The following is a 144,179-nucleotide window of genomic DNA, read 5'->3' on the forward strand; positions in this document are numbered from 1 at the left end:
CAACTGCTTGCAATGGCGGACCGCTGCCACTAGTTAAGGTCATACTCCTCTAGGACCTCTTCCTGCTCCACATCCGGATGGCTTGGTGGAGGAGGGGGCTGGGGCCGCATCTGCTCACTGCGGCTCTTCCTCTGCTTTACATCCAGAGCGAACCAGCCCCTCTCTCCGCAGTGGCGGGTATAAGTCACTAGGTCGCCCGGCAATAGATCATGACCTGGATCGCCCGTTGGGAGATGTGAATTGACATCACGGTGGGCCACGAATACTTCGGCCTCCAGGCCCGGCTCATAGATGAAGCCAAACCCCCTCCGTTGGTCGAACTGCTGGACTTGACCCTCGTACACCAGGCCCCGCACCCGAAAGGTGGCATGACGGAGTGCATCCTTCTCCCTGACCTGATCCCCCTCGCCATCACTTCGGCCCTCTGCTGCTCTATGGTGGCAATCTCCCGGCCCAACGGGTTTGGTTCCCTGTCCCAGTATGGGGCGTTGGCAGACCCCTGCGCCCGGGTCGGGCCCCGCTGGACCGCACCCACACCGGCCACTACCGGTTCTCTTTCGAGGGGGTCCCGCGGTGACATGGCCTGGACTGCGGCTTTGCAGTTGTGGCCCGGCGCAGCCTCAGCCGAGGCGGGGGACTCAGGGTTAGCTGACCTCACCGGTTGAGCCTTTGGGCAAGCAGCAGCCGGTTCTTCCACGGTCGGGCGGACTGTCGGAGCCGGGACGGCTTCAGGTGCGGCCACATCCGGGGCCGGTGTCTCCTTGTCACGGACGGCTACTTCCCACGGGGCCTTCCACGGTAGCGAGAGGGACACAGGCCGTTCCCGAACAATGCCCCCAGGCCGGTCCCCTAGGGCGGACGGGTTGGATTCCGCTACCGGTGTTGGGGGTAGCGGACCGAGCAGAGGGGCGACAGCAGCCGGTACGGGTGGCGGGGGAAGCAGGAGGGTGAGCGGGCGCAGGCCGGACCCCTCATCTGCAGCGGCCAGTCCTTCTCGGACATAGGGGCGTGGGTCGCTTACCCGCTCCTCCAACTCTGTCTCCACCTCGCGTCTCCGCACGGGAGCCGCCACCTCCTCCATCTCGGCCACCCAACGCTCCTTCATGAACTGGACCTGGGCTTGAAGGCGGCAGCACATCTGTGCGGTCTGGGCTTCCACCCACGCCGCTGTTCCTGGCGTGGGCTCGGGGGTTTCCGTGGTGCCGGACGGACGGGACTCATGCGTGGCTGTGTTCCAGGAACCAATTGTTTGCAGAGTCCTGGCGGCCCCGCTTTTATAGCCTCGGCTACATTAGGCAGATACACTCTCGCGCCCCCTTGGTACTCTTCAGCACTTCCATTTGTTGGGGGCGGGGCTTAACTTTCGCGCCTTCCCTGCTCGGAGGAGATGCTCGAGCGGGAGATATGCGCGCCAAGATGGCGGCGCTTCAAAATTTTCGGCCGGACGCCGCCAGCGGAGATCACGGGCGGGGAGGAAGCCGCTGCGCTGCGCTCGCTAATGCTTGGGTCTGGCGCTGCTGCGATGGCTGCTTGGTGGCTCGAGCGGTGGGCCGGATCCGGGGACTCGAACGGCGCTCCTCGCCCGTGAGTGAAAGGGGTGGTTGGTTTGGGGGATTTAGTCTGTGACGCCACCCACAGGTCATGGTGAAGATAGGCACCACCGCTGCTGAGGACGGGGATCCCGGGAGCGATGGTAAGGAGCAGCTGGGATGTTTTTTTCCCCCTCCGTGGGTAGGGGTCGGTGGTCCCGGGGCCCGATGATGTGACGGGGAGGCAGGGTTGGTGAGGTGCAGGGTTGCAGGGACAGCGCGGCGCGGTGCCGGATGGCACGGGTGTACTCACTCAGCAAGAAAGGTACAAAGTCCTCGATAAACCAAATGGCTGGATGGACGGGTCCCGCAGCCGGCTGCAGTGTCTCTCCCCAGACAGGTGATGGCGGCTGTCTTTCCCTGAGTAGTAAGGGGGCCATATGTCTCGTCAAAAAGAAATCTGACAGGTGCCCCGCCCCTATCAATGTGTATTAAACACACCCCCTCCCCTCTCCTGACAGGCCCTATATTTTATAGGTTTTTGATTAGGCTTTTGATTAGGGATTTGATAGTGCAATCCTGATAGTGTAAATGCTTAGGATCCCACTATTTTATTCGCTGATTATGAGAAATCTGATTTAGTGTAATTGTTTGGAATCATACCATTTTATTCAGTGTGGTTTTGTTGCAGCAGTTTGTGTTTTATACTGGTTGTATAAAATGAAAGACAGACACACTATCAAAATTTAAAAAGTTTATTGCTCAGAATTTAATTACATTCAGTTGCCCATTACAGGCTTACCAAGAGGACAAGTTTCTTACCATTACAATGAGTGTTTCAAACCTGTATGTATAGATACAAAGAGGCCCTCATATCTGATCAGAACCATCTTTACAATTACCCTTCAATGCAGAGATCAAATGCTTCCCACAGACTTATCAATAGGACATGTTTCTTACCATTACAATGAGTGTGTCAAACCTGTACATATAGATACAAAGAGGGTCTCATATCTGATCAAAACCAGTATTACAATTACCCTTCAATGTAGAGATCAAATGCTTCCCACAGACTTATCAACAGGACAAGTTTCTTACCATTACAATGAGTGTGTCAAACCTGTACATATAGATACAAAGAGGACCTCCTATCTGATCAAAACCATCATTTACAACTACCCTTCAATGTAGAGATCAAATACTTCACACACCTTTACTAATACAATGAGACTCTAGCCCCTCATCAAAGAGGCCCTCCTATCTGATCAAAACCATCATTTACAACTACCCTTCAATGCATAGATCAAATACTTCACACACCCTTACTAATACAATGAGACTCTAGCTTTCAAAGCTGGTCCTAGCCAGATGAGATACATCTGTTGTCAATTTGAAACAGAGAAATATCTATAGCTGCTTATAGATAAAGTTAATATATGTTGATTAAATGGCTTTATTAAGACACGATCAATGATCACTTCTGACTACTTGGCATAGGGGCATACAAAGCTGCTTATAAAGACAACCTGAATTGATCGAATGCTCTGGTGAAAGAGACGCGACAAAATCAGACACCATATTGTCATTTTCTTTTAAATCACTACTAAAGCATTGTAATATTTTATTGAATGACACTCCCCGTGCTATATGGTACAAAACGTAAACACAGTAATGTCCGCATACTTTGCTAAATGTGTCCTGAATCTGAATGGATTGAAAACAATATAGTTCACTGTTTCTATTTAAGAAGGTTACAAACTCATCAGGAAATAAAACACTTGTTGGTGAACATCCATAACTGTCAAAGAATATTGCCTTCTTATCATCGCAAAGTACAATCAATATCCAATGTCGCCCACTTTGTCCGGAACTGTCTGTATTCACGATGTAGGCAGTGGGTCTCTGGGTCACTCTATATGCCGGTAGCAAATCACACGGAAACACTCCAGCAAATATGCGTTCTGTATAATAATCAGACTTCAACAGGTTTGTGAGCTGGAAGTTATCCATAATTAGATGTAATCAAATAGTACTTCTCTTCTATGGTTGATTTCAAGTATAGTTGTGTTGATGGCATATACTATCATATTTACAGTATGCGGGGTAGCTAGCGCAAACCGCACTTCAGCACGTAGGTTACCCGATTTAACGAGCGAGAAATGACCACCAGGTTCTTGATCTGGTGATAAATCAAATGCAAACAATGTGAACCCGGCCATAAATTCTTCACGATCTATCGCCAGAGCATGATCAGATTTTAAACGGCCAGAAACATGAGTCAAAGACATAAATTCGCGGACGGCTAAGTCATCACTGAAATTAGGTTGGAAAGGGCGGGCGGGAAATGGTTGGCCGTCCAGATAAAGCGATGCAAGGCTTATATCGTAATGGTGAAAGCACAACGGGTTTTTATTGTACGATCCGCTAAAGGCTTCATTATCTACAAAGCCCAATATAACAGTTTTTGGAATTTGCCCCAAGAAGAGGTTCTCGTGGTTTGTAATTCGCGTGCCGGCTGGAATACTGTATACTTTCATGCAGGCCCTATCAATAGCGTATTTGGCAGTTGCGGCTAGTAGAGCCTGACTGTGACCTATACGTACAGCTGGAGAGACTTGCACTCTCTTCACATAGAGTGACGCTTGTAAGATCTGCACTTTATATGGTTCTGCATCACCAGACATCAAACAAAAAGTGTCCTTATTCCTCGACAACTTGATCTTGAGGTCAAGCCCATTCAGTATGAGCTTTGGTTGATTAAATACATCTCCAAAAATTGGCCCTAATAGATCTACAGTCTTAGAGTTCCTGGTTATACGCGCTCTTTTGACAAATCCAGCATTTAGACCATCCAAGGCCCGATCATTATGATGACCTGCAGTGTCTTTATAGAACAATCCAGCGGTAAACTGAGTCGATAGTGTTTGCGTGCTGTAATTTAAAAGAGTTTCAATGTACGCTCTATAGCTGTAGAGGTTATCCGACTGCGAGATGAGGCGATCTCCAAGAGTGATATCGACCTGATTAAACAATGTTGTCAGGGGGTAATTTATAAACGCAACACGCGCACCATCGCCGATAGCCGTATTATCTTGTTTCACGATACGGCAATTTATGTACAGTAGGGTATTGTTCAGATCATAATAATATTCACCGCTCCCCAATATGAAAAATTCAAGGGGGGCATTGTCCGACAGAGCCGCAATAGGTTGTACTTCTACAAAAACCGATTTCTCAATACTTGTTTGCGTAGGGGGAATGACAAAAATATCCAGTTCAGATTTTGCGCACTCTACAGAAGCATCATGTACGAAAGCCATTATAGTTGATTAGAAGATGTCGTCCACAGAGCGTCTTACTCTTTTCTGACGGTTTTGTCTCTTGGTGGGTTTTTTATTCATGAGCATTGGGGGCTGTGAATAGCGCACACATCTTTTTCTTTTTTGTTGTTTTTTAGCAATATAAACTATGCCGGAGCCCTCCTGCGAGGGTGTGTTTATCCGATTCATTACGGCTGATGAGAGGGATGTGACCGCATCCTTAGCAATGTTTTTGACAGCAGTCTTCACATGAGGCTTTACTATTTCCAGTCCTCTCCTGAATAATGGTACGGCTCTTCTAAAAAGCCCTCTAAAAATTCCGGCAAGACCGGCACCATACATGTACTCATCACCGCGAAAACCCTCTAATCCATGACCCGATTGCGCTATGTAATATCTGGCATAGATGGCGGGGTCACCATACACCCTCTGAGACACCATTTTTCTGTGTCAACACCTCCGCGGTCTAAGATGCAATTGAACAATACTTTTTCCGTACTTGAATTTAACAGGGGTTCCCTGATCTGATAATATAGAGATTGTCACAGAATCGAAATGTTGTTTACAAAGGGGCACATAATCGGGTCTTGTGTACTGAATGGTGACAATTTCGCTGGTCTTACCAGCTACCTGAACAGTTCTCAGAAGTTGCACGTAGCTGTCACCTACAAGCTGATGTTGAATTATATCTGTGTACACATATAATGTATAAAATCCGTCTTTTATATCTGCATACGACTTCTTCCGCTCCAGCTGTGGGTTATCTACAGAGGCCTCAATAAAGGGTTTTAGGCCTAAAATACGTGACAGTTTTGGGCCTGGAGCAAATTGTATCGTCGCTGGATCTGACATGGTAACACTTCTCTTTACCTCATCGTATCGAAGTTTAAAACCATCGGGTGCCACCTTCAAAACATCAATACGCTCATTAATGGCTCTTATGAGATCAGTAATGTTTGAATAAAACCCTGATTTCAAATAAAATTCTTTAAATATATCACCGCGGCGTGCTATAAAGAAATTTCCGTCATTCTGCTCAAACGTGTACCATGTATGCGGATATTGAATCTCGGTGAGCGCAACTTCAAAGGGCCCAGAAAGCTGTACAGGTTTTGCCAATTTAGTGGTATAAGTTGATATCGTGTTTTCGGGGTACATCTTAGAAGAAGCATTACACGGTAGTGTTATATAAAATGAGCCCTCCTCCATGGTTTATATGTCCGTCAGCTGGTCTTCTGTAATCCAACTGTTAGGGCTACTTTGCACACACAGATAAATCTTTGGCAGATCTGTGGTTGCAGTGAAATTGTGGACATATTATTCCATTTGTACACAGCCACAAACCTGGCACTGATTGTCCACAATTTCACTGCAACCACAGATCTGCCGCAGATTTATCTCTGTGTGCAAAGTACCCCTTAAATGTTGTCGGGTAACCAAGCCATTTCACTAGACAATGCGTTGACCCGCGAATACGCTTTTTTCTTAAAACCTTTTCAATTCTGTAGATGCGATGCTCATCCAAAGGTATTTTTTGTATTTCTTCTTTATAAAATGAACCACTGATTTCTTCACCGTTTAAATCAGCAATTTTATAGAGGGGTTTTTGAAATTTGGTGTTGATGGCCGTAATAACAAATATTTCATCCGTGTACGTTTGTTCATATCCCTTAGCGAAGATACCTTTATATCGTGACACTCTCACATGATCACCAATTTTTAAAGAAGGTTTAATAGGCTTAGCACGGACACTAGAAGCGTAAATATTTTTCCAGATTTGTAGCGAGTTACGCTTTGTCACATCAACAGGCCTACATCGAATTGTAGTATGATAGCTATGATTATAGCTATACACCAGATCAGGTAAAATGTCAATATACCTAAAGGTGAGATAGTGCCACATATGAGTTTTCAATGTACGATTAAATCGCTCCACCAAGGCTGCTTTTACGATATTGTTTGTAAAAAATTGATGAATGTTATATATTCTACATACACGTTTCACGGCATTATTCATAAATTCTTTGCCACGATCCGTCTGTAATTTCTTTGGTATGCGTTGATCATTTTCAAATATTAATTCGAGCGATCTGGCAACAGTTGTTCCGTTCTTGTTTGGTAAGGCCACGCACCACGCAAATTTTGATAAGATATCTAGAACTGTAAGAATATATCTTATACCATCATTTTCACGGGAATAATCAATCATACTGACGAGATCAGCTTGCCACTGTATATCAACATCTGCAACGAGAACCTTATTTGTTAAGAATTTTTTTCTCGCTGGTTTGTGTAAAGTATATGCATCTTGATTATTCAGCCAATTAAGCACCTCTGTCTTTTTAATACCTTGATTGCGTGCTACACGGAATAGACTTTCAGCACCGCCAAAGGAACCAACATTTTTTGGATCGAAATACTGTTTTTGTAATATTTTTTCACAATGCCGAGACACCATGATAAAAGTGATGTGATGCGAATCAAGACCCGAATGGTTCTATCAGAAATTCAGCGGTATAAATGGTAGGTTTTAGTTTTGTTTACAAAGGGGTACAGGCTTGTGAAATCATAGTAATGTAATGTTTCCCCATCTTCCAGACTGTGATAGAGTTTAATGGCGTTAGTACGACCCCCATAAAGTGCATCACGGGGCTCTAAAGGTTTGGGGAAATCCATTTCAAGAAGAAATGATTGAAGGTTGGAATCTTTTTCAATCATTTCATTCCACTCATGCTCCCAAATCAATCTCACTGTGTAGCCCCAGTACTGCAAGTAACGCTTTTTAGCTAGAAAGGCATAATATAACTGGCCATAGGATGTGTTTGTGACCTTATTTGTGTCATTTTCATTATAACATACAGGGCAGCCATGGTAAAAACAACCCTGAAATTCAAAGGCTATGTGTTGGTTGTTAACACAGGCATAACCGTCTAAAAAATATTTCCCGACTTGTTTTTCACCACCTCTCAAAGCATGCTGAATGGCGATGTTCTCTGTGTGTGCTACATACATGAGCCACTGTATAGCGGGGGACGAAAAACGCTTTTTTGTTTTGTGATAATTATCACCAGGTAAAATGGCGATGGTCTGTTTTGGAAGAAATTTAAACCTGTACATGGCCATGCATACAGATGCCAAGGTGATGAGCTGAAACGGATCAACACATCTGGGCACTACAATTTTTTTCTTTTCTCGTTTACAGTATATGTTAACATTTTTCCTCGTCATGTCCATAACCCGCTCTCTATAGAGTTCACACGAGCGTCTCAGAATCTCAACATCTTGTTTGCAATAAGATTTTAGCTCAGACTTAAAGTCAAAAATGGTGTCTGTCTGGGCATCATACCACCCCATAAACTCACCTTTCTCACTAGGTGTCATATACTCCACCCCGTAATATTTTACAGGTGGTAGGGGACCCACATAGTTTTGATTTTCCTCAGTATTAAAAAAGTGTGGGAAATGACCTTTTGAACCCGAAAAACCCATAGCTTGTGGTAGCTTACTAAGCTTCATGGGGATGAAATTGAGCGAGTCTATGAATCTTATTCCCAAATCAGGTAGCGTCACACACAAGAGACGACCACCTTGGGCTATCAGCTTCACTTGTAGTTTTTCAGCAATCAACTCCTTAACAATAAAGTAACCATCATATCTGCCGGCATTGTGGGCTATACACGTATAGCCTGAAAATTTACCACTGGTTAAAAACTGAACAAAGTCATGAGTGCGTGTTTTACCTTCAAACTCCCAGGAAGGGTGACCATACAGCGTTGTGGCATAAATGTAATTTGGGATGTGTGTGCCTGTCTCCTGCATGCATTCAAAGTCATAAAATATATATTTATCTGACTCATCCTTTGGTACATACTGCTGCATGTAACAAAGATGATCATCAAACTTATTTAGGCGCATGCGACAAACAGAGCAACGCAGACCGCTACATTTATGCTCAGTCTCGCTATTTCTGTACACAAAATGGTGACATTCATCACAAAATGTTTTAATCCTGCAGAATGTTGGGTTATCTACAGCTAATTGCATGTGGTTATCTAAGCACCTGCTCGAGCGACAATACACACGACAGATAGGACACCGAGGTTGTTCCGCAACAGGGCTTTCCACACAGGCCTCTTTTTGACAGGCTTTACAAAAATACTGACAAGAATGATTATATTTGTGATGAAACACCGAATTGCATCTTTCACAAAAGTAAGCCTCACCGATAAAACCCTTCATATTTTTGATTCCATAGTAGTGATTATCATGATGCCATATGAATACGGTTTTGACCCTAGCTGTATTAGCTGTTTGAAAGTACCGCCAATCACCCTTATTGTAGTACAACACTTTAATTGTGACGTCCAGATGATTCTCAAAAACTGCAATATCGCTAAAGCTTACTAGCTGACTCTCAGGGATACCCAGGGCTGTGTGTATGCTTTTAGCGCGGCTCAATAAAATGGCGTCACTGACATCTGTGTCAGCCATCAGTGCACACACGCTAACAGCAAAACACAGATTTGTGCTGTAATTGTTAAAATCGTACAGCCAGCGTCTCTTTTGTTTAATGATCTGGCTGCTCGCTATAGATTTCAAGCGTCTTTTCACACCCCCGCGTCTGTTTTTAATAATTGTCACGACTAATTTCAGGGAATTGGATGCTATGCATTCTGCATTACTTTGCAGTGCACGAGCAACAGAATTTAAAAATGATTCAGAACTAAAATCCTCCCGTGTTTGTTTTGTAGTGAAAATAGAGTCTAAGGTATCACCGCCTTCAAGTCTTAACTGAATAAAGTCACCAGGCTCAATGTCTCTGATGACTATGTCCAGTAATGATTGAATGGCATCATGGACAATGTCCATGGCCTCTACAAATGACTGTATACGCTCTAAATTTACAAACCTGAAATGATCGCTATGCAAGCGTGCGTTGAAATTGAGGAGCTGTCTTTCATGGTTATAAAAATGGTGTAAAAAGACAGGATTATCACTGCCCCGTACATTATCGCCACTAGCATTAACGTCCTGTACATTATTACCTTCAGCATCATCAACAACATCACCAGCGAAATCATGATCATGTACATTTTCAGCATGTGTTTCAATATGTGAGTTGCTTTGTGAAGTTGGAGATGATGCTGAAGGTAATAATGTACAGGACGTTAATGCTAGTGGCGATAATGTACGGGGCAGTGATAATCCTGTCTTTTTACACCATTTTTATCACCATGAAAGACAGCTCCTCAATTTCAACGCACGCTTGCATAGCGATCATTTCAGGTTTGTAAATTTAGAGCGTATACGATATAATTCAACATCAGCTTGTAGGTGACAGCTACGTGCAACTTCTGAGAACTGTTCAGGTAGCTGGTAAGACCAGCGAAATTGTCACCATTCAGTACACAAGACCCGATTATGTGCCCCTTTGTAAACAACATTTCGATTCTGTGACAATCTCTATATTATCAGATCAGGGAACCCCTGTTAAATTCAAGTACGGAAAAAGTATTGTTCGATTGCATCTTAGACCGCGGAGGTGTTGACACAGAAAAATGGTGTCTCAGAGGGTGTATGGTGACCCCGCCATCTATGCCAGATATTACATAGCGCAATCGGGTCATGGATTAGAGGGTTTTCGCGGTGATGAGTACATGTATGGTGCCGGTCTTGCCGGAATTTTTAGAGGGCTTTTTAGAAGAGCCGTACCATTATTCAGGAGAGGACTGGAAATAGTAAAGCCTCATGTGAAGACTGCTGTCAAAAACATTGCTAAAGATGCGGTCACATCCCTCTCATCAGCCGTAATGAATCGGATAAACACACCCCCGCAGGAGGGCTCCGGCATAGTTTATATTACTAAAAAACAACAAAAAAGAAAAAGATGTGTGCGCTATTCACAGCCCCCAATGCTCATGAATAAAAAACCCACCAAGAGACAAAACCGTCAGAAAAGAGTAAGACGCTCTGTGGACGACATCTTCTAATCAACTATAATGGCTTTCGTACATGATGCTTCTGTAGAGTGCGCAAAATCTGAACTGGATATTTTTTGTCATTCCCCCTACGCAAACAAGTATTGAGAAATCGCTTTTTGTAGAAGTACAACCTATTGCGTCTCTGTCGGACAATGCCCCCCTTGAATTTTTCATATCGGGGAGCGGTGAATATTATTATGATCTGAACAATACCCTACTGTACATAAATTGCCGTATCGTGAAACAAGATAATACGGCTATCGGCGATGGTGCGCGTGTTGCGTTTATAAATTACCCCCTGACAACATTGTTTAATCAGGTCGATATCACTCTTGGAGATCGCCTCATCTCGCAGTCGGATAACCTCTACAGCTATAGAGCGTACATTGAAACTCTTTTAAATTACAGCACGCAAACACTATCGACTCAGTTTACCGCTGGATTGTTCTATAAAGACACTGCAGGTCATCATAATGATCGGGCCTTGGATGGTCTAAATGCTGGATTTGTCAAAAGAGCGCGTATAACCAGGAACTCTAAGACTGTAGATCTATTAGGGCCAATTTTTGGAGATGTGTTTAATCAACCAAAGCTCGTACTGAATGGACTTGACCTCAAGATCAAGCTGTCGAGGAATAAGGACACTTTTTGTTTGATGTCTGGTGATGCAGAGCCGTATAAAGTGCAGATCTTACAAGCGTCACTCTATGTGAAGAGAGTGCAAGTCTCTCCAGCTGTACGTATAGGTCACAGTCAGGCCCTACTAGCCGCAACAGCCAAATACGCTATTGATAGGGCCTGCATGAAAGTATACAGTATTCCAGCCGGCACGCGAATTACAAACCACGAGAACCTCTTCTTGGGGCAAATTCCAAAAACTGTTATATTGGGCTTTGTAGATAATGAAGCCTTTAGCGGATCGTACAATAAAAACCCGTTGTGCTTTCACCATTACGATATAAGCCTTGCATCGCTTTATCTAGACGGCCAACCATTTCCCGCCCGCCCTTTCCAACCTAATTTCAATGATGACTTAGCCGTCCGCGAATTTATGTCTTTGGCTCATGTTTCTGGCCGTTTAAAATCTGATCATGCTCTGGCGATAGATCGTGAAGAATTTATGGCCGGGTTCACATTGTTTGCATTTGATTTATCACCAGATCAAGAACCTGGTGGTCATTTCTCGCTCGTTAAATCGGGTAACCTATGTGCTGAAGTGCGGTTTGCGCTAGCTACCCCGGATACTGTAAATATGATAGTATATGCCATCAACACAACTATAATTGAAATCAACCATAGAAGAGAAGTACTATTTGATTACATCTAATTATGGATAACTTCCAGCTCACAAACCTGTTGAAGTCTGATTATTATACAGAACGCATATTTGCTGGAGTGTTTCCGTGTGATTTGCTACCGGCATATAGAGTGACCCAGAGACCCGCTGCCTACATCGTGAATACAGACAGTTCCGGACAAAGTGGGCGACATTGGATATTGATTGTACTTTGCGATGATAAGAAGGCAATATTCTTTGACAGTTATGGATGTTCACCAACAAGTGTTTTATTTCCTGATGAGTTTGTAACCTTCTTAAATAGAAACAGTGAACTATATTGTTTTCAATCCATTCAGATTCAGGACACATTTAGCAAAGTATGCGGACATTACTGTGTTTACGTTTTGTACCATATAGCACGGGGAGTGTCATTCAATAAAATATTACAATGCTTTAGTAGTGATTTAAAAGAAAATGACAATATGGTGTCTGATTTTGTCGCGTCTCTTTCACCAGAGCATTCGATCAATTCAGGTTGTCTTTATAAGCAGCTTTGTATGCCCCTATGCCAAGTAGTCAGAAGTGATCATTGATCATGTCTTAATAAACCCATTTAATCAAACAGATGTATCTCATCTGGCTAGGACCAGCTTTGAAAGCTAGAGTCTCATTGTATTAGTAAGGGTGTGTGAAGTATTTGATCTATGCATTGAAGGGTAGTTGTAAATGATGGTTTTGATCAGATAGGAGGGCCTCTTTGATGAGGGGCTAGAGTCTCATTGTATTAGTAAAGGTGTGTGAAGTATTTGATCTCTACATTGAAGGGTAGTTGTAAATGATGGTTTTGATCAGATAGGAGGTCCTCTTTGTATCTATATGTACAGGTTTGACACACTCATTGTAATGGTAAGAAACTTGTCCTGTTGATAAGTCTGTGGGAAGCATTTGATCTCTACATTGAAGGGTAATTGTAATAGTGTTTGTGATCAGATATGAGACCCTCTTTGTATCTATATGTACAGGTTTGACACACTCATTGTAATGGTAAGAAACATGTCCTGTTGATAAGTCTGTGGGAAGCATTTGATCTCTGCATTGATGGGTAATTGTAAAGATGGTTCTGATCAGATATGAGGGCCTCTTTGTATCTATACATACAGGTTTGACATACTCATTGTAATGGTAAGAAACTTGTCCTCTTGGTAAGCCTGTAATGGGCAACTGAATGTAATTAAATTCTGACCAATAAACTTTTTAAATTTTGATAGTGTGTCTGTCTTTCATTTTATACAAACAGTATAAAACACAAACTGCTGCAACAAAACCACACTGAATAAAATGGCATGATTCCAAACAATTACACTAAATCAGATTTCTCATAATCAGCGAATAAAATAGTGGGATCCTAAGCATTTACACTATCAGGATTGCACTATCAAATACCTAATGAAAAGCCTAATCAAAAGCCTATAAAATATAGGGCCTGTCAGGAGAGGGGAGGGGGTGTGTTTAATACACTTTGATAGGGGCGGGGCACCTGTCAGATTTCTTTTTGACGAGACATATGGCCCCCTTACTACTTCCCTGCACCTTGATGTTCTCCTTCTGACTACTATGGATTCCCAATGGTAGTCCACTCCCCGGTGTATGGGTACCGGAGGAGCCCGTTTGCCCGCAGGCACTGGCCCTTGGGTCTCTAGCTTTAGGCGGTAGCTGTATACCCTCACGGTGTGGGCTGTTGCCTTCAATCGGGACTTTTGCTGTTGTGAAACCCCTGGGGTTCCAGTCACATTCGGATCTGACTATTGTCGGCAGCTCCAAGCCTGGTCGGGGTCCGATGGCCCTGCCTGTGTGTGCTGGCTTCACTTCGCTCCCCGGTCGGTACCGGCGGGCCGTCGCCCGACCCCGGTCCTACGGTTCTGCGTTGCTCCACCACTCCTGCAGACGGCCACCACCATCTGCCAACCTTGCTGTCAGTGCCTGGGCCACAAACCCAGACACCCAAGAGCTTGCTCCTCTCACTTCAAACTCCAACACTCAACTGTCACTTTTCCCGCCTCCAGGCCTGTGAACTCCTCGGTGGGTGGGGCCAACCGCTTGGCTCCGCCCCACCTGGTGTGGACATCAGACACTGGAGGGAGGCAACAAGGGTTTTGTGTTTGGCTGGTGTCCCTGTCTAATGGGGGTGGGGGTGTTTGTGTGTTATCTGTGACGACCTGGCTAGTCCAGGGCGCCACAAATGTTCTAGGCAGCACATTGTGATGTGTAAATAGCATATGCATCGCCAAGAACAATAGCAGTCTATGCGTACTGCTGATTCTTTTTGTGAGGTAAAACATTTCACTCCCTGCTTTTTGAAAACGTTTTACCTCAAAGAAGGAATAATTTGCAATCCCATGCTGTAATGTCTGTATACTCTCTTTTGCTTCTTCCCCGGCCCAGGATATGTGGTATAATCAGACCATCTTCCTGTACGGTCAGACACGGCCATTACACAGTACACAGCAGGAACACAAATATATAAGATCTCAGCACAGGAGCATTTTTCTTAAACATATCAAATTGTGGAACTTATTATTATTCCAAGATCCATTGATTAATATGATCTATGTTTGTGGTAATACCCCTTTAAATCTCATGTAGAAAAGCACCTTTAGATGAGCACTGTAAATGATGCTGACTTGCATGTCTCAGTTTCTGTCACATACATAGATTAGATATAATCTTAGTCACGGTTGGATAAGAAATGAGAACAGTACCATTGTGCAGACATTCTAATTTCCTTTTGGTGGTTCTGACAGTTGAGGTTACAGATGGGCTAAACAAGACTACGCTTTCCATAGATCATTGTGCATAAAAATAAGGTACAGTAAAAGAAAGTTTGCATTTGATAAGGAAAAGAAATTTGCATGTAGTATCATGGACGGGCAGGATTTTTCTGGCTCAGTATCTCCATCACACCTTTAATTACACAGTAACTATCAGATCCCCATGTGAAACTGCTGGCTGAGTCACACCGCTCCTGGTACCGGCCACTTCCAAATGGATAACAATTAATTTTCCCGCCTACTGCAGACTCACTTCATTACTTTACTCCACACTGATGTCTGCATGTGTGTATGAATGACTTAACACTTTATGGTTTATTATTCAGATCTTGCAATGTTAAATACAAAAAATCAATTTACATCTAAAGCTAGAAACATAATGAATCTGCACTCCAATTAGCATTTCCAAACTGTGTATTCCGATCCCAGATGCAAAGTTTCATCTACATTTCAGTACAGGCTTCGGGGTACTTTGCACGTTGCGACATCGCTAGCTGATTGTAGCGATGCTGAGCGCGATAGTCCCCGCCCCAGTTCCAGATGCGATATCTTGTGATAGCTGCCGTAGCAAACATTATCGCTACGGCAGCTTCTGTGGCGCCCTGGACTAGCCAGGTAGCCACAGACAAAACACACACACACACACCCACCCCCGGACAGTTACATTAGTCAGACACAAAACCCTTGTTGCCTCCCTCCAGGGTCTGATGTCCACACAAGGTGGGGCAGAGCCAGGCGGTTGGCCCCGCCCACCGAGGAGTTCACAGGCCTGGAGGTGGGAAAAGCAGTCAGTTGGAGTTAGAGTTTGGAGATCAGTTTAGGAGGTGAAAGTGAGAGGTCACGTACTGCAAGTGTCTGGGTTGGAGCCCAGGCACTGAGAGCAAGGTTGGCAGACGGCGGTGGCCATCTTCAGGGGTTGGTGGAGCCGTAAGGACCGGGGCTGGGCGGTGGCCCACCGGTACCGGACCGGGGAACAGAGTGAAGCTAAGCACACCCAGGCAGGGCCATCGGACCCCGACCAGGCTTGGAGCCGCCGACAATAGTCAAATCCGAATGTGACAGGAACCCCCGGGGTTCCCTAACAACCAAGTCCCGATCGAAGGCAACCGCTCACACCGTGAGGACATACAGCCACCGCCACCGGCTAGACGTCCAAGGGCCAGCGCCTGCGGGCAAAACGGGCTCCTCCGGTATCTATACACCGGGGAGCGGACTACCGTTGGGAAGCCATTGGAGTCAACACAGTACACAAAGGTGCAGGGAGAGATAGCCACCATCACCTGTCCGGGGAGAGACACAGCATCCGGCTGCGGGACCCGTCCATCCAGCCGTTTGGTTTACCGGAGACTTTGTGCATCTATTGCTGAGTGAGTACACCCGTGCCATCCGGCACCGCGCCTCGCTGTCCATGCAATCTTGCACCTCACTGACCCTGCCTCCCCGTCACACCACCGGGCCCCGGGACCACCAACCCATACCCATGGAGGGGGAAAACAACATCCCAGCTGCTCCCTACCATCGCTCCCGGGATCCCCGTCACCAGCAGCGGTGGTGCCCAGCTTCACCACAACCCGTGGGTGGCGTCACGGACTAAATCCCCAAACCAAACCACCCCCTTTTCACTCACGGGCGTGGAGCGCCGCTCGAGTCCCCGGATCCGGCCCACCGCTCGAGCCACCGAGCAGCAGCAGCAGCGCCGGGGCCGAGCGTTAGCGAGCGCCGCGCCCCGCCGCCCGCGACACTTCACACGGACTTACCTGCCCTGCGATGTCGCTCTGGCCGGCGACCCGTCTCCTTCCTAAGGGGGCGAGTCGTGCGGCATCACAGCGACGTCACATAAACATCCTGCCCACCTCCTTCCTTCCTCATTGCAGGCGGAGCGCAGGTAAGGAGATGTTCCTCGCTCCAGGAACGAGGAACAACATCTTCTAGGCTTTACACGTTGCGATGTCGTTACCGGCGCCGGATGTGCGTCACTTTCGATTTGACCCAGACGAGATCGCAGTAGCGATGTCGCAACGTGCAAAGTACTCCTTCATCTTGTGTTGTATGTTTATATGGTGGACTTTTAGTACCATAGTCTACTAAGTAGCGTGTGTGTCGCCCGTGGATAAGGGGTACTCAGATCCGGGCCACGAGGTCACTTTTGTGGGTATCACGGTGGCGTGACCCGGTCTGTGATCCCAGGCTCCACAGTAAAAGGGGTTAGGTAAGGGAGATTGTCCGTGACACCACCCACGGTTGTGGTGATGTTGTGACACCACTGCTGCTCTGGACGGGGATCCCGGGAGCGATGACAGGGAGCAGCGTAGTTGTTATGTCCCCTCCGTGGGGAGGGGGGTTGGTGGTCCCGGGGCCTGTGGAGGGTTTTGGAGCTGGCAGGTGGGTTACGGGGCATGGAGAGGTGCAGGGTCGCGGGGGCAGCGCTGTGCTGCACGGCACGGTGGTACTCACTCAGCCAGTAATGATGACACAGTTCTCGGTAAAACACACGGCTGGATGGACGGGTCCCACAGGCGGCTGCGGTGTTTTTCCCCTGACCCCAGGTTGGTAATGTAAGTCCTCTCTTTCACCTCCGAGCACGCTCCTCCTGCAATCCGGTTTCCAGCTGGCTCCCCGATTCAGTACCGGTGGGCCACCGCCCAGCCCCGGCTACCTACGGTTCCACCAACTGTCTGCCCGGCTCCCTGCAGACGGCCACTACCGTCTGCCTCACTCTGCACGAGGGCCCTAGGCTCCAACCTAGGCCCCAGTCTGCGTCTGCCTCTCTGCAGACCTCCTCTCTCTTCCTCTCCTAGGACTTGACTGCACTTGTTTCCTGCCTCAGGCCAGCTAAACTCCTGGGTGGGCGTCTCCATCTCCTGACTCCGCCCACCTGGTGTGTCTGGCTGAGTCCGAGGAAAGGAATCAAGTTTCACTGGGGATGTCTGCTGTGAACTGCTGGGGGTGGGGGTGTGTGTGTGTGTGTTGTTACCTGTGGCCCCTGGCTTGTCCAGGGCGCCACACGTGCACTTGATTTTTTTCATAGGAGGAGTGGAATGCTGTTCCTGTATTTCCTTTTTATGAATTTACATCTAAGGAAAGTTGGGCAGTAAGACAATTAGGCCAAAAATCACCATAAACATTAGTTGGATTGGAGTGCTGGTTGAGATGACTGCGAGCCAAACATTAGGCCAAAGCCTCGTTTAGCCAATTGTTCGGCCAGCAGCCATCTCAGTTTTCTCTCCCATACATACCGTAAGAGCACTAGCTTGGCTGAGAGCTCCTGTGTTCCCTATGGTAAACATCTCTGGTGGCAGTGTAGCACCCAGGGATATGGGGTACTCGGTTCCGGGCAGTGTCTTTCTCTTGGGAATGTCACGTGGGTGGCCGTTACCCGGTTCCGTGCCATAGGCCCTTTTTGTAATGGGATATTTACAGGGGATTTGTGAATAGAGTTTATTTGTGACGCCAGTTGCGGTGTTGCGGCCAAGTATAGGGAGCCGCCGCTGCAGAATGTCTCTACTGGGGCTGATGGTATTAGCAGCTAGTATGGTAGTCCCTCTGCAAGTAGGGTATTGCTCCAGCAGGTGTATGGTGCAGTGGGCGTTGTAAAAAGGAGTCCAGACATGGTCCCCGTCTGTGGTTTGTCCACTTCTATCCGCCTGATGGTAGCGTGAACCCTGTGGGGTTGGAGTCTCTGGTCCTGTCCCCGGTTCTCCCTTTGCTACTGAGTCTTTGGATTCTTTAGGGTCAGCAAGGTCCTTGATGGTCCCCTTTGCTGTGCAGGTAACAGGTCGGCTTGAAGCTCTTTCCTGTCCTAGGGTCCTGTACCTTGTCGGTGCGTAGTTCCGGGAGTACTCCACCATACTCCACCGGCAACCACCTCTCCTGGGTACCAGGTCACTGTCAACCCGAGTCAGGGTGTCACTTCACTTCCATCTTCACACTTCCACAGTCACTACTCAACTGACTACTCTCCACAGTCTGCCCTTCCCACCTGGTCCCTATATATGTGGTTGTAACCATATCCATGCTTACAACCACGTATATAGGGACTGTTAGTTAGTTGCTAGTGGTCATATCCATGGATACCTAAGATACTGTAATGCCCTGCACACGAGGTAGTAGACATGGCTATATCAGGAGAACTAAACTACATTTCTAATTGGAGGTATTTGCTAATATTATTATTATACCTACTACATATTGGGATAGGATCTTGGAAATGGAAAAAACCCCTTTAAGCCCTATGAATTAGTAGAACTCAAAGGCCACATGCCCATGTTGACTATTTTGTGAGTTTTTTACCTCAGTATTTGTAGCCAAATCCAGGAGTGGGTAATAAATCCAGAAGTGGTGCCCGTGCTTCTATTATATTTTTCTGATTGTTCCAGTCCCGGTTTTGACTACAAATACTGAGGTAAAAATCTCACCAATGTGCACGTGGCCTTATGGTATGTTCACACTGTGTCTTTTTCTCACTTTTTTTGAGCAGGTATGTTAACCAAATGGAGAAAAAGCACTTGTTGTTAGAGGAAAAGATTGGTCCTACGGTAGTAAGTTCAATGAGACAACGACTTGCCATTCGCACATGTGGAACAGTTCATATTGACCATCTGTGTGGCCATCTGTGTGACCATCTGTGTGGCCATCTGTGTGGTCATCTGTGTGGCCATCTGTGTGGCCATCTGTGTGTACGTGTGTGTCATCCGTGTGCTATACATGTGCCATCTGCATATAAGTGTGTCATCCGTGTATACATGTGTTATCCGTGTGCCATCCGTGTGACAAAGCACAAGAAATGAATGATCTTTACGTGTTATAGATGTGCAAATATTATAGATAGAGAAACAGATAGATATACATACAGATAATAGATAGATAATAGATATATACAATAGATAGATAATAGATAGTTAGATAGAGTGTACAGCTTTCTATTAAGCAAATAAATACAATTCAAAAAACAATGTGGAGTACCCCCATTTCTGATCACTAGCAAAGGTAAATCAGACAACTGCGGGCAGATATTATCAGGCTGGGAAGGTCAATGGTTTTTAGACCCTTTCCAGATTAAAAATACCAGCCCGCAGCCGCCCTAGAAATAGCACATCACATTAGATGTTCCAATTCTGGCGCTTCACCTTGGCTCTTCCCAATTGCCCTGGTGCTTTAGAAATCAGGGTAATGGTTTTTGGGGTTGATGTCGGATGTGTAGTGTCCAAAAACACAGATGGTATCAAACCCTGGTGTTAGTAATGTATAAGTGTCTATGAGAAAATAAACAAAACATAAAAATAATTTATACTCCCCAAACTTTCCCTTGTTCACCCCTTAGATTAAAAATCCCATGTAGGTCCGCCGTAGTCATGGGAATCTGCCGTAGTCCATTGAATCTGTCGTAGTCCTAAAATGGAAACCTGAAAAAACTCCAGAAACATACAAGCATAGAGAATTAAACAAGACACACCCTTGTTCACCACTTTATTAAAAAATATATATAAATATATATTCTCATGCAAGTCCGATGTAGTCCAGCGATTCTGATGAATAAAGTCTCTTGTAAGATTTTGCTTACACCCACTTCCATGTCAGGCCGCTCTGTTCATTATTGCGACTCTGAACAGCGTTAGTGTTACTGATGTGACCGCTCTTCAGAGGCGCGGGGTCTTGTGCAGCACAGCGTGACCTGAAGTGGCTGTCAGCAAAGTCTATAGAGTGTCAGATCGAAGCTTCATAGACTTTCTTTATTGGAATCGCTGGACGTCGGACCTGCGTGGGAATTTTATTTTATACAGTGGTGAAGGAGGGTAAGTGTGTTGTTTTATTTCTCTGCATTTGTATGTTTCTGAGGTTTTTTTTTCAAGTTTCCATTTGTAAACTACGGGGGATTTGGTGGACTACAGCAAAATTCCCTGGACTACAGTGGACCTGTGTGGGATTTTTTTTAATAAAGTGATAAATGAGGGAAAGTGTCGGGGAGTGTTTTTTCAATAACGTATGTTTGAGTGGTTTTTTTTATGATTATTGGGTTAGTAATAGTGGTTAATAACTCCATTACTAATACCAGGGCTTGGTGCCAGTGTTGTTTTTGAACACTACACAGCTGACATCAACCTAAAAAATAATTAACCCGATTCAGGGCTATGAGGTACTCGGTCCCGGGCCGTATATGTACAGGGATGCTGTGTCACAGTTGTGTAATGGCCGTTGTCCGGTTCCGTGACCCTGGGGACGCTTTTTAATGGGGAATATATACATGGGAATTTAAAGAGTTTGTGTCGTGACGCCACTTGCGGGTTGCGGTTATGGTGATGGAACCGCCGCTGCACAGTCTGTTACCACTGGGGCTGATGGTGATTGCAGGCTGGATGTCAGGTCCTCCTCAAGTAGGGCCGGGCCCCAGGGAGTGAATGGTGGGGATCCGGCACAGACACAAGGGAGACCACACGATTGGGATGTGTGACGCCCCTGAACTAATCAGGGTGTCACAGGGAACTGCACTCCTTTCTCTTACGGTGCAGGACTCACCCTCCATGGTTGTGGGATCCTAACCTTTGGTATTGCTCCATCAGCATTCAAATCCTAACCACACCCCACACCACACCCTGTCAGGCACACCAGTGGGTGGTCTAGTTGGAAAAGAGCCACCCTCCTAGGGGTCAGATAGATTGGTGGGAGGGACATAGTCAGTGAAATGGTAGCCCTCAGAGAGTGAGGAGCTAAGGGAGTTGGAACTCCCTGGGAGACTTTTGTTGAGTCGCAGATGGTGATCTGGGACTGGAGGAGTCGGAGACCCGGTCGTAGGATATTGGAGAAGGGTGCCCAGACTTAGTTTTGGAGAATGGTCGGTACCGGAAAATCTAGTAACCACACTGGTACCGAGCACGCCAGGGAACTGGACCCTAGATCAGGGAGTAGCTTCACGCAACCTGATAAAGGATAGTCTCTTTATGAACTTTCCCCAAGAGCTCAGAGATCGAAGGCACCAACACAACGAGGGGGATAGGGCTTTCCAGCTTATGCGGCCCACTGAGATCCCAAGTGTCAGCCATTGAGAGCACAGCTCCTCTAATTGTAGGGAGCGGGACCCCCAAAGCTCCAGGCTGAGGGGTCACTCAGAATAGTCTAAACATAGTGCATGGAGGCAGGTCCAGAACCATCAGCAATACAAACGGGGATGGATACTCGGACGAGCTCCCCTGAGTGGCAGCGGCACCCAGAGACTTGGTTTACTCCTGTGCGAGAGTCTGCTTAATGGTCACACCAACACCCACATGACCTGAGTGAGTATGCTGCATTCCCCTGAATCTCCTCGCCTGGCCTGCACCACGCTCCCCTACACCTCCACCATCCAGAGTCCCGGGGCCTACCCTACCCGTGAAGGGAACGTCATCTGGCTGCCCCGCTCCATCTCCCCTGGGTACTCCCATCGGCAGCGGCGGTACTCCCCTTACTGCGAACCATGGGTGGCGTCACAAACACTAAACCCCCTGTAAATAGTCCCCCTTTTATTTTCAAGTGGCCGTAAGCCCCCAGGTCCGGAGACCCTCAAGCCACAGCAACCCCGGATCCGAGCAGTCCAACTGCTGCAGGGGCGGTACAGATGCAGTGCATCTCCTATTTTACTCACGTCGGTGTTGAGCTTTAGCACTGAGGATGGCTGGTTCAGGCCCCTGGTCCCTTTCGTCACAGTGCCGGTGTGGTGACCTGGTAGTCTCTATCCCTGGCACCTCTCACTGGTTGGTGGGACCCTGTAGCCTGGTGTGTTTTTGGGTCCCTTACTGTCTGTCGGCAGTCTCCCGTCTGTACAGCGGGCAGTGCGAACCCTGTAGGGTCGGTGTTCTGTTCCGGTCCCTGGCTCAATCTTTACTGCTGGTGCCCCAGGTTCTTGGGTCAGTGACGTCCATGAAGGTCCCCTCACTGTGCAGGTATTTGTCACGTTGCCTAAATCTGTCGCCTGACCTTGGGCCCTGTGTCCTGTCGGTGCTCTGGTTCCAGGGGTACCTGGATCTACCCTCCCTGGCAACCATTCTTCTGTGCCACCTAGGTCACTGTTATATGACCCCGTCTGGAGACACGTCCGTCCCCTTCAACTGGCACTACCGGACTCCCCTTGTCGTTCTTGTCTGAGTGTCTGTTTGTCCCCTCCCACCGGACTGTCGGCTAGTGGACTGGACTGGCTCCACTTCTGGGCAGCCATCCATTGGGTCCCGGACTAGTCAGTCATCGATAATGGGGAGTGAGGAACTGGGGATGTTATGTGTTTTGGTGGTAACGGCACTGGTCTTCCAAATCCCTGGGGGTAGGCCCTGTATCTTTGTCAGGATGCAGTACCTAGTAGTGCCCTGGGGGGTTCAGGGTCGCTACAAAAGCACCATGGCAATTGGGAAGAGACGAGGCAAAGCACCAGAAATGGACCATCTAATGTGATGCTCCACTTCTGGGGTGGTTGCGGGCTGGTATTTATAGCCTGGGAAGGGTCAAATAACCATTGACCTTTCCAGCCTGATAATACCAGCACGCAGCTGTCTGCTTTACCTTTGCTGCTTATAAAAAATGGAGGGAGACCCCATGTAAGTTTTTCATGTCATTATTTATTTATTTGGTAAATAGAAACTGTACAGTCTATCAATCTATCTATCTATCTATCTATCTATCTATCTATCTATCTATTAATCAATCAATCAATCATTTATCTCTATCTATTTATCTATCTATCCATCTCATCTTTAACACATAAAAATCATTATCTTTTTTAATGCATTTAATTCTGGTACGTCACATGAATGACACACGGATGTCACACGGATGCCAACCAAGTGCTGTACGTGTTTTTCACAGACCTATGGACTTTAGTGGACCTTTTCCATTCTTAAAAATGTAAATACATTTGAATACGAGAAGAACGGAGCTGCGTCTCCAGGTTCCTACGTGCCACACGTTGTGTTGGCCAGGACTGCCGCAATGTTAAGGACCTTTGGTGACATTATGGTCACATGAACGTGATGTCACCAAAGGTCTTTCTGCAGGCTTAACATCAGAAACTGCGTGATAATGCAGAATTTATCACTGTAGTTTGTGCTTGAAACTCTGGGGACCTCTAAGAGGCTGGGGACCCTGGGAAGTTGCACAGTTTGCCCACCCCTAATGCTGGCCCTGCAATGCTTTATAGGAATGGAGACAAATCTGTTAAAGTGATTTGCAAAGTTTTATAACTTTCCATGCTGAACTAAATTATTGAAGTAAAAAAAAGGTTTAGTAACTCTTTAATTATTTGGTTGCTGATTTAAGGTACACATTATAATACCCCAAAGATTCAAGATGTTAAAACCACCCACAGTCCAATGAATGTATAATGTCCTCCAAAAACTCACAGGGGTTAACACAGAACACAAATATTGCAGGTGCACACACCCTGAAATAAAGCTCAACTGAAAATACAAAACCCCGCAGAGCCTTACTAGGAGACGTCTGAGGAGTGTTTTTGATAAAGGCAGTGAAAAGCCCTTGTTGACTTGTTGATGCGCGGCGATAAGAGGAAACATTGGGTAGAAGTCATAAGTGGTTCAAACTAGACCAAGGCAGCACCTGGCTCATCGCGCTTTGGATATTTTAGCAGGATGTTACCGCCTTGTTTTAGGATTTTCGTACTCTTATGGACTTTTATAGGTAAGTAAAAAAAATTGCAACCTAGAAAGAAAACGTATAATCTTTTCTTTCTGAATACGTGTGAAAGAGGCGCTTCGTCACTTGGAAGAAAAGTGGCCTGTAACTGTTTATTGAAGTTGTAGTCTTTCGTTTTAAAAAAATTAACTGTATATATGCTGGTTTAGGAATGTGTTAATACATTGTGGAAGCTGCAATGTTTAACCTTTTAGTCAACATATGGCCACTTGGAGTACAATTATTCACCTCTCGTCCACTAAACTAGCACCTAATTCAAGAAAGGTATCCAGACTAATAATTCAGCAGATTGGCTACCATCAGGCTCGGAATGACCCACAGGGGAATCATCTGGTGGGCTCCTGTACTGGAGTGAGCAACGTACCCCCCAATATGAGCAGGGTATGGCCCCATTACATTAACCACTAAGTAGAGAAAAAAGCAGCATCTCATAATTCACTCAACAAGCTACCCAGTGCATTGTTACATAGAAGTGCAGATAAATGTGTGAATGAGGCTAGCTGAACAGTGGGCTCCCAGAGTCAGTGTTACTGGTGGGCCAGTACAGATAAATGTGTGAATGAGGCTAGCTGAACAGTGGGCCCCCAGAGTCAGTGTTACTGGTGGGCCAGTACAGAGAAATGTGTGAATGAGGCTAGCTGAACAGTGGGTCCCCATAGTCAGTGTTACTGGTGGGCCAGTACAGATAAATGTGTGAATGAGGCTAGCTGAACAGTGGGCCCCCAGAGTCAGTGTTACTGGTGGGCCAGTACAGATAAATGTGTGAATGAGGCTAGCTGAACAGTGGAACCCCAGAGTCAGTGTTACTGGTGGGCCAGTACAGATAAATGTGTGAATGAGGCTAGCTGAACAGTGGGCCCCCAGAGTCAGTGTTACTAGTGGGCCAGTACAGATAAATGTGTGAATGAGGCTAGCTGAACAGTGGGTCCCCATAGTCAGTGTTACTGGTGGGCCAGTACAGATAAATATGTGAATGAGGCTAGCTGAACAGTGGGCCCCCAGGGTCGGTGTTACTGGTGGGCCTTTGGCAGCTCAGTCCGACACTGGATACCATATTACAGCAGCCTGTGGCAAAATGGTCCATATTCCACTGTTCCTCCAATCCAGTTCATCTGTGCTGGTGGCGAAGCCATGTTTCCTCAAGACATAGTGGATGTTGTCCCTCCATATTTATCTGCCTGGGTATAAATAGATCTGTATAATCATTCAGTAATTTGATCACCTTCAAACTGTCGTTTCTCCAAAGAAATATCCAGAATTTAGCTCATTTTATTTCATACAGCTATCCTACCCTTCTCCTAAACGCATTGGTCATTTGCCTCTGAACCTTCTCCACTGGGTCTTTCTCGTAGACGGGTGTCCAAAATTTCACACTAGTGACGGACAATTTTTAATAAACTACATCCACACCTCTAAGACAAATTCCATGATTTTATTCTTCTTGGCAGAAGCTGTTTGGCACTGCTTTCATTTATTATCTATTAAGACCCAAATGCTTTCATATTTTTAATATAATAGCAGGAAGGAGGATCTCATGCAGCGATCAAAAAAACCCCAGGTACGATATCCATAGGAACAGAGGGTGAACATAAGTGGATTTATTGATAATGCTAAAACAACATGTTTTGGCCACTTTGAGCCTTCATCAGGTTGAAAATATGGATGAAAAAGTTCAATTTGCATAGACAGAAGTAAATTGAACATTTGTATCCTTATTTTTAACCTGAAGAAGGCTCAAAATGGCTAAAACGCATTGTTTTAGTATAATTATCAAGAAATCCACTTATGTTCAGTTTTGTTCTTCCCTTCCCCTGTTGTCTTCGCTTACAGGGGAGCCCTTCATTTTATTTTCAATATAATGACATTTATATCTTAATCCTAAGTGCATAATCTTACATTTATCTAAATAACACTTGTCATCCCAAAGCGTATGTATGTACACAGGAGGTACCTACCACTAGTGACAGAGCAGGAAGCTATAGTATTACTGCATCACAAATGAATGGAGTCATTACAAAATATAAAGCATTTTAATTTTTTTTCCCATAACTGAATAGTATATGCCACAATAAGAATCTTTGTAATATTTCTTATTATTGAAATCTGCTTCTTTCTCCTTTGGGACTGATCTTTTATTCTCATAATTTTCAATTGACAGATACAATTTATCTACAGTGAACACAGATATTCAACATTACTCAGATAGGAGATGTCAGTTGGTGCTCATAAAGTTCTATTGGGACCTGTTAGTGTTGTTTCATGAGAACTTGCAGCAGAATGACTGTCTCTGCCTTTAGCTCCTCCCTGTAGAATTTAAAAAGCACCAACTGTCAACTACTATCTCAGTAATGGGAAAATCTGTCTTCACTGATTACAATACAGATACCACCCCCCCATGAATTAAGAGTGAGTGAAGAGTACAGGAGGAGAAAGAAGCAGATTTCTCCTATAAGATGTATTATAAAGTTACTTATTTTCATGTGTACAATTAATTTATTAAAGAAATATTCAACTGATGTGTACTATTTAAATGTTGACTTAAATACAAATCTAATCCAAAATTGATGTCCTTTAATAAAGACATATTAGCAGTTTTGACTGGTGGGAGTCAGGTGCTTAGATCCCTACCATTTGCTAAAACAAAGATTGACTGCCAGGTTTTCTATTGAGCCCATCTTTAGCCTTGGCTATGTGTGACGCCCTGGCAAAAGCAGATAGTCAGTTAGGCCCCTGCATAACACCGTTCCCTCATTAGGAAACACACAGCCAACCAGAAAACCTAGTCACCCCCCTTAAAGAAAGATAGACACACCAGTGGGCGTGACCAGGCGGTTGGGACACGCCCACCCAGGGGTCTAGACAGCCCGGGGCGGGAAAAACAGTTAGTTCAGTCTAGAGTCAAGGTCAGAGAGGAGTTTGGAGTGGAGTGTGGGCTGGAGCTAGGGGTAGCTCCAGCAGTGAAGTCCAAGTTGAACGGTACCAGGGTAGGAGCCCTGGTGCCACTGGCTAGGAGGCAGACAGTGGTCTCCATCAGCAGGAGACGAGAAGATGGCTCGGTGGAACCGCCGGTACCGACACGGTTAACCGACCCAGAAACCGTAGCACAAAGGGGGGTACTCGGACCCTGAAGCCAGGACCAGAACCAACTGGAGCTGGTTAATTAACCGATTGAGGCCAGCATAGAGGTCCTGTCCCACCCAAAGACCCTCATAGAAGACAACAGCCCACCGATTAGGGATAAGAGGTCACCGCCAGGGCCCATAGATCCCACGGGCCAGCGTCTGCGGGCACCGCTTCTTAGGCCACATCCAGCCGGGAGCGGACTCCTGAGTTTCAAACTAGGAAAGTCCACCTTTCACACAGCAGTGCAGGACAAGGATAGAGACCACCAGCCGGGTGGGGGACCAGAACGCAACCGGCCGCGGCACCGGCTACCATCACCTTGGTTTACCAGAGACTTCTGTGTTTTACTAACTGAGTACACCAGAACCCCCTGCGGTCGCCATCCCCTGCACGCACCAACCGGGTCCCGTGGCCACCATCCCTGCCCACGGAGGGGTTAACAACTTGCTGCACAACATCTCACCAAGGGTGCCCCGTAACAGCAGCGGTGGGTGGCGTCACGAACTTAATACGGCCCAGCCCGTACGTATACGTCCCCCCATTTATTTGGCGTGTCCGCGAGACCTTCGGGTCCGGAGACCCTCGAGCCACCTCCCCTGAAGGCCCGGATCCGAGCAGCAACCGGCTGCTGGCACGGGGGCGGCAGGTATGTGCTTCTGCCCTTCTTTTTAGTGATTATTGGGCATCTCAGTGTCTGGTCTCCCACCAGTGAAACGTCCTGACTTGTCTTCATGACATGTCAAAGATTTTGTATTTTTGTACAGGTGAGGGGTTACCCTGCAAGCAATTGTAACACCTGCCTGGATCCACAGACTCAGACGGCTGTAATGGACAGGATAGAGGGAAGCCACTCACCAAGTAGGACCCCCAGAACCCTGAAACCCTTTAACCCCTATACAGGGATTTGGAATTACACAGGGCCCTGGAGATCACTACCTGAGGAAGGCAGCAGTCCGAGAGAGTAGTCGTCAGGCAGAGTCAAACCAGGAATTGCAGAACAGGGACAGAATCGGTAGGCAAGGACGTAATCAGAAAACGTAGCAGAGGTCAAATCCGGATCAGGCAGCGAGGTACATAAACAGCAGGCAGGAGAGGTAGTCAGAACACAAGCAAAAGTCAGAACACCAGAATCACAAAGCAGAACAAGGCAGAACAGGAGTCAGAATATCAGAACTATCTCTGGCAGTGGTCAGCAGACAGGAGGGGAATTAAGAAGGGTGTGATGTCTTCCCATTGGCTGTAGCTGAATGATGGTAACTTCAGCTGGAAGACACACGGCACCTATAGTCAGCCAGTAGTACTGCAGATCCCAAAATAAGCCAGCCCAGTGGATGAGCGGAGCCTGCGCCCACCGGTGCCGCTGGCATCGACTCCTCTCCCATCACCATCCACAGTAGGAATACGGCGTCGCCTGGCAATCGAAGTAGAAGTCGCTGGAGCGGACTCCGGTGGTGACGTAACAGCAATCTGCAGGGCGATTTCTTATATGGATAAAATTTGTTGCCCACAATCATAAATTTAATGAGAACATCTCATATTTCCATCAATGACAAATCAGAAATGGTTTTGCATAAATCAGATTTTAATGATTTCTACGGCAATACTCAACATCCACTAAAAGGTTTTCAATATCCAATTTTTGAATAAAGCTGGTGGTGAATATAGTAACTTATATTCTTTATATTCAACACTGCAAATAAACCATCACAAAAGCTAAAACCTCAAGTAGGAACCTAATAGAGATTGGAAAAATAAGTGAATCTATAAATATACTTAATATAGTATAAGGGTAAAGAAAGCAATAAAAAAGGCAGTAGGAGAAATTGCCCCTCATATGTTTCTATACTGAGCCGTGTGTGAGCATGAAGAAGGCACTCATCATTTCCTAAAAGGATCTAAGCCAGTTTTGGGATTCTGCTGAAAGACCAAGCATCTACATCATGTATTAGGGAAGAAATTTCGAGTTTTTCCATGTTCATGGTGTCATTGAATAAGCTCAAGCTTTTCTTAAGGCCCCCCATACACATTAGACTAATTTTGGTGGAATCTGCCAATATCGACAAGTTTGGCCAACAAACCAATGTGTATGGACAACAGATGGTCAGGAGATAGTAAATCAGGCATATTCAATTTCAGATTTTTGTTCTCCCGGAGATAAGCCATCACCAGAAATGTTTGGCAATGCTTTTCTCATAGCAAACATAGAATAAATGCTCAATACTGTCACGGCTTGGAGTAGTTGGCCTTGGCTGGGTAGTATTGAGATAGCTAGGTACAACATTTCCAGTCACTACCTTTGCTGGAGGTGAAAGGGGACAGAGTCTTCCAATTTGTAGTAAAAACCTACAAGAAGACAAGGAAGCTGGGAAGCTGTGATGTCAAAGTCTAGCCTATCTCAAACCAGTGGTTATTAAATAATGCAGTAAGGCGCCCGAGTCAAGATGTAAACCCTGTATGGCCATTAAGGCGATCCCAGCACAATAGTGATAGTGAGGATTGAAACGTCAGCTCACAGCAGCCTCCTTGATGAACAGGACAAAGCTGTGGGGGGTCTAGAAGAAAACTGAAACTCAATGGATACCCATTATTTAGTCTAGGATTATAACATAAATATAACATACACATGTAAAGAGTCGCTTGATGATATTGATCACCGTCTGGGAGGGTGATGTCTCTGTTCAATGTAGAAAATGTTAGTGAAAAACTAATTATGGACTCTGTGGTCTCTTCATGAAGGATCTCATCTGACCTTAGAAAATAACTTTTTTTAGGAAAAAAAATCTAGTATCCTCAGGAAAAGTGTTCATTTTGGCAGCCGCCAAACTATTCAACAAGCTTAGAGTTTTAAGATTCCAGGATAAAGATTGTCTACAGTCCTGGGAAGAGGCAGAAAAATACATCTTATAGAAATTATGAAGATGTGAGATCATATTGATCCCTAGGTATTTTATAAAAATTGAAAAACATTCAATGAAGAATGTTGACCCAGAAATAGTAGAGGAAGTTTAAATGGCTCTCCTGATTTCGGAAATCTTCTGTCTCCCGGGCGCAGTTTAGTTCAAAACAAACTGTTCTGTATTCACCCACCCCTTGTCCAGTGTTCAGTATCCCGTGCTGCTCCCATTGTCTGTTAGTGTCATCATTTCTGATTTTACGTCACTAGTGCTGCAGCCAATGAGTGCAGAAGAAGGACAGAAGACGTGTTCACTTTGTGCTGCTGCTGAAGACTTTCTAGAGGAAGGTCCAATGCAGTTCAAAGCCATTACAAACTCCTTCTTTAGGAGGAATGTGATTCTTCGCCTGAAGAAGAAGCTTGTAATGACTTTGAAATGTAGTTAATAAAAACATTTATCTCCACTACTGAGTCCTGAATCTTCCCTTGTAAAGTCTTCAGCAGCAGCATGGAGTGAACACGTCATCTGTCCTTTCTCTGCATTGTCTGCACTGTCCTCTGCACTCCCGTTTCTGCAGTAGCTGATCCATTATTAAGCTCATGTCTTGTTGTGTGTTACAAGACTTGAAAAGGTGAGCTTTCTTCTTTCTCTTTTTTTCTGTTTTTACCAGATAAGACCCTATTTTGCACCTTTCCTTCGTTCTTTCACTGACCTCCCTGATTGACTGCAGGGCTGGCAATGCAACTCTGATTTATGCATATTGATTATAAAATTGCTAAGATCACTAAATTCTTAGAATATGTAAAGAATAACAGGAACAGAAGTTACATGGGATGATGTATAAAGGCAAGTTAGGCGGGCTTCACATCAGCGGTATTCTGCCACAATGCCGGATCCGTCAGAAATGCGGTACAGTTCACTACAGTTAAATGGCATTGCGGCAAGATAAGGTTACATGCGACCGCGGCTGCATGTGACCTTATCTTGCCGCGATTCCACTGTATTGAACTGTACCGCATTTCTGACGGATCCGGCATTGCAGCAGAATACCAATGATGTGCACGCAGCCTTACCTGCATTTAACAGTAGTTAGGCCTCAGAGTGTAAGATATCATTGTGGCTGGACTCCCCCTTTAACAGAGTGCTTATTTTATGTGTCAACCTTAGATATATGGGAGACATAAAAGCGCAAAAGGGCTATAACGAGGGATAAGCGAAAGGTAATGAGCCAAGACTTTCTCCCCTGGAAGGGTTGTGCAGCAGCTCCAGAGATAAAAATGATGCTTCAGTGGAGAAAAAAGGGTTAACACCGCGCTGCCGTAAGAAGAAGATTTCAGATAGGATCCTGGATAGTGATTTTATTCTACGCGTTTCGGAGATAAACTCCTTCCTCCTTGAATGGTGATTATTTCTGAGGAAGGAGTTAATGTCCGAAACGCGTAGAATAAAATCACTATTCAGGATCCTATCTGTAGTTTTCTTCTTACGTCAGCATGGTGTTAACTATTTTTTATCCACTGAATGTGTCAAGTTTAGGCATGGAAAGTGGCAAATCTTGTTGAAAAATCCTCATGCACAATATATTTTGATAGGCCTTTTTTCTTCCATAGTTTAGATGAATGTACAGATACCAGTGTGATTAGAAGAAAATTAATGCATGTTCCATATTTTAGGAGTGGTGCACGCTGTGCAAGTCACTATACCAATTTCTGTGGTGAACGTAACAGTGGGACAGGCTGCAATTCTCCCCTGTACATACACGCTTTCTGAATCCAGTACTCGCAATCTTATTACACAATGGGATTTTATAGAAGCCGTCTCACAGGATAGTGTTACGGTAAGTATAACAAATTAATGTTATTACTGATTTACCTTGCATATGTGGAGTCAAACAAGGCTTTATTTTATCTGGGGTACAAATTCAGTTCACTGCCCTACCCTGACCAAGGCAAAGTAGCTTGCTGGCACTGTCGTCTCCCCACACTCTGTGAAGCTACCACAACTTAGGACACTTGGCCAAAATCCACACTTAGGGCCTCATTTGGACATCCACGCACCACAGTCCATGTACAGCATAGCTGCAGGTCTCCTGACCCAAATGTGACAGAGTATATGCCTATACTCGGACATCTGAATGAGGCTTAATGAGTGGCTGATACCATCAAATGTTTATGCTAGAACATTTGTGGTATAGCTAAAAATATATGGTGCAGATCAATGGCGTAGCTAAGGGTTTAGCTCCGGGGGGGGGGCGAAACATCTGAGTGGGCCCCTAACTAGGTAACCATGCTAACTACGGTGGCATAGAGTAAACGTGGGTATAGTGGAACCTCAGCAGATGACACTGATATTACCATTAATATGGTGACTATATAGTGGTAGATATCAGTTCTCAGCACATACAAGAGATTACAATACACTTGTAAGGGGTGGACGGACCCCTTACACGGAGGCGCAGTTTCCCCCCTGAAGATGCCCCATGCTGGGGTAGCTAAAGATGTTAATGTTGATGGTGTTTTACAGTATTAACGGGTTTTCCCCCTCTAGATGTCAGGGTGGGACGGCTGTCCCCATAGAAACAGTACAGGAGAGAGGAGGAGCCGGACAGTCTAGGGGGAGTGTGGGAGGTCGCTGTAGTAAAATCGAGGGAGAGGAGTTTAGTTTCTGCTGGGACGGGGGAGAAGGAGCATCGGGGGCAGAGTGTGGGAGCGACTGCGGCAGATAGCCAGAGAGAGAAAAAGAAAAGTGTCCCGATCGGGAACCAGCAGTGTACAGGTGGGACCCGAAGAGGCCTAGCCGGCGAAGCAGAAGTTTGTGGGTCAAGTCTGCAGTAGCCGTAGTGTGAGCCTAGGTGAAGGAAATGAGAGTAGCCGGGCAAGGCCCCGGAACAGAGGAAACAGGAACAGTTTCCCCGACAGGAATTGTGATTTGACACTGCAAGATTTGTGTACCGAGACTGTTTTGAAATTATGTGTAATAAAATGCCTTGTGGTTCAGCTGAAGCCTGCCTACGGAGTTTTCCTGAGTCTGACAGCGTGCTCCTGCCATCCACACTCTGCCCCACACAACATTCCCCTGTCCCAATAGTGACGGCTGGGTCGGGGGTTAGCCTGATACATGAAGTGGCCATCACAGCGTCTCCCAAGGGGCGTAGTCGGCAGGATCCGGACTATCTGCGGAGGGTCCCGATCCAAGAATGTGAAGATCAAGTGGTGCCTAAGGCGTTGGATCAGTCGCAAGACGGCGCTAAGATGGCCACCGTCTTCACGAACACAGTGAGCGCGCGGAAAATTGTCGCCAAACGGAAAACCCTGAGCTGGCCGGCGAAGAAAAAGAAGTGCAGAGTGCGCCGCCCAAAGAGGGGAGGTACTGGCCCCAAGATGCTGCAGAAGACTAGAGACGTGGGCGGCGTTGCAGAAAAGAAGAGGCGTCGCCTATGCTGGGTCGACCTGGTGAGTGAGGCCAGGGGTGGAGTGTATGCAAGAGCGGGAAAAGAAGGCCCGCCTCCACCTTCCCCAGCGCCATTACAGGAAGAGCCGCAGGAGACGCCAACTCAGCAGCTGACTCTAAGTGAGATGGAGACGCAGACAAAGCAGCAAGCTGCAGCGGGCGTGCTGGTGACAACCAGCCTGGGAAGAGGACGCCCGAGGCAGAGCTTAGTAGAGGAGGCACCCACCATAACGTTACCGGCTGTGCCAGGAGGTCCGGAGTGGCCCACAAAAGTTACGTGGGTCACTTTGTGGGATGCCGTGACCGGTGAAACATCCACGGAAGTCCGGGCCACTTACAAGACTCAACTGCAGCCGGGAAGCGAGGCATTGTGAACACCCCTCCAGAGGCCGGAGGTGGTTACGCCAGCCAAGGTAGGACCTCCAACCCCCACAGAAGTTCCGGCCCCAGGAGAGCAACATGTCCCGGAGCTTGAAGAAGATGAGTGGGGATTTTTCTGGGAGCCGGTAAACCCGGCGCCCCTAACCCGACGACAGTCCCCGCCGTCTGAGATAGACCCGGTGCAAGAAAGGCTTCTGGCCGAGACCGTGGCCGAGGAGCCTGATGCCGGACTGTGCAAATACTCCCCCCGTGACTGTTACGGAGATCTTATTGTCTGTTGCTTCCCGCCTACAAAGACCGGGAGTGCTGGGAGAGCCTCCGGGCAGAAGACCCGCTAAGACCGGGAGCGCCTGTTGAGGGCCTCCGGGCAAACATGCTACAAAGACCGGGAGCTCCCTTGGAGGGACTCCGGGCGCCGGACTTGTGTGCCCATTGGTTGTGGTTTTTTTTTATGTGAAGGTTTTAAAGTTTTATAAAGAGATTGCCTTGCTGGTTAGGTTTTGTCTTACAGATACGAGCCTTGCCGGGAGGCTAAGGCAAAAAGAGGGGAGGAATGTAAGGGGTGGACGGACCCCTTACACGGAGGCGCAGTTTCCCCCCTGAAGATGCCCCATGCTGGGGTAGCTAAAGATGTTAATGTTGATGGTGTTTTACAGTATTAACGGGTTTTCCCCCTCTAGATGTCAGGGTGGGACGGCTGTTCCCATAGAAACAGTACAGGAGAGAGGAGGAGTTGGACAGTCTAGGGGGAGTGTGGGAGGTCGCTGTAGTAAAATCGAGGGAGAGGAGTTTAGTTTCTGCTGGGACGGGGGAGAAGGAGCATCGGGGGCAGAGTGTGGGAGCGACTGCGGCAGATAGCCAGAGAGAGAAAAAGAAAAGTGTCCCGATCGGGAACCAGCAGTGTACAGGTGGGACCCGAAGAGGCCTAGCCGGCGAAGCAGAAGTTTGTGGGTCAAGTCTGCAGTAGCCGTAGTGTGAGCCTAGGTGAAGGAAACGAGAGTAGCCGGGCAAGGCCCCGGAACAGAGAAATCAGTAACAGTTTCCCCGGCAGGAATTGTGATTTGACACTGCAAGATTTGTGTACCGAGACTGTTTTGAAGTTATGTGTAATAAAATGCCTTGTGGTTCAGCTGAAGCCTGCCTACGGAGTTTTCCTGAGTCTGACAGCGTGCTCCTGCCATCCACACTCTGCCCCACACAACATTCCCCCTGTCCCAATAGTGACGGCTAGGTCGGGGGTTAGCCTGATACATGAAGCGGCCATCACAGCGACTCCCGAGGCACCCCCAGCCCCCCGTTACACAGTTATAGATGGTGACTTACAGCTGACGTTCCTTCGGATGGAATTGTTCACTTTTTCCGTCTTTTCCATCTTGCCCAGACCGACATGACAACTTCTTCCAGCTACAACTCGTCTACAGAGATTACAACACAGACACTTCTGACTTATCACATTTCTGGCACTGTCCCCATCTAATCCCAACCTGCACAAACTCCTCATCCTGCAGTCACTCCAATACTGAGCCGGTGCTGCTGTATGTGTCCCTATTACTGCACAAGCCTTGTGACACAAAAACCGTGCTCCTCTTACTACCCCACATAGTAATGCCACCACTGTGCCCCCTCACATACTAATTACCATCTAAAGGGCACAAAAGAGGCATTTTACCATGTAAAGGGCACCGTGGTGGCATAAATATGTGGAGGGCACAGTGGTGGCAATATTATGGGGGCACAGTGGGGGCATTAGTATGTGAGGGGGCACAGTGGTGGCATTACTATGTGGGGTAGTAAGAGGAGCACGGTTTTTGTGTCACAAAGCTTGCCCCTCTTACTATTGCCCCTCTGACTATTGCCCCCTTACTATTGCCCCTCTTACTTACTTGCCCCTCTGAATTGCCCCTAGAAAATATTAATGCCCTGTAAAAGTGACCTAGAAAGGTGCCCACATTTTGCTCCTAGAAAGTAATAATGCCCCCAATGTGCCTGTGACAGTCACAATACCCTTAGTGCCCTTATAGCAATAATGGTTCAGTTAAGTGTCCACTTAACAGTTAATAATGTCACCCCATGTACAGTTCGTCTATACACAGTATGAAGCCCCTATACCTTCCCTATACACGGTATGATGTTCCCATAGCTACTCATATACACCTATACACAGTATGATACTGTAGCACCCCTGAACCCATCAGGGTGCTACAAGGTTCTGTATCCCCACCCAGGATGCAGAGCCTACCCCCTTAGGGATCCAGAACCCCAGTGCCAGTACCACCAAAAACCCAGGTAATCCCAGTTTTTCCCCAACAATCCCCCATACAATGGTACCCAGCTAGGGTGGGACCAATGGATGGCCGCCTAGAGGTGGAGCCACTCCAGTCCACTAGTTGACCAGGTGGGAGGGTCATACTATGGAGAGTAGTCAGACAACAGTTGACAGGCGAGGAGTGAAGGTGGAAGTGTGACGCCCTGGACCCCAGGGGTCACAGGTAATAACACCTACCACATTACACCCCCCCCACCCCCTGTGAGGACATACCCGTCACCCGAAAGGGAGACCTGATGCCTCTCTCAGGACCAGTAGGGCACACCAGGTGGGCGGAGTCAGGCTTTCCTGAGGCAGGAAATACAAACAGATAAGTTGTAGAGTGTGAGAGTGACATGAGGTGTAGAGGAGCAGAGCTGTCAGGGACCCGGGTAGGAGCCTGGGACCCTTGGAAATGTCAGGCAGGCAGACAGTGGTGGCCGCCTGCAGGAGTACCGGTACAGCAACCGGCGGAACCGTAGGGACCGGACCAGGGTTGGAGCCCGCCGGACCTGAACCAGGGAGTCAACCGTGTACCGGAGCACTAGAAACCGAGTACTCAGACCCCATCCTAGCTTAGAAGCCACTGAGTTTAGGCAAATTGACTGATTGCTGGCTGGACCTCACGGGTTCATCCACACCCAAAGTGCCGAAAGAAGGCAAAAGCCCACCGATACCGGGTGAGTGCCACCGCCAAGGGCCAAACATCCGACGGGCCAGCGCCTGCGGGCAACTGAGGGCTCCTCCGGCAGCTCAACGCTGGGGAGCGGGCTACCACTGTCCAGGCAGGGGAGCCGAAAAACCACAACCAGAGGTGTAAGGGAAAGGGGCCACCATCAACCTCACAGGGAACACGAGCAGCCGGCTGCGGGACCCGACCATACCCGAACTTTGGTTTACCAGTGACTCTGAGTGTGAATTAATCGTGAGTACACCAGTGCCATCCAGGCACGACACTGCACCGCAGCACAGCACCCTGCACCCCAACAACAACATCAGTTCCCCCACCGGGCCCCGGGACACACCGCCCCTACCCACGGAGGGGCTAACATCTAGGCTGCGGCCGCAACACCGATCCCGGACGAGCCCGCCTTCACTCCAGCTGCAGCGGTGGTGCATCCCATCACCACGACCCGTGGGTGGCGTCACGACCCGTGAGATGACAGCGCGGCCCTCCCCGGCTGCGCGCCTCGTCCCGCACCACCACCACCACCCCATGGCCTCCTCTTAACAGAGCGAGGTGGCCCCCGGTCTGGAGGCGCTCGTGCCACCGACAACCCGAGCCCAGACCTCGAGCGGCTCGGCCCGAGCAGCGGAGAAGCGGTCGGGCCCCTCTCAGGGCGGTACACATCGACTCTTCTGGCGTCACGAACAGGATTCGGACAGTCCACTTTCCTGTGGAAGTGCGACTTAGAAGTTTCCGTCAGCGGCGTCCTGCCGAAAAAAAGTTGAAGTCACGCCATCTTGGCGCGAAAGTTTCCCGCTCGAGTCGTCTTCCCCGAGCAGTGAAGGCACGAAAGTGAAGCCCCGCCCCTGAAGGAGGAGTGCTAAGAGAAAACCAAGGGGGAGGCGGGCGAGAAGGCTGCCTGATGTAGCCGAGAAGATAAAAAGGCAGGGACTCCAGGACCCTGCATCCGTTCCGTTCCTGGACCCAGACTGTGCAGCATGGCGACTCCCGTCTAGCGTCCCGATACCCCGGAGACCGCGCAAGGAACGGCGGCGTGGGTGAAGGCCCGGACGAAGGAGATATGTCGCCGCCTCCAGCACCATGTAAGCTTCCTGGTGGAGCACTGGGCGGCGGAGATGGGGGAGATAGTGACTGCCGTGCGGGCCCGTGAAAGGATGACGGTGTTGGCAGGGTGGGAAGGCGACCCACGATGCTATGCCCTTGAGGGGTCGTCCGTCGTGGCTGAGGAGCTTGGTCTGCTGCTGTCTGCCATACCGCCTCCTCCATTGCCCGCAGCAGTTGTCGCTGCTCCTCCACCCGTATCCCCACCCCCAACACCGTTGGCGGAGTCCGTCCCGGGCGCTCCTGGGAAGCTGCTTGGGGAGGCTGGCCCGGACCTGCTATGGAACCTGGCCGTGCTGTGCCCGTTGCCAGAGGGGACCCGTTACCGGCCAGCACCTGATCCCGAGGCGATGCCGGATGTCCCGGAAGTGACTACGCCCAAGAGTGCCCAGGCTCCAGCAACCCACCCGGCCAAGAAGGCCCAGAAGGCCAGGCAAGCCGCTCCAGGGTCACGGGCCTCGGCTGAGGTTCCGCGGGGAGGCAGCTGCAAGGCAGCAGAGCCGGCCGCGACACAGCGGTGTTCCCCTTGGAGAGTGCCGATCGTGGTTGGCACCAGGGAGCGCCGGCTGGGCCAGACCCCCACCGCAGTAGACCCCGGGCGTGCAGGTGCCCTGTACTGGGAGCGTCAGCCCAGCCAACTGAGCCAGGAGATAGTGGCCAGGGAAAAGAGAAGAGAGGAGGTGCTTGCCCGTACCATCGAGGGGAAGGAGCACCTGAGGAGCGCTGGATATTGGGTGCGGGACTCCACCTACCAGGGCCAGGTCAGGAGATTCAACAAAGACAAGGGCTGGGGATTCCTGTACGACCCCGAACTGGATGGAGAAGTTTTCTTTTCCCGGCGAGATGTGAATGCCCATCTCCCGTTCGGGCACCCAGACCGTGACCTCCTGCCCGGCGATCTGGCGCACTACACCCGGCACCGAGGGGAGAGGGGCTGGTTTGCCCTGGATGTCTGGAGTGGCAGACAGCCCCCTCCTCCACCGTACAGCCCTAAAGTAGAGGTGGAAGAAGAGTTCCCCGCTGCTGAATAAAGCTGGTAGCCGTTGCTACTAAAAAAAGGACCCGTCCCCGTTGGGACTTGTGTTTGAAACCCCGTTGACAACCCTGTTGCGTGAGTGACTGCTCATGGACAAGGCCATGGACTTGCCGGCCACCCAAAAACTTTTGGGCTTGTAAATATTGCCCTATCTGCCCCCTTTACATGCCTTCCCGTTCCGTTAGCCTCCGGAGAGGCAGATTGGAGGTAGGACCCGCAGCAGAGCAGGCTGGGGTCCGGTCACCACTGGGACCGGTGACCATCCTCCGGGGAGCCCTTGAGCAACTGCCGGGTGCGCTGCACTGTACCAGTTCCCGCCTGGGTGATCTGGCCATGTTCCTGTTTCCGGACTGGGGAAAAGGGGTGCTGCCCATTTCTTAGCAGCAGCATCAAGGCTAGGTTGTTTGGGTGGAGAAGGCGGAAGGACATGAACCCGTTCCGTTTAATAAAAGTTATGCAACGTTAAAGCAAATTGCCTCCCGTTATGGGAAGACCTTCAGTAACCATAGTTTGTACAAATGTTATTATAATTGTGTTTCCAGTTTTCCCGTTTTACAGTTGAATGAAACAAAAAGAAAAATAAACTGGAGTTGGTCGGGCAGCTCGCAGACAGTCTGCATTAAAACAAGGGGGTATGTGACGCCCTGGACCCCAGGGGTCACAGGTAATAACACCTACCACATTACACACACACCCCCCACCCCCTGTGAGGACATACCCGTCACCCGAAAGGGAGACCTGATGCCTCCCTCAGGGCCAGTAGGGCACACCAGGTGGGCGGAGTCAGGTGGAAAGGCACGCCCACCGAGGAGACTACTGTCCTGAGGCAGGAAATACAAACAGATAAGTTGTAGAGTGTGAAAGTGACAGGAGGTGTAGAGAAGCAGAGCTGTCAGGGACCCGGGTAGGAGCCTGGGAACCTTGGAAACGTCAGGCAGGCAGATGGTGGTGGCCGCCTGCAGGAGTACCGGTACAGCAACCGGCGGAACAGTAGGGACCGGGCCAGGGTTGGAGCCCGCCGGCCCTGAACCAGGGAGTCAACTGTTTACCGGAGCACCAGAAACCGGGTACTCAGACCCCATCCTAGCTTAGAAGCCACTGAGTTTAAGCAAATTGACTGATTGCTGGCTGGACCTCACGGATTCATCCACACCCAAAGTCCTGAAAGAAGGCAAAAGCCCACCGATACCGGGTGAGTGCCACCGCCAAGGGCCAAACATCCGACGGGCCAGCGCCTGCGGGCAACTGAGGGCTCCTCCGGCAGCTCAACGCCGGGGAGCGGGCTACCACTGTCCAGGCAGGGGAGCCGAAAAACCACAACCAGAGGTGTAAGGGAAAGGGGCCACCATCAACCTCACAGGGAACACGAGCAGCCGGCTGCGGGACCCGACCATACCCGAACTTTGGTTTACCAGTGACTCTGAGTGTGAATTAATCGTGAGTACACCAGTGCCATCCGGGCACGACACTGCACCGCAGCACAGCACCCTGCACCCCGACAACAACATCAGCGCCCCAGTTCCCCCACCGGACCCAGGGACACAGCGCCCCTACCCACGGAGGGGTTAACATCTAGGCTGCGGCCGCAACACCGATCTCGGATGAGCCCGCCTTCACTCCAGCCGCAGCGGTGGTGCATCCCGTCACCACGACCCGTGAGTGGCGTCACGACCCGCGAGACGACAGCGCGGCCCTCCCCGGCTGCGCGCCTCGTCCCGCACCACCACCACCACTACCCCATGGCCTCCCCTTAACAGAGCAACGTGGCCCCCGGTCCGGAGGCGCTCATGCCACCGACAACCCGAGCCCGGACCTCGAGCGGCTCGGCCCGAGCAGTGGAAAAGCGGCCTGGCCCCTTTCAGTGCGGTACAGAAGCAAAGTGACACCCTGACTCGGGTTAACGGTGATCTGGTACCCAGGAGAAGTGCTTGCCGGTGGAGTATGGTGGAGTACTCTCAGAACTAGGCACCGACGGGGTACAGGACCCTAGACATGAAAGAGCTTCAAACCGACCTGTTAACACCTGCACAGCAAAGGGGACCAAGGACTTTGCTGACCCTAAAAACTCAGTAGCAAAGAGAGAACCGGGGATAGGACCAGAGACTCCAACCCTACATGGTTCATGCTACCATCAGGCGGACAGAAGTGGACAAATCACGGAACAGGGACCCCCAGTGTTCTATATCACGGGCACCCACTTACCAGAGACAGGTGCAGGGGATGATGGTACCAGAGAACCAAACTGGCACTGGTACGAAGGGGACCTGGAGGCGAAACCAGCTGGCCTCGGGCAACCAGTTAACATCTGCAGAAAGTGAGTAAACCAGTTGGACTGAACACCTGTGTGGATTTCCTTCTTCCGACGCTCACTGCACCATACACCCTCTGGGGCAAAACCCTAATTGCGGAGAGTCTACCATTCTAGCTGCCAATACTACCAGCCCCAGTAGAGACATTCTGCAGCGGCAGCTCCCTACACATAGCCGGAACACTGCACGTGGCGTCACATGTGAACATTATCTTATTCTCCCCTATAAATATCCCCCTTACAAAAAGGGCCCAGGGCACGGAACCGGGTAACGGCAACCACCGTGACATTCCCAAGAAAGACACTGGAACGGGAACGAGTATCCCATATCCCTGTGTGCTACAGTACCTCTACACTTCCCGTATACACAGTATGATGAGCCTACAGCTCCTCCAAAACAATAGTCCATGCACTGTATAATGGCCACCACAGTAGCCGACACACTGATTAATTGTCCCCACAGCAGCCCCGACATTGTATAATGACTTCAATATCAATAGTAGCCCCCCACACTGTATGAGGGACCCCAAAGTAGTCCCCACACTGTATAATGACCCCACATTAGCTCCCACACTGTATAAAGGCTTCTCACACTGTATAAGTGCCCCCCACACCAGTGGCATTACTAGAGTCCAATGGACCCAGATGCAACATTGACATGTTTATAACACATGTATGGGACCCTTGCAGCTTTCTAAATCCTATAAAGACATGTGTTGCACCCCCATCATTATGTAGTAATGTCCTCCATCCTGGCATATATAGTATGTTCCCATCCTGGTGTACATTGGCCCCCAACCTGATGTATATGGACCCCCAAAATGGGCCCCATTCTGGTGTATATGGACCCACAGGCTGGGACCATGCTGGTATATATGAGCCCCCACCCTGGGCCCCATGCTGGTATATAAGGGCCCTCATGCTGGTATATAAGAGCCTCCAGCCTAGGCCCTGTGCTGGTATATATGGGCCTCCAGCTGGTATATATGGGCTCCCAGCCTGGACCCCATGCTGGTATATATGGGCCCTCGTGCTGGTATTTATGAGACTCCAGCCTAGGCCCTGTGCTGGTATATATGGGCCTGGTGCTATGCTGGTATATATGGGCCTCCAGCTGGTATATATGGGCTCCCAGCCTGGTCCCCATGCTGGTATATGGGCCCGAAGCCTTGGTATATATGTCCCCCGTTCTGCATTTAAAAAAAAAAACAAAAAAAAACATATACTCACCTGATCCAGCAGGTTTTGAGCGGTGCAGCGCGGGAAGGACATCGCGCGCACAACACAGCAGAGTCCCGGCGCTTTGTGATGACGTCACCATCCTGGGACTCTGATGTTCTGCTTGTGCAATGTCATGAGCAGCAGTGCAGGGAGATCACATCTCCCCATCACTGCTGCAGAAGTTAACTATCTCGGCGCGCTATGCAAGCCGATATAGTTAATGGTAGCACTGCTCCGGGGGGGCCGCACCCTCTGCCCCCCCCCCGGTAGCTACGCTACTGGTGCAGATAGAATGGTATTGATCACCTTGCTGGGTTGTGTCAGGCTCAACTCCTAAATACCAGTTGCTGCTGCTCCATATGCTGGAATAAAACCAGCTGTAAATGCAATAATGGAAAGGGTTATATACAGATAAATCTGCTGTGCTGCTGGTCAAGATGATATCCAGTGGAGATGATAATGTTAAACAAAAGAGCAGTTTTATTAATCTACAGGTTTCAATTTTTGTTTTTTTTTCTCTCCTGATGAAGAAGTTTGTCCAAGTCTGAAACGCGTAGATTAATATATCTTCTATTTTGTTCCACACCATCATCTCCATTGGATATCTCCTTGACCTCCTGGCTGTTTAACTCTGGGCATGGCAAGTATTTTAAACAGCTAGCCCGTGAACCATTAGCACCTCTCTTTCCACCAGTTCAGTATTGAACCACTTATCTCCAAAACACATCCATTGCAGATGCTATTTGCGCTTTGAGCTACAATTTTTTTATGCTTTTTGATTAAAGTTTTAAATGAAAAGTTATACTTTGTTATATTATTAATAATACTTTTTAATGTAACAATTTTATTACCGAGGCCTTAGGGCGGCGTTACACAGTACGATATATCGTGCGATATGTCGTCGGGGTCACGGAATTCGTGATGCACATCGTTAGAGATGTCGTACCGTGTGACACGTCCGAACGACTGTTAACCAGCAAAAATACTCACCTTATCGCTGCTCGTTGACACGTCGTTCATTTCCATAATGTCGTTCCTCCATCTGCACGCCGGTTGTTCGTCGTTCCTGTGGCAGCACACATCGCTACGTGTGACACCCCGGGAAAGACTAACACAGCTTACCTGCGTCCCGCTGGCAATGAGGAAGGAAGAAGGTGGGTGGGATGTTACATCCCGCTCATCTCCGCCCCTCAGCTTCTATTGGGCGGCTGCTGTGTGACGTCGCTGTGACGCCGAACGTCCCTCCCCCTTCAGGAAGAGGATGTTCGCCGCCCACAGCGAGGTCGTTAGGGAGGTAAGTACGTGTGACGGGGGTTTAACGACTTTGTGCGACACTGGCAACTAATTGCCCGTGACGCACAAACGACAGGGGTGGGTGCGATCGCTCATGCGAGCGCAAGATAAATCATTGCGTGTAACGCCGCCCTTATCCCTAACCCTAAAACAATCCCTAACCATTACCCTCTGAGAGGCAGTGACGGGCATCATACAGTTGAAACCAGAAGTTTATATACACTATCTAAAAAGACACATCTGCAGGTTTTTCTCACTATCTGACATGAAATCAGAATAAACCTTTCCTGTTTTAGGTTGATTAGGAACCAACATTATTTATATTTGCCAAATGCCAGAAAAATGAGAGAGAAAATGTTTTAAGGCATTTTTTATTACTTTCTGCAAATGGAAAAGTTGACATACATTTTATTAGCATAAGAATGGACAATTATTCGTGATGCAGCAAAATTTGACCCGCCACTAGCCACACCCTAAGCCACACCCCTTTATCATTTCTTTCTGCCCTGGAAGGAGATGTCAGAGGGCCAGTGGCAGTGTGGGACTCTCAGCAGACCCCCAGGACAACAGGGGGTAGACCCATTCTAATCACTAGGAGGAAGATGTGCACTACCCGGCCACTGCCGCTATCAGAAGACGGAGCAGCACCGAAGCTGAGCATTTCAAGCTGCCTGCTGCCACCAAGACAGAGAACAGCTGATTGGTGAAGTGCGGGGTGTCGGACCCTGGCCGATCAGATATTGATGACCTATCCTAAGTATAGGCCATCAATGTCGAAGTAGTGGACAACCCCTTTAATTCATAGCCGTAGAAACCAGAACTTTCTTACTTTTATGTAAGCTTCACTATATGACATCTGGCTTTTTTTGTGTCTGCATGAGATAAATACTTTGGGTTTTTTTGTTTTCTGCAGGTGTCCTCCACACCAAATAACAGAATAACAATTTTTTCTGATTATTGCATTTTTTTGTCTTTCCCCCATTATATGATGCATTTTTGGGCAGAAGTGAAGCTGCGTTTTTAAATGTTTTTTTTTAATAATACAGAAAAGCTTAAATTCTGCATTTTAAAGAGTATCTGCAGTCTTTTTACCAGTGTTTATTTAGGCGCCACATAGAAGCCTCTAGGAAAAAAAAGCACCAAAATCGCACAGTTCCTTTAGTCGCTCAGTGGTGCAGTTTTCATGATATCACAGCAATTTTTTTGGACAATTAAACACAGCACAATTTCTGTACAAAAAAAGCACCAGAAAAAGAAGCAGCATTTACGCTATGTGTGAACATGGCCTAAATGTCCAAAGAAAGTGGATGTGATTTTATGAAATCTCCTCCCTTGACGCTGGTGAACTAACCAGTTTTGGTGCTTTTATTTTACTTGAAAAAATGCAGGTAAAAAACCCACCATTTTAAATGCATAATGAAATCTTTTCTGTACTATTAAAATGCGTATTCACATCTGCACCAAAAACACATCAAATAAGGTAGAAAATGAATAAAAGAAACCCGGCAAAAACACAATAACCAGTGATTTAAATTGCATTGAATGCCTGCTGAAAAAAAAGCAGCATCTGTTATGTTTTTATATTTTTTTATGGGTTAAATAGAGAAAAATAATCATCACGCCATTTTTTTAAGCCATTTACCGAACACCATAAAAAGTTTGATCACTGTTTTTCGGGTCATTACAATTATAGGGACACCAAATATGTCCATGTTATTTGCTGATTTGTGATGTTTATTTATTTTTTAAGTATTTTTAAAAATGTCGTTATTGTAATTGTTTTATCTTTTAGTAATTTTATAGGAAGAAAAAAAATCTATTTTTTATTCTCCCGCTACAATACAGGGACATAGAAATACATTTCTATGTACAATGTATCTCTACGTATCAGTATAATCTGTCTGTGCAGTCGAAGCCTGCAATGCAGTTTGAAGTATACAACATTTTCCAGTGACATCAGCAGAGCCTGTGGCTCAGGTTTAGCTCCTCTCTGCAATTGTAGTGGTTGTGAGTTCAAATACCAGAGAGACACACTAAAAAGAAAAACAATATTTATTTGCAAATAGAAAGGTATTGACATTTTTGCAATTTTTTTATATTAGTTTTTAGTAATTTTATAGGAACAAAACAATATTATTATTTATTCACCTCTAGAATACAAGGGCATAGAGATACACTGCTATGTACAGATGTACAGTACAGACCAAAAGTTTGGACACACCTCCTCATCTCTAGAATAGCTATTAAGAGGAGACTTTGTGCAGCAGGTGTTCATGGTAAAATAGATGCTAGGAAACCACTGCTAAGGACAGGCAACAAGCAGAAGAGACTTGTTTGGGCTAAAGAACACAAGGTATGGACATTAGACCAGTGGAAATCTGGGCTTTGGTCTGATGAGTCCAAATTTGAGCTCTTTGGATCCAACCACCGTGTCTTTGTAGAAAAAGTGAACGGGTGGACTCTACATGCCTGGTTCCCACCGTGAAGCATGGAGGAGGAGGTGTGATGGTGTGAGGGTGCTTTGCTGGTGACATTGTTGTGGATTTATTCAAAATTGAAGGCATACTAAACCAGCATGCCTACCACAGCATCTTGTAGCGGCATGCTGTTCCATCCGGTTTGCATTTAGTTGGACCATCATTTATTTTTCAACAGGACAGTGACCCCAAACACACCTCCAGGCTGTGTAAGGGCTATTTGACTAAGAAGGAGAGTGATGGGGTACTACGCCAGATGACCTGGCCTCCACAGTCATCGGACCTGAACCCAATAAAGATGGTTTGGGGTGAGTTGGACCGCAGAGTGAAGGCAAAAGGGCCAACAAGTGCTAAGCATCTCTGGGAACTCCTTCAAGACTGTTGGAAGACCATTTCCGGTGACTACTTCTTGAAGCTCATCAAGAGAATGCCAAGAGTTTGCAAAGCAGTAATCAAAGCAAAAGGTGGCTACTTTGAAGAACCTAGAATATAAGACATATTTTCAGTTGTTTCACACCTTTTTTAAGTATTTCATTCCACATGTTTTAATTCATAGTTTTGATGCCTTCAATGTGAATCTACAATTTTTAGAGTCATGAAAATAAAGAAAACTCTTTGAATGAGAAGGTGTGTCCAAACTTTTGGTCTGTCCTGTATCTCTATGTACCTGTATAATCTGCTTCTGGATTCTTATGCCTGCAGTACAGCTCATGATTACCAAATTCTCCAATGTTCTTCAGTGTAGGTTGTGGCGAGAGTTGTTGCCTATTAACAAGAAGTTCATTAGTTTGAGTCTTGGAGAGACCAGAGAAGAGAATTAATTATTTAAATAATGTATAGATACAGAGAGATGCCGTCCTGGCCTCCGATGAGGAGAAGCTACACGCCGGCGGTGAGAGGAAGTCAGGCCAAAGTTCTGACTTTTCTTTACAGTGGGACTGATCCCTCAGAGCGGGACAGTCCCGCTGAATCCGGGATGGTTGGGAGCTAGATTCATAAATTATTTGGTATCCTCGTTCCAACATCAACTTTTCCTGTCTGTGCCTTAATATTCACCTAACTAATAAAAAAGACGCCAAAACTAAATTACTTAGATACCAAGCAGTACACCTCCTCACATCCCATAAGAAATCTACAATACTGCAATAACACGTCAAAGATTTAACTATAGAAAAAGAACTTATCTAAAAAATCCAGATATTTTCATCCCATAATGCCACATGTGACGCGCTTCGCGTCTCATTCAGGATGTTTATCAGGGGATTAAATTTGGCCATTAGACAAGTGCTGACAATAAAGGCTGAATTGCCTCACTAGTTCCAAGGTAACGTGGCTGGTCTCAGCGTAACGCATGAACCCCCTGAATGAGAGGGGAAACACCCCGGATACAGCAGTAGCATTATTATAAAGGTGATTATACTGGGCTCCATCTTACATACATAATGTCTGTGCGTGACCCTGCAAGAGTGTCTTTTGACATCTGTGTGGTCTATGTAATTTTATTGCATATATAATAGAGAATATGTTTTTAGTGGGGTGAGATAGTGTTTTTTGTTGTTTTTTTTGTGGGGATATGTCTTGATTGGCCCCCTATTGTTACTAAAAATTCTTGTGTCTAAAAACTAAAAAACATTCCTCAGCAAGAATAACCTGGTGTTAATGAGAGGCACTCTGCTGTAATATCCTGTACCCTGGTGAATATGAGGGGGCACTCTGCTGTAATATCCTGTACCCTGGTGAATATGAGGGGGCACTCTGCTGTAATACCCTGTACTCTGGTGAATATGAGGGGGCACTCTGCTGTAATATCCTGTACCCTGGTGAATATGAGGGGGCACTCTGCTGTAATACCCTGTACCCTGGTGAATATGAGGGGGCACTCTGCTGTAATATCCTGTACCCTGGTGAATATGAGGGGGCACTCTGCTGTAATACCCTGTACTCTGGTGAATATGAGGGGGCACTCTGCTGTAATATCCTGTACCCTGGTGAATATGAGGGGGCACTCTGCTGTAATACCCTGTACCCTGGTGAATATGAGGGGGCACTCTGCTGTAATACCCTGTACCCTGGTGAATATGAGGGGGCACTCTGCTGTAATATCCTGTACCCTGGTGAATATGAGGGGGCACTCTGCTGTAATATCCTGTACCCTGGTGAATATGAGGGGGCACTCTGCTGTAATATCCTGTACCCTGGTGAATATGAGGGGGCACTCTGCTGTAATATCCTGTACCCTGGTGAATATGAGGGGGCACTCTGCTGTAATATCCTGTACCCTGGTGAATATGAGGGGGCACTCTGCTGTAATATCCTGTACCCTGGTGAATATGAGGGGGCACTCTGCTGTAATATCCTGTACCCTGGTGAATATGAGGGGGCACTCTGCTGTAATATCCTGTACCCTGGTGAATATGAGGGGGCACTCTGCTGTAATACCCTGTACCCTGGTGAATATGAGGGGGCACTCTGCTGTAATACCCTGTACCCTGGTGAATATGAGGGGGCACTCTGCTGTAATATCCTGTTCCCTGGTGAATATGAGGGGGCACTCTGCTGTAATATCCTGTACCCTGGTGAATATGAGGGGGCACTCTGCTGTAATATCCTGTACCCTAGTGAATATGAGGGGGCACTCTGCTGTAATATCCTGTACCCTGGTGAATATGAGGGGGCACTCTGCTGTAATATCCTGTTCCCTGGTGAATATGAGGGGGCACTCTGCTGTAATACCCTGTACCCTGGTGAATATGAGGGGGCACTCTGCTGTAATATCCTGTTCCCTGGTGAATATGAGGGGGCACTCTGCTGTAATACCCTGTACCCTGGTGAATATGAGGGGGCACTCTGCTGTAATATCTTGTACCCTGGTGAATATGAGGGGGCACTCTGCTGTAATATCCTGTACCCTGGTGAATATGAGGGGGCACTCTGCTGTAATATCCTGTACCCTGGTGAATATGAGGGGGCACCCTGCTGTAATATCCTGTACCCTGGTGAATAAGAGAGGGCACTCTGCTGTAATACCCTGTACCCTGGTGAATATGAGGGGGCACTCTGCTGTAATATCCTGTACCCTGGTGAATATGAGGGGGCACTATGCTGTAATATCTTGTACCCTGGTGAATAAGAGAGGGCACTCTGCTGTAATATCCTGTACCCTGGTGAATATGAGGGGGCACTCTGCTGTAATATCTTGTACCCTGGTGAATAAGAGAGGGCACTCTGCTGTAATATCCTGTACCCTGGTGAATATGAGGGGGCACTCTGCTGCAATATCCTGTACTCTGGTGAATATGAGGGGGCACCCTGCTGTAATACCCTGTACCCTGGTGAATATGAGGGGGCACTCTGCTGTAATATCCTGTACCCTGGTGAATATGAGGGGGCACTCTGCTGTAATATCCTGTACCCTGGTGAATATGAGGGGGCACTCTGCTGTAATACCTTGTACCCTGGTGAATATGAGGGGGCACTCTGCTGTAATACCCTGTACCCTGGTGAATATGAGGGGGCACTCTGCTGTAATATCCTGTTCCCTGGTGAATATGAGGGGGCACTCTGCTGTAATATCCTGTACCCTGGTGAATATGAGGGGGCACTCTGCTGTAATATCCTGTACCCTAGTGAATATGAGGGGGCACTCTGCTGTAATATCCTGTACCCTGGTGAATATGAGGGGGCACTCTGCTGTAATATCCTGTTCCCTGGTGAATATGAGGGGGCACTCTGCTGTAATACCCTGTACCCTGGTGAATATGAGGGGGCACTCTGCTGTAATATCTTGTACCCTGGTGAATATGAGGGGGCACTCTGCTGTAATATCCTGTACCCTGGTGAATATGAGGGGGCACTCTGCTGTAATATCCTGTACCCTGGTGAATATGAGGGGGCACCCTGCTGTAATATCCTGTACCCTGGTGAATAAGAGAGAGCACTCTGCTGTAATACCCTGTACCCTGGTGAATATGAGGGGGCACTCTGCTGTAATATCCTGTACCCTGGTGAATATGAGGGGGCACTATGCTGTAATATCTTGTACCCTGGTGAATAAGAGAGGGCACTCTGCTGTAATATCCTGTACCCTGGTGAATATGAGGGGGCACTCTGCTGTAATATCTTGTACCCTGGTGAATAAGAGAGGGCACTCTGCTGTAATATCCTGTACCCTGGTGAATATGAGGGGGCACTCTGCTGCAATATCCTGTACTCTGGTGAATATGAGGGGGCACCCTGCTGTAATACCCTGTACCCTGGTGAATATGAGGGGGCACTGTGCTGTAATACCCTGTACCCTGGTGAATATGAGGGGCACTGTGCTGTAATATCCTGTACCCTGGTGAATATGAGGGGGCACTCTGCTGTATTATCCTGTACTCTGGTGAATATGAGGGGGCACTCTGCTGTAATATCCTGTACCCTGGTGAATATGAGGGGCACTGTGCTGTAATATCCTGTACTCTGGTGAATATGAGGGGGCACTGTGCTGTAATATCCTGTACTCTGGTGAATATGAGGGGGCACTCTGCTGTAATATCCTGTACTCTGGTGAATATGAGGGGCACTGTGCTGTAATATCCTGTACTCTGGTAAATATGAGGGGGCACTGTGCTGTAATATCCTGTACTCTGGTGAATATGAGGGGGCACTCTGCTGTAATATCCTGTACTCTGGTGAATATGAGGGGGCACTCTGCTGTAATATCCTGTACCCTGGTGAATATGAGGGGGCACTCTGCTGTAATATCCTGTACTCTGGTGAATATGAGGGGGCACTGTGCTGTAATATCCTGTACTCTGGTGAATATGAGGGGGCACTCTGCTGTAATATCCTGTACTCTGGTGAATATGAGGGGGCACTCTGCTGTAATATCCTGTAACCTGGTGAATATGAGGGGGCACTCTGCTGTAATATCCTGTACCCTGGTGAATATAAGAGGGCACTCTGCTGTAATATCCTGTACCCTGGTGAATATGAGGGGGCACTGTGCTGCAATATCCTGTACTCTGGTGAATATGAGGGGGCACCCTGCTGTAATACCCTGTACCCTGGTGAATATGAGGGGGCACTCTGCTGTAATATCCTGTACCCTGGTGAATATGAGGGGGCACTCTGCTGTAATATCCTGTACCCTGGTGAATATGAGGGGGCACTCTGCTGTAATACCCTGTACCCTGGTGAATATGAGGGGGCACTCTGCTGTAATACCCTGTACCCTGGTGAATATGAGGGGGCACTCTGCTGTAATATCCTGTTCCCTGGTGAATATGAGGGGGCACTCTGCTGTAATATCCTGTACCCTGGTGAATATGAGGGGGCACTCTGCTGTAATATCCTGTACCCTAGTGAATATGAGGGGGCACTCTGCTGTAATATCCTGTACCCTGGTGAATATGAGGGGGCACTCTGCTGTAATATCCTGTTCCCTGGTGAATATGAGGGGGCACTCTGCTGTAATACCCTGTACCCTGGTGAATATGAGGGGGCACTCTGCTGTAATATCTTGTACCCTGGTGAATATGAGGGGGCACTCTGCTGTAATATCCTGTACCCTGGTGAATATGAGGGGGCACTCTGCTGTAATATCCTGTACCCTGGTGAATATGAGGGGGCACCCTGCTGTAATATCCTGTACCCTGGTGAATATGAGGGGGCACTCTGCTGTAATATCCTGTACCCTGGTGAATAAGAGAGAGCACTCTGCTGTAATACCCTGTACCCTGGTGAATATGAGGGGGCACTCTGCTGTAATATCCTGTACCCTGGTGAATATGAGGGGGCACTATGCTGTAATATCTTGTACCCTGGTGAATAAGAGAGGGCACTCTGCTGTAATATCCTGTACCCTGGTGAATATGAGGGGGCACTCTGCTGTAATATCCTGTACCCTGGTGAATATGAGGGGGCACTCTGCTGCAATATCCTGTACTCTGGTGAATATGAGGGGGCACCCTGCTGTAATACCCTGTACCCTGGTGAATATGAGGGGGCACTGTACTGTAATACCCTGTACCCTGGTGAATATGAGGGGCACTGTGCTGTAATATCCTGTACCCTGGTGAATATGAGGGGGCACTCTGCTGTATTATCCTGTACTCTGGTGAATATGAGGGGGCACTCTGCTGTAATATCCTGTACCCTGGTGAATATGAGGGGCACTGTGCTGTAATATCCTGTACTCTGGTGAATATGAGGGGGCACTCTGCTGTAATATCCTGTACTCTGGTGAATATGAGGGGCACTGTGCTGTAATATCCTGTACTCTGGTAAATATGAGGGGGCACTGTGCTGTAATATCCTGTACTCTGGTGAATATGAGGGGGCACTCTGCTGTAATATCCTGTACTCTGGTGAATATGAGGGGGCACTCTGCTGTAATATCCTGTACCCTGGTGAATATGAGGGGGCACTCTGCTGTAATATCCTGTACTCTGGTGAATATGAGGGGGCACTGTGCTGTAATATCCTGTACTCTGGTGAATATGAGGGGGCACTCTGCTGTAATATCCTGTACTCTGGTGAATATGAGGGGGCACTCTGCTGTAATATCCTGTACTCTGGTGAATATGAGGGGGCACTCTGCTGTAATATCCTGTAACCTGGTGAATATGAGGGGGCACTCTGCTGTAATATCCTGTACCCTGGTGAATATAAGAGGGCACTCTGCTGTAATATCCTGTACCCTGGTGAATATGAGGGGGCACTGTGCTGTAATATCCTGTACTCTGGTGAATATGAGGGGGCACTCTGCTGTAATATCCTATACTCTGGTGAATATGAGGGGGCACTCTGCTGTAATATCCTGTACTCTGGTGAATAAGAGAGGGCACTCTGCTGTAATATCCTATACTCTGGTGAATATGAGGGGGCACTCTGCTGTAATATCCTGTACTCTGGTGAATATGAGGGGGCACTCTGCTGTAATATCCTATACTCTGGTGAATATGAGGGGCACTGTGCTGTAATATCCTGTACTCTGGTGAATATGAGGGGGCACTCTGCTGTAATATCCTGTACCCTGGTGAATATAAGAGGGCACTCTGCTGTAATATCCTGTAACCTGGTGAATATGAGGGGGCACTCTGCTGTACTAACCTGTAACCTGGGTTATATGAGGGGGTACTCTGCTATAACCTGTAACCTGGTGAACCTGCTGTTAATATCCTGTCAGGGGTTACATCCGAACTTCTGCAAAATAGGATTTGGGCTTATGCGCCTTCATGGCCATAGACTAGAATTCTGCAGATAAGGGGGCTTTACATGCAACAACATCGCTAACGAGATGTCGCTGAGGTCACGGAATTCGTGACGCACATCCGGCCTCGTTAGCGACGTCGTTGCGTGTGGAACGTACAAACGACCGCTAACGATGCAAAATACTGACCAAATCGTTGATTGTTAACACGTCGTCCATTTCCCAAATGTCGCTGCTGATTTTGGACGCAGGTTGTTCGTCGTTCCTGAGGCAGCACACATCGCTACGTGTGACACCCCAGGAATGACGAACAACACCGAACCTGCGTCCTCCGGCAACGAGGTGGGCGTGACTTCCATGTGGCTGCTCTCTGCCCCTCCACTTCTATTGGACGCCTGCCGTGTGATGTTGCTGTGATACCGCACGAACCGCCCCTTTAGAAAAGAGGCAGTTCACCGGCCACAGCAACGTCGCTAGGAAGGTAAGCATGTGTGACGGGTACTAGCAATTTTGTACGCCACGGAAAGCGATTCGCCCGTGACGCACAAACGATGGGGGCGGGTGCGATCGGCAGCGACATCGCTAGTGATGTCACTGCGTGTAAAGTGGCCTATAGAGTCACATTGTGCTTTGTCATGCATCATTTTCACCCACGTATGCCTTCTGGATGTGAGCAGCAAAACACAATCGGAGAGGACCTATCACTTGTTCCCTCTATCACAGAGATATTCACATGTGTTCCTTTTGGAGTGCAGTATGTGAAATCTTTGCTTGTAGACCACATGGCTGTTTCTCCAGAGACTTCTCTGTATGAGCTTTCAACTCTCCCAGCCAGATGCTGACAATGAAATCTCGGTTGCATCTGAGACTGCTAATACTTTGTGTTTGGCAGTGCATGGGAGGGAGGGGTGAAAGCGCGCCTCCCCCAAAGAAAAATTCCAATTGGAGTGTAAGCACAGATTTTACATGTTGAATGCCATAACCAACAAATGTAAATGTCTCCGCTGTGGAATGACACAGCTCAAAAAGGAAAGGAGCAGCAGAATGAAAAGAGCTCAGGCATTTTTACAAGGGTTTTAAACCTTTTTTTTTTTTTTAGCAAGTGACAGATCCTCATTAATGTTGGATCTTGAGGAGTACACTGCTTCTCATCCTCACAGCTTCCTGGTTGATAGGTGTTGTATCCTCCTGAAGATTGATAGTTTAGACCAGTGTCGCGGGCAGGGAAGGACGCCGCTGCGCTCGCTAACGCTCGGGTCCAGCGCTGCTGCGATGGCTGCTCGGTGGCTCGAGCGGTGGGCTGGATCCGGGGACTCGAGCGGCGCTCCTCGCCCGTGAGTGAAAGGGGGGTAGTTTGGTTTGGGGATTTGGTCCGTGACGCCATCCACGGGTTGTGGTGAGGTTGGGCACCACCGCTGCTGGTGACGGGGATCCCGGGAGCGATGGTGGGGAGCAGCTGGGATGTTGTTTTCCCGTACTCACTCAGCCACAAATGTACGCAAAGTCTCTGGTAAACCAAATGGCTGGATGGACGGGTCACGCAGCCGGCTGCTGTGACTTCTCCCGGACGGTTGGTGGTGGCTGCCTTTCCCTGCACCTTTGTGTATGTTCGGTCCCGAAGGATTCCCACCGGTAACCCGCTCCCCAGCGTGTATATGTGCCAGAGGAGCCCTTTTGCCCGCACGCTCTGGCCCTTGGAACTCTAGCTGTGGCGGTAGCTGTATTTCCTTTTGCTGGTCGGACGGTTGCCTTCAATCGGGTCTTGGCTGTTAGGAAACCCCTGGGGTTCCGGTCACTGACGGATTTGACCTCTAATGGCGACTCCAAGCCTGGTCGGGGTCCGCAGTCACTGCCTGTGTGTGCTGGCTTCACTTCGCTCCCCGGTTCGGTATCGGCGGGCCACCGCCCGTCCCTGGTCCTACGGTTCCGCGTTGATCCGCCTCTCCTGCAGATGGCCACCACCGTCTGCCAACCTTGCTCTTAGTGCCTGGGCCACACACCCAGACACGGTCAGTTTACTCCTCAGCTACTACTTCACTCCTTCACTTCCCTAACTCCTCTCTACTCTCAACTAACTTCCTTCTCCCACCTCCAGGACTGTGAACTCCTCGGTGGGTGGGACCAACCGCCTGGCTCCACCCCACCTGGTGTGGACATCAGCCCCTGGAGGGAGGCAACAAGGATTTTGTGTCTGGCTGATGTGCCTGTCTCAGGGTGGGGGTGTGTGTTGTAGTACCTGTGACAACCTGGCTAGTCCAGGGCGCCACATTCCCCCTTGGTTAAATGCAGACCGTCCGCGGGCTGCCCGTCCATCACCGGTTTTATTTTTATTTTTAACTGTAAAAATATAAAACATCAACAGTTTATGCAGTTTAAATCTTCCCTTACTGGAGGCAGGTCACTTGAACGTTACAAACCACATATATTTACATTTTTAATAACAACGGACGGACGGCTTCCGCTCTCCCACCCAAGCAACCTAGCATTGATGCTGCCCCTATGAAGTGGGCAGCACCCTTTGACCCCAGTCCTCATCCAGGCTGCCCGACCGGGAACGGGTACAGTGTCTCGCACCCGGCTGTCACTTCAGGGGACCCCACGTCCAAGGGGGACCCCTGACCCCCGGAGGATCGCCACCGGTTACGGTAATGGCGGGCCTGGGCCATCTCTTTCCTCCAGGCCCATCATCCAAATCAGCCTCTCCGGAGGCGGCAACGGAAACATGCCCCAACATAGTTACAATCCCACAAGTTCGTGGGTGCCCTGCAAGTTCTCAGGCATGTCCATGAAGAGTTCCTCATGCAATGGTACAAAGGGTCCCTACGGGGACTACTTGCCGGCAACGGCCGGGTCAATCACGGTGCCAATCAGGTTACTTTCTCGGTTGATTCATTCATTTACTCATTTACTTAACAGGTTACGGTACTGGTGGTCCCAACGGGGACAATGGTGCAACGGAGGAACCGCCGCCTTATTTCAAGTCCACACCACAGGCCGGAGGAGGGGACTGGGCCGGTTCCTGGGCCTCCTGGCCTCCTCTCAGCTTGGCATCAAGGGCAAACCAGCCCCTCTCTCCACAGTGCCGCGTGTAGGTTACTAAATCGCCTGGGAACAAGTTGCGACCCGGGTGGCCCTCTGGTAGGTGGACATTGACATCCCGATGGGCCACAAACACCTCGGCTTCCAGGCCCGGCTCAAAAATAAATCCATATCCCCGGTGGGGGTCGAATCTTCGCACCTGACCCTCGTATCTCGGGCCCCATACCCGGAAGGTGGCTCTGCGGAAGTTCTCTTTTTCCTGAATCATGCGGGCTATCAGCTCAGCCTTCCGCTTCTCCCTCTCCGCAATTTCCCGGCCCAGCTGGCTCGGCTCCCTGTCCCAATAAGGGGCGTCTGTCTGCCCCTGCGCGCCGGTCGGGCCCCGCAGGATCTCCTTCACACTGCCTACTACTGGCGTTCTCTGTGGAAGGTCCTGCGGTGTCATGGCCTGGGGTGCTGCCTCACAGCGACGACCCGGCGCAGCCTCAGCCGAGGCGTGGGGTATGGGTACAGGGGTCCTCACCCGCTGAGCCTCCTCCTGGATGAGATGGATCACCGGAGCCGGGACGGTACTGGGTGCGGTCACTTCTGATGCCGCCGGTATGTTTTCGCAGACTGACGCTGCCCTCGGGAGCTTCCACGGAAGCGGTGCGGGTCGTCTGCGGACCTCGTCTGCAGGCTGGTCCGCTCGGGCGGACAGGCAGGGTTCCGCTACCAGTTGTAGGGGTAGCGGGCCTAGTGGTGGGGCGGCAGCAGCCAACACGGGTAGCGGGGGAGGCAGCAGGGTGAGCGGGCACAGACCGGGCCCCTCAGCCACAATGACCAATCCTGTAGGGACACAGGGGCGTGGGTCGCTTACCCGCTCCTCCAAGTCTTCCTCCACCTCGCGTCTCCATATGGCCGCCACCACATCCGCCATGTCGGCCTCCCACTCCTCCAGGAGGAGCTGCACTTGTACCTGCACACGGCGGCTCAGACGGGCGGTCCGGATCTCTACCCACGCTGCGGTGCTGGGCGCGGGCTCGGGGACTGCGGGGCTACCGGACGGACGGTGCATGCTGGCAGCGGTATCTTCCAGGAACCAAATGGCGGCAGAGTCCTGGCGTCCCTGCTTTTATGGCCTCGGTTTACATGCGGCCGGATGCCATCCGTCCCCCCTTGGTCTTTTCTCGGCACCTCCTCTTCAGGGGCGGGCTTCAGCTTTCGCGCCTCCACTGCTCGAGAAGACGCGCGAGCGGGAAAATCTTCACGCCCAAGATGGTGGATTCTGAAATTTTTCGGCCGGACACCGCCGGCGGGGCACAAGGCACACTTCTACCAGCCGTCAGAATGGTAAGATCCTGTTCGTGACGCCAAGTTGTCACGGGCGGGGAAGGACGCCGCTGCGCTGCGCTCGCTAACGCTCGGGTCCGGCGCTTCTGCGATGGCTGCTCGGTGGCTCGAGTGGTGGGCCGGATCCGGGGACTCGAGCGGCGCTCCTTGCCCGTGAGTGAAAGGGGGGTAGTTTGGTTTGGGGATTTGGTCCGTGACGCCACCCACGGGTTGTGGTGAGGTTGGACACCACCGCTGCTGGTGACGGGGATCCCGGGAGCGATGGTGGGGAGCAGCTGGGATGTTGTTTTCCCCCTCCGTGGGTAGGGGTTGGTGGTCCTGGGGCCCGGTGGTGTGACGGGGAGGCAGGGTTGGCAGGGTGCAGGGTCGCCTGGACTGCGCAGCGCGGTGCCGGACGGCACGGTTGTACTCACTCAGCCACAAATGTACGCAAAGTCTCTGGTAAACCAAACGGCTGGATGGACGGGTCACGCAGCCGGCTGCTGTGACTTCTCCCGGACGGTTGGTGGTGGCTGCCTTTCCCTGCACATTTGTGTATGTTCGGTCCCGATGGATTCGCACCAGTAACCCGCTCCCCAGCGTGTATATGTGCCGGAGGAGCCCTTTTGCCCGCACGCTCTGGCCCTTGGAACTCTAGCTGTGGCGGTAGCTGTATTTCCTTTTGCTGGTCGGACAGTTGCCTTCAATCGGGTCTTGGCTGTTAGGAAACCCCTGGGGTTCCAGTCACTGATGGATTTGACCTCTAATGGCGACTCCAAGCCTGGTCGGGGTCCGCAGTCCCTGCCTGTGTGTGCTGGCTTCACTTCGCTCCCCGGTTCGGTACCGGCGGGCCACCGCCCGTCCCCGGTCCTACGGTTCCGCGTTGATCTGCCTCTCTTGCAGATGGCCACCACCGTCTGCCAACTTTGCTCTTAGTGCCCGGGCCACACACCCGGACATGGTCAGTTTACTCCTCAGCTACTACTTCACTCCTTCACTTCCCTAACTCCTCTCTACTCTCAACTAACTTCCTTCTCCCGCCTCCAGGACTGTGAACTCTTTGGTGGGTGGGTCCAACCGCCTGGCTCCACCCCACCTGGTGTGGACATCAGCCCCTGGAGGGAGGCAACAAGGATTTTGTGTCTGGCTGATGTGCCTGTCTCAGGGTGGGTGTGTGTGTTGTAGTACCTGTGACGACCTGGCTAGTCCAGGGCGCCACACCAGCAGCATGGTCACATAACTGGTCCGAACTATGCGCTGTCCCTTGCTGCTAACAGAAGCAGCTTTGACTCAGCAGCATGGAATAAGCCCAGGGGGACCGAAAATAACCAGATCCAGCGATTCAGCCAACTTCACAGCTGCATAAGCTGGTTATAAAGAACAGATTCAGCTAGCAGCATTCACTTCTAGCGTAGGAGGATACCAGTCACTATGAGACAGCAGGGTGGCCAGTAATCTACGTATACACTATGAAGTGAAAAATCGCTCTGTCCTTGGATTTTTAATAAAAAACACATTTCAAAATTGTGTGCCCACAATGATTTTTAGTGACTTTTTGATACAGAAAAAATAAATACATATTGCTCTAGCAAAACTTAAGAGACCACTGCAAAATTGTCAGTTGTTCAGATTTTTCTCTTTATAGGTATATTTTTGAGTAAAATGTAAATTGTTTTTTATTCTATAAACTACTGACATGTCTCCGAATTTCCAAGCAATATATTTTTTACTTATTTTCTGAAAATGAGAAATGGTCTCAAAACAATGCATTGCTTTCAGACATTAAATACTGCGAAGAAAACAAGTTTAAAATCATTTAGAAACAACATTATTAATAATGTTTTACCTCAGGAAGAGTTCAGAAATCAATATTTTGTGGAATAACCATGATTTTTAAACACCGCTTTCATGCGTCTTGGCTGTTTTCCTCCAGTCTTTCACACTGCTTTTGGGTGACCTTATGCCACTCCTGGTGCAAAAATGTAAGCAGTTCTTCTTTGTTTGATGGCTTGTGACTATCTATCTTCCTCTTGATTACATTCCAAAGGTTTTCAAGGGGATTCAGGTCTGGAGATTGAGCTGGCCATGACAGGGTTTTGATGTGGTGGTCCTTCATCCACACATTGATTGACCTAGCTGTGTGGCATGGCGCATTGTCCTGCTGGAAAAAAAACAGTCCTCAGAGTTGGGGAACATTGCCTAAGCAGAAGATAGCAACTGTTTTTCCAGGATAACCTTGTATGCGGCATGATTCATACGTCCTTCGTAAAGTTTAATCTGCCCAATTCCAGCCTTTCTGAAGCGTCCCCAGATTATAACTGGTCCTCCACCAAATTTCACAGTGGGTGCAAGACACTGTGGCTTGTACGCCTCTCCAGGTCTCTGTCTAACCATTAGATAACCAGGTGTTGTGCAAAGCTGAAAATTAGACTCATCAGTAAAAAGATTACCTTACTCCAGTCCTCTATCGTCCAATCCTTATGGTCTTTGGCAAGCTTCAGCCTGGCTCTCCATTGCTTCTCATTGATGAAAGGCTTTTTTCTAGCTTTACATGACTTGAGCCCTGCCTCTAGGAGCCTGTTACGAACTTTTCTTGCTGTGCACTTTACCCCAGCTGCCATTTGCAATTCCTTTTATAAGTCACTTGATGTCATCCTGCGGTTTCTGTGGGACATTCAAATAAGATGACGGTCATCCAGGTTAGTGGAGAGTCGCTTTTGCCCTCTGCTCTGCAAGTAAAGCCAGAATTGAGGCCTTCTTTTCCTCACTAAAGACTTTTCTTTTCAGCTCCTATGGCATGTTTAAAAGTTATTTTTTCATTCTATTACTTTTGGGATATTAATATCACTTGTTTTGCCATCCAGCTTGTCCTATTGCAAGAGGGTTGTGAAGACCACAGCAGTGTTTTTTATACTTTCCCTCGATAAATAAGATTTGGTTCAGGTGATCACATAATCAGAAGCACATTAAGTAGAATGAGGTGTACTCTGGTTGGCATTCAACTGACACTGGAATGGAATGGCTACAGACATGTAGAGAAGCTGATTTTTATAGCACTGTGCAGTGGTCTCTTAATTTTTGCCAGAGCTGTTTATCAATACAGTGGAACCTCGCTTAACGAATAACCCACTTAACGAGAATTTCGCTTAACAAGCAAAGCTTTCTGTAAATTTGTAACTCGATTTACGAGAAAGCTTTGCTGTACGAGTGAAATCCTCACCGCACACACTTCCGGTTCCATACATCCACCATGCTCTAACCCGCACTTGCAGTCCACACAAACACACACATGTACGCACAAACACACACAAACACACACGCACGCATGCACATACAGTATTATGCTCACCTTACCTTCCGTTCCACTGCTGGCCTCATAGTTCTTGTAGTCCCGGGTACATCGCGACGTCCTCGCGGCAAACTACATGACCCAGGAGGCCCGCGATGGAACGGAAGGTAAGGTGAGCATATAATATAATATAGTGTACCTTCCGTTTCTTCGCTGGCCTCCTGGGTCCTTCCTGTCAGACGCTACTCAAAGGCAGCGCGCTGGCCAATCAGAGACAAGCGGCTCTGCCTTTGACGTCAGCGCTCTGGCTGCGGAAGTTCCTCCCTCGTCGTTATGGTAACCCGATACACAGCCCTGCCCTGTACCAGAGGACAGCAAATCCCAGGAGACTGGCGATGCAACGGAAGGTAAGGTGAGCATATAATATGTGCGTGTGCGCTTGTGTGTTTGTGTGAGTTTGTGTGTGTTTGTATGTGTTTGTGTGTGTTTGTGTGAGTTTGTGTGTGTTTGCACATGTGTGTGTGTGTGTGTGTGTTTGTGCATGTGTGGAATGACAGAATAGGGGACCAGGATGGGACGTTTAACACGTTGTGGAACGAATCGTCTGCATTGCAATGATTTCCTATGGGAAATCTTGCTTTGCTGAACGAGTAACTTGGTTAACAAGCACAGTCCCAGAACGGATTGTTCTCGTTAAGCAAGGTTCCACTCTATATAAATATAAATTTATTAATTAGTTAATATCTATTAATATTCTTCTAATAAGTTTTTTTATGCTACACATTTTTACTGCATGAAAATAGCAGCATCTTACAGTTCCATAAACGTGGATGGGATTTATAGAAATCTTCTGCTTTTTTTGTTACTCGGCATGAACTGACAGCCTTGCGTGTTTCAAATCCACAACATGTCAATTTATCTGCTGAGTTTTATGTGCAGATTTTCCCCTAGTCTTGTAATAGATGTGTAAAATCTACAGGTTAAAAACTCAAATGCATTTTTGGTGCGTTACTACTGTGGAAATGCATAAAAAAAGAAAATCGAAAAAAAAAAGTATATCAATAAAGTTTTTAAAACCTACTACCAGGAAGTATCAAAAATAAAGCAGCTTTCTTTAAAACTTGACAAACCAATCAGGGACAAAAACCGCAGTCAAGAAACGCAATAAAACAAGTAAAAAAACTCACACAAAAACGCATGTAAAAAACACATGTAACTTAATTGACATAATAGGTGCAGAAATTCTTCAACATCAAAAACTCACCAGAAGCTCATGGTGAAAATCTTGCCTTCACCTCTTCTTCCCAACTGGGCGATTTTTTTCCATTTTTGTTTTTTCCTCCTTCTAAGAGCCATAACTTTTTTATTTTTTATTTTGTGATGTATTGGAAAGTGGTGAATAAATTCCAAATGCAGAAAAAAAGTACAATTCCGCAATTGTTTTTTGGGGGATTTTATTTACAGTGATCATTTTACGATAATAATGATCTTGTAATATGATTCTCCATGTCAGTACAATTACAGAGTTACCAAAGAAACATGTTTTTTTGTTTTTTTAATGGTGAAAAAAAATAAATAAATAAAAATTAAATTAAAAATTAAAAAAAATGTTTGCTTGTGTCACCATTTTCTGATATGTTGCTGTATGAGGGCTTGTTTTTTACATCCCAAGCCAATGGTTTTATTGATAACATTTTGGTGTAGATACAATGTTTTGATCGCCTGTTATTACATGTTTTTGTATGGTTGAGGGAAGGAAAAAAATGCAATTCTGGCATTTTTTATTTCTTTTTGTTATGCTGTTTACCGATAACATTAATTTATTTTATATTTTGATTAGCTTAGGCTTTTATAAACACAGTAATACCAAATACCGTATGTGTATGTTAATTTTCTTTCTTAATTTTTCATGGGGGAAATAATATCAACAATATTTATTCATTTATATAGCGCTACTAATTCCATAGCGCTTTACATACTGTACATAATCAACACTGTCCTCATTGCGGCTTGCAATCTAGGGAAAGGAGGATGATTTGAAATTTTGTATTTTTTCATTTTTTCTTTAAATATAAAAAAATATTTTTAGTTTTCACTGTATTTGACAGTATTAGTGAACATTATCCTGCGATCTTCCAATTGCTCACTATACATAACAGTGCTGATGTACTGCTATGTATAGCGAAAATCATTGTCTCCTATGAATACCAGCTAAATGCTGGCTTTCACACAAGAACTGTGATGACAAGCATGGGCGTCTTCAGCAGACCCTGGCTGTCATGACAGCCTATCAAGTTAAGGGCGTGCCAATGGACGCACAGAATGACATACCCCGCTGCTAGCACGCAATAAATGCTGCTCTCAGAGATTGATAGCAGCAATTAACAAGTAAAAAGCCATGGGTGGAGTCCCCTTCCACCCTCCGATGTTAGAGGTAGATGATGGCCTAATAATTCAGCCATCATCTGCTGGCAAAGGTGCGAGCCCGCATCATACTCATGGAGCCGGCATATGTTGGTAACGGGTTGGGAACCTACCAGCAGCTTCATGCTGCCTAAATCAAAACAACTTGAAATTCCAAAAGATCCCTCTTTAGAAAGACCTATGTATTACTCCTAAACTGTCCGCTTCCTAGCTCTGTATATGGACAGATTTGTCAATCAATTTGAGCTGGGAGTAGGTTAGATGAAGGCGTCATTTCTCTACATGCACAGACTTTTCCTTCTGTGCCAGGCTTTGTTTTAAAATTATGGTTATGTGATTTTTTTAGAGCAAAACAAAGCTCTCTGTAATGAGGGACCCTTTGGATTTCATGATGACAGGTTCCTATTATTTGATGGACATCTTGCCATAGTTTGATCATTTGTTCAATGTACTTATGAATAAACTTGGGCAACTGGAGTAAAGCCAGTTTCTATCTCAATACTTTGTGGCTAAAGATTCGATTACAAATCTGTGGACCCAGTAATTACCCAATATAAGAGCAGGAGCTGCCAAGTCACAACTCTGAACAAATTATTAAAGGGGTTGTAAATCACGTCTATATTAATGACATACACATCAGATTGGGGGCTCCAACACCTGGCACACCCACTGATAAGGTGTCTGCAGCGCCGTAGAGCAAAGTGAATAGGAGATAAGCTGCAGTAATCAAGAAGAGCCACTACACAGTGTACGGAGCCATAATGTTCCCGCTGTGTTCACCGCATACATCCGGCTGCAAAGAGAGCTGCACATTACTGATCAGTGTGGGTGCAAGGTATCAGATTGTTATCGATCGGATACTGATCACCTATCCTAATGACTGGCCATCAATACATAAACCCTGGAAAAGCCCTTTAAAGCAAATAACTTACAATGACAGCTTATTTTTAATGCTGTATTGTAGAGTGTATAACTTTACAATTTTATTTCAATTATATTATCAAAATACATTGATTCAGTATAAGAGGTTACCAAAGTCAAACTGGTCTCATTACACTGTAAATTCTATTGTAAAGTGAATATTGGGATGCCGGAGCGCTGTATCTATAGCCGGTGTGTAATAGTCGGGTGGGGTTCAGCTCTTAGGACTTTGGACTTTAGTATTAATCGTGTTCTGTTTGATTCCGCTTTGTTTAATATTCTATATTGACTTAGTAGTATCAACACCCAGGCATAATCTGCTCACTATAACAGAATTAAAGGCTAATATTTTACAAATCTTGCTCCAGTAATCTAGTCTTGAGATTTAGTCACACTTCATGAACCAACAAGTTTTCAAGAAGGAGATCGGTGTGTTCATGAAAAGGATTGGCTATGTTTTTAGAAGTTGAATAATTCTTTTAAAAAAAAGCAGTTGTTAGAGTATGGATTGCATTTTTAATCCTGATAATATTTAAAGGGAATCTGTCCTGTCGAATAATGCTATTACCCTTCAGATATACAATTAATCTGCAGGTTAATAGCCTTATGACGGTACTAAAAGTGCAGCACCCTGGAGAAAATAAACTCTATTTCTTCCTTTAGCTGCCGGTTTTCAGTCATGCAGGTGTGTCAGGGCGGCTACAGTCACTGGTCACTGTACTGAGAGCAGCAGACTGTAAGCTCACCCTGGTACTGACTGAGAGCATACCTTGGTACTGACTGACAGCACACCCCGGTACTGATTGACAGCACACCCCAGTAGTGATTGACAGCACACCCTGGAACTGACTAACAGCACACCCTGGCACTGATTGACAGCACACCCTGGTACTGACTGACAGCACACCCCGGTACTGGCTGACAGCCAGCTCAGCAGGGTATTAGTGCACAGCTGGCTGTCAAAGTCCATTGTTTCCTGATTACCACTCTTTCAGTACAGCAACTGGGCACCTTCATAACACTATTAACCTACAAATTAACCCTATATCTGCAGGTTAACACCATTATCTGGCATCAGAAGGTTCCCTTTAAAAAAAATAAAAATATTTTAAAGTATTTGCCTCATGTTCCTTTTTTCAGCAACCAGCAGTAGACTACAGATTTTACAACTCCTCTGTTCTTGTGAATGGAATGATTTTTGATAAGAGGTAAATTACAACTTGTTTTAACAAGCAATTTTTACCCAATCATTAAAATGAGAACCTTTTTCTGAAGTTCACCAGTAAAGGATGTAGGTTCAGTGTCTGGTAGTCTCCCTTGTCTCACATTCACCACCACCACCACAAGATATGTGAATTTGTCGACCACTGGAATTTCCAATTGTGCAGGCAAGGCCTTTAATGGAAGGGGGTCTATGGGTAACAAAGCCAATTTGGTCCAATTAGTCAGAAGCACAGACCATTTTACAAATTTTCTAATAATGTTCATGGATGACTTAGCGTTTCCCAGATAAAGGAGCATGTTGCCAGCATAAAGGTAGACCTTTTGTTCTACTGAGCCACATTGAAACCCCTGGATTTCTGCTAACATCCTAAGTAACACTGCTAGTGGCTCGATAGCTACCGCAAACAGCATGGGGAACAAACGGCACCCCTGTCTCGTCCTCAGTCCCAAAGGGAAGGGGTCAAAGAGGCTCCGATTAACCTGCAGTCTCGCCGTCGGGGAGTTGTATAAGAATTTAATCCACCAAATTAATCTGGTTCCAAACCCCATCAGAGTCGGAACTCCCACAGGAACCCCCTTTCCATACAGCCAAAGCCTTAGCCACATCCAGTGTTAGAGTAGCCCTGTCCCCTGTCTCTCTAGAGCTAAGCTGTATTCCCAACTATAGGCATCTCAGATTTAAGGATGGGAATCAATTGAGAATGAACCCCGTTTGGTCTTCATAGACAATGGATGCAATCAGTTTAGTCAATCAATTTGCCAGCACCTTTGCAAACTACATTGACCAAATGAGAACCATTTTAACTTAATTATTTCGTTTTTCCTAAATTTTCCACTATTAATCTTAAGTTTCAACTAAGCGAATCTTAAAAATAATATTTCAGTGGATAACATGATCCCTATACCATCACCCTTGATTCACGTGTGCCCTTGATCTCTTGGTGTTTATATTAAGTGGACAGTCTTGGTTAAGTTCTTAGATCATTTCTGCTCCACAACAGTATTCCCCGTGCTACAACTTGAAGAACAGATCAGTGCATCAGTGTGTAAATCTGGCGTATGGGAGAGATGCACGGGGAAGGTGCAGCATGAGATACCAGGTAAGCCGAGGCACATCTTGATAGTCACTTGGCATAAGTATCATACTTCCTAAAGAGATCCTATGGCATGATCCATCTGAGCAGCCTGGATCCATCCATACAAAAGTTGTTTCAAAATCACCTACTATACTAACACATTGTATGAGAAAGAGTAACATAAATCAATAGCAATGTATGATATATCACCTGGTTTTGATATTAAGTTACCAACAACATATAATTAAGACTCCTGCAAAATACTATTCATACGTACCCTACCTATATTTCCTCCAAAATCTGCCTAAAAATATGAAAGACAATTTGAAAGCTATATGACTTAAATTTTCCCATTCCATAACCCTCAAAAAGAGGGACTGTGCAAATTAGGTCTAAACAAAGACTCAAAGGCCATTTTTGTTTAAATATGGGATAGATGGTATTGGATGTGTCCATATTTTTGGTAAATGTATTGGTATGGTTAAATAATCTTTGTAGGAAGTGTATTATGAGGGCTATATATGTACCAAGGGCAGTGGCCCACCTAAGGAGTCTGTAGTAGCAAATACTCTCTTTTCTTCTTTCTGTATGTTTGTTATGTATTTTTTTAAAAATTTCAATAAAAACGGATTGGTTAAAAAAAAAAAAAGAATCTTTGTAGGAAACTCAATAAAATATGATTTACAAAAAAAAAAGAAAATATCGGACAGATGGTTCTAAATAAATGGCACAAAGAAACCGATGCCACCTAATGTAATTCTTCCCATATCAAGGACAAACCAAGGGGCATGGTACTGAGAGCAATTCAGTCTTTATGGTCTGTGAGAACATTGTTGGTCACAAAACGTCCTAACCCATCTGGCCTTTCACCTTCTTCTTATACTTCTAATTCCTGTGATCACTGAGATTTGAGGAAATGCAATACAGAAGGAAAATAGTCTTAAGTGAAGAAAACCCTTTTGGGAACAACCCTACATTCATCCTATTTACCCCTATTTTAGAAGCCTGGATAAGCATCATGACTAACTAGGAGCTGACTTTCTACAGTAAATGTGGAGGAAGAAGTGTTCGCCACCTCCTGATATCATCATAAATTCTGCTCACAGTTAACCCAACCAAAATCTTTCCCTGAAAAAAAAAAATTAAAACTCTTAGAAAATATAGCACTAGGGCATGGGATACCCAGTCTCACCCCTCATATACAGGTCTTTTTAAACTGTAAACATGGTGTTGAGGTGATTTCTTCAGTAGGAGTACTAAATACACAACACTTGTTTTTTGCTCCCATTTTTAATGAGCTGAACTGTAAGATCCAAGACTTTTTCTATGTACACAAAAGGCATTTCTCTCAAATATTCACAAATTTGTCTAAATCTGTGTTAATGAGCACTTCTCTTTTGCCGAGATAACTCATCCATCTCACAGGTGTAGCATATCAAGATGGTTTTACAGTATTGGGGGCATTGAGGGGGTTGTCAGGAAACCAGCCAATATCTGGTGTTGTCATGATGTGACTGCACGATAGCAAAGGACAGGGGGATGCTATACTGTCCCTCATGCATGGGGACCTTAGACTATCACTTACCCCTGAAGGTGGAGACGCTGGGGTCCTGTGCCTTACTATTCTCCTGACCAGATCTAATCTGTTACCCCCCCAGGGAAGGAAGTTGCAAGAGTTTGATGGAAACACAGGGGAAAACGCAAAACTCAGACACACTGCAAACTTACAGGAATAAATTGTAAGACACTAAAGGGTGCTTTACACGCTGCACCATCGCTAGCGATCTCGCTAGCGATGTAACACGCTAGATCGCACATACGATTTGCCGAGATTGCACATTCGACCGGCGCTACAATAATGATCTATGTGCGATCTCGGCAAGTCTTATCTGTGATCTGGCGTGTCACATCGCTGAAATCGCTAGCGATGTCGTAGCGTGTAAAGCACCCTTTAGTAGAAAAGCAAAAGCAGGAAAGCAGCAACAAAAGGACAAAAAGGGTTAACACCACAACCGCTCACAGCAATAGTGCACAACAATTACCAGTATATCTGGATCGTAAAACCTCACCAGATCAGTATAGGTAAGCTATAGCTGGCATTAATGAAATAGTCCAGCCAGCATATATAGACTTTTGTTCTCCACAAATCCTAACGCCACAATGACAGTTGGCAATGCCTGTAAAAATCTCCTCTTGACAGGTGTGACCACCATTTGCCATATAGTGCGACGTATTTCCTTTGAATAGAGTTGATCAGGTTGTTGATTGTGGCCTGTGGATTGTTGGTCTACTCTTCTTCCATAGCTGTGCAAAGTTGAAGGATATTGACCGGAACTTGAACACTGTCGTATATGACGATTCAGAGCACCCCAAAATTGCGCAATGGGTGACATGTCCGGTGAGTATGCTGCTATGCAAGATCTGGGATGTTTTCAGCTTCCAATAATTGTGTACAGAGCCTTGCAATATGGAGCCATGCATTATCATGCTGCAACATGAGATGATGGTCGTGGATGAATGGCAGAAAAATGGGCATCAGGATCTCATCACAGAATCTCTGTGCATTCAAAATTGCATCAATAAAATGCACCTGTGTACTTTGCCCATAACATACAACTGCCCATACCATAACCCCACCCCAACTGTGGGCCACTTCGATTCATAACATTGACATCAGCAAACAGCTCACTCACACAATGCCATACGTGTAGACTGCTATCTGCCCTGTACAGTGAAAACCGGGATTCATCTGTGAAGAGCACACCTCTCCATGTGCCAGACGGCATAGAATGTGAGCATTTGCCCACTCAAGTCAGTTACAACGACGAACTGCAGTCATAGTCATATAGAGACCCCGATGAGGATGACGAACAGCAGATGAGCTTCCCTGAGATGGTTTCTGATGTTTTGGGCAGAAATTGTACCAATTGTTGCAGCAGCTGTCCGGGTGTACGGCCAAATTCTCTGAAATTACTTTAGAGTCGGCTTATGGTAAAGAAATGAACATTTAATTCACAGGCAACAGCTCTGGTGGACATTCCTGTAGTCAGCATACAAATTGCTACCTTAAAACCTGCGACATCAGCAGCATTGTGCTGTGTGATAAAACTGCACATTTTAGAGTGGCCTTTTATTGTGGCAGCCTAAGGCACACCTGTGCAATAATCCTGCAGTCTAATCAGCATCTTGATATGTCACACCTGGGAGGTGGATGGATTATCACAGCAAAAGAGAAGTGATCACTAACACAGATTTAGACAATTTGTGAACAATATTTGAGAGAAAAAGGCCTTTTGTGTAGATAGAAAAAGTCTTAAATCTTAGAGTTCAGCTCATGAATATGTGAGCAAAAACCAAGCGTTGCATTTATATTTTTGTCTAGTGTATATTTCACCTGGACACCATTGTTTTTGAACTTTATTCCTCCTGGCAGCATTCCGGTATCAGTCATGGAGGCAGCACCGGCGCAGGTACTGTACAGTAACTGTTCTGTGTATGGAGAGCAGCAGCTATAACCGCACCCCCTGCCCTGACTGACAGCTGCTCTGCATGAGAACCACTTGTCAGTCAGTGCGCGGGGTGCACTTACAGCAGCTGCTCTCCATATACAGAGTGGTCAACGAACCTATACCGGCACTGCCTCCATGACTGAAACCGGAACGCTGCTGGGAGAATTAAAGTTAATCTCCTCCTGGCAGCAAGGTTCAGGGTGCAAGCATCAGGCAGGTTTAAAATGTTATTAATCTGCAGATTAACCCCATATTTTCAGGTTAATAGCTTTTTTCCACTTGACAGGTTCTCTTTAAAGAGGTTTTCCAGGCTCGGCACTGAAGTCTACATTCACTATATGTGGTATTTGCAGCGGGTGGGCACATGACCGCAACTATGTGACTTGCATACTTCAGGCCACATTACAACTAGACATGTCCGGCCTCACTCAATTCACTTGTATTGATCAAGGCCGTGACCGCATGTTATGTAAATCGCATAGTTCCTTCCCTTTTCACCTCTGTGTAAGTTTTTGTGTATTGTATTTAATAATGATTTCTTCTTTTTGTTCTGTGTTCTAGGTTTATGCTTTCCAAAATGGGGAAGGCTACTCAATGGGAAGGTTTAAAAACAGGGTGACCGCTTCCAATACCACTGGGAATGTTACAATAACTATTTCCAACATGCAGCCGCAAGATACTGGAGTCTACAAGTGTGACGTGACCAACTTTCCAGAAACCCCTGGACTAGGTCAAGTTCAGCTGATTGTTCAGGGTATTTACATCATAGTCCTCTATTTTCACTATTTTCATTAGAATAGATAGGGTGTCTGCCATAGCACATACTGATGGTTAGCAACACGGCTGCAGTGGGAACCTCTGTGCAATGTACCAGTATTCTGCATGTGGCACCGACCGTGAGAGGTGAGGCCATTTATAGACCAGAGATGATTATGTGCCATGGTTGCCTTATCATTGGGTATAAATGGAGGGAGGACTTTCTGTAGTCTTCCTATTCTTTGTAAAAACAAATACAACCCACATTTAAAAGAATAAAACAAAATGGGTTAAGAAATTAGAGTATTTTCTAGAAACTTAGCATATTATCTGCAATGTATGGCCACATTATTGTTTATAGGGATGTTAAATATTGTTTTCAATAGTTACATGTAAGAGCTGAAAAATTGCTTGTGAACATGGATGAATGAAAAACGATTCCCCTTAATTTTTTAAAGTGTCAATCCATCTGTGATAAGTTGTCCCACTTTATTTTATAGTGGCTCCATCAACACCGCACTGCAGTATTCAAGGGAACATAGTGACAGGGCACGCTGTGAAGCTGGTGTGCCTGTCCGAGCAGGGGATGCCTCGCCCAGTATACACATGGAACAGACTGGTGAATGGAAATCTAAAGCCAATTGTTGGAGGTAAGCAAAATTACAGGGTCATGAAAGACCTGACAGAGCAACGGAAAGGTTTAGAGGGGAGACTAGCATTAAGAGCGGCTTCTCACTTGCGAGTTTCTCGCAGTAATGTGTGAAGCCCCACAGGTGTTGTATCGGTGCATACCTTCAGGGACTCCACGTAGCTGGTGCTGGTCACAGGTAGGGAATCTTCGGTTTTGATCGTGACGCCACTCTCAGTATTGCGGCCAGTAGGGACCGCCACTGCAGGTTGAGGGTCGCCTGGGGCTGATGGTATGTGCAGTTAGTTGGAATAGCCTCCTGAGAGTGAGGCAAGCCCCAGGGCCCGGTGTGAGTTTGTAGTACCACAAGTCGCAGAATGACTCAAACACAGTCCAAGAAGTCTTTTAACGTGTTTACTCACTGTTTGGAGGTCACGGTGAGATGCCCGGGCGACACTGTGATAACCAGGTGGAACCAGGAATTCCAGGAGGCCGTTCTGAGGGTAGCTGTCCACTCGCCTTCCTTGCACTCTTTCTGTTTTAGGAGGATCCTTTGCTTGAAGCGTGGTAGGACCCCTCCAGGGAAGCTGTTACCACCCTGCTCCCCTCTCTCTGGCTCGTCTGCCGGCAGCGTGGCCTTGGTGGGATGGCTTCTGGCCCTGTCCCCTTATGGGCCTGGTGTGCTGCTTGGCTCAAGCTCTGTGTAGTCGTGGTGAGGGCATGAAGTACCCCCCCAACCTGTAGGTTAAGCAGCTCTGGATGATCTGCTGCCTGTACTGGGGACCTAGTTCCCCTTGTGTGCTCGGATACCGGGATCTCCGTACTCAGCCACCCCTCTTTCTCTGGATGCTCTTCAGGCCGACCCACAGTACTCCGTTCTCCTCCGCTTTCAGCTACAGCACTCCTCAGGACCTGTCTGCACGGGAGCTTCTCTGCTCCCCCTCCATACACTTCAACTTCTTCCTCTCGACTCCCTCACTTCCTCTCTCTCTCTCTGCCCTGCTTCCTAGCAACCAGCCCCTGAACACACCCCCAGCTGGGAATTGAAAGTTAACCCCTTCTGGCTACCCAAGGGTCCCCTCTGGTGATGTGGGAGGCCTGGTCACTATATGTTTGTGTGTGCACCTCATCCTGGCCTTTGGAGATTACCTGGAAGCATTGCTCCCGCATGGGTGCAATACTCTGTGGTGCCTGACCAGGTCAGGGGCGCCACATTTGCAATTAGAGAAAATCTTGCATTGGAATCGGACACATGTTAGTGAATGATTCAGCTCTCATCTGCGATTTTTTTCTCAGTCCAAATCGGACTGAGAAAAAAATTGCAGCATGCTGCTTTTTTGCGAGTTTCTCACACGAGTCTCTCCAATGCAACTTTATGGGAGCATGAAAAAAATGCATGTCACACAGACCGGCACTCACACCATCCTAGTGACATTCGTTTTTCTAAATACATTAATCGCATGTTTCTCAAAACACTGGAAATGAGTGAGGTCTCACAATGTCGGTCAATCATAGAGATTGACCGACATTGTGAGACCTCACTCATTTCCAGCGTTTCTCAAAACATGCGATTAATGTCAGTCGGTCTCTCCCTCTCGGTCTCTATTCTCTCTCTGTCGGTCGGTCTGTCGGTCGGTCTCTCTCTCTGTCGGTCTCTCTCTCTGTCCATGTCGGTCTATCCTTCTCCCCCCCTCTCTCATACTCACCGATCCCCGATCACCAGCGTGGCGCTGCACGGCGTTCATACTGCTTTGGCGGCTTCTCCTCTTTTGAAAAAGCCGGCCGGCCGCTCATTATTCAATCCCGTATTCCCTGCTTTCCCCGCCCACCAGTGCCTTTGATTGGTTTTAGTCAGACACGCCCCCCACGATGAGTGACAGCTGTCTCACTGCAACCAATCACAGCTGCCGGTGGGCGGGTCTATATCATGCAGTTAAAAATATAAATAAATAATTAAAAAAAAACGGCGTGCGGTCCCCCCAATTTTAATACCAGCCAGGGTAAAGCCATACGGCTGCAGGCTGGTATTCTCAGGATGGGGAGCTCCACATTATGGGGAGCCCCCCACCCTAACAATATCAGCTAGCAGTCAGCCGAAATAGCCGCATCCATTAGATGCGACAGTCCCGGGACTGTACCCGGCCATCCCGAATTGCCCTGATGCGTTGGCAATCGAGGTAATAAGGAGTTAATGGCAGCAACCCATAGCTGCCACTAAGTCCTAGATTAATCATGGCAGGCGTCTCCCCGAGATACCTTCCAGGATTAACCTGTAAGATAAAGTAAATGAAGACATACACCAAAAAATCCTTTATTTGAAATAAATAAAAATAAACAACCTCTTTCACCACTTTATTAAAGTCCCCAAATACCCTTCCATGTCCAACGTAGTCCACAGAGGTCCCTCGACGCTGTCAGCTCTGCTACATCGGAAGCTGACATAGAGCGGTCACAGAGCATGAACGCTCTCTGTGACCTCCCCGCAGCGACTGAAGTGAGTTGCGCTATCAGCGAGGACGTCACTCAGGTTACCTGCGGCCACAGATCTCAGCGGGAGGACTTCTGCTGTGGCCGCGGGTAACCTCAGTGACGGCACCGCTGATAGCGCCGATCACTGCGGTCACACAGGGGATTTGTGGTCACCAGTGAGACCTTCACCGGTGACCGAAAATCAGGGGCCATGCCACACAGCCAGAGTCGCGGGATGACAATGAAGTCGGGTGAAGTTCATCCGACTTCATTCTGATCGTGCGGCTCTGTCTGTGTCTGCTGTCAGCGACTATTCAGCTCTGCTACATGGCTCTGTCTGTGGCTGCTGTCAGCGGCCATGTAGCATGTAGCAGAGCTCAATGGCAGATGACAGCTGCTGAGAAAAAAAAGGATCACACGCATTACACACGCTATGCAAGTCATTAAATAATTAGAAAAAATAGCATCGCACTTGCGTTGCACTCTGACCTAACGTGAACTCAAATCAGCCGAGTTTTTTTCAGCCTAGTCGGACCGATTTTACACGCATAGGTGTGTTTCCAGCCTAAAGCTGATAAGTGTTCTCCAAACAACATAGGGATACTGCCACTCATATATATATATATATATATATATTAGTGTGTGTATATATATATATATATATGTATATGTATATGTATATATATATATATACAATGTGTGTGTGTGTGTGTTTTCAATATTAGCTAACTCCTTAGTAAACAAGCCTGAATGGGAGCCTGCCACCTATAGTTTTAACCTGCAGTAACTACCTTACTAAAGTAGCTCCTTGTACGCCTCGACACTGAAAATCGGCGGCTCCAATTAGACACACTTTCAGTAAGGCGGTCGGGCAGCATTGTAACGCTATTTACCTGCAGGTTAACCCAATACCATCATATGTAGTTGTATCACCCACGGGGCAGGGGTTAAATGTACTCGTCGCTGGGCCGGTGATGTTGGGTCCGGGGATGTCACGGGTGGCCGTGCCCGGCTTCGTTGCCCCGAGGTGTACAATAAAAGGTTAGATAGAGGATGGGTTGATGGTGGGGATGTTGGGAGTTGTCTCGTGACGCCACCTGTGGTACGCAGCCAGGGATTAGCAGCTGCTGCTGTCACTGTCCTCCGGGGCAAATGGTGTCGCAGCAAGGATGGGTCTGCTCCCCACAGGTGGAGCAGGGCCCCGGGGAGGGTGAAGAGGGACTGTAATGGCCATTGACGCTGAAGCACAGGGCGACGGCGTCGGTAATAAGAGGCTGAGTCAGCTGCTGCTGTTCCAGGTTTACTCACAGTTCAAGTGCTGCCCTCAGGGTACCGGTCTCTGCCGTCATGGGCCCCAGCCAATCACGGATAAGTTAGAGGTAGCCACCAGTGCTTGAAAGTGCCCTTTCCTAAGGGATGCCCCTCCAGAAGTGAGGAACCCGGGCTGAGCGTCCTGCTCCAAGCCAGGGTCCTGTAAACAAAGAAGAAGTGGTGTCGTGTCGCCAGAACTGTAGTCCTGACTTGACTGAAGATTGTGTCCAGGTTGCTCCTACTTCTACCCCAAGTGGTGACTGCCCCACAGGTGGCTGTCCTACTGACCGGGAATGTCCCATGCCTCGTGATGGCCACCCACTATCTACCCTAGTCCAGTCCCCAGTGATAAGGCACCTAAACTGTATGTAAGGTAAAATGTGGAGACACCGGTGATTAACCCCCTCCTTACCACAGATGAATACTGCACCTTAAGTGAGGTGCAGTATCCTGTGGCGACTGAAGCCTCAGAGGTGCCACATAGGTAAATAGCATAAGTCCCTTTAAATTAGTTTTTTGTTTACATGTATTTAAAAAAAAGTGGCAAACTTGTTTTTTTCTTTGTCATATTAAGAAATTAGTAATCTTGCAATTTTCACTCTGGCCAAAGAAAAAAATGTTATACTCATAACTCCTGTCCTTTCAGTAAGAGTTTTCAGCAGGCTCCTTATTACAGGAGACAGGATTACAATTATATGTAACATTAATAAAACTGCTGAAAACACAGGATATACTAATCACAATAGGCAATGTCACAGCTCACCTCCTCCTCTTCCCTTTACAATGACCTCAGCACACACTCATTAGACACCTCAATAAATAGATAGGGTCGGGATTCAACTTTTGTAGCTATGTACAACTATTGTTTCCGATAATAATTGCAATTGTTAAAAATTGCAAAATTTCTATTTTGTATTTTTAACAAAGATTGTGATATGGAAAAAACCATTGCTGAAATATTGTAAAAAAAAACAAAACATTTAATACAAAAACCTGATTTAAAATATTTAAAAATTACAAAAATATTTTTAATAAATACATGTAACACAAAAGCCTAATTTAAAATAGGTTATTTTCTGCTGATACCTTCCCTTTAAGCAACCAGTTTAGGTTAACTTTGGCTTTTTATGTGGACACCAGACAGACACAAGACGACCCTACTGAATGAACGATTCAGCATCGGATGTCTGATGAGTTTGTCTTTTTATATATCTGATTGTGTCAGCAGTATAAAAAGTGAAGTGATCAATGATACACAAAGGATGCGTTTGGTGCATTCACTATCATAAAAGCAAATTGTGAACACATCCTCGCAGTGCAGCTTTAAACATTCGCTTTTGTTGTGACTTGTTATTTTGTATTTTAAAGCACTGCTCAAGCATTTTTTTTTTGTTTTTTTTATTTCATTGCTGAAGTGGTGCTTTAAATTGAAGTCCCTTGCCTCCAGTCTTATACTCACCCTCCGGCATCTTCATCTATTATCGGTACTTCTACGGTCAGTCTCCGGCAATTTGTCACCTGCCGGCAGCTCCAGTGTTACATGAAGCTTGAGGTTACAACTCAAAATACGTCTATAAGAACCTCGTTCTGGCCCCCATAGAGTTGCATTGAGAGCTTGTGATGTCACTTCTGATTTTTGGCCAGTCAGAAGTGGGACCGGAACGACACCAAAAAAAGTTGAACAGGCCGGAAGGTGAGTATGTGGCGCCCCTGAGGCTTCATTTGCCACAGGGTACTGCACCTCATTTAATGTGCAGTGCTTAACCTGGATCCAGAGGAGGTCGGTACCGGTTTCATGACTTGCACAGCTCAAACACACAACCAGATTGCCCTCCCCACTGGGGACTGAGCTAGGGTCGGGTCCTAAGGCAGTCACCAAACATGGGGGGCAGCCATCCACTAGTGACCGGGACCCGGGGGAGGAGCAGTCACTAGGGGAGTTAGGACCCAACACAACAGTTAGGGAGTTCTCCAGCAGGAGAGGAAAGGAGCAGACGGTCTGACCGGTGGGTCTGGTGGGACACAGGAGTTCATGCGGTCACTGAGGGGAGAGCTTCATTGCTCCCTCGGGACTGGCGCCACACGGGGTGCAGGACCCTAGGGAAGATCATTCTTTACGTTGGTTTTCCAGAATCTGCCGGGACAGGGAGTTTGCACGTCTCCCTGGCCAACACAGAGCCTGAAGCACAGTGCCATATAGGATCCAGGGTTTTGATCTGTGTCAGGCCCCATTGCGGAGCCACGGCACCTTTAAACGGGACGGGAGTTTCACTCAACACGGACTGCGGTCCCCAAGTAGCTTTAAGCCACGGGGATCTATCTTACACGGTGCTAGGAGGAAGTGCCCACCGAACACCACACACTGGACTGACCTCCAAAGGGATCCGGGTTCAACAGGGCCCATCACAGCGGGTGATTGGTACTACCTGGGAGCACGGCATAACAGTGAGTAAAACAACCTGGAACCGCAGAGACCGTGAGAGCCTGTTATTGCCGGCGCCACCACCCTGCGCCTCCGCGCCAACGGCCCAGTACTACTCTCCTCATCATCCTCCCCGGGGCCCGCTCCACCTGTGGGGAGCGAGATCATCTTTGCTGCTTCGACCATCTACCCCGGAGGACAGCGACAGCAGCAGCGGCTAATCCCTGGCCGCGTACCACAGGTGGCGTCATGACAACAACCCCCATCATCACCTCCTATCCCCTTTTATTGTGGACACCTCGAGGCACGAAACCGGGCAGGCCACCGCAACATCCCAGACCTCCACACTGGCCCGGTGACGAGTAACAGGTACGAGACCAGACCTGAACCCCCTGCCCCCCTGGGTGTCACAAGTATATGACAGGGGGCACTCCAGCCCTGAAAAAAAAACAAACAGCTGGAGTGGTTCTTTAACCCTTTTACAACATGTTATGTATTTGTACATTAAAGATTGTGTCCCTGTCTTTGATGAGAGCTCTTTCCCGGCAGAAAATGGCTGATTTGATCACATGTTTAACAGCAATGGGTGGAATGGAGGTTTTAACTTGTTAAATGCCACTGTGAATTTCTGAGACAAGGGGGTGCTTAATTTCACTTGCCTATCAGAAAGCCCATGATGTGGGTCGCCGATTTGGTTGCCATAACAGCCAAGGGTCTGCTGAAGACACCCATGCCTGCAATTACGCTACATCTGGGAAAGCCGGCTTGTAGCTGGCGTTTATTGGAGATCATAATTTTCACAATACAGAGCAGTGCTGGTGAAATGCTATGTATAGCACAAGTGATCATATGATCACTGCAGCAAGTCTCTTAAGGGAATATTTAAATAAAGTGAAAAAGTAAAAAAAAAAATTTCAAACTATGCAAAATAATTCACATCACCCTTTTGCCCTATTAAAAATAAAACAATTAAAAAATTAACAACTGATATATTTAGTAACGCGGAGTTCGAAAAACTCATCTATCAAAATGTAAAATACGTCAATTCTATCAGTAAACAGTGTAATGAGAAAAATAAAATAAAACTCCAGAATTACGGGTTTTTTTGGGCCGCGGCAACATAGCAACAAATTGTAATAAAAGGCGATCAAAATATCACATCTACACAAAAATAGTACCAGTAAAAATGTCACCTCAGGGTGCAAAAAATATACCATCACACACCTCCATATCCTGAAAATATAAAGAATATGGTGAGACAAAAAAATTATTTCTTTTTTTTAAATTTTTTTACCACTTACATAAAAAACTATACATTTGATTGTAATTGTATTGACCTGGAGCATCATATTGCCAGGTGAGTTACACCGTATAGTGAACATGATAAATAAAAAAAACATACAAAAAAACTAAAAACCATCGTGAAATTGCATTATTATGCAATTTTAACGCATTTGGATTTTTTTTTCATGCTTTCCGGTGCATCACATGATAAAATAAATGTTATTAAAAGGTACAACTTGTTTTCAAAAAACAAGCCCTCTTACGGCTATGTGGACAGAAAAATAAAAAAGTTCTAGCACTTGGGGAGGAAAAAACAAAATTGCAAAAATGGAAAATTGCTCAGTTGTGAATGAGTTAAAGTGAATCTGTCAGCAGGTTTTTGCTACCTCATTTGAGACCAGCATATTGTAGGCAACGAGGCCCTGAGTTCAATGATGTATCACTTAGATTAGTGGGTGCAGCCATTCTGACACGGTAACGTCTAAATCCCAGTGGACCTCTGCTGACGTCATGCCCATATGACCAGAAGGGGCAGGGCCTCCACCAACATAGCTCACACCAGGAAGTAACATTAGTTTTCTAAGTCCACCTGGGCATAGAGTTGATTATAATAGAAGCGGGGTCAGATGTGGGGGGTCCAGGGAGGTGGTAAAGCCCACCCTTGCATGATTATACTGGGCAAAAGAAAACTCACACACCCACCAATGAAGCCAGCCACGCCCACTATCTAAGTCGGCCACACCCAAGGTCCTTCTTGCCTCTGGGATTTAACCTCAACCGTTCTGAAACAGTGAAAGATTTGAGATTTTGCATGTAGCAGAGCTCTGAGAGGTATCCCCACCCAGTGGCGTAACTAGAGTTTGAAGGGCCCTGGTGCAAAATTTGGACCGGGGCCCCTCTCCACGTACACTGACACTTAGGGTACGGGATAATGACACTGACACTCGGGGTACAGGATAATGACGCTGACACTTGGCTTTTACCCACAGCACCCGGCTTTCCCATGATCTGAAATCTATCTTGTCGTCGGCAACCAGCTTTCCCATGCTCTTCTATACATATTTCACTCAGCACCCAGCTTTCTCATATCAGAGGATGGGAAAGCTGGGTGCTGAGAGAAGACGTATAGCAGAGCATGGGAAAGCTGGGTGCTGAGGGAAAGAGCCTTTTTACCTCAGCACAAAACATTTCCATCCCATGCTTGTATCTTTGTCCCCCCTAGTATATAGTTCTCCAAATACTATAATGGCCCCCACATAGCCTTCCATATAGTATAAAGGGTCCCACATAACCCTTCATATATTAGATTGCCCCCCCATAGTCCTCCATGTATTATAATGCATTTCCCATAGTCCTCCATATATTATAATTCACCCCATAGTTCTCCATATTTTATACTGCACCACATAGTCCTCCATGTATTATAACACACCACCATAGTCCATGTGTATAGTAGCCTCCATAGTCCTCCATGTATTATAATGCAGCCCCATAAATCTTCATATTGTATTATGCAGCCCCATACTCCTCCACGTATAATGCACCCCTATATTCCATGTATAAGGTGTCCTTCATTTAGTATTATGAAGCCCCATACTCCTCCATGTATAATGCTCCCTTAGTCCATGTATAAGGTGTCCTTCATGTTTAGTATGCAGTCCCATAGACCTCCATGTATCATGCAACCAGCACCCCCAGGCCTCCATGTATCATGCAGCCAGCCCCCCCAGGGCTTCCATTTGTCATGCAGCCAGCCCCCCCCAGGGTCTCCATTTGTCATGCAGCCAGCCCCCCCCAGGGCCTCCATTTGTCATGCAGCCAGCCGCCCCAGGGCCTCCATGTGTTATGCAGCCAGCTGCCCCAGGGCCTCCATTGTCATGCAGCCAGCCGCCTCAGGGCCTCCATGTGTCATGCAGCCAGCCGCCCCAGGGCCTCCATGTGTCATGCAGCCAGCCGCCCCAGGGCCTCCATGTGTCATGCAGCCAGCCCCCCCCAGGGCCTCCATGTGTCATGCAGCCAGCCGCCCCCCCCAGGCCTCCATGTGTCATGGAGCCAGCAAAATAAAAAAAACAAGTACAGCTCTTCTCCTTCTGACCCCTGCAACCGCGGTAGTTACGCCCCTGCCCCCATATTTCACACATCCTGCTCCCCATACAGCCTGCACCCCCCATAGAACACACACTACACCCCCATATGTCACACACCCTGTACCACATACCTCACACAGCCTGTACCCAACTTACCCCTCTCAAACACTCTGCAGCCCTTCACATCCTTCTGTCACAGTCTGCACCCCTCATATGCTACTCACGCTGCACCCCCCCTCCCCCTCATGTCCCCCCTTCCTCTCATGTCCCCCCCTTTTTTTCATTACCAGTCATGTGTCCAAATTTCCTTCAGGAATCAGTATCTTTGCTTTCTGCCTGGCAAACCTGTGTCTCCTCCCACACAGTCACATGGGCATGACATCATCACAGATTCTGACAGGATGGATTCCGTCTTCTGTGCAGGAGCGCTTCTGCTCTGCCGCAGGTCAGAAAAGCCTGGTGGGCCTCTCCAGATCAGGGGCCCCTCTACTGACACTGGGTCCCCCTGACTCACAGGCCGGCCCCCTGGTAGTCAGCCACTACACAGCGCATCTCCTCTCTTACAGAGAGGAGCTATCTCTGCAGAGCGGCTGATGGGCCCCTATAACCCTGCGGAACCGGTCGCAGTGGCGACCTCTGCAACTGCGGTCGTTATGCCCCTGTCTCCACCTACACCAGGTTTTCAGTGAACATTTCCATAAACAGAAGCTGCTAATTACAAAGGGGGTGGAGTCGGACTACAACTCACTCCCTGCTTAGACCCACTAATGATAAAGATAAAAGGCTTAAGCTAACATTGTTTGTAAACAAAAAATACTGAGAGACAGACACAGGGCTGAAGTCTCTATTTGAACACTTTTAGCACGCTGTCTTCAGATTACATTGCAGAAATCTGCTGACAGAATTTCTTTAAGACATTTTTCGCTCATATAATATCAGTTTAGATCAGTTCAATAAGAGAAATGTGCACGTTCAACCCTGTGTAATAATTATGACAAATTATGGGCTTTTTCTTATTGACAAATTCTTTCATTTGACAGGTCAGCAGCAGAATGGTGTCCTTATTATAGGTAATATGAGTAAGTTTGAAGATGGATACTACCAATGCATGGCAAGCAACAGCTTAGGCAATGCAACCTGTGAACTGGATTTACATACAGGAGGTGCAGTAATTGGTTCTATTTGCTCTTTTTTCACATTTACCTTGTTTTTCTTTAGTTGAATCAGCCTGTAATTTGATTTTCCACTTTGATTTTGAGTATCATTCCAAATCGAGACTCCATGGGATATTAATTTTGATTTACAATGATCATTTTTATGTTTTATTTCTCTTAATACATTCCACTTTACAGTGGAACCTTGCTTAACGAGTATCCCACTTAACGAGAATTTCGCTTAACAAGCAAAGCTTTCTGTAAATTTGTAATTTGGTTTACGAGAAAGCTTTGCTGCACGAGCAAAATACTCACCGCACACACTTCCGGTTCCATACATCCACCGCGCTCTGACCCGCTCTTGCAGTCCACACAAACACACACAAGCAGGCACAAAACACACACACACACACACACACACACACACACACAAACAAACAGGCACGCACACACATACAGTATTATCCTCACCTTACCTTCCGTTCCATCGCCGGCCTCATGGTTCTTGTAGTTCGCCGGTACATTGCGACGAGGGAGGAATCCTCGTGGCAAACTACAAGACTCTGGAGGCCGGCGATGGAACGGAAGGTAAGGTGAGCATAATATGTGTACCTTCCATTCCATCGCCGGCCTCCTGGGTCCTGTAGTTCGCCGCTCCAAGATGTGTATCGGCATTCAGTAACCATCGCGACGAGGCAGGAACTTCCGCTGTCAGCCACTACTCAGAGGCAGCGCGCTGACCAATCAAAGGCAAGCGTCTCCTGCCTTTGACGTCAGCGCTTTGGGTGTGGAAGTTCCTCCCTCGTCGTGATGGTTATCCGATACACAGCCTGTACTAGCGAACAGCAAGTCCCAGGAGACCGGTGATGGAACAGAAGGTAAGGTGAGCATAATATGTGCGTGTGTGCTTGTGTGTGTTTGTGTGTGTTTGTGTGTGTTTGTGTGAGTTTGTGTGTGTTTGTGTGTGTTTGTGTGTGTTTGTGCGTGTGTGGAATGACAGAATAGGGGACCAGGATGAGACATTTAACAAGTTGTGGAACGAATTGTCTGCATTGCAATGATTTCCTACGGGAAATCTTGTTTTGCTGAACGAGTAACTTGGTTAACAAGCCACTCCCAGAACGGATTGTTCTCGTTAACCAAGGTTCCACTGTATAATGAATAAAGGTTTGCAATTGAGCTATTTCCTTCATTGAGATCTAGGATGTTGTATTTTACTGTTTTGTCTTTTTTTAGGCTACATGCGCACGCTGCATTTTTTGTGACATTTCCAGGCTCTCTCTGACAAGATGCAGTTTTGGCTGCATTTTGGCTGCAGTTTTGGCTGCAGTTTATGAACACAAAAAGATGCATGTAGCCTCAGAAGTGTAAAATTGTTGATATTAGCACATACAGCAGATGAAATAAGTATTGAACATGTCACCAATTTTCTAAGTAAATTAGTTTCTGAAGGTGCGATTGATAAAAATTTCTCACCAGACGTAGATAGCAACACACCCAATCCACACAGGCAAAAAAATCAAACCTTATATGTCCATAAGTTAAGTTATGTGTAATAATGAAAAATGACAGAGGAAAAAAGTATTACTGAAATGTATTTAATAATTTCAGTAATGCTAAATAATAATTTCTCCTGTAAGTAGAAACTAGTTGCATGCATTGCTCAAGTGTGATTATGGCCCATTGTTCCACATAAACAACTTAAACAGCATTTCAAGATGCAAAGATGCAGAAAAGTACAACTCAGTGGTAACTTAAACAAGAAATATTTATTTAACACAAGAAGAAAGGTAGTGCATTGAGTCTGTGGTCAGGGAATGCACTGATGGTGATATTTAGAGCTGATTATATTATAAGTAGAAATTCAGTTTTTATATACAGTATATATATATATATATATATATATATATATATATATATATATATATATATAAAAGTTTGGACACACCTTCTCATCTCTAGAACAACTGTTAATAGGAGACTTTGTGCAGCAGGCCTTCATGGTAAAATAGCTGCTAGGAAACAACTGCTAAGGACAGGTAACAAGCAGAAGAGACTTGTTTGGGCTAAAGAACACAAGGAATGGACATTAGACCAGTGGAAATCTGTGCTTTGGTCTGATGAGTCCAAACTTGAGATCTTTGAATCCAACCACCGTGTTTTTGTAGAAACGTGAACGGATGGACTCTACATGCCTGGTTCCCACCGTGAAGCATGGAGGAGGAGGTGTGATGGTGAGGGGGTGCTTTGCTGGTGACACTGTTGGGGATTTATTCAAAATTGAAGGCATACTAAACCAGCATTGCTACCACAGCATCTTGCAGCGGCATGCTATTCCATCCGGTTTGCGTTTAGTTGGACCATCATTTTTTTTTCAACAGGACAATGACTCCCAAACACACCTCCAGGCTGTGTATGGGCTATTTGACCAAGTAGGAGAGTAATGGGGTGCTACACCAGATGAACTGGCTTCCACAGTCACCAGATCTGAACCCAATCGAGATGGTTTGGGGTGAGCTGGACCGCAGAGTGAAGGCAAAAGGGCCAACAAGCGCTAAGCATCTCTGGGAACTCCTTCAAGACTGTTGGAAAACCATTTCCGGTGACTACCTCTTAAAGCTCATCAAGAGAATGCCAAGAGTGTGCAAAGCAGTAATCAAAGCAAAAGGTGGCTACTTTGAAGAACCTAGAATATAAGACATATTTTCAGATGTTTCACACTTTTTTAAGTATTTCATTCCACATGTTTTCATTCATAGTTTTGATGTCTTCAATGTGAATCTACAATTTGTAGGGTCATGAAAATAAAGAAAGCTCTTTGAATGAGAAGGTGTGTCCAAACTTTTGGTCTGTACAATATATATATACTAGAAGGTGGCCCGATTCTACGCATCGGGTATTCTAGAATTTACGTATTGTGTAGTTCATGTATGATTTTTGTTATATATATATATATATATATATATATATATATATATAGATGTTATTGTCTGTAGTTACCAAGTGTTTGTCTAGGGCGCTGCACATGTTTTGGGTGTTGTCTGGGTGTGACGGGGGGTGAGAGCGGTGTTGTATGTGTGTTGCGTGTGTTGCGTTGTTTGTGGAGCGCTGTGTGTCTGTAGCGTTGTGTGTGTGTGTGTGTTGCGCGGTTTGTGTGTGTGTGTGGTGTGTTTTGGGGGGAGGTATGTTTTGTGCAATGTGTGTGTTGTGCGGTATGTGCGTATATTTGTGTGTGCCGCGGTGTTTGTGTGTTGGGTGTTGTGTGTGTGCAGCGTTGTCTGTGTGTGTGGGTGTCTGTGTAGGGCAGTTGTTTGTGGTTCCCAGTGTGTGTGTGTGGTGTGTTGTGCAGTGCGCGCGCGTGTGTGTGTGTGTGTTGGGGGGAGGTGTGCACTTCCCATCGTGCTCCATCCCCCATGCAGCGCACTCCCCATCGTGCTCCATCCCCCATGCAGCGCACTCCCCATCGTGCTCCATCCCCTATGCTGCGCACCCCCCCATCGTGCTCCATCTCCCATGCTGCGCACTCCCAAACGTGCTCCATCCACCATGCTGCGCACTCCCAAACGTGCTCCATCCGCCATGCTGCGCACTCCCCAAACGTGCTCCATCCGCCATACTCCGCACTCCCCATCGTGCTCCATCCCCCATGCAGCGCACTCCCCATCGTGCTCCATCCCCCATGCTGCGCACCCCCATCGTGCTCCATCTCCCATGCTGCGCACTCCCAAACGTGCTCCATTCGCCATGCTGCGCACCCCCCCATCGTGCTCCACCCCCCATGCAGCGCACCCCCCATTGTGCTCCATCTCCCATGCTGCGCACTCCCAAACGTGCTCCATCCCCCATGCTGCGCACCCCCCCATCGTGCTCCATCCCTCATGCAGCGCACTCCCCATCGTGCTCCATCCCCTATGCTGCGCACCCCCCATCGTGCTCCATCTCCCATGCTGCACACTCCCAAACGTGCTCCATCCGCTATGCTGCGCACTCCCAAACGTGCTCCATCCGCCATGCTGCGCACTCCCAAACGTGCTCCATCCGCCATGCTGCGCACCCCCCCATCGTGCTCCATCCCCCATGCAGCGCACCCCCCATTGTGCTCCATCTCCCATGCTGCGCACTCCCAAACGTGCTCCATCCCCCATGCTGCGCACCCCCCCCCATCGTGCTCCATCCCTCATGCAGCGCACTCCCCATCGTGCTCCATCCCCTATGCTGCGCACACCCCATCGTGCTCCATCTCCCATGCTGCACACTCCCAAATGTGCTCCATCCGCTATGCTGCGCACTCCCAAACGTGCTCCATCCGCCATGCTGCGCACTCCCAAACGTGGTCCATCCGACATGCTGCGCACTCCCAAACGTGCTCCATCCGCCATACTCCGCACTCCCCATCGTGCTGCATCCCCCATGCTGCGCACTCCCAAACGTGCTCCATCCGCCATGCTGCGCACTCCCAAACGTGCTCCATCCGCCATGCTGCGCACTCCCAAATGTGCTCCATCCGCCATGCTGCGCACTCCCAAACGGGGTCCATCCGCCATGCTGCGCACTCCCAAACGTGGTCCATCCGCCATGCTGCGCACTCCCAAACGTGCTCCATCCGCCATGCTGCGCACTCCCAAACGTGCTCCATCCGCCAAGGTGCGCACTCTCAAACGTGGTCCATCCGCCATGCTGCGCACTCCCAAACGTGCTCCATCCGCCATGCTGCGCACTCCCAAACGTGCTCCATCCGCCATGCTGCGCACTCCCAAACGTGCTCCATCCGCCATGCTGCGCACTCCCAAACGTGCTCCATCCCCCATGCTGCGCACCCCCCATCGTGCTCCATCCCCCATGCTGCACCAGCATCAGCCTCTCTACCCGCAGCATCAGCCTCTATGCTCACAGCATCAGCCTCTCTCCTCCCAGCATCAGCCTCTCTACCCGCAGCATCAGCCTCTCTCCTCCCAGCATCAGCCTCTCTGTCCCCAGCATCAGCCTCTCTGTCCCCAGCATCAGCCTGTCTCATCCCAGCATCAGCCTCTCTCCTCCCAGCATCAGCCTTTTCTGTCCCCAGCATCAGCCTCTCTCCTCCCAGCATCAGCCTTTTCTGTCCCTAGCAGCAGCCTCTCTCCTCCCAGCATCAGCCTCTCTCCTCCCAGCCTACCCCAGCCTCAGCCTCCCCCAGCATCAGCCTCTCTCCTCCCAGCATCAGCCTCTCTCCTCCCAGCATCAGCCTCTCTCCTCCCAGCATCAGCCTTTTCTGTCCCCAGCATCAGCCTCTCTCCTCCCAGCCTACCCCAGCCTCAGCCTCCCCCAGCATCAGCCTCCCCCAGCATCAGCCTCTCTCCTCCCAGCATCAACCTCTCTCTTCCCAGCATCAGCCTCTCTCCTCCCAGCCTACCCCAGCCTCAGCCTCCCCCAGCATCAGCCTCTCTCCTCCCAGCATCAGCCTTTTTGGTCCCCAGCATCAGCCTCTCTCCTCCCAGCCTACCCCAGCCTCAGCCTCCCCCAGCATCAGCCTCTCTTCTCTCAGCCTCCCCATCCCAGCCTTCCCCAGGATCAGCCTCTGTCCTCCCAGCCTCCTCCAGCATGCCGTGCTCCTCTGCCGACACTCACAGATCCGATCGCATACACACATCACACACACACACACACGATCGCATACACTCACACACACCCGATCGCATACACTCACACACACCCGATCGCATACACTCACACACACCCGATCGCATACACGCACACACACGATCGCATACACTCACGCACACACACATTGACTATATTGCACATACGCGCTCACACTCACAACATCCGGAGATACCACATGCTTCTGGCCATGTGATCCTCCGGCAGGTCCTGGAAGCTCACAGCACAGTATCGCCGCCGAGAAGCAAGCGATATCCCAGGATGTTGTGAGTGTGTGGATGCGATGTGATGTGTGTGTGAGTGTGAGGTGTGTGTGAGAGTGAGTGTGATCTGATGTGTGTGTGTGTGTATGTGTGTGTGTGTGCTGTTATGTGTGTGCGTGTGTGTATGTTCCGCCGCTGCAGGACCTTGATGCGCTGGTAACTATGCTACCATGGTTACCAGCGTATCTCGTCCCCCGCTCGCACGGGAGCCCACACCAGCATACGCCGGCCAGCCCCAGCAATGCGAGGGTATGTGTCGGCTGGTTTGGCGGCGTACGCTGATGTGGGCTCCCGGGGGTACAGTACTCACCTGGGAGTCGTGGGTCCGTGACCGTGTCGGTTCCGGGAATGCGTGGGGGGGCGGGGCCAGAGCTAGCGTGCATTGCGTGAGGGGGCGGGGCGTGGCCGAGTTGCCAATGCCTGCAGGGTGCCGGGGCGAGAGGCCAATCTGTGGGGGCGGCGGAGCCTGGGCGAGCGGCCGGCCAATCCGTGTGGGGGCGCAGCCTGGGCGAGCGGCCAATCCGTGCGGGGGGGCGGGGCCATGGCGAGCCCAGCGGCCAATCAGCTTTGTGTCACCGTAAGGACACAATTTTGGAGCAAGACAGGCAGACAGACAGACAGACAGACAGACAGGCAGAATAAGGCAATTATATATATAGATATATATATACAGTCATATGAAAAAGTTTGGGCACCCCTATTAATGTTAACCTTTTTTCTTTACAACAATTTGGGTTTTTGCAACAGCTATTTCAGTTTCATATATCTAATAACTCATGGACTGAGTAATATTTCTGGATTGAAATGAGGTTTATTGTACTAACAGAAAATGTGCAATCCGCATTTAAATAAAATTTGACCGGTGCAAAAGTATGGGCACCCTTATTAATTTCTTGATTTGAACACTCCTAACTACTTTTTACTGACTTACTAAAACACTAAATTGGTTTTGTAACCTCATTGAGCTTTGAACTTCATAGGCAGGTGTATCCAATCATGAGAAAAGGTATTTAAGGTGGCCACTTGCAAGTTGTTCTCCTATTTGAATCTCCTATGAAGAGTGGCATCATGGGCTCCTCAAAACAACTCTCAAATGATCTGAAAACAAAGATTATTCAACATAGTTGTTCAAGGGAAGGTACAAAAAGTTGTCTCAGAGATTTAAACTGTCAGTTTCCACTGTGAGGAACATAGTAAGGAAATGGAAGAACACAGGTACAGTTCTTGTTAAGCCCAGAAGTGGCAGGCTAAGAAAAATATCAGAAAGGCAGAGAAGAAGAATGGTGAGAACAGTCAAGGACAATCTGCAGATGGTGTCAATGTGCATCGGTCAACAATACAGCACACGTTGCACAAGGAGAAGCTGTATGGGAGAGTGATGCGAAAGAAGCCGTTTCTGCAAGCACGCCACAAGCAGAGTCGCCTGAGGTATGCAAAAGCACTTTTGGACAAGCCAGTTACATTTTGGAAGAAGGTCCTGTGGACTGATGAAACAAAGATTGAGTTGTTTAGTCATACAAAAAGGCGTTATGCATGGAGGCAAAAAAACACGGCATTCCAAGAAAAGCACTTGCTACCCATAGTAACGTTTGGTGGAGGTTCCATCATGCTTTGGGGCTGTGTGGCCAATGCCGGCACCGGGAATCTTGTTAAAGTTGAGGGTCGCATGGATTCAACTCAGTATCAGCAGATTCTTGACAATAATGTGCAAGAATCAGTGACGAAGTTGAAGTTACGCAGGGGATGGATATTTCAGCAAGACAATGATGCAAAACACCGCTCCAAATCTACTCAGGCATTTATGCAGAGGAACAATTACAATGTTCTGGAATGGCCATCCCAGTCCCCAGACCTGAATTTCATTGAACATCTGTGGGATGATTTGAAGCGTGCTGTCCATGCTCGGCGACCATCAAACTTAACTGAACTGGAATTGTTTTGTAAACAGGAATGGTCAAATATACCTTCATCCAGGATCCAGGAACTCATTAAAAGCTTCAGGAAGCGACTAGAGGCTGTGATTTTTGCAAAAGAAGGATCTACAAAATATTAATGTCACTTCTATGTTGAGGTGCCCATACTTTTGCACCAGTTAAATTTTGTTTAAATGAAGATTGCACATTTTCTGTTACTACAATAAACCTCATTTCAATCCAGAAATATTACTCAGTCCATCAGGTATTAGATATATGAAACTGAAATAGCTTTTACTAAAACCCAAATTGTTATAAAGAAAAAAGGTTAACATTAATAGGGGTGCCCAAACTTTTTCATATGACTGTATATATATATATATATATATATATATATATATATATATATATGATGCAGACACCATGTTATTTACCGTATTTTTCGGACTATAAGACGCACCGGACTATAAGACTCACCCTGGTTTTAAAGGAGAAAAATAGGAAAATTAAACTTTTAAGCAAAAAATGTGGTCATGACACACTGTTATGGGGCGAGGATCTGCTGCTGACACTGTATGGGGTTAATTTAAAACAAACAAACAAACAAAAAAAACACGGCGTGCGGTTCCACCAATTTTGATAACCAGACAAAAAGTCTCACAGCTGGGGGCTGGTATTCTCATGCTAGGGAGACTCACGTTATTTGGAAGCCCCCCAAGCCTAAAAGTACCAGCCATAAGCTGCCCAGAATTGCCGCATCCATTAGATGCGACAGTCCTGGGACTTTTCCCAGCTCATCCCGATTGCCCTGATGCGGTGGCAATCGGGGTAATAAGGAGTTAATGGCAGCAGCCCATAGCTGCCACTAAGTCCTAGCTTAGTGATGGCAGATGTCTGTGAGACACCCCCTCATCACTAAACTGTAAGTGAAAGTAAATAAACACAAACACATAAAAATCCTTTATTTGAAATAAAACACAAAAAAACACCCTCATTCACCACTTTATTAACCCCTAAAACACACAGGTCTAATGTAATCCACACGACGTCCCACGACGCATCCAGCTCTGCTACATCTGACAATCACAGGCAGCGGCCATAGAACACCACCGCTCTCTGTGAGGGTCAGTAGAATGAGCCGCCGGGATCAGCGGTGACTCCAGCTGTCACCGCACATCACCTGACTGAAGTCACCGCGGATCTCATGGTCACTTCAGCCGTGTTCGGATTTGCGGTAACAGGTGGAGGACTACCGCTGCATACTCACCTCTCCTCACTCCACACAGCATCGCTCGCTTCCTTTGCCAGCTGACCTGTGTGGAGCCGTGTGTACAGTGATGACGTCATCGCTGTGCTCACTGTTCCCCACACACATCAGCTCGCCGGCAGACAGGAGGACATCGCGATGCTACAGGGGAACAATGAGTATACAGTACTTAGTCACTGCCCCCGCGCTGATGATGGTGCATGGGGGGCAGTGAATTCAGCCGCACATGATCACTCCAGGCTACAGTTGTCAGGGGTGATCACGCGGGTTGGCTCTTTAGTATGTGTACATCCCCCGCCCAACATCCCGCCCACCTGTCAGCGCTGGCTTCAGGGCTGAGGGATGATGGGCGGGATGATGGGCGAGCATATCAAATGAGCGGGCCCACGTGGTCAGGGTTGCGCTGCTACAGTCTGGTCTTGCCTCTGATGACCCGCTCCACCACCCCCGCACCTGCTTTCACCCGCTCTTCCACCACCGCACCGCAGCCATCGGACTATAAGACGCACCCCCCACTTTCCTCCAAAATTTTGGGGGGAAAAAAGTGCGTTTTATAGTCCGAAATATACGTTACATGTTATCACTTATATCATTAAGTAAAAGTATCGCCAATATTGTCTCAATTGTAAGCTCTCTCCAACCTTTCTCATGTTTGCTGTTAGTTTGTAGTAGGTTATCCTAGTTAGCATTTGCTATTTCTTCTTATTTGCTTGGGCACATGTTTATAGTTTCCTCCCCTTGGGTCCCTACTATCTATTCACGCTTTAATTACCTTGGCTAATAGTGTGCAGCAACCCCCACTCTGGTTCCTCAAGATGTATGAGGAACAAGTCAACTGCCTTTAAAGGGGTGGTTCACCCATTTTTTTTTATTTTCTGTAGGAGTTCTACTTACAATTCTAGGTATTTTCTCCATTGGCTTGTATTTCCATTTCTGGCACTGAGCGGCGCTATCCTGCACGCTCACTGCCTGTCACATGACCCCCTGGAGCTGTGGCCACCAGTATCCTCTTACGTCCCGGCAAGTTCCGGGCTCTCAAACCTGACGGGTACGTCAGAGGAGGCTGGCACCACTCAGATTGAGTGACAGGGCTGTGGGCGGTGACTACCGCACGGCACAGCCCAACATCGAGGGGAGGAGCCGGAGGACGTGTGGAGTCGGCTAAGCGTCCTGCAGATGGTGAGGCACGGGGCGCCAGTGTGCAGTACAGGGGGGGTTCTTCAGCTGAAATCCCCCGTCACGTAAGTATATACTCACACTCTCCACCCGCCCGCTCTGCTGCAATGTCAGGAGAGTGGCCGGTGTCGGGAAGTGTGATCATGTGTTCCTCCCAGCAGCACTGCAGGACGCAGCAAGACACTGACAGGCATGTCACCGCTGTGCTCTGCCACCTGTCCTGCTGCATGGGACCAACTGTCTGCACTCTGTCACCTGCACCACAAGTCACAGAGTGGAGACAGTTGGTGACAGAGCACCTCTGCCCCCCCCTCTCTTTCCCCACTCTCTTCTGCCCCCCCCTCGCTCTCTTCTCCCCCCCTCGCTCTCTTCACCCCCCCTCGCTCTCTTCTCCCCCCTCGCTCTCTTCTCCCCCCTTGCTCTCTTTTCCCCCCCGCTCTCTTTTCCTCCCCCCTGCTCTCTTTTCCTTCCCCCCTCGCTCTCTTTTCCTTCCCCCCTCGCTCTCTTTTCCTTCCCCCCTCGCTCTCTTTTCCTTCCCCCCCTCGCTCTCATTTCCTTCCCCCCACGCTCTCTTTTCCTTCCCCCCTCGCTCACTTTTCCTTCCCCCCTCGCTCTCTTTTCCTTCCCCCCCTCGCTCTCTTTTCTTTCCCCCCCTCGCTCTCTTTTCCTCCCCCCGCTCTCTTTTCCTCCCCCCCGCTCTCTTCTCCCCCCCTCGCTCTCTTCACCCCCCCTCGCTCTCTTCTCCCCCCCCTCGCTCTCTTCTCCCCCCCTCGCTCTCTTCTCCCCCCCCCTCGCTCTCTTTCCCCCCCTCGTTCTCTTTTCCTTCCCCCCTTGCTCTCTTTTCCTTCCCCCCGCTCTCTTTTCCTCCCCCCCTTGCTCTCTTTTCCTTCCCCCCTCGCTCTCTTTTCCTTCCCCCCTTGCTCTCTTTTCCTTCCACCCCGCTCTCTTTTCCTCCCCCCCGCTCTCTTTTCCTTCCCCCCTCGCTCTCTTTTCCTTCCCCCCTTGCTCTCTTTTCCTTCCCCCCTCGCTCTCTTTTCCTTCCCCCCTCGCTCTCTTTTCCTTCCCCCCCTCGCTCTCTTTTCCTTCCCCCCCTCGCTCTCTTTTCCTTCCCCCCCTCGCTCTCATTTCCTTCCCCCCACGCTCTCTTTTCCTTCCCCCCTCGCTCACTTTTCCTTCCCCCCCTCGCTCTCTTTTCCTCCCCCCCTCTCTCTCTTTTCCTTCCCCCCCTCGCTCTCTTTTCCTTCCCCCCCCTCGCTCTCTCTCTTTTCCCCCCCCTCGCTCTCTCCTGGCATGGTCAGTACAGAAATCTCTCCATCGTGGAGGGGTGAGAGGGAGTAATAAACATGGAGTCCCTACTGTGTCTGTGTATTTATTTCTAATATTTTGTGTCTGTGTATTTATTTCTAATAAAGTATTTTTCTCTGTGTGATGTCTTTTTTTTTTTTTAGACCCTTTGCTGGAGATTCTTAATGGCCAGGTCAAACTTGGCCTGACATTAAGAATCTCGGGCTTTATACCAGCTGGTAAAACATAGCTGGTATTAACCCCTTATTACCCAGCGTGCCACCTGCCACCAGGGCCACTGGAAGAGTTGGATACAGCGCCTGAAGATGGCGCTTCTATGAAAGCGCCATTTTCTGGGGCAGCTGTGGACTGCAATTCGCAGTGGGGGCCCAGAAAGTTTGGGCACCCTGCACTGCGGATTCCAATCCCCAGCTGCCTAGTTGTACCTGGCTGGACTCAAAAATTCGGCGAAGCCCACATCATTTTTTTTTTTAATTATTTCATGAAATTCATGAAAAAAGGGCTTCTCTATATTTTTGGTTCCCAGCCGGGTACAACTAGGCAGCTGGGGGTTGGGGGCAGCCCGTAGCTGCCTGCTGTACCTGGCTAGCATACAAAAAGATGGCGAAGCCCACGCCATTTTCTTAAAAAAGTTTTCAGGGAAAAACCTTTATAAAAAAAAAAAGCTTCCCTGGATTTCTATTGCCAGTGAAAGTAACACCAAGCAGCGGGGGCTAGCAGCCAGTAGCTGCTTTGGTTACCCTTAGCAATAGAAAATGCAGCAGGAGCCCACAAACAATGTGATTTTTTGTGTTTTTTTTATTTTTAATGATTTTTTTTAAAAAAAAAAAACGGCATGGGCTTCGCCCATCGAGCACCAGAGCATTTTACTGCTCATTCATCCCAAGTAATCAGATGACTCCAGTGTCGGCCGATTACTTGTTCTGTGTCCCCCTGCATCCATCGCAGCGTGTACGGTCTGTGAGGTCACCTGAGTTCAGTCCAGCACTGGAGTCAGCTGATCTGAACTCAGCTGAACTCCAGCCTGCACACGCTGTGATGGATGCAGGGGGACACAGAACAAGTAAGGTCTAAGCCACACGGCGAGAAAAACAGTGCGAGAGGAGTGCGATAAAACATCGCATTCCACTCGGACCAATATTAGCCTGTGTGTTAGCGCACATGATTGATTATTTTCTCAGCCCTAATTGGACCGAGAAAACAATAGCAGCATGCTGCAACTGTAATGCAAGACTCTCTCTTTTACCCATTCAAGTGTATGGGGTGAGAGAAAAATCGCACTGCACTTGCGGTACATCAGTGGACTACGGAGGAGAGAGGGAGAGAAATCCCTCCCACCACTCCTCAGTGCTGGCCCACCCCTCGAGTGGCGGACCGCCCCCCGCAGCTGAGGTCTGCTCGCACAGTCGGACCTCAGTCGCAGGGACACACGCATGACACTCAGCTCTGCTGTACTGAGCGTGAGCCGAGTGTAATGCGAGGGGATCGCAGTAATCCCCGTGTGGCCCCAGCCTAGAGAGATGAATGAATGAATGAATGAATGAATAGAGGGCTGGATAGATAGATAGATAGATGAGAAAGACATATATAATGTCCCACCCCCCTGCATATTCTAAGCTGGCACCCTTTTGTGACTTTCATGTGGCATTAAGGTGCTTAGTCTTGTATTTAGCCAAAAATAAATAATTAAAAAAAATGACATGCGGTCCCCCTATCTTTTGTAGCCAGCTAGGGTAAAGCAAACTGCTGCAGCCTGCAAACCACAGCTGGCAGCTTCACTTTGGCTGGTAATCCAAAACAGAGGGCACCCCACGCTGTTATTTTAAATTAACTAAATAATTTAAAACAAAAAACACGGGGTCTCTCGAAATTGGATCACCAGCCAAGGTAAAGCGGACAGCTGTGGTCTGGTATTCTCAGACTAGGGAGGTTCACCATTATTGGACACTCCCCAGCCTAAAAATAGCAGGCTGCAGCCGCCCCAGAAGTAGCGCATCCATTAGATGCACCAGTCCTGGTGCTTTTCCCAGCTCATCCCGTTGCCCTGGTGCGGTGGCAAATGGGGTAATATCTGGGGTTACTACCAGATGTGTAATGTCACCTGGCATCAAACCCTGGAGTTAGTGATGTCAGACGTGTATCAGATACCCGACATCACCAACCCAGGCAGTAATAAAAAAAAAAGAAATAGACAACAAACACATTTTTTTTTTAAAAAACACTCCCCAACACGTTCCCTCTTTCACCAATTTATTAGAAAGAAAAACAAATCCAGGTCTGGTTTAATACAAGGGGGTCCCACGACGATCCATACCATAGTCAATGTCCCAGTCATTGAAGAACAGAATGTTCCCTATTTGCTGGGAGAGCCGTGCAGTGACCTGAGCTAACATCAATAGGTCAGCCCAGGTCACTGCAGGGCATGACGAGTGCTGCTATCAGGAGGTTAGCGAGGCATATTACCTGCGATGATCGCTGAACTCCTGACAGCAGTGCTGTCACCGAGTTCAATGACCGCCGCCTTCACAAACCAAGTATCGCGAGCGTCACGTGACGACACCACTAGTCACAGTCTCGGGTCGACAGCGAGAGGTGATGTGACAAGCGGCGGGCATAAAAGTCAGTGACGACCACTGACGTCAGGAGGGCAGGACTTCATCACCGTAGGTAATGAACTTACTAACCTCCTGACGGTAGCGCTTGTCATCCCCGTTGCTGCTGACACTGCAGTGCGGGCCGCAGCTGACACTGCTGAGCGGGCAGCCGCGGGGCTGGGGCTGGAGTGGGACACTGACTGCACGGGCACCCGACGGAAGTCACACGGTAGTGTTTCCGCGTTGCTTCCGGGAATTTTGTGGACCCATTGACTTGTATTGAGTCACAGTTCGTTATTACGGAACAGAATAGGACATGTTCCATAATAACGGAGCGGACATACAGCATCCGATGGTTTTTTTTTGTAGGATCGGATGCACATGGAAGTGCTACCGTGTACCATCCGATCCTACACAAAAGACATTGAAAAGATGGTCCTGTCTGTGGGTCCGCAAAAAAACAGGAACTGACCAGGACAAACGGAACGGTCATGTGAATGAGCCCACCTGCAGCCATTGCAGCGTGTGCGGGCTGTGAGATCAGGAGTCAGCTGACTCCAGCGCCGGCCGATAAATTCTTTGTCCCGCTGCAGAAGGATCCGGTAAAATAACGGTTGCATGCGCTGCACATTTAATCCACAGGATCCGGTCATATGCGGTTTGCGGATGATACGGACGACACACAGACTAGGCAAGAGGGAAAAAAGCAATCTCATCACCCCGTCACTTTTTTTTCCCCAAGTATTTTTTTCACATGTTGCGCCGGCTAATAATCATAATTTCTGCACACACACACTCTCTCACACTCACACACTCTCTCTCTCACACACACACACACACACAAACACTCACAAACACACTCACACTATACACACACACACACTATACACACACAAACACACACACTATACACACACACACTATACACACACACACACACACACACTTTCCTCCTCTGGCTGTGCAGAGCTGGCAGCTTCGGATGTCTCTGTGTGATTGCTCTCAGTGCATCCACACAGGGAAGAGGCAGGGAGGAGGCTTTGGGTGGAGAGGAGAGTGGGGGTGTTAGACACAGTGGGTGTGTTAGATAAGCTAGACACCGCCCTAGAGCCACAAAGAATTCTGGGACTTGTAGGAACTGAACACAGGAAGTCAGAGGAGAGATTAACCCCATCAGAGCTGGAGCCAGCAATGAGCATGTGCTGCTAGTGCACAATAAAAGGTAATTTTGCTGAAAAAACATAATAGATGTGTTGAGGGGCACATATTAGCAAGATTTATCAGAAAAAAAAAATCAGTTTTGGTAACTGGACAACTTCTTTAAGGCAGAAAGGCCCAAGTTGTTAGTTTCTAGTGTTGCAGCTAGGGATATTTCAGCCTGTGAAGAAGCCACTAGGGGCTATGCAGCTAGGGATACTAGTCTGTACATGAATCAGTAGGGTGCAGCTGCAGCTGCATTGAGATAGGCTTTATTTCCCCTTTTACCTGTGTTGGAATACTTATGTGCATAACATACACATTATCACTTCTATCATTAACTAACAAATGAATGAAAACAAATGTTCAGCCAACACACGGGAATATTGAAATGTCGATAAATAGATTATATATTAAACAACATATTATCACATTTCCCCAATATGGTAGCATATAATAGGCTTAATGATTACAGAAACTCTCAAAAACGTATAGGGAATTATCAAACAGCCATATAATAATAATATTAATAATAATAAAATGTCATTATATTTATATATTAAAACAATATCAGACAAAACCATGCGAACACTAGGAAAAAACGCCTCAAACCAGCGGGAAGGGGACATATATCATTGCATGTAATAGTGGTCCATATAAATATGTTGGAATGGCGCCAGAGACGCAACGCGCATTTTGGCGTGGATGCCTTCGTCAAGTATCGTCAATGTTGTCTTATCTCTTGGTCAAGAAATGACCAGTCTTACCCTTCTTTCCATCATTGTCTCTAACTACCTAAGTAATATATAAAACAGTACACAGGCCACAACAGGAGTTACAACACGACCCACTAGGCCACAAGTCCAATTTAATGGGTAACTTGTCTTACTTATCATGCCAGCCGCCTCCGTTAACTGAAGTGCAGACCAGTGCTACACTCACTATCATAGGTCTGGACAGGAAGTAATGGCCTGGTTTACTCGGGTCTTCTTCAGGAAGAGTATCACAGGGGTCTTCTTCAGGAATGTATATTTGGTTTTCTACAGGAATCAGTATTTTGTCTTTTTTAAGAATCGGTATTTAATCTTTCTGGCTGTAAAACTGCTCCTCTATTTAGGCTGCTTTAACACATCAGTTTTTTGGCATCAGGCATCATCCTGCGAAAAAACTGATGCGACGAATCTGGCGGGAAAACGGATCAGTTCCATCAGTTTTTTTCCATCAGTTCCTTCAGTTTTTTGATGGATCTGTTGTGATACTCAGCATGCTCAGTTCAAAAAAATGGATCTGGCGGCCGTATCTGTATTTTCGCCGCATTACGCCGGATCTGGTGTCCATAGGCTTCCATTATAAAACACGCTGTACGGCGCCGGATCTGGCGTAATACAGTTTTTCTACGGAGACAAAAAACTTTTCCCTCAGTGTTCCATCCAGCCGCCGGACAAGCAAATTTTGCCGGATCCGGCGAAAGCCGGATGGAACACAAGGCCATCCGGCACTAGTAGAAGTCTACGGGGGGAAAAATGGATCCGGCGGCAACAGACGCCGGAACCGTTTTTTCAGGTTTTTGCTGAATTGTGCCTGATAGCAAAAAACTGATGTGTGAAAGCAGCCTTACACGTCCATCCTGGTACAGATTCAGGCGCCAACTATCCCTCTTCTGTGCCATCTCAGGCTTTTATATTTAGTAACTGTACTGTTAACTGTCACCTAGCCTGGTGTCTCCTCTTATCTGCTCCCTAGTGGACGTTTACTTCTCTGTGGCGCCCCAGGACCTGGTCGCCACAACAGCATTGCCCCTCCAAAGGGTTAATGCTGAGCCTGGAGGTAATTGGGAGGTCTATTGGCCAGTAAGTTCAACATCCAACGCAGTTTCTCCCTCAGGACAGCAGGGGGAGTTCTGAACCTGGAGTTCCAGGGAGCATTCCTTAAGTCTGACCTGAGGGAGGAGTTAGTGTTCAGTCTGTAGAGAGAAAGCAGACGCAGAGTAGTGCTGTCCTGCGGACTGGGGCCTGGAGCTGGAGTAGCTTGGCCCAGTGAAGCAGGAGGAGCAGAGAGGCACAGAAGAGACTCGGACATCGGAGTCTGTGGTTGCCAGGGTGTAAAATCCTTCCCTGGTAGCCGAATCCGGAGGGCAGGAGAGCTGCAAGCCCCCTGGCCCAGAAGCAATCTGAAGGTACAGCTGCATCCCAAGGGCCCGGTGTAGACTCCAGCAGAGAAGCACCAGGGAGGGCCTGCGCAGCCTACCACACAGAAAAAGGGACAAACCACCGGTCCCAGCAACAAGAGGGCCATTGCCAATCCAGAGAGCAGGGTCCTATAACAGTAAGGAAAGAACAGGAGTAGGCCTCATACTCATCTGGCCAAAAAGATACCTCAGTTACTTCCAGGCAGGCCGGAGCCCTCTACCACCTGTAACGGTCTCCCAGGACTAACCGTTTGCCAAGTAAAAGAGGAGAAGGTAAAGAGACTACTGTTTGTGCCTGTTTCTTTCACTGCCTGTCGGCCCTGCACCGTATTATTCACACAACATCACACCATAGACTCTCACGAGCACCAACTGTTGCCCCGGGGTACCGCTCCACCTGTGGGGAGCAGGACCATCCAAGCTGCCATACCATCAGCCCCGGAGGCCCCATACAGCAGCGGCGGCTTAATAGCCGCAAACCACAGGTGGCGTCACAACCACCATAAACTTTATTCACCAGCCATATTTAATTGACACCCACCAGGGCCACGGAGTCGGGCCCCGCCACCACTGACGACCCCCGGACTAGTCCGGCCCGGCACCGGGTGTCCCATAGCCCTCGGGTGGGCGAGTCATCTCTCTTTAATTATTATTGTTGTCATACTTCCTGTCTTCTCAAGTTTTACTGATGGCGACAGTTACTTGCATTTGCACTCTAAAATGCTAAAGTATGAAAATCATGATTGTGAGAATATAGATATGCATTACTGCTAAGGGAAATCCAAGAAAAATGAGATATTTAGCATATAGAAATTGCCATTTTTATGATACCTTCTGACCATGCGCTCCTCCCACACTAGCCACAGATGATTTTATCCTATAAAGCAGGATCCTACTTGCCCATACAAAGGAGGTTTTTATGCTGTGATGTTGCGACTGGGCAAATATAAAAATACTTTAGAATTTCAGAGTGCAAACTGTCTTTTTTTTGTATTGTAGGGTTTAACTTTGAGCCAGGAAAACCCCCATCAGGGGACACAACACACTGGGCACGCAAGGGTCATAATACAATGGAGGTCCCTGCCGCTAGGGAGCAGGGTGAGGGGACACCTCCTGAACTCACCTCAAGCTGTTACCTGAGCTCCCTAGCATCCCTATACATGTTCTTTCAACCTATCACTGACCACGTTCCTAAGCCCTTGCCAGCCCTAAATTTCACCCTGGCTAGTGAGTAGGCCAACAAGATCACTAGTCTTACCACTACAATACAGAAACACAAGGGTAGGAAAACAGACAGGCGAAATAGACATGGAAAGGAAAAACACTCCAGAGCAGGCTCCTTCCAAAGTGGACCACATAAAAATAAGGATTCAGTTTCTATCACTGGCATCATGTAATCAGATCACATGACTTAAATAGTGAAAGTAAGTGATCCCCATGAGCAGTAACTGAAATTAAAAGCTACAGCCAGCAGCCAGGCAGGAAAGGGTGCATACCCCTTACATCAGTTCTAGAAAGAAGATGTTTACTAAGTAACAGCAGTGGATCTGCTAGCCACAAGGCAGTGTGACCTTCTGATACCAGACTTGCCCGAGGTCTCCCCTGGGTGGGATACACTCATGATGACACACTCACTGAAGAATGTCCCTAATAGCTTCCCCAATCTCCCTGTCCTACCACACAAATGTGATTAATAATGATAGTGTATAAGAAAATGAAAAAGTACTTAGATTATCAATAAATAATTTATTCAGCATAGTCACCAGCACCAACAGTCACCTTTAATGGCTGATTGAGCCTCCTTCTGTCTCCTGATGAATGGCAAAATACTGAATGGGGGCAAACATGTTGAGCATATAGTGGCACTACCTAAACTTGATTGTAAATTGAATCCTCTACTCATTTGTGCCTTGTTATCAGGTTATATACAGTTAGGTCCAGAAATATTTGGACAGTGACACAAGTTTTGTTATTTTAGCTGTTTACAAAAACATGTTCAGAAATACAATTATATATATAATATGGGCTGAAAGTGCACACTCCCAGCTGCAATATGAGAGTTTTCACATCCAAATTGGAGAAAGGGTTTAGGAATCATAGCTCTGTAATGCATAGCCTCCTCTTTTTCAAGGGACCAAAAGTAATTGGACAAGGGACTCTAAGGGCTGCAATTAACTCTGAAGGCGTCTCCCTCGTTAACCTGTAATCAATGAAGTAGTTAAAAGGTCAGGGGTTGATTACAGGTGTGTGGTTTTGCATTTGGAAGCTGTTGCTGTGACCAGACAACATGCGGTCTAAGGAACTCTCAATTGAGGTGAAGCAGAACATCCTGAGGCTGAAAAAAAAGAAAAAATCCATCAGAGAGATAGCAGACATGCTTGGAGTAGCAAAATCAACAGTCGGGTACATTCTGAGAAAAAAGGAATTGACTGGTGAGCTTGGGAACTCAAAAAGGCCTGGGCGTCCACGGATGACAACAGTGGTGGATGATCGCCGCATACTTTCTTTGGTGAAGAAGAACCCGTTCACAACATCAACTGAAGTCCAGAACACTCTCAGTGAAGTAGGTGTATCTGTCTCTAAGTCAACAGTAAAGAGAAGACTCCATGAAAGTAAATACAAAGGGTTCACATCTAGATGCATACCATTCATCAATTCCAAAAATAGACAGGCCAGAGTTAAATTTGCTGAAAAACACCTCATGAAGCCAGCTCAGTTCTGGAAAAGTATTCTATGGACAGATGAGACAAAGATCAACCTGTACCAGAATGATGGGAAGAAAAAGGTTTGGAGAAGAAAGGGAACGGCACATGATCCAAGGCACACCACATCCTCTGTAAAATATAGTGGAGGCAACGTGATGGCATTGGCATGCATGGCTTTCAATGGCACTGGGTCACTTGTGTTTATTGATGACATAACAGCAGACAAGAGTAGCCGGATGAATTCTGAATTGTACCGGGATATACTTTCAGCCCAGATTCAGCCAAATGCCGCAAAGTTGATCGGACGGCGCTTCATAGTACAGATGGACAATGACCCCAAGCATACAGCCAAAGCTACCCAGGAGTTCATGAGTGCAAAAAAGTGGAACATTCTGCAATGGCCAAGTCAATCACCAGATCTTAACCTAATTGAGCATGCATTTCACTTGCTCAAATCCAGACTTAAGACGGAAAGACCCAGAAACAAGCAAGACCTGAAGGCTGTGGCTGTAAAGGCCTGGCAAAGCATTAAGAAGGAGGAAACCCAGCGTTTGGTGATGTCCATGGGTTCCAGACTTAAGGCAGTGATTGCCTCCAAAGGATTCGCAACAAAATATTGAAAATAAAAATATTTTGTTTGGGTTTGGTTTATTTGTCCAATTACTTTTGACCTCCTAAAATGTGGAGTGTTTGTAAAGAAATGTGTACAATTCCTACAATTTCTATCAGATATTTTTGTTCAAACCTTCAAATTAAACGTTACAATCTGCACTTGAATTCTGTTGTAGAGATTTCATTTCAAATCCAATGTGGTGGCATGCAGAGCCCAACTCGCGAAAATTGTGTCACTGTCCAAATATTTCTGGACCTAACTGTATATAAGTCTAAATGTATGTTTTTGAAGATGTTTTAACATTTCATTAATACAAATTGTGTTTTTCTTCACTAAGCTGGGATACTTTCTGTAAGCTCCAATAGTTACTGTATACCCATTATTCAATATTCTAATAGTTCCTTTTTTAATAGCACCTTTAGAAATATATTTACTTGGTGATGTGTTCGATATATATATTCCACCCGCTGTACGTATTAATTAATCTTTATATTTTAACACTCGCGATCTAACGTGCTCCGACAGGGATCACGATGTTCCCTGCCGCCATCACCGACCCTGTGATCCGATCACAGGGCGCCAATCTGTTGGCATGGCAGCACGGAGTCAGATGATGACCCCTGATGCTGCCATAAAGTGTTTCTTGTGAATGCCAGCAGAGCGCCGCCACTCACAGAAGAGCAGCAGTTCTGATGATCAGAGCGATGCTTGCTCTGATCAGTAGAAGTGGTGGGACTGTGCAGTGATAACGTTCCCTAGGGGGACTTGAAAAATCTTAAAAGCCAAAATTGCCATACAAACAGTTTATTCTGCTGTGTAGAAAACTGACGCATTTTGAAAGAGTGCCTAAGTAATGATAAGGCTTTTAAGATTTTTCAAGAAAATGAAGTTTTTACTTATGGAGAAGTTTTCGCTGGACAACTTTTTTTGACCTGTGTTCCTATTATTCTATGTGCCCATGGGACTCTTTAGTTGCGGATTTTGCCGCGGAAAACCTGCGGATTTATTTGGATTTTCTAGATAAATCCACAGGTTTTAGCAAGTACAGACACTCCCCATGTAATCCTAAGGGACATGGGGAGTGCTGTGTCCATGCTGCGGTATGTGCGGCTGCGGAATATGCTGCGGATGTCCCGCAGCCGCATGTAACTGCATGTCAATTTTTCCTGCCGAAATACCTGCGGAATTCCCGGCTCTCCACTATGGAGATAGAGGCCCAGACTTCCGCAGGTAAGCCGCACGAATGCCCACAGGTTTACCGCAGCTATTTCGCTGGAATCCCGCAGCTATTTATAACTGCGGATTCCGGGGAGCAGCTGTGGGAAACCTGCGGATGTACCTGCGTATATATCCGCGGGTACAGAGTCCCGTGGACACATAGCCTTACAGTCTATAGGGTAGTTCACATGTCCGTGTGTTTTTGAGGACCGATTGGTCTGTAGAAAATTACTGAGTAAGTCACAGATCAATCTTTTCAATGCAAGTCTAAGGGGTCATTAAAAAAATCGGACAGCACTCAGTTACCTTCTATGTGATGTCCGTCTTTCAAGGACTGTTTGATAGTAGAAAAAGGAGAAACTTAAGTCAGTTTATTTCTTTTCATATGAGAAAAAACTTCTGAAACACTGGTAAAAACTGACTGAAAACCACTGCTGAAACGTGGACCATTTTTGGAGTATGAGAAAAATCTCTGACGTCTGAATGAGCATTTGGGGATTAATACAGAGGTTCCCTTGGTATTAATGTTGGGAATTACTTTCTTATTTACGGACTTATTACTGTAATATTTAACATATTAAATACCAGTTTATCAAATACATTCCTTTGATAATAATTGCCGTTGTTGGGGTCACTGTAGAACTTGGCCAAATGAGCCCAGCTGATATTTCAATGCCCTCAAATATATTTTGTTTGCATTATTCGGATATTATTTGTCAATTATGGGTTAATAGATTACTCAAAACTTTAAAAGGATTTGTGCTGCCCAAAGACGGACAGCATGAATCAAAGCCGATTGCAGGTATGCCTCTCTCTGAAAAGCTTGGTGAAGATCATAGGAAGAGATTGGACTAGTCCGGATCATCTATAGGAGACACCTGTCAATCTACTGGAGCAGGGCGGGGAGCATTTGGCCAGGAGCTGCAGCAGACTAGTCATTTCTACCTCTATGGACCTGGCCAGCTTTTCAGAGAAAGACATAACTGCAATTGTGCAGCCAGGTTCCGATTTATGCTGTCCATGGTTTGGACAACATGAATCTAGTTACATAAAAATAAACTGATTGTTAACACTGATTTGGTGTTTATGTCATATTCTCAGCAATATACAATAGGGCATATTTTCTAAGCCAATTTGCACCAAACAAAAACTAGTGTACACATGACTTGTGCCTGGTTTTTGGGCTTTAAACTTTTCTTGAGCCTCACCAAACAGGAGGGAATGGCTTAGAGGGAAGCCTTCTCTCCTAAACACATAGGGCATAACTTATAATGGGCCTCATTGCATTATAATTGTGGCAAAAACAATTCTAACGTAAGCCAACCAAGTGGTGGAACAGAGTTACAGTTTAAGGAGGCGCAAAATGTGTCATCCTGAATTAGCCACTGTCATACATTTGTCAGCTTTTGTGTAATTTTAGGTTGCCTAATTTCAGACCCTATTAGTAAATCTGCGCCAATGTTTGATGAAATATTGAAGCTCTTCATTCCGTCACTATTGCAGGTGAGGCAGGGATTATCGTCGCGGGAATCATCGGGGCCGTGCTACTGGCAGCCATTATTTTTGGAGTCATTTGGTTCCTTATTGCAAAAAAGAAGAAGGAAAAGAAGCAATCAAAGATCAGCGAACTTCAGTAAGATTCTGTTATCATCTATAATAGGATTTACAATGCTTTATTTTATGACAACTTGGTAGTGGTGTGGATGTAAGGGTAGGTGCACATGATCAGGACATGCTTTATAATAGAGATTAAAAGCAGGATCTATATAAATTACACATGATATACAGCAGTGTGTGTACATGTATATAAACCCTGCAGGGACAGTCATGTCTGCAGGAGTCGCATGCACAGGAATAGAAATGTGGAGGCCCACCCACACATACGAGGTAAGCCCCACCCGTCAGTTTCTACAGCCCAAAACCGCAGGACATTTTGAAGTGGCATTGAAGTAAACAATGCGATAACTAGAGTTAGATGGGCCCCCACCTGCATGTTCTTCAGATTTATGGGCCCTTGTAGCGTTCTAGATCCTATGAAGATATACGTGTTCACCCCCTCATGTAATAATGGCCCCCATCCTGTTATAATGTCCCCGATCTTGGCCCTGTCCTAAAATAATGTCTTCTATCCTGGGTCCCTTCCTGGTATAAAGTCCCCTATCCTGGTCTCTTTCCTGGTATAATGTCCCCTATCCTGGGCTCATTCCTGTTATAATGGTATAATGTCCCCCATCCTGGTATAATGTGCCCTATCCTGAGCCCCTTCCTGGTATAATGGTATAATGTCCCCCATCCTGGTATAATGTCCCTTATCCTAAGCCCCTTCCTGGTATAATGTCTCCTATGCTGGGCTACTTCCTGGTATAATGTCCCCTATTCTATTATAATGTCCCCTATCCTGGTATAATGTCATCTAATTTGACATACATTCAGGTATATTGTCAATGTCAACCATTCTAGGCCTCTTGCACTAATAATATTTTTGTTTGCGGCTCTTCTTCACAAATGTAAAAAAAAAAAAAAAAAATATTATTATTTTCACCTTTCTCCACTCCCATGATGCACATCGTCTTCTTCTATAGCCAGCGCAGAAGTGAAATGACTTCAGCGTGCAAGCAACGGGCATCACTGACTAGCATGCCAATGACTGCTGATAAGCCACCTGCATTTATTACAGTGCAGGGACCCAGCGGGTCTCTTTGCCACAATACATTTCAGCTGGATGTGCATGCTCAGACGCACATCCATCTGAAATAGCCGCTGTCGTCAGTGAGCCCCCTTCATTTGAACCCTCTGTGACTGCAAACATTACACCCCTGGTAGAAAGCCAGGAGATTCTCAGCCAGAGATCATGTAACTAGAAGAGCGGCTCAGGATACAGAAGGATTTCCAAAAAGAAGGTATTTAGTAAAGTTCTTACTGTGTCAATTATGTCACATGAAAGGCAATTGCAAAGTAGCGGCCAATCGTTTTAATGCAGTCCAGTATGAAGGCAACATGTCCGCAGAAGGAGCTGAACAGAATAGTAGAACAATTATGTTGTTTCATACAGCACACAGTGCTGAATTATGCATCAGTGTGGATCTCCTGTATACTGGAGCTATATACATACAGCATGATGTCTGTGTGTATATAGCTCCAGTATACAGGAGATCCACACTGATGCATAAATTAGGCAAGTGAGACTTCATCTTAGCAAAGGTGTAATAATGAACTTATTAAAGCACCACTCCAGTGTTTTTTTTTTTTTTGTTTCTATCAGTGTTGGAGTAGTGCTTTAAATTTAAGTCCCCTGCCCACTGTCTTAGGCTTTTTTCACATGTCCATGAAAATCACGCACGTTTTTCACGAACGTGTCAAAGGTGCATATTTCCCCCCGTGTGCCGTGATTATGGCACACGTGTGTTCTCCATGTGATATCCGTGATAACACATGGAGAAGGGAAACTTTCTGCTCCCCTGTCCCGGTCGCTGCTGTCCGTGGTGCTGATCTTCGGTCTCTGGTCCTGCCGACTCCCCGCTGCTGCTGCTTCCGACCCGCAGTGGAGTGAATATGCAAAGAACATAATGAGTGGGGGTCGGAAGCGAGTGCCAGCAGCGTCAGAGACAGCAGGGCTGGAGAAGGAGAGTAGTGAAATTCTTTTTATTTCACAGCCACGTCTGTTTTTCCCGGTACATGTCACACTGATCACATCCGTGCAGTCCGTGTGCGGTCCGTGTGACACCCGTGATGCCGGAGAAAAACGGCCATGTCTACTTGTGGAGCACACGGACACACGGTCCATGGCAAAACACGCACGTGAGCGCAGACCCATTGATTTTAATGGGTCTACATGTGCCCGTGTCTCCAGCATGTGAGGAAACAGACCATACAGGTACCAGAGACACGGATGTTTGAAGGCGGCCTAATACTAACCCTCCAGCTTCTGCACCGCTCTGGTCAAGTGGCGCCATCTTGTACCCGTAACTTCTGACTGGCCAGAAGTCAGAAGTTATGTCACAAGCTCCCAATACAACTGTATGAAAGTCAGAATAAGATGAGAACGAGGCTCTCATAGACTTTTATTGAGTTGTAACCTCCAGCATGCTGCATGAATTACTGGAGCTGCCGGCAGATCACAAATTGCAGGAGACAGACATGAGTGACAGTTAAGGCTGCTTTACACCAGGCAATCTATCGTGCGATAGATCGTCGGGGTCACGGTTTTTGTGATGCACATCCGGCATCGCTGGCGATGCCGGCCTGTGTGACACCTCCTAGCGACGCAGTATCGCTCACAAATCGTGAGTCGGGTACTGCTTGTTAGGTTCCATAATATCGTTTACTTTAGTTGACCATCGTTTCCGTGGTAGCACACGTCGCTCCGTGTGACACCACGGGAACGATGAGCAGCTCACCTGCCTCCCGCGGCCGCCGCCGTCTCTATGTGGAAGGAAGGAGGTGGGCGGGATGTTTACGTCCCGCTCATCTCAGCCCCTCCGCTTCTATTGGCCGGCGCCCGTGTGACGTCGCTGTGACGCCGAACATCCCTCCCACTCCAGGAAGTGGATGTTCGCCGCCCACAGCGAGGTCGCACGAGAGGTAAGTATGTGTGACGGGGTTTACTAACTTTGTGCGACACGGGCAGCGATTTGCCCGTGACGCAAAAAGGACGGGGGCGGGTACGATCGATTGTGAAATCGCACAATCGGTCGTACCGTGTAAAGCAGGCTTTAGAGTTGAGCGAGTACCTAGGTATTTGTACTCACTATTCTCATAACGAGTACTGTCTAATACTCGCATATTCATTCCGAATAACATGTGCAATGCAAGTCAATGGGGAAAACCTCACAAAGTAACAAGTAACTTGAATGCCGCACTATTCGCTACTCACACGAATAGTATGGCATTCGGGTTACTCGTTACATTGCAAGATTCCCCATTTACTTACATTGCACATGCTATTCGGAACGAATATGCGAGTATTAGACAGTACTCGTTATGAGTATAGTGAGTACAAATAGTTAGGTACTCGCTCAACTCTAGTGACGGTGGAAAAAGAAGACGGAAGCAGGTGAGTATAAGATAGAGGGCAGAGGACTTAAGCGGGCTTTACACGAGGCGATAGATTGTGCGATATGTCGTCGGGGTCACGGTTTTCGTGACGCACATCCGGCATACCGCACGACGTGGTCTCGTGTGACACCTCCTAGCAACGCAGTAACGCTCACAAATCGTGAGTCGTGTACTCGTCGCTAGGTTTCATAAAATTGTTTAATTAAAATGGCGGAGGTTGTTCATCGTTGACGTGGCATCACACGTTGCTCCGTGTGACACCACGGGAACGATGAACAGCAGCTTTACCTGCCTCCCGCATCACCCGACGGCTTAATGGAAGGAAGGAGGTGGGCGGGATGTTTACATCACGCTCATCTCCGCCCCTCCGCTTCTATTGGCCGCCTGCCGTGTGACGTCGCTGTGACGCCGAACGTCCCACCCACTCCAGGAAGTGGACGTTTGTCGCCCACAGCGAGGTCGTCCGGAAAGTAAGTATTTGTGACGGGGGGTAAACGAGTTTGTGCGCCATGGGCAACTAATTGCCTGTGACGCAAAAACGACGGGGACGGGTACGATCGATTGTGCTATCGCACAATCTATCATCTCGTGTAAAGCAGGCTTTACACTTAAAGCACCACTCCAGCGGTAAAATTAAAAAAACAATGGAGTGGTGCTTTTAAAGATGACTAAAATTTGAAATGGCGGACAGTGAAGCCAGCTCTGATTGGGTGCAGATCCCGCATGATGTAACAACATCACATGAGACCCGAGAGAGCAAACGCTGACACTGTTGGAACGGAGCTGACACAGGAGGTATGTATGTGTCTTTATACAAGGGTTGTCCAAGTAGTGGACATAAAAAATTAAAGTGCTTTATTATGTCCAAAATCTAATCTGTCACACTTCACTCTCTTTCATCACCAGAACAATATCCGGTTCCGGAGGACAGCCTGCAGCAGAGGAGCCGGCCCGGCAGAACCTCATGGTCGCTGAGCCTCCAGAAACCAGAGAATATGAAGACATGCCTGAAAATGTGGCTGCTGCCAATAGAGAAGTGGAGGATCCCGCCGTGTAAAATGCTTTTTATACCTAAGATATAGATTTCTCTGCACATAAACAACCGTGAGATTGTAAGCCAAAGTACTGTAGTATATTAAAGAGGTTCCCACAAATCATATTATGGCCCTAATTCACATGACGTGGCAGCTGCCGACCATGGCTTCCAGATATTGAGTGATTGAAGAAATGGGTGCACATTTCCTCAGCTCTGCCTCCATAGAGCCTACAGGAGTTACAGAAACAGAGAAGCGGGGGGATCCATGGCTAGAGGAACACCTATCAGATGGTTATGACATGCCATGTGAATATATCATAAATGTCTTTTGTGGGAAAACCCATATCAATCTGCTAGAAAAGGGATATCTATTTTTATCTTTTTTATATATTTTGTTTTATATTATTGGCTTTTTCTATTGCTGTCATTAAGATTTGTAGGAAGGGTTTATGCAAAACAGCTGATTAAGAAACTGTTTAATTGCAATGTCACTAAGTATATACAGTGTATTCTAACTTTATTTCAATGTATAGCCATACAATGGGGATTTGTAAAAGTACAAGAAATGCGGGTAGTGGCACTGACAATGATGTATTGTACGCCCCCCAAAAGATAAATGTCAGGTGGGTGTAGTGCGGTTTCTGGTAATCTTAATAAATAGGCCACATATGTTCTTTGTAAGATACTCTGTATTGTCCACTCAATGTGTTTTACAGTGAAGAACAACGTGCTGGTGCCACATACACATTATAAAGCATATGCCTCCGATTTTCACTCTTCATTACATAAATTGCATTTCAAAGAGCAATGTCCTCTCTCAGGACTTACAATTATGCCCATAATCCATGTTTCATTTAATGCCTCGGAATGACTCCTACCTCTCCTCCATAAAGCTTATGTAGTAGTAATGCATTAACCCAAACAGTTCAAAAGAGGTTTTAGAATTACTCAGAATTCCCCATATCATGGCTGGGCCGCTTCTTAGAAGCGAAGATGCTCATATTGCCCAAAATATTTTAATTACGTATAATATAGGGGCAGATTTCAACTGTAAGTCACCTGAAAAAATGGCCAGGTAGTTTCTTTTTTAGCCGCTTCACAGCTTTCAAAGTTTTAAAGTGAATCTGTCAGCAGGTTTTTGCTATGTAATGGTGTAAGGATTAAAATACAGTTTTCAGCAATGCCTCTTATTAACCTGCCTGTTTGCTTGCAATATTTGTTGCTCAGATTACATCAGCTACAGCAGCCTGGTGCCTGGTAGTCAGACACGCCCATTCTTCTGACAAGTAGCTCACTGTGTATAGACATTGTGCATACAGAGCCTTGTGTGTGTGGAGTTAGTGTTCTAAGTTCTGCTAAATGCTAAATCTAAAAACTCTGTCAGAACGGCTGTACTCAGTAATCTAAGTGATACATTCTTGGATTCAGGATCTCTTTGCTTACATCATGCTGCTCTCAGATGACAAAGTCAAAACCTTCTGACAATTTCCCTTTAAGTGATTAAAAGAAATTACAAAAGACATAATGTGCACAAGTCGTTTTCACATTGCTGTGCATATCTCCATTATTGTCAATGTCTAGTGAGTGCATTTTGCGGTGGGCTTCTGGTGAAAAACTCCTGAAGAAGACATCACATGCACGTACCCGTACAGGCAACACTTCCAGTTTTAATTTTCCCTCAATCGCTGCCAGTATTTCTATAATCTGCCTTCATATGAAACATATTTCCTATCCAACCTTCGGATGTCCCCTAATGTTATTACAACAATACATTTTGCACTCAAATTGTAGCAATTAGTTGAATAAGGGGATAATCCATGTGAAGGATTTGATGATGGGAAAAGAATTGAACTCCTTTGAGAATATTCCCAATTTCTATAACCTCCCTTCTAAGGACTTTTATAAATATGTTCAAATAAGACCCTATCTGCCGATATTATCCCTACACCTCATCACATTACACTTCTTCCAATATAGGTGACTATTTGTATCTATGTGACCCAGCGGTAGCCGCCTTTCATTAGGATTAGAGGCATAACCCAGAACTAACTATACATTCCCATAATCTAAAGTTAAGATATCCAGTATTGCAAAAAAATAAATAAAATGGAAAATCACAAAATTACCCAGTATAATAGAAATACCCCAGAAAACAATACAACTGCACCATGTACATGGGCTGTAGAGGTTGCACACCACTGGAGAACTCCTTTTGAATGCCCCCAGTGCACTGAATAAAATAAGAGGAAAACAACATTCTATGTGCGCACTTTGCTTTTTTTCATGCGTTTCAGCAGCGTTTTGAGCTGCAGCGTTTTAATGCAAAATTGCATGCGTTTTGATTTCCAGGCAAAGTCTATGGAAAATAGGGCTTTCTCGTGCGCACGACGCATTTACAAACGCTGCATTATAGTTGCGGAAAAATTGTCAAAATCCCTGCGTTTGAAGAAGCAACATGTCAATTGTTTTTGCCATTTTGGCAGCGTTTTAATAACATTGACGTCAATGAGAAATGTCTAAACGCAAATTTTTCTAGAAAGATTGCGTTTCACTTGCTTTTTAGTAGTGATCTGCATGTGTTTTTGACATACAAAAACGCAGGTCTTTCGGTCTCTCTCTCTCTGTCCATGTCAGTCTCTCCCTCTCCCCCCTCTCTCATACTTACCGATCCACGATCACTGGCGCGGCTCTGCATGGCGTTCACACTGTGGTGGCTTCTCCTCTTTTGAAAATGCCGGCCGCTCATGAATCCATCACGTATTCCCTGCTTTCCCCGCCCACTGGCGCCTATGATTGGTTGCAGTGAGATACGTCCCCACACTGAGTGACAGCTGTCTCACTGCAACCAATCACAGCCGCCGGTGGGCGTGTCTATATCGAGTAGTTAAAAAATATATAAATAATTTAAAAAAAACGATGTGCGGTCCTCCCCAATGGGATACCAGCCAGGGTAAAGCCACATGGCTGAAGGCTGGTATTCTCAGGATGGGGATCTCCACGTTATGGGGAGCCCCCTAGCCTAACAATTTCAGCCAGTAGCTGCCCGGAATTGCCGCATCCCGAATTGCCCTGGTGCGGTGGCAATCGGGGTAATAAGGAGTTAATGGCAGCAGCCCATAGCTGCTACTAAGTCCTAGGTTAATCATGTTAGGCGTCTCCCCGAGATACCTTCCATGATTAACCTGTAAGTTAAAGAAAATAAACAAACACATCCAAAAAATCCTTTATTTGTAATGAAAGACAAAAAACCCCCCTCTTTCACCAATTTATTAATCCCTCAAAAACAACTCCAGGTCTGACGTAATCCACGCAAGGTCCCACGACTCTTCCAGCTCTGCTACATTGGAAGCTGACAGGAGCGACAGTAGAACACCGCCGCTCCTGTGAGCTCCATGCAGCAGCTGAAGTGAGCCATGTGATCAGCTGTGCTGTCACTGAGGTTACTCGCGGCCACTGCTCTCAGGTGGAGGACTGCAGCTGTGGCCATGAGTAACCTGAGTGAAAGCACAGCTGATCGCGTGGCTCACTGCAGTCACACAGGGGATTTGCGATCACAGATAAGTCCTTCACGTGACCGCAAATCAAGCCGCGGCACACGCACAGAGCCGCACGATCACAATGAAGTCGGGTGAAGTTCATCCGAGTTCATTCTGATCGCGTAGCTCTGTCTCGCAGCCAGCCATGTTCTTTTTGACAGTGCGGTCCCACTCGGCTCTGCTGCCAGTCTATGGGGATGCTGCAGAGCCGAGTGGGACCGTACTGTGAAGACTGTGCGTTCTGGATGCTTTTCCCACTCTGTCTATGGCAGAGAAAGCATCCAGAACGCATGAATTCTCCAGGAAGTGGCGCACGTTGCGTTCTGTCGAATGCGTCTCGGAACAAAGCTTTTTCGGCTGCGTTCTGATACGCACAGGCAGTGACTTACACGCTGCGGAATTGAACGCAATGTGCGCACATAGCCCTACTGTGACAAACTACTACTGTCACCAGAAGCATCTAGTGACGAGGAAATTAATCAAACCGGAGGTCAAGAGCCAGTAGGTTACGTATGGAACACAGTAATGAAGCAAAGCCGAGGTCAGAGCACAAGCCGGAGGTCAGAGCCAGGAAGTCACATAAGGTATACTGGAGGGAAGTGGAGCCGAGGTCAGGGTACAAGCCGGAGGTCAGAAGCCAGGAAGTCACGTAAGGTACACTGGGGGGATGCAGTGCCAAGGTCAGGGTACAAGCCAAAGGTCAGAAGCCAGGAAGTCATGTAAGGTAAACTGGGGAAAAGCGGAGTCGAGGTCAGGGTACAAGCCGAAGATCAGGAGTTGGGGAACAACGTCAGAGTCAAGGACACAGGAGGAGAGGGATAACAACTGATCCGGGGAGGACAAGGTCAAAGCACAAATGGGAGCCAGAGCACTTACTACAGGCAGGAACTACTACTGGCGACATTCCGGTTGAGGTTGCTTCCTAGCAGAGCAATCACCAAAAAGAGGCGCCTAGAGAGAGGCCCCCCCCAACACCAGCGCAGGAAGCGACGATGAGAAACCACCCATCCACCGGCTTGGCAAGAGAACAAAGCACCATGGATCAGAACCATGACACTTCCTGGACCGGAGCCATGAACTGTGGCCTCCGGCAATCTTGTGATATGTAACATGAGCACTGCAGGCCATCAGTGGCCACTGATGGGCTGCAGCCTTCATAGGTCTGTCAGAGAAGACATCTCTGCTTACAGATCTGTGACGGCTGCAGCCCATCAGCAGCCACTGACTGCCTGCAGCACTCATATGTGTCACAAGGTTATTGGGGACACAGCACTCGGAGCGGAGGAGTGGTGCTGGTCTGGGAGGTAAAAAGTTTTTTCCCCATATTTTATTCAGCACACTGGAAGCATTCAAAAGGAGTTCTGCAGAAGACCACCCTTTTAAGCCCTTTAATAGTAAACGTTATTATATTATGGAACACAATTCCATCAGATATAATAAGCAAATATGTTGTTAAACTCATGTTTTTTGTTGTTTTTTTTCTTCTGCTAGTGAATGTATTGGTGTTGATTTTTTACCTAGTTTTACATTGATTGTAAACTGTATGGTGACATCTCTAATCATATGACATTTCATTTTATATGAAAAATTTCTCTTAAGACTTTTGTTATTTTCTTGTATTTACTTACATCGCATTATCTTTTCTGCACTCACCATTGAAAAAATAAATGTAAAAAATAAAATACATTTCCATGAAGTGAAATGAAATTGTGTTGAGATGCTACAACAATAGCAATTTGTGCTGTAATTTGGGTGATAAAAATACATACTTTTTTATATAAATTGTATAAAAACAGGAGTGTGCAGACGTTTAGATGTTTTTGTAATTCACTAGTTATCATAAGTGTGATTTCACCTATGCTTTATCTCTTATAATGGAAGCAATCAACAATGGCTTATATTCTTTATCTGCCACACAAGATTGTACGAATTATTGTAATTAAAATAAAAAATGGTTACATTTGTGTTTATTTTTGAACATTTTTTCCATGATGATTATGATCAGTGGACTTCTTGCCAGCCACAGAAACTATGTTCTGCCGGACACTGCAGCTACTCTGCCGGACACTGCAGCTCCTCTGCTCTGACACTGCAGCTACTCTGCTGGACACTGCAGCTCCTCTGCCGGACACTGCAGCTCCTCTGCCGGACACTGCAGCTCCTCTGCCGGACACTGCAGCTCCTCTGTTGGACACTGCAGCTCCTCTGCCGGACACTGCAGCTCCTCTGTTGGACACTGCAGCTCCTCTGTTGGACACTGCAGCTCCTCTGCTGGACACTGCAGCTCCTCTGCTGGACACTGCAGCTCCTCTGCTGGACACTGCAGCTCCTCTGCCGGCCACTGCAGCTACTCTGCCGGACACTGCAACTACTCTGCTCTGACACTGCAGCTACTCTGCTCTGACACTGCAGCTACTCTGCTCTGACACTGCAGCTACTCTGCTCTGACACTGCAGCTACTCTGCTCTGACACTGCAGCTACTCTGCTCTGACACTGCAGCTACTCTGCTGGACACTGCAGCTACTCTGCTGGACACTGCAGCTACTCTGCTGGACACTGCAGCTACTCTGCTGGACACTGCAGCTACTAAAAACTAGCGAAGCTCCAAGAATAAGTATCGAAGTATGAAAGTTCAACATCTGGAAAGGTTGTTTTTTAGCAGGTGTTGGGCATTGCAGGCTTTGATTGGGTCTGAATTTTTGTTACACGTGAATTTGTATGAATTTTTCCACAAAAAAACATTGGTCCCGATTCTTTAAGAGTGGCGTCTCATACTCCAGTCTTAATGAGAGCTGTGACAAATTAATTAAGAGGTGCACGCTACGTAAAGGAGCATTCCAGCGTTTTTTAATATTGCACCGCTGGACTGGTGCTTGAAATCTAAGCCTTCTGCCCCATGTCACATACTCACCTTCCAGCGGCTTCATCACCTATCACCCACACTCTGGTCAGTCATCGAGGTTTGTGACCTGCCACCAGCTGCAGTGTTTCATGGAACACACCGGAGGTCACAACACAAGTCTATGAGAGCCACGTTCTGGCTTTCATAGAGATTGGGAGGTTGTGACGTAACTTTTATCTTCTGGCCAGTGAGAAGTTACAGGCACAAGATGGCACACCATTGGTAAAAGATGAAGCCGACAGAATGTTAGTATAATACAGGGGGCAGGGGGGTCAGATTTAAAGCGCCACAACAGTGCTGAATAAAAAACAAACCACTAAAGTGGTGTTTTACTTAATTTTCCACATTTTATCAGTGGCGTCTGCCTCACCAGATCCACAGGATAGGTGAAAACGTGCTGCTTGTTTGGACCCGCACGGATCAAGAGAATGGGGAACCTTTTATCTCTGGTAAGAATGGAATGGCAGTGTGCTTGTGGTCCATTCATTCACTATGGGGCTGCTCAGCGCTGGACTTTTTCCTGCAGCCCCACAAACAATGAATGGAAGGAGGGTCAGTCTTCTGACTTGTCAATCTATCTTTTAATAGGAATTAAAGTTCCCTGATCTACAGATCTGTGCTGATCTCCGCAGGGATAACATGTTTGAACTGAACAACCCATTTAAAGAAACCTGCTGAGTATGGAGTCTTCCAAGCAATGCTCTGTGTTACGCCCCTGAACTAGTCAGGGTGTCACAGGGTACTGCACCCTCTTTTATCTGCTGGTGCAGGACTCAAACCCCATGGTTCTGGGATCCTGACTTTTGGTGTTGCTCCATCAGCATTCAAATCCTAACCACACCTCACACCATACCCTGTCAGGCACACCAGTGGGTGGTCTACCTGGAATAAGGCCACCCACCTAGGGGTCAGGCAGACTGGTGGGAGGGGTAGAGTCAGAGCAGTAGTAGCCCTCAGAGAGTGAGGAGCTAGGGGAGTTGGAGCTCTCTCGGAGACGTTGGCTAGGTCGCAGACGGTGGTCTGGGACCGGAGGAGTTGGAGACCCGGTCGCAGGGTATTAGAGTAAAGAGCCAGGCTTTGTTTTGGAGAACAACAGTTGGCACCGGAGTACCTAGTAACCGAACCGGTACTGAGCACGGCGGGGTACTGGACCCTAGATCAGGGAGTAGCTTCAAGCAACCTGATAATTAATCTGCGGAGTATAGTATTTCTATGAACTGTCCCCAAGAGCTCAGGGATCGAAGGCATCAACACAACGAGGGGGATAGGGCTTTCCAACCCATGCAGCCCACTGAGATCCCAAGTGTCAGCCATCGAGAGCACAGCTTCCATACCTAATCGTGGGGAACGGAACCCTGAAAGCTTCAGGCCGAGGGGCCACACAGAATATCTAACACTAGTGCATGGAGGCATGGTACCGACCACCCGCAACACCAAAGGGAGCGGACTCCCGGATGAGCTCCCCCCAGAGAGGCAGCGGCACCCAGAGACTTGGTTTATCTTTGTGTCAAAGACTGCTTTGCGGTCGCATCACTACCAACACTGCCTGAGTGAGTACGTGGTCCTCCCCTGCTTCCAACCAGTGCTGCACTCCCCTGCACCTCCACCATCCAGAGTCCCGGGGCCTTCCCTACCCGTGGAGGGAACGTCATCTGGCTGCCCTACTCCATCTTCCCCGGGTACTCCCATTGGCAGTGGCGGTACTCGACTTACTGCGAACCACAGGTGGCGTCACAAACTCTTAAGGGTACTTTACACACTGCGATATCAGTACCGATATCGCTAGCGATTGCACCCGCCCCCAACGGTTGTGCGTCACGGGCAAATCGCTGTCCGTGGCGCACAACATCGCCAACACCCGTCACACAGACTTACCTTCCTTGCGACGTCGCTCTGGCTAGCGATCCGCCTCCTTTCTTAGGGGGCGGTTCGTGGGGCGTCACAGCGACGTCACACGGCAGCCGTCCAATAGCAGAGGAGGGGCGGAGATGAGTGGTCGGAACATGCCGCCCACCTTCTTCCTTCCTCATTGCCGGTGGACGGAGGTAAGGAGATGTTCGTCGCTCCTGCGGTGTCATACATAGCGATGTATGGTGCCGCAGGAATGACGAACAACATCGCTACTTACCAGACAAAGATTTTTGGTAAATGAACGACCTCTCATATACCAATGAATTTTGTCTCTTTTGCGATCGTTTAAGGTCGCTCCAGCCTGTCACCCGCTGCGATATCGCTAACGATGCCGGATGTGCGTCACAAACACCGTGACACCGACGATATATCGTTAGCGATGTCGCAGCGTGTAAATGGCCCTTTATCCCCTGTAAATACCCATTTTTCATTTGAAGTAGCCGTGAGCCCCCGGGTCCGGAGACCCTCAAGCCACAGCAGCAACCCCTGGATCCGAGCAGTTCGACCGCTGCAGGGGCAGCACACTCTGTAAAATGGCACAAGGCGGTAGTCGTGGGCAAGGGACTGACACGGGATACAGCAGCACGGCACGCCACATGGAATGACTCGTCCTGCCTGAATGTGCAAACTTGTGTCATGTGGGCTGTACATCCCTGCAGGCCACATACTGCTGCTTACATCCAGGACTAGATGATGACTCACTCACAAGGAGACCAACTGTTGTTTTCATACAACACTTCACTCAACAGTTCATTCTTTGCAACAACTTCACACTCAGATAACAGGCACATTATAGTTTTGTAGGGCATGTTCAGACACAGTCTTAAGGGGGCTTTACATGCAACGACATCGCTAACAAGATGTCGTTAGGGTCACGGAATTCGTGACGCACATCCGGCCTCATTAGCGACGTCGTTGCGTATAACACATACGAGCGACCGCTAACAATGTAAACTACTCACCAAATCGTTGATTGTTGACACGTTCATTTCCCAAATATCGTTCCTTGTTCTGGACGCAGGTTGTTCGTCGTTCCCAAGGCAGAACACATCGCTACGTGTGACACCACAGAAACGACGAACACTGTACCAGCATCCTCCGGCAACGAAATGGGCGTGACTTTCCTGTGTCTGACTTTCATGCTCTCCGCCCTCCGCTTCAATTGGACGGCTGCCGTGTGACGTCGCTGTGACGCCGCACGAACCGCCCCCTTAGAAAAGAGGCAGTTCGCCGGCCACAGCGATGTCGTTAGGCAGGTAAGTACATGTGACGGGTACTAGCGATATTGTGCGCCACGGGCAGCGATTTGCCCATGACGCACAAACGACGGGGGCGTGTGCTTTCACGAGCGACATCGCTAGCAATGTCGCTGCGTGTAAAGCAGCCTTAAGTTTCCACTGGTTTGCTTCCGAGCTATCTGGTCCTGTGAGTTCCAGCACAACCCAGTGCAATGTTACACACACAGACACAGACACACACAGACACACACACACACACACACACACACACACATACACACACACATACACACACACATACACACACATACACACACACACACACACACACACACACATACACACACACATACACACACACATACACACACACAGACTGTGACTGTCACTTTACCTTTCAGGAGTCCAACATCCAGTCTCCTCAAGGGTCCCATCATAACCAGAGTAAAGCTTTGCACTCCTGGTCATTTAGGGAAAAACCTCTTGGGTAGTCGTCTAGGTTCACTCGTCAGTTAAGGATAACCCGGTACCTTGACAGTTAAGGGGATCAGCCACTAGAGTCCTGTCTTCTATCTCCTATTGTCTGGGGTCAGTCCAATTTGGGATCACTCTCTCATTTCAACGCTGTTCACATTACATGTCTATGTTAACACTCAAGGTTCTCACTATCTCAATTTCTGTCTCTTCTCCATTTCCTTTTGTTATCACAAACCACCCAGTTTATGAGACCTTCACAACCAAGTGACTTTACGTCCATCACGTTTGCTCACTAGATCTTCACTCACTCCTCCAGAAGGAACTGATACTTTCCCTTTCTCTTGACACCTCCCATGGTGGACTATGGTGGGCCATGGTGGGCTTGTTTCAAAATTACTTGTTACTGACATTACAGTCCAGCAACTTCCTAATCAATTACTATGGACTATACCTTACATCAGTGGTCCCCAACCTTTCTAACCTTGAGAGCTAAATTCAGCTCTATGAGAGAGTCGCGATCTACATTCAGCTCTGAGAGATCCCAAGCAACATTCAGCTCCTTCCGTGCTATCAATAGAAATGTGGCGCCCATAGGCTTCAGGCGCCACAGGGTAATACACCACTTTTATGGGGTACAACTGGAGTTAGTCTTTCTCTCTCTTTGTGGGCCCGTGGTTTGGAGCAGGAGGCTCGGCCCGGGTTCCGGATAGCAACTGAGGGACACTTCACTAAAAGACTTTCATGGGCACCGGCGGTGACCGCCAATTATCCGGGATCAGCTGGAGCCCATTGTGGCAGAGATCGGTACTCTAGGGCAGCGCCTGAACTACTTGTGAGTAAAAGACCTGGAACCACCCCCGTCCTCCTCCATCATCCTCCCCAGGGTAATCCCGCTCCGCCTGTAGGAAGTGACACCATCCTGGCTGCGACCTTCACCATCAGCCCCGGAGAGCAGCACCCGCAGTGGCGGCCTATCCCTGGCCGCATACCACAGGTGGCGTCACGATCTAATAGACATTTCTAACTGTCACTACCACCCCAGTCCTCCATCCTGCCTCCCGTACACCGCTTTCCTCCCCACCAGGGGTGTAACAACCACAATCGCAGAGGTCACCACTGCGACCGGGCCCGGTGTGCAGGGGGCCTGCTGGCCCCAGCCCTGATCCAGATAGATGTGTGTCGAAGGCTGCAAGTGACACTGACACACGCTGGTCAGTGCTGGCATGCCAGCGTTGCAGGAGGACGCCAGGGGAGCGCAGGGTAGGTGAGCACCATGGCCACCAGTTGCACAGGGTCCCTTCCAGCAGACAGCAGATGGGGCCCCGCAGGGAGCAGCAGATCACTGTCATTTGTTGCTCCTGCGGTGCACAGGCTCCAGCACAGGGCGCCCTCCCCTCCTGTGTGCGCTGTGCCCTGTCTGCTCCCGTCTTCACCACACAGAGAGGGGGGAGGGGCGCCTGCACTGCTGCGGCCAGAGAAGCTGCTTCTAAAGACCCCTTGAACTCCAGGAGGCCAAGAAGGAGGTGAGTATAATGTGAATCGTGTTATGTGCTGCCTGTGTGTGTTATGTATAAGGTATGTGTGTCCTGTATAGTATGAAATATATAGCTGTCTATCTGTCTGTGTATACTATCTGTCTGTGTATTCTATATGTCTGTGTGTACTGTCTGTCTGTGTATACTGTCTGTCTGTGTATACTGTCTGTCTATCTATCTATCTATCTATCCTATCTATCCATCCTATCTGACTGTCTGTATATCTATCTATCTATCCATCTATCCAAAATTCCATACGCCTCATTATGAAAGTGAACACATAGTACAATCGTTTATTTGTTTTTTTACTTTGTGCGGCGCGGTGGAGGGCTATATACCAGGATGAGTGCGCTAGTCACACATCAGATTGCATACACTCACACATCAGATCACACACACACCACATATTGCTCATACAATCGCACCAGCACACACTCACCACATCCAGTGATACCATTTGCTTCCGGCCAGCAGGTCCTAAAAGCTCCACTGCACAGTGCACAGGGTCACATGATGCGCTCCACCCGCAGGTCCTAGAAGCTCCACTGCACAGAGCACAGGGTCACAGGACCTTAAGATGCCCAGAAGCAATCAGTATGGCTGGATGTGGTGATTGTGTGTCTGATCTGATGTGTGTGTTCCGCCGCAGGTCCAGATGCGTTCCACTGCTCCCGGTCGGTGTCTGGTGAGTATGATCGCTGGGTCTTCTTTTTTTGGGTGGTGTCTGCTTTCTATAATGAAGTGACTCGCCCACCCCAGGGCTATGGGACACCCGGTGCCGGGCCGGACTAGTCCGGTGGTAGTCAGTGGTGGCTGGGCCCGGCTCCGTGGCCCTGGTGGGTGTCAGTTGAATATGTGGCTGATATTAAAGTCTTTGTGTTCGTGACGCCACCGGTGGTATGCGGCTATTAAGCCGCCGCTGCTGTGCAAGGCCTCCGGGGTGATGTTATGGCAGCAATGTTGGTACTGCTCCCCACAGGTGGAGCGGAGCCCCGGGGACACTGTTGGTGCTCGTGAAAGTCTATGGTGTTGTGTGGCTAACACGGTGCAAGGCCGACAGGCGGGGAAAGAACCAGGCACAAACAGTAGTCTCTTTACCTTTTCCTCTTTTACTCTGGGAACAGTCCAGTCCTGGGAGACCGTTACAGGTGGTGATGGGAATCCGGTCGGCCTGGAAGTACTTGGGGTGATCTTTCTGGCCAGCTGAGTATGAGGCCTACTCCTGTGCTTTGCTTTGTTCTGATAGGACCCTGCTTCTCTAAATCCAGCAAGGGCCCTCTTTGCTGCTGGGACCGATGGTACGTCCCTTCCCTCTGTAGGTGGCTGCGCAGGCCCTCTCTCTGGTGCTTCTCTGCTGGAGCCCACACCGGGCCCTGCTGCTGCAGCTGTACCTTTGGGATGTTTATGGGCCAGGGGCTTGCAGCTCTCCTGCCCTTCGGATTCGGCTACCAGGGGCGGATTTTATACCCTGGTGGCCACAGACTCCGATGTCCGAGTCTCTCTCTGCTGCCTCTCAGCTACTCCTGCTTCTCTGGGCCAAGCTGCTCCAGCTCTAGGCCCCAGATCCACAAGACAGCTCACTCTGCGTCTGTTCACTTCTACTGCTCCCTCCAGACTGAACACTACTTCCTCTCTCAGACCAGGCTTAAGGGGATCCTCCCTGGAATCCCAGGTTCAGAGCTCCCCCTGCTGGCCGGAGGGAGAATTGCGTTGGGTGTTAAACTTGCTGGCCAATGGATCTCCCAATTACCTCCAGGCTCAGCATTAACCCTTTGGAAGGGCAATGCTGTTGTGGCGACCAGGTCCTGGGGCGCCACACTCCCCCTTAGTTAAATTCAGTACTCCCGGACTGTGGAAACAAACATAACATGTTACAACATTTCATCCCATTATGGGAGGCGCAAATACTTTAACGTTACAAACTTAAACATTACTATAAGAGTCCAGTGTGGCTCCTTGCCGGGTGTCCATTACACTGCTCCATGGGGGACCCGCCGCGATCAAACCCCCAACGTAGGCTCTGGGCGTGCGTCAGAGCATTGATGACCCCACTCTATGCACGCCGGACGGGTTTTTCTTCAGGGGTGTTGAGCACACGGGTGCTAACTATGAACAATTTAGGTGTTGGCCACCCATAGTCCAGTGGCCCAATTGTCCATTTTCGCAATCAAAGAAAAAGAAAAACATTTTGTACACAACCTTACAAACATTTTGCATAACTATGTACATTCTAATAAATACTCCTTCTTTTTCCCTTATACAGTTGACTCTCTATACCTTGGAGGGGGTTGTCCCCGAGTGCTGCATTGGGACCTGCGTAGCTCTGGTGTTTGCCCCTGACTACGTGGTGCGTCTTCTACCTCAGCACTACAGGTGGCCCTAACCCCGGTAGGTAAGCGTGATGGTTGCCTATGTGGTCTAAGAGTCGCCAAGGGTATGACAGGTTCACCACTGACAGGGGGTTGATCCTCCTGTTCCACTGCTGGCGTGTCATCTCGTGTTGGAGCGGACGGTTCTTTAGGTGGATCCGGAACCTTTTCTGTTTCTGGCTCGACCAACTGCGGAAACGTCAAAACTGGTACCACTATGGCATTGTTTATTTGGGTCCAAGTTTTGGGGAATTTTCCAAGGATGGTTTGAATCATCTCCCCTTCTTTCTCTTGACTTTGGGGACTTCCTTGTACTTCTTCCATTTCTCTTTGGATTCTGCACCGTTCAGGGCACGCTTTCAGGCGGTCTCGAGAAATTGCTTGATAGGTCTTGCCTTCATCCTTGCTTATGAGGCATACCTTACTATTGTCAAAGTTGGAGGGGATAATGGTGTAGGGCTCGTTTTCCCACTGATCATCCAATTTATGCGTCCTCCGCTTCTTCTTGAGGACTTGTTCTCCAGGTGCTAAGGGAGTTGCTGGGGCTGTTTGATTGTAATGCTGCTCTTGTCTCGTTCTTGCTTGAGACAGGCTCCTCTCTACGCACTCCTGGACCTTACGGTACCGCTGCTGCCGTTCTGTATCCCAATCCTCTATTTCTTGAACCGCCTCAGGCGACACAGTCCCCATCTCAAAGTCTACAGGCAACTTGCCAGGTCTGGCTCGCATCAGGTAAGCGGGGCTGCAGTTGGTCGAATTTACTGGGATATGGTTGTACAGGTCTACCAGATCTGGCAACTTCTCTGGCCATTGGTTCCTTTCTTCCAGCGGTAGGGTCTTCAGCATATCAATAACCACATGGTTCATTTTCTCGCACAGTCCATTGGTTTGGGGGTGGTACGGTGTGGTTCGGATTTTCTTACAGCCGTACATGTTACAGAACTCTTGGAACACTTCGGCCTCGAATGCAGGACCTTGATCAGTCAGTACCCTTTCCGGATAGCCGTGAGGTCGACAAAAGGATGTCTGGAACGCTCTAGCTGCTGTTCTGGCTGTCTGGTCCTTCACAGGCACTACTACCAGGAAACGAGAGTAATGGTCCACAATGGTGAGGGCGTACACATAGCCTGACCGGCTTGGTGTTAACTTCACGTGGTCCAGGGCCACCAACTCCAGGGGCTGCTTCGTGACAATTGGCTGTAGGGGAGACCTTTGGCTGGCATCATCCTTCCGCCTCAGGTTACACGGGCCACAGTCTCGGCACCACTTCTCGATCATCTTTCTCATGTGCACCCAATAGAACCGATCACGGAGTAGGGCCTCCAACTTCTTCCACCCGAAGTGTCCTGCGTTATCATGATACGCTGCTAGGACCATTGGAGCATCCCTCTGCGGAACCACTATCTGCCAGACAAGTTCATTTGTTCGCCAGTTGACATATCTCTTGCAGAGCTTGCCTTGGTAGGTGAATAGTCGTCCCCTCTCCTTCCACAGCTGCTGGGCTTCCTCTGGAGCGTCTGGGCCAAGATGGGTCTCAGCTTGCGCTAGCTTCTCTTTGACCAATCGCACGGCCGGGTCACCGTTCTGTGTCTCTTCCCAATTATGGTGGAGTAATGGGTTGACCGAGACCTCGTGCTGGCTTGAGCGCTTCACTCCCACAGCATGCTCACACTGGGAAACACCTTGGTGATGGAAAGCCGGTAACTCTATCTCTTCGAGTTCATCCAGGTCTTCTCCAGACTCGGGTAAGTGAGGCATTCTGGACAGCGCATCAGCATTGTTATTCTTCTTGCCAGCCCGATACTTGACGGTAAAGTCAAAGTTAGACAGCCGGGCCATCCATCGCTGTTCCATCGCACCTAACTTGGCTGTTGCCAGGTGTGTCAACGGATTGTTGTCCGTGAAGATGGTGAACTTGGCCGATGCCAGATAGTGCTTGAAGCGTTCAGTCACTGCCCAAACAATAGCGAGGAACTCCAGCTTGAAGGAACTGTAGTTTTCTGGATTCCTTTCTGTGGGCCGAAGCTTCCTACTGGCGTACGCTATCACCCTCTCTCTGCCTCCCTGTACCTGGGACAGAACTGCTCCCAGTCCCACGTTGCTGGCGTCTGTATACAGTACAAACGGTTGGCTGTAGTCAGGGTAGGCCAGAATTTCTTCTCCCGTGAGAGCCCCTTTCAGCCGGACAAAGGATGTTTCTAGTTGGCTGCTCCATTCAAATGGAGGGCTCTGCTTCTTAGCCTGCTTTGGCTGGCCCACCAGGAGATCTTGAAGGGGCGCTGCTATCTTGGTGAAACCATCAATGAACCTTCGGTAGTAGCCCACCAGTCCAAGGAACTGCCGCACCTCCTTCACTGTGGTGGGTCTTGGCCAGTCCTTGATTACAGTGACTTTCTCCGGATCAGGTGCCACACCTTCTGCGCTGACCACATGACCCAGGTACTGTACCTTTGGCTTCAAGAGGTGACATTTGGACGGCTTGATCTTCAGGCCATATTCCGACAAGGACTCAAACACTTCTGCTAAGTGCTTCAGGTGGTCCTCATAAGTCTTGGAGTAGACTATGACGTCATCCAGGTACAACAGCACGGTTTCAAAGTTGTGGTGGCCCAAGCAGCACTCCATCAACCTTTGGAATGTCCCTGGGGCGTTGCAGAGCCCGAATGGCATACAATTGAACTCACAGAGGCCCATTGGTGTCGTGAATGCAGTCTTCTCTTTGTCCGCCTCTGCCACGGGAACCTGCCAATACCCACTGGTGAGATCCAAGGTGGAGAAATAGTTAGCTGACTTTAAGGCTGTTAGTGACTCCTCTATTCTGGGCAGTGGATAAGCATCTTTATGTGTAATGCGGTTAATTTGCCTGTAATCTACACACATTCTCATTGTACCATCTTTTTTCTTTACGAGCACTAGTGGAGCTGCCCAGGGGCTACAACTATCTCTGATAACCCCAGCCTCCTTCATTTCTCGTAACATTTCCTTGGCACACTGATACTGTGCGGGGGGTACAGGGCGGTATCTCTCTTTAATGGGATGATGATCACCCGTGGGGATTTGATGTTTAACCCCTTTCACCTGCCCAAAATCTAGGGGGTGTTTGCTGAAGACCCGCTCATACTCCTGTACCACCCGGTAAACCCCATGCTTCTGGTGCGAGGGGGTGGAGTCGGTGCCTACATGTAATTTTTGGCACCAGTCTTCCAGCTGCCCCTTGGAGCCATTGTCTTCCGCCTGGTCGGACGGGATCAAGGGTTCCACTGCTTTAATGGTATTGTTGCTGACAGTGTACAGTTTTGCTACAGTGGCGTACCGGGGCAATTTGGCCTCCTCCTCCCCACAATTCAAGACACGGACGGGCACTCTCCCCTTGCGGACATCCGCTACCCCTCTGGCTATCAGGACTCCAGGCCTACTGTCTGAATACACCGGTTCTACCAAGGCATGGTAATCCTGACCCTTGAGGCCTATTGCTGCCCGACACCATATCAACATTTCACTTCTTGGGGGTATTGCAATGGGGAGGGGGTCACTTACCCTCACACTGCCAATTTCTCCTCCGGCCAGCTCTACCTGCTGCCTCCTCATCAGGGCTCTGATCTCCCTCTGTAGGGCACGCTGCTGCCCGGAGCTGGCAGTTTCAGACGCCTGTTGCAACAAAATTATCACTTCGGCAATACAATTTTCTATCACATTTGTACCAATGGTTAGCAGTGGGTCAGATTCTTTGCGATCAATATCTACAATTATCATCCCCTGACATGGCAATTCCACCCGCCCCACTTTAATGGTTACTTCTTTGTACCCAATTTGAGGTAAGGGCTGACCATTACTGGCCACAATTGTTAAATCATCATCTGGGCCATGGTCAATGTCTGAATCAGCCCAATATCTTTTGTACAGTTTGTGGGGGATGGTTGTTACCTGGGACCCCGTATCCAGGAGGGCATTCAAAGGGATCCCATCCAGCACAATGGGAAGGACCGGTCGTCCTCCCACATACTTGCTACGGCTGGGGTTTGAGCCGGGCTTCCTTACACCTGGGGGTTGGCTCCTGGCCCCAGGCTCAGCCCATTTAAAGGACAGCGTCGTGCAATGTGGCCCGCCTGGCTGCAGCGGCGGCAGATCGGTTGTCCTGTTGAATCATACCGGCCTGTGTTTCTGCCTCGGGTCGGCGGAATCCTCCTCTGTCGCATCCATGGGACGTCATCTGGGCTGGAGGCCAACTCGATTTTTGCAGGCGAGGGGGTCATTTGTAGAGACTGCACGGTCTTGGCAAGGGCAGCTACAGTCTTGGTCAGCTCCTGGACCTGCTGTCTGAGCTCTGCAGTGGGATCTTTATCCAGGGACTGCGCTTCAGCCCCTGCAGTGGCTCGTGTTGCAGGCACCACCCCGGGGTACGTGATAGCAAGAGGCCGGAGGGGTACTGGGTCATTCGGTGTAGATTCTCTCAGTACCCTGATGGCCTGGTCCTTAAACTTTGCAAAGTCCAGAGCAGGGTTCTGCAGGACCAGGATACGCAGCTGGGTCCTGTGGGCATCTGACAGGAGCCCCTCTATGAACTGCTCAGTTAGGAGTTTGTCTTCTTCACGTACACTCTCTGGGTCCACCTGCTTAACTGCTTTCAGGGCCTCTTGCAGGTTTAAGGCATGGTCCCTTAGGCTGTCTGTGGCCCGCTGCTTGCACCCAAAGAATCTCATCTTTATCTCTGCTGCGGTGCGGGTGTCAAAAGTACTCTTTAGCTTGGCCAGTATCTGGGCTGCTGTCCCTTTATCTGTATCAGGCCAGGACTTCGCTTCACGCTGGGCTGCGCCGGCTAGCTGTCCCATTACTATGCCCACCTTCTGGCTCTCAGTCAGCGGATACACCCGGAATAAGCTGTGCAGGCTTTCTCTGAAGTCACTCAAGGTATGGGACTCCCCGGAGTACTGCGGCAGCCATTCTGCTCCCGGTATGTACGGCATGGTGATCGGCATTACCGGCGCTACAGTGGGGGCTGGGGCGACGGCGACTGGGACTGCTTCGGCCGGTGCTGCGGCGCCTTGGGCGATGGCAGCCACCTGCTCTCCCTCTGAGTCGGACATCTTCCTCCCCCTTAGTGAACCTTACCAGGCTCCGTTCACTTTTCAAATTTTCTTCTGGGTCGCGCGGGGTTAACAGCGCTCTTCTCTGATGGCGCGCTCCCTTCGCGCTCTTTGTCAGGCACGCCCCCCTTCTTCCTGCGCTCGGCGCGGCTAATGGCGGCGGCAATTTACAACCAGTACACAGTCTTTTAAGCACAATTCCTGCAGGCGCACAGTACCCGGTGGGACCGGGCACGAAATCCTGTTCGTGACGCCAAAGTTGACTCGCCCACCCCAGGGCTATGGGACACCCGGTGCCGGGCCGGACTAGTCCGGTGGTAGTCAGTGGTGGCTGGGCCCGGCTCCGTGGCCCTGGTGGGTGTCAGTTGAATATGTGGCTGATATTAAAGTCTTTGTGTTCGTGACGCCACCGGTGGTATGCGGCTATTAAGCCGCCGCTGCTGTGCAAGGCCTCCGGGGTGATGTTATGGCAGCAATGTTGGTACTGCTCCCCACAGGTGGAGCGGAGCCCCGGGGACACTGTTGGTGCTCGTGAAAGTCTATGGTGTTGTGTGGCTAACACGGTGCAAGGCCGACAGGCGGGGAAAGAACCAGGCACAAACAGTAGTCTCTTTACCTTTTCCTCTTTTACTCTGGGAACAGTCCAGTCCTGGGAGACCGTTACAGGTGGTGATGGGAATCCGGTCGGCCTGGAAGTACTTGGGGTGATCTTTCTGGCCAGCTGAGTATGAGGCCTACTCCTGTGCTTTGCTTTGTTCTGATAGGACCCTGCTTCTCTAAATCCAGCAAGGGCCCTCTTTGCTGCTGGGACCGATGGTACGTCCCTTCCCTCTGTAGGTGGCTGCGCAGGCCCTCTCTCTGGTGCTTCTCTGCTGGAGCCCACACCGGGCCCTGCTGCTGCAGCTGTACCTTTGGGATGTTTATGGGCCAGGGGCTTGCAGCTCTCCTGCCCTTCGGATTCGGCTACCAGGGGCGGATTTTATACCCTGGTGGCCACAGACTCCGATGTCCGAGTCTCTCTCTGCTGCCTCTCAGCTACTCCTGCTTCTCTGGGCCAAGCTGCTCCAGCTCTAGGCCCCAGATCCACAAGACAGCTCACTCTGCGTCTGTTCACTTCTACTGCTCCCTCCAGACTGAACACTACTTCCTCTCTCAGACCAGGCTTAAGGGGATCCTCCCTGGAATCCCAGGTTCAGAGCTCCCCCTGCTGGCCGGAGGGAGAATTGCGTTGGGTGTTAAACTTGCTGGCCAATGGATCTCCCAATTACCTCCAGGCTCAGCATTAACCCTTTGGAAGGGCAATGCTGTTGTGGCGACCAGGTCCTGGGGCGCCACAGAAGTGTCCTGCAGAATCTTTAACTTTTTTAGCTGCACAGACATTTCATTATTGAACTGCAACTAGGTCTTATTTTTGGGGGATGTCCTATATTTAGGCCTTGCTGAAAACTCCTGCTAGGTCTTATTTTCGGAGGAGGTCTTATTTTCAGGGAAACACGGTAATACCACCACTGTGCCCCTTACATGGTAAAATGCCTCCTTTGTGCCCTCTTGATGGTAAAAAATATTAAGGGTAGAAAATATTAATGCCCTGAGCAAGTGCCCTAGAAAAGTGTCCACATTTTGCTCCTAGGAAAGTGATAATAATGCCCCATGTGCTCCTTTGATGGTTACAATACCCTGAGTGCCCCTATAATAGTAATGGTTCTTAAGTGCCTTCTTAACATTTAATAATGTCTCCTAAGTCTCCCCATGTACACCTCCTCTATCCACAGTATGCTGCAACTACACCTCCACTACAGACAGTATGATGGGTCCACAGCTCCCCCAAAAACAATAGTCCACACACTGTATAATGGCCACCACAGTAGCCGACACACTGATTGTCCCAACAGTAGTCCCAACATTGTATAATGGCTTCTACAGTAGTCCCCACACTGTATGAGAACCCCCAAAGTAGTCCCCATGGTATATGACAGCCCCCCACATTAGCTCCCATCCTGTGTAAGTGCCCCCAAAACCCTATAAGTGCCCATTACACTGTATAAGTGCCCATTACACTGTATATAGAAAAAAGATTCCGGTCTTTGTGAGCGCTAGTAATAGATCTTTGGTCTTTGATCTTTTAAGAAATTTGGCTTTATTATTAATAACATAAAGCTCTTGTATTAACACAACGCGTTTCAGCAAGATACACTTGCCATCCTCAGGTGAGCAATTCTATAATATAAATATACAGAAATCACTCCACGGGTGCTTCTCATATGCGCTATATTTTTATCTCTACAGTGATCCATTACACCGTATAAGTGCCCATTACACTTGCGTATGATGGGGCGTCCATCGTCCCTGCGCTATATGCGCCAGGCAGCATTCCCCTCGCCCCTTCGTTCTGGTGTGGCAACTTGCAACACATCTCTGCTACTGTGCTGGGCGGCGTGTCCCTTGCCTCTCTGCGCCTGCACCTGACAACGTGCTCCTCTGCTACTGCACCAGGCAGCGTGCCTCTCTGCTGTAGAACCTATCAGCACATCACTCTGCTGCAGTGCCTGACAGTGCCCCCACCGCCCCTTACCCCTCTCCTACTGCACCTGGCAGCACACCACTTGCGCCTGTATCATGCCCTGGCCTATCAGGTCGTCACAGGGTATTGTGCAATCTGCCCTTCTGCATGATATCCACCTTCTCCTTGGTTACGGGTCCCTGACCTTTGGTGTTGCTAAGAACAAGCTAATCAAAACCCTAGGACAGAGGTCTATCTAGGCTTTCTGGCACCCGGGGCAAGACTTCAGTTTAGCGCCCCCCATGTGACCAATCATTCATATGTGATTTGCATACTCACAGTCACGTGATGACGAGCTGCTCTTAATAATTTAATTCTTAATGTTCAAAGAGAAACATATGAAGAATAGCCAGTTGTCACATGCAAGTATGAAAATCACATATGAGTGGAGTGGCCAAATGATGACTGCTGGAACCAAACACAGAGCTGAATCCTGACAGGGAGTATATTACATGCTGTTATGATTGGGCTACAGTGCTTAATTTTATAAGTAATGGGGTTGTCCAGATTTGAGACTGCCAAGGCAGTCCATTAATTTACTGTGATGCAATCTAATTGTGCATCTACCTTAAATCTGTCTGCATCCAAATTAGAGTCATTTGGTAGTAGCATGCATACTATTGTTCCATTCAGACCAGAGACATGACATGGATCTGCATAGAATAAAATGACTGTTTAATACGGAAGTGGACGATACATTTAAAGGGACTTATTGGCTAGCAGCCAATAATACGTAACACGTCTCCTATTGGATAAAGTAGAACAGCTTATTCTGTGATATACAATATACTGTAATGTGATTTCTTCCTCATTATATTAAGCAATATCAGCATGATTCACTTGTCACATGAATGTCCAGACTGTCTGAGTCTTATGTCTGAATGCAGAACTAGGTGTGGTACACTTCAAACACCATCTTAAAGGGACTGTATCATCTAATTTTTTTTTTTTTTTTTGTAGGCCAAATCAGCTAACAATATTATTCTAATCGTGTAACAACTATTCTCTTAATGTAATTCAACTTTTAAATATGTAAAATAAAACTTTTATATAAAAAATACTTATAATTGCAAGTAGGGGGAGCATCTTCCTGTGTACACATCAAAAAGCTATAGTAATCCTTAGTAGAATTACGATAGCTGCAAATTTGGGCAGTCACTAGATGACATGCCTATTCTCCTCCCCTTTTGGGTGTTACACTGCACCCAAAAGGGGAGGAGGTGTATTTCATAGTAATGTGTCGCCATTTTCTGGGTGACTGTATATGAATTGTACAGCTCCACCCGGAAGTAAGGTGGAAACACATTTATACATATATATACAGACTGCGGTCATCGGATCCTCCCGGTACCGCCAACGCTGCTTCAATCTCCCATGCGGCCGCAGGCCCGCTCCCATGCGGGAGATGAAGCAGCTGCGAAATCAAAAGTGAACAGTAGGAAAAAAAAAAAAAAAAGACATACTCACCTGTCTGCAGACTCCCGGTGCCATGCCCACTCCCAGCTCCTCTTCCGGTACTGCTGCTCAGGCTGTGTGCCGGCTCCAAGGCTCGTCCGATGGATGCAGGACCTGGCGGAGGATCACCTGATGCAGTCACCTGACGCATCAGCTGATCGCAAGTCACGCGGTGATGCTGGCTTTTTACTGCCCGACTATCAGCTGATCCTGCCGTCAGGAGACTATCAGCTGATCACCGGCAGCTCCTACAGCGATCGGACAGGAGCCAGCACGTAAGTGTGTAAGGTTTGGGGGTTTTTTTTCACTGGTGCATCAGCTGATTGTATAAAAGCCGTTTATACAATCAGCTGCTGTGTCATGTGATTCCGGCCTGTGAACCTGACACAACATCTGATCGGTATGCCTTCCAGCAAACTGATCAGATGATATTGGACGGCGCGGGAGCCTTGACCCAGGATTACTGCGGAGGGGGGTTCTTTATTTCAATAAAGATGGAGTCACTAATTGTGTTGTGTTTTATTTCTAATAAAAATATTTTTCTGTGTGTTGTGTTTTTTTTATTTTATCTTTACTAGAAATTCATGGTGGCCATGTCTAATATTGGCGTGACACCATGAATTTCGGACTTAGGGCCAGCTGATAATATAAAGCTAGCCCTAACCGCATTATTACCCAGCAAGCCACCCCGCACCAGGGCTGTTGGAAGAGTTGGATACAGCGCCAGAAGATGGCGCTTCTATGAAAGCGCCATTTTCTGGGGTGACTGCGGACTGCAATATGCAGTGGGGGTGCCCAGAAAGCTTGGGCACTCTGCACTGAATATTCCAATCCCCAGCTGCCTAGTTGTACCAGGCTGGACTCAAAAATTGGGCGAAGCGCACGTCTTTTTTTTATTTTAATTATTTCATGAAAGTCATGAAATAATTAAAAAAAAGGGCTTCGCTATATTTTTGGTTCACAACCGGGTACAAATTGGCAGCTGGGGGTTGCTGTACCTGGCTAGCATACAAAAATATGGCGAAGCCCATGTCATTTTTTTGGGGGGCAAAAAACGCCTGCATATTGTCCTGGATGGAGGATGCTGAGCCTTGTAGTTATGCAGCTGCTGTCTGCTCTACTGCATACACTATTGGATGAAGCATGCTGAGCCTTGTAGTTCTGCAGCTGTCAAAATCCGCATAGTGCGCACAGCATTTTTTTTCCCATAGGTTTTGCTGGTGAATCACTGCAGAGATGTTATGAACATTTTCTGCAGCGAAACATGCAGCAAATCCGCAGGAAATCCGCGGCAAAAACCGACAAGTGCGCACAGAGCCTTACATATATATACAGTGACTGTTACACATATATACAGACTGCAGTCATCGCACCCACATATATACACTGACTGTTACACATACAGTATACGCTGTATGGCACTGTATGGTGGCTCAGTAGTTAGCACTATACGGTGGCTCAGTAGTTGGCACTGTATGGTGGCTCTGTATGGTGGCTCTGTATGGTGGCTCTGTATGGTGGCTCAGTAGTTAGCACTGTACGGTGGCTCTGTATGGTGGCTCTGTATGGTGGCTCTGTATGGTGGCTCTGTAGTTAGCACTGTATGGTGGCTCAATAGTTGGCACTGTATGGTGGCTCTGTATGGTGGCTCAGTTAGCACTGTACGGTGGCTCTGTAGTTGGCACTGTATGGTGGCTCAGTAGTTGGCACTGTACGGTGGCTCAGTAGTTGGCACTGTATGGTGGGTCAGTAATTAGCACTGTACGGTGGCTCAGCAGTTGGCACTGTATGGTGGCTCAGTATTTGGCACTGTATGGTGGCACTGTATGGTGGCTCTGTACGGTGGCTCAGTAGTTAGCACTGTACGGTGGCTCAGTAGTTGGCACTGTATGGTGGCTCTGTATAGTGGCTCAGTAGTTAGCACTGTACGGTGGCTCAGTAGTTGGCTCTGTATGGTGGCTCAGTAGTTAGCACTGTACGGTGGCTCAGTAGTTGGCACTGTATGGTGGCTCTGTATGGTGGCTCAGTAGTTAGCACTGTACGGTGGCTCTGTATGGTGGCTCAGTAGTTAGCACTGTACGGTGGCTCAGTAGTTGTCACTGTATGGTGGCTCTGTATGGTGGCTCAGTAGTTAGCACTGTACAGTGGCTCTGTAGTTGGCACTGTATGGTGGCACTGTATGGTGGCTCAGTAGTTGGCACTGTACGGTGGCTCAGTAGTTGGCACTGTACGGTGGCTCAGTAGTTGGCACTGTACGGTGGCTCAGTAGTTGGCACTGTACGGTGGCTCAGTAGTTGGCACTGTATGGTGGCTCTGTATGGTGGCTCAGTAGTTAGCACTGTACGGTGGCTCAGTAGTACGCACTGTATGGTGGCTCTGTATGGTGGCTCAGTAGTTAGCACTGTATGGTGGCTCAGTAGTTGGCTCTGTATGGTGGCTCAGTAGTTAGCACTGTACGGTGGCTCAGTAGTTGGCACTGTATGGTGGCTCTGTATGGTGGCTCAGTAGTTAGCACTGTACGGTGGCTCTGTATGGTGGCTCTGTATGGTGGCTCTGTATGGTGGCTCTGTATGGTGGCTCAGTAGTTAGCACTGTACGGTGGCTCTGTAGTTGGCACTGTATGGTGGCTCAGCAGTTGGCACTGTATGGTGGCACTGTATGGTGGATCAGTAGTTGGCACTGTACAGTGTCTCAGTAATTGGCACTGTATGGTGGATCAGTAGATAGCACTGTACGGTGGCTCAGTAGTTGGCACTGTATGGTGGCTCTGTATGGTGGCTCTGTACGGTGGCTCAGTAGTTAGCACTGTACGGTGGCTCTGTATGGTGGCTCAGTAGTTAGCACTGTACGGTGGCTCTGTAACACACACACACACACACATGAATGTGGACGGGGATGGCGGAGGGAGGGGCTTTCATTACAGACGGTAACGGCAGGGGGCCTGGGGACAGCGGAGGGAGGGGCTTTCATTACAGATGGTAACGGCAGGGGACGGGGGCTGGTGAGAACAGAGGGAGGGAGGGAGGAAGGGGGTGTAATCGGTAACTGGGGGAGGGGAGGCGGCCAGGACTCACATCCCGGCGGTTGACAGGTGTAAAGTGGAGAAAAAAGCATGGCTTGAATCTCCACAAAAATGGCGCTTGCTTTCCTCCATCTGCTGTGATCTGGACAGTCCAGGGGGCGCTACCAGGTCACAGCATACGCCCACTGTAACGTTACACATAGGGTCGGATAGTGACCACTATTCTCTATGCACAGGGCTGCCATAAAGGAGTGTGTAACTGTCGTTACACACACAGCAAATCCAACATGGCCCCCAGTGCATACAGTAAAATTAGAATAACAGAAAAAGTAAATAAGCTACGATTTTCATTTTGTATTAAAAATACTTGATTTCAGAATCACTATTTTTAATACAAAAATAAAAAAACACGATACAGTCCCTTTAAATCCTGGTTTTTGGATATCTTCATATAACTCTTATATACTCATAATAGTTCATAATCTTGTCCATAACATTCCCCCCTTTGGAGATAGCCAAAAGTCTTTCCTTACTTTTTTCCAAGTCTATTGATCTGTCCTAAAGCCGATGGTTACCTCACTCACATACGAGATAACCCATCCCTTGTGGATGAATCTTCCTACCCAACAAACTATGCATAGGAAACCAGATCCTGACCGTATTCTTTTGACTGTCCTCATGGCTATGTTCCGCTGGCACACGTTATTCAGGAAGGGGAACGTGGCGGTAGTCCTCTAGTCAGCTCATATTTATCAGGGTTGGTTTCACTCAGTCTCATGCTCCTCAGTCCTCAGGCGGTAATGGTGGGACATCATCAAAGGTGGGATGCACAATCATCTTCTAGTACACAGGCTTGGATATCATCTTCTTGGCACAAAGTATCGGGTAGAAGTGGGAAAACAGCCATCTCCTGGTCCCAGGTCAGACATCTTTTGTAGTGGGATGCGTGAATCTTTGCCAGAAAGAAAGATTAAGAGAGAGAGAGGAAGAGAGAGAGAAAGATTGAGAAGAGAAAGAGAGAAGAAAAAAGAGAGAAAGATTGAGAAGAGAGGAAGAGAGAAAGATTGAGAAGAGAAAGAGAGAGAGAAAGAAAGAGAAGAGAGGAAGAGAGAAAGAGAGAGGAATGGAGAAGAGAGAGAAAAAGAGAGAAAGAGAAAAAGAGAAAAATCTAGATCTGGTTGGATCCGGAGGAGAAAACTCAAAAATGTATATCAGGCAAATGTTTAGTTAAACAAACAAGCTTAGTTAAAGTATCTGGGGGTACTTCTAAACAGGATTTCATAGGGTCTCAACTTAGTGGTCCCTGCTGGGGTGTGTCTGACACTGAACAATTCAAGGGGAAGACTCTCATGCCCTTGCTTTCTACACTGCCCCATCCTCCCAACCTTCCCACTATTCTGTGGCTGGTATGGGGTGTGTAGAGTCAGTTCTGTGTCTAAGGCCTGTCATATCTCTTTGGCTAAGGCAAAGAACCTGTGGAAAAAAAGCGCATAGGGTCTTACCCTGATAAACAGGGGGTATAATAAAGAGTAATCCTACTCACCGATTAGGGTTGTGAAAGGCACAACTCCTGTAACCGCATATATATGGATCAGCGGCAGCAGTACCCCAAGTGGCAGATAACAGAGAGAGATAGTGGAGAGGGGCTTTAGAAAACCGCGCCAGCCAGCCAAAGAGATATCAGAGAGAGATAGTGGAGAGGGGCTTTAGAAAACTGCGCCAGAGATCCCAGATGTAAGCTTGAATCAATGTATTTTTATTTCGGCATAGGTCTACGCGTTTCAGGAGTCTCAGCTCCCTTCCTCAGGACCAGCAAGCACAAGATACATCAAATCTCTTTGATGTATCTTGTGCTTGCTGGTCCTGAGGAAGGGAGCTGAGACTCCTGAAACGCGTAGACCTATGCCGAAATAAAAATACATTGATTCAAGCTTACATCTGGGATCTCTGGCGCGGTTTTCTAAAGCCCCTCTCCACTTTCTCTCTCTGATATCTCTTTGGCTGGCTGGCGCGGTTTTCTAAAGCCCCTCTCCACTATCTCTCTCTGATATCTCTTTGGCTGGCAGTAAAAGCAGGTCACTAGCCACTTTCTATGGTCTCCGGGAGCCCACAGCTGCACCCTATCTCAGTCCTCTTCTTCTTCTGAGACTTGCTCTTGTAGGGTCAGGACAATGTTTTCTCAAGACTTTCCATCTTTCCTTTCTTCTTCACATCGGGGTCATTTAAAAAGTACAGATTGACTGACTGTTTCTTTGGTAAGTGGTCTTGGGGCTTCTTTGGATGTTCTGTCAGTGAGGGCACTTCTTACTGCTTCCCTTTACTCCTCCAATGTAGGCCTCAACCCTGCTCACCGCGACTCTGTCTGGCAATAGCAAAGCTTCCATCAGTTCTTCTATGGCCTCCTGGCGGCGCACAGTTCCATTGGCGGTGATCAAGTCTCTTGTCTTCCATACAGAGTAGATGTTGGCTGCCATCTTGCAGGCTTCAGTGAGAGCACATACCTCTGCTTCTTTTGCAGACAGGGATACGGGTAGTGACTGCTCTATCGGCACAGCGTCTTCTGCTACCACCACCATACCCGTGTGGAACCGTCTTCTTGATGCACATCTTGATCCATCCGCAAAGGGGTTAAGTCAGGGTCCAAAGATGTATCCGTCACTGTATCGAATGCAGAGTTTCCTGCCTCAGCTATGCCAGAGTCGACTACCTCTTCCACCAAGGTGTCAGAGGTGGGACACTCGCCCCTTGGAAGAGGGAGAAGTTTAGCAGGATTAAGGACCGCACACCGGGAGATGGTGACTTTGTCAGGGAGCAGTGATGTCATATGGGCATTGATCTTCAACTGGTGCTTTAGGTAGGTGTTTCAATCTGGCTAAGTAGTATTCAAAGGGCTGCTGTCTTCTTCCATGGCAAACAGGTAGAATGACTTCTGGGCTGGAGATGACGTGATGATACTCTTCAGGTGGCTGTGAATGCAGCACATCTGTATGTGGAGTGATCTTGTAGGCTGCTGGATTCATCTCCAGACGTCTTGCCAATTGAAGGAGGGTGTCTTGGTCCTTCACTCTAATCAGGAGTTACCAGCTGTAGTTGTTTGTATATGGGCTTTCAGAGACCTGATACAAAGGACTATACCCAGGATTGTAAGAAAGAACAATGGGTGTAACTTTGGGTCAGGAGAACACTGAAATTCTAAAAACTAAGATCCCCTAAAACCCTGGGGAAAAAGAAGAGCACAAGAGTGTTTGGAAACTAGCAAGCAGCACCCCCCTTTACTACATATACACAACTAGAAATAGCAGTGGAGCGTATCTACTCTACCTCTCCTGTGCTGACCCTGTAACTGGGGGCCCTGCACTCTCCCTCATCCTGACGGTAGACCTGATGGTGGTAAGGGCCGAGCCTCCAGCGTATCCCTATCTCCTGTCAGACCCTGCAAACTAAGACACAAAGGATTACTGGGTGCTGCCAACAAAAACCCTAATATATGCCAACTCCTGATGATCAACGTCCCCTTAGGACCACATGATCCTCCACCCTCTATATCAGGGAACTCTTGTGCAATATACCAGGCAGGATAACATACAAGTGAGAATATCTCAAAACTAGGCTAAGCAGCAACTGCCACAGGCAGAAAAATATTCACTGTCCACCAGGACTAATAGTGAGCAGTCTATATGGTCTAATAAATTGTATACTAGGTACAGCAAAAACAAATATGCAAAAGTGAAGGGAAAAGGTTTCCACAGGACTATCAGCAATGTCCTTTGTTAAGGTTCATTAGTGGGAACACAATGGGGCACAACTGTATATATGACCAAAAACGTAGTGTGTATTTCAGGTCCCCAAGTCTCTCCTTTGCAGCCTCTGCTGCATCAGCACTAAACAGAGCAGTGACTTTGGGTCCTAAGATGGCTGCTGAAAAAGGGAACTGGGTCTCGGCCAGACTAAAAATGGCGTCAAAAGAGGAACTATGTAGTGTCTGAGTTAAAGCGGCTGCTAAAGATAATTACCGATAAGAAACAACCACTAAAAGAGGAAGTAGGTGTTGGCCAAAAATGGCGTCTGAAGAGGCCTGGGAGGGACATCCCCACGTTGGGAAGGGGGGAGGGACGTGGGTTGTGCATCTACATTCAGGAGGTATTCAATCTGTCACTGGGAATATGGATTATATAGGGACCCCTGGGCTGACCCTGTAACTAGGGACCCTGTACTCGCCCTCATCTTGACAGTAGACCTGAAGGTGGTCATTAGGTGTCTAGACTGGGACAGCCCAACCCCCCTTTTCGAAATGCAAGTACACGCATGAGGTCCGCAAGGTGAGATTAAACAGATTTTCTCACCTGCCTGTGGAGTGCGCATCTCCCCTCTCGTGTAGTTGCCTTTCGAATCAAAGTGTCAGCATGGCCGTCCTTCATCTAGACTCTCCGTCTTAAGGTTCGTTTGGTGCCACTGTCAAGGCGGTCCATTAATTTACTGTTATGCAATCTAATTGTGCATCTACCTTAAATCTGTCTGCATCCAAATTAGAGTCATTTGGTAATAGCATGCATACTATTGTTCCATTCAGACCAGAGACATGACACGGATCTGCATAGAATAAAATGACTGTTTAATACGGAAGTGGAAAATACATTTAAAGGGAATTATTGGCTAGCAGCCGCAGCCAATAATTCGTAACACGTCTCCTATTGGATAAAGTAGAACAGCTTATTCTGTGATATACAATATACTGTAATGTGCTTTCTTCCTCATTTATATTAAGCAATGTCAGCATGATTCACTTGTCACATGAATGTCCAGACTGTCTGAGTCTTATGTCTGAATGCAGAACTAGGTGTGGTACACTTCAAACACCATCTTAAATCCTGGTTTTTGGATATCTTCATATAACTCTTATATACTCATAATAGTTCATAATCTTGTCCATACCAAGACGAATTCTCACAGTGTGCCCACTGCCCGCTGTCAGGATTCTCTGGTGCCGATGATCAGAGTGGGAGGTCATGAAACTGCAAGTATGTGATTTACATATATGTGGTCACGTGCTGAATAGACATGCATGGCCTCGCTCAAAATAAATTGAGTGAGGCGGAAAACGTCAAATCAGAATGTGGCCAGAAATATAAAAATCTCATACTTGCGCTCACATGACTGTCCATTCTTGCCACTGGCACCGGAGAATCACAAAAGTGTCCAGAGCATGCATTGTGAGAATTCAGAAGCTTGACGTCACCTAGAGTCATTGCAGAATTTCATCTCAAAATTAGACAAGCCCTTTACTTATACAATTAAGCAGTGTATCCATATTCTAAAGGCTGCTTTACACGGTACGACCGATTGTGCAATTTCACAATCGATCGTACCCGCCCCCGTCCTTTTTGCGTCACGGGCAAATCGCTGCCCATGTCGCACAAAGTCGGTAACCCCCGTCACACGTACTTACCTCTCGTGCGACCACGCTGTGGGCGGCGAACGTCCACTTCCTGGAGTGGGAGGGACGTTCAGCGTCACAGCGACGTCACACGGCCGCTGGCCAATGGAAGCGGAGGGGCGGAGATGAGCGGGACGTAAACATCCCGCCCACCTCCTTCCTTCACATAGCCGGCGGTGGCCGCGTGACGCAGGTGAGCTGCTGTTCATCGTTCCCGTGGTGTCACACGGAGCGGCGTGTGCTTCCACGGAAACAATGAACAACTAAATTAAACGATATTATGGAACCTAGCGACCAGTACACGACTCACGATTTGTGAGCGATACTGCGTCGCTAGGAGGTGTCACACAGGCCGGCATCGCCAGTGATGCCGGATGTGCGTCACAAAAACCGTGACCCCGACGATCTATCGCACGATAGATTGTCTGGTGTAAAGCAGCCTAAAGCCTGCTTTACACGTTGCAATTAGTTGTACAATCGCATTTGCGATGTGACACGCCCAGGTTGCATACGGGATCTTATGAGATTGCACGTAGGTCGTTCATTTGCTGTCACACGTGCGTTAGTAGTCTATGTTAAATTGATCAATTTTGTGTGCGATCCTTTAGATCATGTGTTCTGTGACGTATGCATTGGGCACCCTTTTTTTTTATTTATTGACTTGCCAAGCGTGTGTAATGTGTAGGGATGCGTTTTTACTATGTCATCTGCCATTCAGCTCTGCTACATGGCCGCTAACAGCAGACACAGACAGCCATGTAGCAGAGCTGAATGGCAGATGACAGCAGACACAGAAAGAGCCGCACTGTCAGAATGAACTCGGGGGAACCTCACCCGACTTCATTGTCATGCTGCGGCTCTGTCTGTGTCGCGTCCTGATTAGCGGTCACCAGTGAAGACTCACCGGTGACCGCTAAACTCCTGAGTTCAGCAGCCCTCTCTCATATACTCACCGATCCCCGATCCCCGGCGCTGCACGGCATTCACACTGCTCCGGCGGCTTTTACTGTTTTGAAAAAGCCGGCCGCCCATTAAACAATCTCGTATTCCCTGCTTTCCCCGCCCACCGGCGCCTATGATTGGTTACAGTGAGACACGCCCCCACGCTGAGTGACAGGTGTCACACTGCACCCAATCACAGCAGCCGGTGGGCGTGTCTATACTGTGTAGTGAAATAAATAATTAAAAAAAACGGCGTGCGGTCCCCCCCAATTTTAAAACCAGCCAATTAAAGCCATACGGCTGAAGGCTGGTATTCTCAGGATGGGGAGCTCCACGTTATGGGGAGCCCCCCAGCCTAACAATATCAACCAACAGCCGCCCAGAATTGCCGCATACATTAGATGCGACAGTTCTGGAACTGTACCCGGCTCTTCCCGATTTGCCCTCGTACGTTGGCAAATCGGGGTAATAAGGAATTATTGGCAGCCCATAGCTGCCAATAAGTCCTAGATTAATCATGTCAGGCGTCTATGAGACACCTTCCTTGATTAATCTGTAAATTAC

At 47.7% G+C, this 144,179-nt stretch overlaps 3 protein-coding genes across 3 annotated transcripts; 2 read left to right on the plus strand and 1 right to left on the minus strand.

The window, feature by feature from the left end:
* Positions 1-3,541: 3,541 nt before the first annotated feature.
* Positions 3,542-4,849, minus strand: LOC142251835 (uncharacterized protein F54H12.2-like). The gene has a single exon (XM_075324883.1). The coding sequence runs from the start codon at positions 4,847-4,849 to the stop codon at positions 3,542-3,544; it is 1,308 nt and encodes a 435-aa protein (XP_075180998.1).
* Positions 4,850-7,292: 2,443 nt separating this feature from the next.
* LOC142251836 (uncharacterized protein F54H12.2-like) lies at positions 7,293-12,157 on the plus strand. The gene is made up of 3 exons (XM_075324884.1): positions 7,293-7,372; positions 9,503-9,617; positions 11,150-12,157. The coding sequence occupies exons 1-3, from the start codon at positions 7,293-7,295 to the stop codon at positions 12,155-12,157; spliced, it is 1,203 nt and encodes a 400-aa protein (XP_075180999.1).
* Positions 12,158-24,526: 12,369 nt separating this feature from the next.
* On the plus strand, positions 24,527-116,646 carry VSIG1 (V-set and immunoglobulin domain containing 1). Its single transcript, XM_075323926.1, has 7 exons — positions 24,527-24,591; positions 32,297-32,460; positions 71,433-71,625; positions 72,128-72,277; positions 82,869-82,991; positions 106,562-106,691; positions 111,020-116,646. The coding sequence occupies exons 1-7, from the start codon at positions 24,543-24,545 to the stop codon at positions 111,168-111,170; spliced, it is 960 nt and encodes a 319-aa protein (XP_075180041.1). The 5' UTR covers positions 24,527-24,542; the 3' UTR covers positions 111,171-116,646.
* Positions 116,647-144,179: the final 27,533 nt, after the last annotated feature.

The sequence above is a fragment of the Anomaloglossus baeobatrachus genome, chromosome 9 (assembly GCF_048569485.1).
Source record: "Anomaloglossus baeobatrachus isolate aAnoBae1 chromosome 9, aAnoBae1.hap1, whole genome shotgun sequence".
In the NCBI taxonomy this organism is placed as follows: Eukaryota; Metazoa; Chordata; class Amphibia; order Anura; family Aromobatidae; genus Anomaloglossus; species Anomaloglossus baeobatrachus.

What these genes read in the sequence shown, in the direction of transcription:
- LOC142251835 (XM_075324883.1), bottom strand. Translation starts at nt 4,849, where the DNA reads ATGGCTTTCGTACATGATGCTTCTGTAGAGTGCGCAAAATCTGAACTG.
- VSIG1 (XM_075323926.1), top strand. Translation starts at nt 24,543, where the DNA reads ATGTTACCGCCTTGTTTTAGGATTTTCGTACTCTTATGGACTTTTATA. An exon ending in TCTAAAGCCAATTGTTGGAG is followed by an intron (nt 72,278 to 82,868) that starts GTAAGCAAAATT and finishes TTCATTTGACAG; the next exon opens with GTCAGCAGCAGAATGGTGTC. An exon ending in TCAAAGATCAGCGAACTTCA is followed by an intron (nt 106,692 to 111,019) that starts GTAAGATTCTGT and finishes TTTCATCACCAG; the next exon opens with AACAATATCCGGTTCCGGAG.
- LOC142251836 (XM_075324884.1), top strand. Translation starts at nt 7,293, where the DNA reads ATGCCGAGACACCATGATAAAAGTGATGTGATGCGAATCAAGACCCGA. An exon ending in GAAATTCAGCGGTATAAATG is followed by an intron (nt 7,373 to 9,502) that starts GTAGGTTTTAGT and finishes GACTAATTTCAG; the next exon opens with GGAATTGGATGCTATGCATT. An exon ending in TAGTGAAAATAGAGTCTAAG is followed by an intron (nt 9,618 to 11,149) that starts GTATCACCGCCT and finishes TTGTTTAATCAG; the next exon opens with GTCGATATCACTCTTGGAGA.